The following is a 108,849-nucleotide window of genomic DNA, read 5'->3' on the forward strand; positions in this document are numbered from 1 at the left end:
GCAATCCCCAGAGTTATTTGGGTGTTGCATATCACATACCTTTCTAGATGTCTTTGAGTTTTATAGCTATCAGATAAGTTCCCATCTACTGTGATTTCTTTCCCCAGGATAATTGATGGGTTTTATGGCTCTCTAACAAACACCCTTTGTTTGCTGAAGCCATCCTGTTTTCCTCTCCAATACTTGTAAAAATGTTTGAATATCCTTATGTGTGATAACCCCTTCTGAATCATGCTCTTATTGTTTGCTTCTAAGTTGCACTGTCAAACTGATTTGTACCATGTTGACATCACCCTGTAACCAGTGGGCAGAGAAAACCTTATATACCTTCAGAAAGAGGGAGTCCTCTGAGCTTCTCTCTTAGGAGGGAAGTCTCCACATGATCATGTGTTATTTCTTTCTTCTTGAGACAAACAAAATATTAAATTGATATTATATTTTTCTGTCTGTCTCTGATCTGGTTTTGTTCTATAGGAGACATGTCTATTATCTGTTTTTATTAATTTTGTAGGAGATATTATAAGATATTATAATTTCTCTGATCTGTTTTATTAATTTCTAGGAGAGATTAAACATTATTTCTCTTATCTGTTTATTGATTCTGTTTGTAGGAGACAGGCAGATACAAAAACTATATTTCAATATTCGACACAAGCAAACCTCAAATGGGGTCACAAAGAGTTGGACCGACTGAAAAATGATTCGACAACTTGACTCCAGGCAAAGGGGCTCTGTCCATTGGGCCACCTGGCTTTCCCTAGCAATCACAATAGCCCACATCTACATAGTGCTTGATTTATGGTATAGAACAGATACTGTATTAAGCACAAACAACCCTGAGAGGTGGGTAGAGGTGACTAAAAGATGCTAATCTAACTTCAGTTGTAACAGACAATTCTCTAAGGTGTGATTGCACTGAAATCTTTTCCTTAAAACAAAACAGATGTTCCTGATTCTAACTGTCTCATAAACTCCTTCCAGTTTGTCTAAATATCATTGTGAGACATTTCAAAGATGCTTGTCTAGTCACTGAAGAGTGGATGGCAAGTTTGGACACCTCAACTCAGTCTAAACAGACTCTTCTTCCCAGAAATTAGCAAGATTACCTGATAGTTTTTTCATCAGTGACCTAGGATACTAAGAAGTTATAGTTTTAGGACCCTTAGGACAGTATGGTATAATTGGGAGAGACATGAATGGAATCTTTCCTCTTTGTGATTTCTAGGTAGACCAATGATTTTATAGGTGTGGGAAACTTTAAAATACATTATTTCCTAACTACAAATTACTCTTCACCCCTCACCCCTCAGAATCCAGAGTGAGTGCTCTCCCTGCAGATTCAATATTCCTCTCCCTTCTCCAAAACAGACAGATAACACTTTGCAACCTCCAAGTCAAGAGCTCCAGCCCTCAACATTTCCCACATCATGGTTCCACAAAAGTAGAACCCATTTCCAAACACAAACCACTGACAGTCAGTCCAAACCAACTGCATCTAACAGAGAGAAATCTCAATGAACATACAGGGAGTACAAAAGCCCGCTGGACAGCTCCCAAACACATTTCCCTGATGTTAAACATCGGAGGGCAATTTAAAATTAAGTTTCACAGCAAAAATCTAGGTCTAACACTCCCCAGGGCTTGTTTTGTCTTTATTAGCCACCTATTCTTTTACAATTCTTAACCTTGTTTCAGGCAGCAGAAATATATACGAGGCTTAAATTTGCCTTTCTCCTAGTCTTTTCTCTCATAGACACCTTGGGCTGTGTCTTTTAAGCCATCAATTGCAGACTGTTACAAAAGAGATTAGGAAGTCTTTCTAGAAAAATGCCCCCAATCTGGGGATGGACAGCACAAATTTTAGTTTGAGGTCCCAATTAAACCTGGATTTATAATTTCTATTATTCAAAATCAATTCTCAATTAAGGTTCTTAGAAAAAAAAATACATCTATTTAAAAACAAGGTACCTAAAAGTGTGTGTAAGTTTCACTTACCTCCAAATTTCTTCTCACAGTTAAAGTTCTTTCAATTTGGCTTCAGTTAGTTAATTAGTATTTGTGAACTCTTGATAAGTACCTTATCAACATAAAGTGGAGGGGGAGAAACGCCTGCTTTTCCAAACTGTTTGTCTCCACCCACTTTGTACAATTCCTTCAAACAAATTTCTACAGAATTGTCCCCTGAAACCCACTTCACTATGTGAGCAGTTGTCAAAGCATTCAAACTACATCTGGAAATTCACAGAGGAGAAATGGCATTTTAGTCTCTGAGCTGCTCATGATGCTATAAATTTCTGTCAGATTCAGATTCCTACCAGTGTTTACTGTCTGCTTTGTAACTTGGCCAAAGTCAGAAGGCAGAAACCATCACTCTGAAGACTTAGAAAACTCAGACACACACACACACACACACACACACACACACACACACAGAAAAGACAAGTGTGTTGCTATTTTGATTTACACAAAAAATAGATGATGCTCTGAAAAAAAAAGTCCCTTTAATTAATTTGCTTGGTGTTTTAGTTATCTCCCCTCTGTCTAGGAAGGTGGGGCTCCCTCAACTTTCCAGGCTCTGAAGAGTGTCCATATGGGGCACACTCTGTGAATGCTCCCCACCCCAGCCTTGATTGCTATGGATAAATAACTAATAATAATACTACCAAGAATTTATTCTAGTGCTTTAAGGTTTGCAAGGTGCTTTACAAAATATTGCATTGTCCCAACAACTCTGTGATGTAAGTGCTATTATCGTCCCCGCTTCACATTTGAGGAAGCTGAGGCAGACAGAAGTGAAGTGATTTACTTGGGGTCGAGGAAGTATCTGAGACAGGATTTTAATTCAGATCCTACTGATTCCTTGTATAGCATCACCTACCTTAGATGCTAGAGGCGATCTTCTGTTTGTTTCTTCTATTTGGTGGATACCTGCAAAATACTTGACCTGTCTGCTGGTTATCCCCATACTCTAGCTGTATCACTTGCCCCCCTCCCCCTTCCATGGGCCTTGTCTTTTGTTCAAATCTTTGTACTATCAATGATAATACCCTAGAAACTAATTTGCTATGCATCTCTCTATGACCCTTTGGGGCAACTGTAAATATGATTCTTCAGGCTTATAGTGGGTTAATATTGAAGTCCTTTAAGACAGTACTTAAATTAACTCAGGCTATTCACTGGAAGCTCAAAAACTGAAGCTTAAATATTTTGCTTATGTAATGAGAAGATGAGACACATCAGAAAAGACTAATATTGGGAAAGACTGAATGCAAAAGGAAAAGAGGAAGAGGATAAGATAGATAGTGTCATGGAAACAACAGATTTGAACTTGGAGAGACAGCAGAGCTTGGGGTCACAAAGAGTCCTACATGATTGAACAACAACAGATTGCTCATGACAGTGATGATGATAATAATGATGCTAAAATATTAACAATCCTAAAATGGAGGACGTGATGATGTCAATTGGGTATTAGGCCACTGATACCAGAAATTACAGAAATCATATCCTTAAGGATCCTAGGCTTAGCAATCATTATAAATTATGCAAGAAAATCTTAGAAGTCATCAACATCTCAGCAGCCTGCAAAATTTTAGCATTTACTGAATATCTAATTAGATGTGATATGGAGGCTCAAATGATACATCAGAATACTCTCATCTACCCAATTCAAAATGCCCATAACCAACAAACTGTTCTGAAATGAGAATTTTTTTCAGACTGAACTGTGGCCAGTAATTATTGGGATATAACTGTCAAATATTAAAATATAGCTTTTGCATCTGCCTGTCTCCTACAAACAGAATCAATAAACAGATCAGAGAGATTATAATATCTTATAATATCTCCTACAATTTGTTCCCATACCTGTCCTCCTACAAAATATAATAACCGCTCAGAGAACATGGTTAAGAACCAGATCAGAGAATTTAATATCTCCCACGAGACCAAACCAGATCAGAGACAGACAGAAAAAACGTAATATCAATTTAATATTTTGTTTGTCTCGAGAAGAAAGAAATAACACATGATCATGTGGAGACTGCCCTCCATAGAGAGAAGCTCAGAGACCCTTCTTCCTAAGGTTTTTTTTGTTTTTTTGTTTTTTGTTTTTTAGTGAGGCAATTGGGGTTAAGTGACTTGCCCAGGGTCACACAGCTAGTAAGTGTTAAGTGTCTGAGGCTGGATTTGAACTCAGGTACTCCCGACTCCAAGGCCAGTGCTCTATCCACTGCGCCACCTAGCTGCCCCTCCTAAGGGGTTTTTAAAGTTACTTGGCTCACCGGTTATAGAATAACTTCATTAGCATGATACAGATCAACCCATTACAAATGTAAATCAGTCAAACAATACAAATCAGTTCAATAGCTCAACTTAAAGCACATGCTAATGAATAGATAGAGAGGTGGAAACAGGAACAGGTATTATCAGAGACAAGGAGGTCTCTCTTCCTGGGGAAGAAGATAGTGAATGGGAATTTCAAAAGGGCATTTGAGTTTGTTTCTTCTCTTGGGGAAAGTAAATAGGGACTGTCTGTTCACTTTGAAGTCTGAGCAAAGGGCATCTTGCTTATGTTTAAAATCTAACTGTGATGACTAAAAATCTAATGTGTGGTCACCTTAAATTAGAAGCTTATAGCACCAGTCTTTGGGCATTAATCATTTATTAAAGTATAGATAGTAGAAGTTAACAAAAGAGAGAGGAAGAACACGTGGAGTTCAGAAAGAAAAAGCCTAGCTACCCTGGCGACTCTGACGGGGCCTCCAACTGAAAGAAATATCCTCCTGTTCTCATAGAGCAGAAGCTCCCTGTGGGACTGCAAGAGGGGCAGTCCCCACACACAGCTCCAAGCTAATTGGCTGGTAGCATTGATTGACATGACTTACAGGCGGTTCTATGAATAGATGTAACTTCTAAACACCAGGCAGCCTCTGGACGAGAGTCCCACGCCTTCTCCTCAGGGGGGCATTGTCTGATTCTCACAATGTCTTTTTCAGCATGTGGGTGACACTCTGATTCTCACCGTCTCATAAAGTCCATTTGGATAGTAAGGTACCTCTATCAAATCCAGGTGATTCATATATGCATATTAACATAACATAGAGGTCATTATATCAATGACTCATAATGCCCAAACTCAATGGCACAAAGGAATTTCAAAATATAAAAACCCGAGAAGAATAAAATTACGTGAGAGGGTATAAATCCTCCTCATCCTCATCATGACTGCTACTAGAGATGTCCTGAGGATGCTTTTCCTGAGCCTAAAGAAGATGAACTCACATCCTAGTATGTTTCTTCAGTCACAAGAAGCAGATCTTGATTTACCTGTGCAATAGGATAAACAATAATTATATTTTCTATAAGTGCCTCTCTCCTTTGTTTCTTTAAAAATACATCTCCTATCTGGAGTTATAAAAGGTTCATGATCTGCTTCTCTTCTCTTTTTTATAGGATGATCACATTACTTAATATAAAATTAATTTAAATTTAATTAAGGTCTAATATTAGGGAAAGGTACAGAAACAGCGTCCTAGGCTTGGAATCAGGAAAATTCCCTTGATTCCTTGATATGTCTGTCCTGTTCTCTGGTCATCTTTGGTTTTGCTTCTCACAAGAAAACTTCTGAGTTATCCTGAGCGCCATGTCACTGATCAACTATAGTTTGAGACCCGGTACTGCTAGTTCTTCCTTCACATTTTTTAAATGGACAATTCTCATAATCTTGATCTTTTATTCGTCCAAATGAATTTTGTTATTTTTTCCAGCTCTATATTTTGTAGTTTAATTGATATGTCATTGAAAAAGTAGATTAATTTAGGTAGTATTTTTATTATGTTGGCTTAGCCTATCCATGAGCAATTAAATTTTTCCAATTTTTTAGATCTGACTTTTTGTGTGAAGAGTGTTAGGTTGTTTTTGTTTGTTTGTTTGTGAGGCAATGAGGGTTAAGTGACTTGCCCAGGGTCACACAGCTAGTGTCAAATGACTGAGGCTGGATTTGAACTCAGGTCCTACTGAATACAGGGCTGGTGCTTTATCTACTGTGCCACTTAGCTGCCCATGAAGAGTGTTTTGTAATTGTGTTTATATAGTTCCTGTGTATGTTTGGGCAGATAGACTTGCAATTATTTTAAATGGAATTTTTTGATTTCTTCCTGCTGGACTTTTGGTGATTTACTTTACATCCTGCAACTTGGCTGAAGTTATTAATTGTTTAAACTAGTTTTTTAGTTGACTCTCTAGGATTCTCTAAAATCATCCGATCATCTGCAAAAAAGTGATACTTTTGTTTCCTCATTGTCTATTCTAATTCCTTCAATTTCTTTTTCTTGTCTTATCGCTGTAACTACCATTTCTAGTACAATATAAAATAAGCATTTCTAGTTTAGAGAGAGAAATGTGCAAATTGACATAGTTCCTCATGCCCTCAGACATCTCTCTCCACAAAACAATTTAATTTAACATTTATAGAAATCTTGAATAAGCAAAAGGTCACACTGTGTTAAAATACAGTTTCGAATATACATTCTCCTTCATTAAATAGAAAAATAGCTAATCATCCCTGAAACTACTGTTTCTTTCTGGAATACTTCCCTAAGTATTTGAAGGGTCTTCCTCCTTGGGATCAATACTCTAATCCATTCTGAATGGGAAAAAATACTACTACTTTTAGATGGGAGCCATTGTGCCAATCTCTTCCATGGTCTAAGGCTTTAACAAGACAAAAGGTACATTTTCAGTTATTCTACATTTAATTACTATCATCAAATCCTTTTCCCTGAAACCTTAGCTTTTTTTCTTGATCTTTTATATACTTGCCTAAAGGGGAAAGTCTGGAAGGAATTATAGGCTAGAGAAACGTCTTCTTTCTTTCTTTCTTTCTTTCTTTCTTTCTTTCTTTCTTTCTTTCTTTCTTTCTTTCTTTCTTTCTTTCTTTCTTTCTTTCTTTCTTTCTTTCTTTCTTTCTTTCTTTCTTTCTTTCTTTCTTTCTTTCTTTCTTTCTTTCTTTCTTTCTTTCTTTCTTTCTTTCTTCCTTCCTTCCTTCCTTCCTTCCTTCCTTCCTTCCTTCCTTCCTTCCTTCCTTCCTTCCTTCCTTCTTTCTTTTTTGGAAACATTTATTCCTTACTATTTTTGAAGCAGGGTTTGGTACATGCTCAGACCACCCATGATAGAGGCACTCAGATGTGAAATGAGAGGGACTTCTTCAGGAGAACTGGCTCCTGACTATTTGGAATTTCCCTCTATGCCCCAGAAGCTGCCTCCATCCTTACAATCTTCTCACTCTGAAAGATCCTTCTGCCCCTCCTCCCAGAAACTCCATTCTAAAGAAGTGGCCAAGCCTTTGCTCCTCTCCCAGCTCATTACTGACTCTCCAACTTCTCCTCCATGTCCTTGTGTGGGTACCTTCTCCCTCTGCCCTTATATTTCAGCTCCCTTTCATGTATTTATTATCTTCCCCCACTGGAATATAAACTTGAGGGCAAATCCTGTCTGTCTTTTTGTTTATATTTGTATTCCTAGCATTTCCCACAGTCTCTGACACACAGTAAGCACTTAATATAAACCTATTGACTGACTTTAAAAAAATGTAATGAACATTTTTAATTATAGTTTGGGTTCCAATTTTTATTCCTTCTTCCCTCCCTCCCATCATTGAAGCAGCAAGCAATCAGATATGGGTTATACATGTGTAATTATGTAAAACATAACCATATTAGTCATTTTGTACAAGAAAACTTGATTAAAAGAAAAAAAGAAAAGAAAATGAAAAATAGCAGGCTTCAGTCTGTGTTCCATCAAGATCAGTTCTTTCTTTGGAGGTGGATAATGCTTTATCATTAGTCCTTTGGGATTGTCTTGGATTCTTGTATTGCTGAGAATAGTCAAGTCATTCACAGTTTTTCATCAAACAATATTTCTGCGTACAATGTTCTCTTGGTTCTTCTCACTTCACTAGACATAACTTTAAACAAGTCTTTCCAGGCCTTTCTGAAGTCATCCTGCTTGTCATTTCTTATAGCACAGTAAAATTCCATCACGATCATTTATCTCAGTTTGTTTAGCCATTCCCCAATCGATGGGCATTCCTTTGATTTCCGATTATTAGCCACCACAAAAAGAGCTGCTATAAATATTTTTTTACAAAAAGGTCTTTTTCTCTTTGGGGGGATGTCTTTGGGATATAAACCCAGCAGTGGTATTGCTGGATCAAAGGGTATGCACTGTTCTACAGCCTTCTGGGCATAGTTCCAAATTGCTCTCCAAAAAGGTTAGATCTTTGCACAGCTCCACCAACAATGGATTAGCATCTCAGCTTTCCCACATCCTCTCCAACATCCATTTTCCATTTTTGTTATATTTGGCACTCTGATAGGTGTGAGGAGATACCTCAGAGTTGTTTTAATTTGCATTTCTCTGCTCGATAGTGATCCAGAGCATTTCTTTTCAAATGATTATAGATAGCTTTGATTTCTTTTGACTGACTTTTGGACTACACTGTTAATTCATAAAGCATTTGCTTTGCTGCTTTTCTTTTATGAATTTAGCTATAATTGTTGTACATTTGGCACATACTTGTCCACCTCATTTTTTTGAAAGTTAGTTGGAACTGGAGAAAATATCTGGTTCTCCATTTTGTTGGTCACATGGCTTGGAAGTCCACAATGTTGTTTCTTGGTGTACCACAAGGTGCTTCCTTTTCAGAGTCTCACTTCCCACAACTGTGGGCAGAACTGTTAGCCAGTTTCAGGTGTTCAGTGGTTCCCTCTTTCCCTTTTTTCCTCAGTCACATACTTCTAACCCCACTTCTCACCTAACATAGGATAAGAATACCTTCTGCTCCCAGGTAGCTTAGAGTTATTCTAGTCTAGAGTTATTTTAAATGAGGCATCTCTTACTATCTCATCTTGCAGAGTTTTGTTGATGATATATAGGAATGCTGATGATTTCTGTGGTTTTACTTTATTTCCTGATACTTTGGTAAGATCTCTCTGGATTTAAAAAAATGTCTTCCATTTTGTAAAAGGAAGACTTAATTCTCTTTATAACCTGAAGAATAATGAGGCACTCTTGCTGATACTCTCATTTCATGAATCTCATGTTCTTAAATTTGACAATTATTACCTGTAACAAGAATGGAATCATAGAATGTCAAATTTAGAAGGAATTTTGGCTATTACTTAGTTAACTGGAATTGCATCTATAGCCTTCCTAACAAGTACTCAGTCAGTCTTTGCTTAAAAATTGTGATTAATGATTATTTCTCTCTTATATTTAATAATAGTAATTGTCATATTAGGACCAAGATTTTTCCCCTTTTCTATTTCCTCATCCAGAAAGGGGAAATTTCTCCTAAAGATTTCCTCAGGCCAAGATCTAATCAGACAGTAAGAGAAATTTTAAGTTTAGGCTAATGGGTATATTCCTGCTCATTGTATTTGCTCTGACAGGTACTGGGAAAATGTTGATTCTCCCTATTATCAAGACAGGTGATATGGAAATTGATGTCTCTTTGACCAAGATTTGAGTGCACCCCAATATAGCCCATCTCCTATTTGATTAACCAATCAGAGGTAATTAGGCATCCCTCAGGAACACCTCCTCTTCAAATGGCATATAAACTGTGACCCCACTGCCCTTAGTGGTCTTTGATCTAAGAGGGACAGCCAAGTAGCCATCCTTTTATTAACAACCTGCTGACCTTATTAATAACACTATTAAGCTACCCAGAAACTGTCTCTCGACCTTTTTAAATGTCACAAAATCAATAGTGATAACAAGCACATTACTCCAGTGTGTGTGCACATGTGCTTGAGTATGTATGCATGCGCGCGCACGTGTGTGTGTGTGTGTGTGTGTGTGTGTGAGGGAGAGAGAGAGAGAGAGAGAGAGAGAGAGAGAGGGAGAGGGAGAGAGAGCGTGCAAGAGAGTGAAGAGAGTGAGCATTTTCCAGTTTTGGAGAATGTAATGGTAGCTTATTTTAGCCCCCCTATATTTGCCTGCTGGTCTATGCATCTCAAAGATGTAAACTATCCCAAGTTGTGAGGAGTGATCAAGCTGTAAATGAATGAATGCATGTTAACCTGTTGCTGAACCTTCTCTATAAAGCATGCTTTTAAGGTTAGTCACCTGCTGAGAAGAATAAAGAATTAAAACACATATTTAGACCGTGGATAGATTCCCTGGCACCCAAATGCTTCTGCCCCTGTCCAAATACCTGAGTAACTACAGCTGTACAAAGAATGGCTATCTCTATGAAGGGGTGGGTTCTTTATTTCTGGAATATACATTTAAATGGTTAGTTATCACAGACCCCAGGCAGAGGTCTTAATAAGGTAAGAGTCAAGGATTCTCATGCTGAGCTTGGCCATTTCTGTCATAGCCAATCACCGCTTTCAACATCTGAACTATAGATTCTGGAAGTAAAAAGTGTTAGGAACATAGTCCATAGTTGGAAGATGTGCTAAAGGCATGCCAGAGCCCCCCTCCCCCCTTTCTTCATTAACCTAGCCAGTGGTGTTCATTCGAGCAGACCCAGAGTCAGAGATGCCAACAGGCCTGGCCGAGCATGACCATTATTGGAAGTGTCTCTGGGCTCATTTCTGATAGTTCTCATTCTTAAAATTCTGCTCAAATTGAGACAAAAATCCACTTCCTCTGCATTCTACTTTTATCCCATGGAGCAACATGGAGTCAGTCTATTTCTCCTTCCATATGACAGCACTTTGTTTGCAAAGGGATGCAGTCCCTCAGGTGTCCTGACAGTCAGCATCCCTCCAGGACATCTCCCTCCATTCCAAGGTATTCTTGTGAGTCTACACACCTAAAGTGCTATAGCTCTGATTCCCCCTTCTGTTTACCTTCCAAGGATCAGCTAGAGTGCTCATTAGCATGGAGAAAAGCCATTTACTGAAGTGGCAGAGGAAGCAGAAACAAACCCCAAAGATCCCCCTCACAAAACCGGGGTGTGCTCTCTCCCAAATGCACATGGAATATGGAAGAAGCATGGATCGTCATTGAGGCCCACAGAAAGAACTCATTTGGCTAGTGCGTCTGCAACGAGAAGCATCTCCTGGCTCCAGCCTTTGGAGGGATGCAGGCTGGCTTCTGTTCTCCTGGGCAATCTCTGAGATAGCTTAGCCAGCTTGGGGACTCTTTGGGGCTCACTTGGCCCACTCTCTGCCGGGCCATAGCTCCTATCCTCTTCAGATTTTGGTTCAGGTGTCATCCTCAGCTGTCACCTTCCAGGAAGGGCAAGAAAAAAGACCCAGAGAAACTTCTTCAGTTCCCTGTCTTGGCTCTGAGGCCAGCATCCCACAATGAACAGTATCATGTTTTCAGGTTCCAAGCTCTCTCCTCTGGGCTTTTCCATGCCTGGGTCCCTTGTTCTCTCAATTCTCTCTCAATTGCCCATATAAATGAGTGATGAAGGGAAATGTACTGAGACAGCCAATATCCAGGAGACATGTAGATTGTCTGCATTCTGGGTCCTTTTGTAGACCAATGTGTCCAGTGTCTCAGAGGGATTTTGCCCCACATCCTTACAAGCCACAAATTCAGTCACTTGGTGTCCCAAAAGGAGAGACCCTTCCTCAGATATCTTCAGGATTTCATTGGTTACTTCACCCATAGCCTTTGTTTTATGGATTCAGATCCCTCATCATCCTGCTCACTTTCTTCTGCGGGAAACCCATAAGTATGATCAGGACTGTGCTGGAGCCAGCTCAGATGGGCTAAATTTTTGCTATGAGCATTTACACCTCTAGCATTGGAAATCACCACAAATTAGGCCTTGGTTTATAGTTTCATTGATGTTCTAAGCTTAAGAAAGTGATGAAGAAAATGCTGGTAATGCAATTATATTTATGCATGTATCCTGTGTACATTTCTCCCTGCCCTGCCTCTCCTCCTCCTTGCAGAAAGCTGGTTGTTAAACAAATTATTAACCTGAATTCCCTGTGTATAAATCTCTGTAAATGAGGAACTGGGCCATTTCTGTATAGAGAAGCTTCTTTTCCAAGAAGTGATAGCATGGAGAGGTACCGTTAGATGAGAGGTCAGCCAGGAATGAGCAGAAGGACAGGCGATGAGCATTTCTGATGGCTGGCTCTCTTCTGAGTAGTTCCAAGGCAGATATTTTCCTACCCCATACTGACAGATTAGAGGCATGTTGTCTTCGTAACACTTGTATCTGAGTGCTAGACTTGTGAAACTGGGGAAACATAACCTTCTGGTAATTGAGGTGGAAATAGATAATACCACCGTAAATAGTCTAGAAAGTAGTGGTAAAGATTAGGAAATATTGGCAGAAACAACTGAAAACATCAAGGACAAAAGATGTGTTTCATTATTGCATCCATCCGAAGGCAAAGGCTTCTGAAAAGAATGAAGATTTGGAATATAAACATCTGGTTAAGAAGATGGTATCAGAAAATGGTATTTGGATTTCTGGCTCATGGCTGAAAATAAGATGAATAAGATGAATGATGGTATCCTTACCTGGAATAAAATACGTTTAACAAGGCCCAGTTTTAAAAAAGTGCTGGAATATTCAGCAAATCTAGCTGAAAGGGGGAGAAAAACTACCCACATCCCTTAGTCAGTCAATCAAACAAACAAGCATTTATTAAATACCTACTAAATGTAGGGACTTTGCTAGGTTCTGGGAATGCCAATAAAACAGTCCCAGACAAAGGAGAGGAATGAAGTTGCAATCCCTTAGCAGAGAGGTCCAATCCTCTTTACTTTGCCTGAAGCTTTGGCTTCCAGAGAAGGGAGGGGGCATCTTATGACGCTCCATTCCAAGAGATGGAGGTCACTGTTCATCCTCTGAGGAGTTTATCACATCCAATTTTGCTCTTCAGAAGAAGGAAGCATACACCCTTTCCATAAACCAGCTGTTTCTGCTGCAGTCATCACATCCTGCATGACTGTAAATACTGGATAGAGGAAGGGGCAGGAAAACCTCAAAGGGCGGTTCATTCATTCACGAGGACTTCAACACCCAGAAGGAGGCACCCCCTCAGGGCCCCGGCGCTCCTCAGAGGAGGGTGGCCTCCTCAGCAGAAACTCAGCAAGAGTCATCCAGTGGACAGGTCGGTACCGTGGCTCCCCTTTCCTTGACTTGAATCCCTTCCTAGGATTCTGAGGAATCCTGGGATCATAGATTTCAAGGTAGAACAGATTTTAGAGGCCACAGATGGGGAAACTGAGGCTCAGAGAGGTTAACTAACTTGTCCAAAGCCACAGAGGATCTTAGATCCTCTCATTCCATCTCATTCCATCCTCTCAGTAACTCTATGAACAAGGTTTTATAAGGAATAAGAACCCCTTTTTTTACAGATGAGAAAAAGACAAAAAAGATTGATGACATGCTTGTGAGATCAGGAAAGCAAAGGGATCAACAATAGATAAGCCCAAGCAGTTGTCCAGAAAAAGATTTATGAGAGCCATTTCTGAGGTTCTGGGTTTGAATCTCACCTCTGATGGTGACACCTGTGTGACCTTGGGAAAGTTACTTTACCTCCTTCCCAGGCCCCGGTTTACCCATCTACAAAACTAGAGGATTCAGTTAGACTACCTTTAAGGTTCCCTAAGCCTTAGCTTACCTATCTATAAGACAAGAAGATTAGGTTAAATGCAGCAGACAGGTTGAGAAGGATGAGGACTGAAAAAAAGACCATAGGTTTTGGCAATTCAGAGATCATCGTCATTTATATAGCACCTACTATGTGCCAAGCACTGTGCTGAGCGCTTTACAAATATCCTGTCATTTGATCACAGGTAACTGGAGAGAACAGTTTCTTTTGAGTGATGAGATCAGAAGCCAGATTTCAAAGTTTTGGAACAGTGAGAAGATAAGAAAAGGAGACAATGAGGGGAAAGAGGGTTTTCAAGGAGTTTGTATAAGAAAGAGAAGATTTATCTGTCTGTCTGTCTATCTGTCCTTCTGTCTGCAGATACACACATATATCTTGAGGTTATAGGAGGGTCTAGTGAAGTTTGTTTTGTTTTATTGTATTTTTTTTAAGCATGAAGGAGACTTAGCTATGTTTGAAGTCAGTAGGGAAGGAATGAGTAGAGGCACCTGGTTAGCACAGTGAACAGAGCTTGGAGAACCTGGAGGCAAGAAGACATGAGTTGTCATGTTGCCTCAGAGACACTATCTGTGAGACTCTAACCAAGTCACAACCTCTGTCTGTCTCATTTTCCTCATCTGTAAAGTGGGAGTAATAATAGCCCAGACCTTCCAGGGCTGTTGTGATTAGCTCATATATCAAATGATATTAATATTGGTAAAGCACTTTGCCAACCTTCAGATGCTTGCTATGACTGGTACCTAGGGTGCTGGTGAATGTTCAAGAGAAAAAGCGCAGAATTAAGGACGCGATCTACTGGGGAAGATCGGAAAGTGAGTGATCAAGGGCACGTGGAGAGGGGTGATCCTTGACAAAGAGAAGGGCCGGGCTTTGTCAGAGAGAGTGACAGATGAGGTCTGGGATATGAAGAAGGGAGGAGAAGGAGTTCACGTTGAAAGCCTCAGGTTTCTCAGTGACGTAGGGGCAGCGTCCTCAGCAGAAGGGCTGGGGTCTGTGTCTGGTTTGATCTCCTCTGAGCTCCAGAGGACATAATTAGCAGGAGTGAGTGATTTGCGAAGTCCAGATTTTGACTTGACATGGGGAATAAAAATGTCCCTACCCTTTAGAGAGGACCAGAAATGGAACAGGCTCTGAGGAGGCAGTGAGTTCATCCTACCTCAGAGTCTTCGAGAGGAGGCTGGATGGCGGCTTGTTAGGAATGTTATATGGAAGAAGTCTCTTTGAGAATAGCTTGGACTAGGTGGTATCTGGAGTCCCCTCCTGCTGTGTCATGCTCTGGATCCTTTCTGTACATACATTAAAAGGGATTTGTTTAGCCATTCTCCAATGGATGGGCCTTCCTTTAATTTCCAATTCTTAGCCACCACAAAATAGCTGCTATAAATATTTTTGTATAAATAGGTCTTTTTCTATTTTGCAGTATGTCTTTGAGATATAAACCTAGCAGTGGTATTGCTGGATCAAAGGGTATGCACAGTTCTATATGTCCAAATTGCTCTCCAAATGGTTGGACCTTTTCACAACTCCACCAACAGTGGATTAGCATCTCAGCTTTCCCACATCCCCTCCAACATCCCATATTTTCCATTTTTGTTATATTTGTCACTCTGATAGGTATGAGGAAATACCTCAGAGTTGTTTTAATTCGCATTTCTCTGCTCAGTAGTGATCTAGAGCATTTTTTCATATGATTATAGATAAAATCTGCCCATTTTTGCTACCAAGTTTTCCTGGATTAGAGAAACTCTGTTGGACAGATTTGGGGTGAGTTGCCCCTGAACTCCATGGGAGTCTTGGGCTGTTGGCTTTTCTGTATTTGGTATGAGGATTGGCTGGGAGAAACTCCACAGTACCAGGTTCCAAGATCACCACCGCTTTCTTCTTCCACTTTCCAAATGGCAAGATGCCCCAGATTGCACTGGGAGAAGCCAGGTGGGAAGCCAGAGTCTTTGAGGTTCATAGAGGTGTCTTGACACACCTTATTTTCCCTTCCAGCACCAGCCACAACATCATGACGTCCCGACCTGTGCCCTCTGGCATGTTCATGATTGTAAGCCCCAATGGGATCAATATCCCCCAGATGGAACAGCCTGGGCCTTCCCCCCAGTCAAACAACAACCTGAAGAAGGGGCTCAAGGAGGAGTACAAAGTTCTTGGGGTAAGTCTCCCTTCTTTCAAAGAGGAGTCTCACGAAAGCCAACCACGTCTCAAGGTTCTAGCTCTGCTTTGGGCTTAGAGATCCTTTCGTTGGGCCAGTAATAAATGGAAGAATTAGGAATGAGGGGAGAAAGAGCAGAGATCTTCCTTGGGGAATCTCCAGCCTGCTACTTGCAGGCCTATGGGGCTGAAAATGATGACAGCTTTGCAGGGGTTCGGGTAGCACTACCAAGAAAAATCCAAACTTCCTCATGTAGGCCCCCAGCAGAGAAAGAAATTGAGGAAAAGTTACATAATTCTTCCTTCCCCACTAGCAAGCCTTCCGGTTCTGTAAGAATGCTTAGTTCCTATTGACCTTCCTGCTCCCATCATCAGGAAATGGTGACTCACCAGACGAGAGAACAGATGGGACACACATCTCACCTCTCTGGCTTTGCTCAGGCCAGGAATGAGAATACACAATTGCTCTCCACATCCCCAATGGGTATCTCCTTCCTCAGGGATAGTACCTGAACAAGGGAGAGGCCAAGCTGCCTTGGCCCCCAAAAGCTGTGGCCTTGGATGTATGTGGCCCATGGAGCTGAGCCCAAAAGCCCAGATGTGGTCTGACTAGGGCTGGGTAGGTACCACGGAAACATAACCTTGTAGTCCTGAAAACTAAGGTTTCCTTAGGAGATCAAGGAGGGGTGTGCTAGAACCAGCTCCTCTGGCCAGTGTGGGGGCCATTTTTTATATTTTCATTGTGAGCATTTACACTTGGGATATTAGCAAACACTCTAAATGAAGACTGGTTCTTTTTGTATCATTGATTATCTAGATTTAGGAAAGTAATGGAGAAAACGTTAATAAGATCAATTAAACCCCAAAGGGTCTTGAGCAGACATTTTTTTTTCCTCCTGGAGGATTGGTTGTCGAACATTTACTAGCACACCTCTGGATATCAGCCCTGTTCTCTGCCTTGGTCAGACCAAATCTACAGTCTTCTGGTCAGTTCAGAGTGACACATTCTTGGAAGGTAAATGATAAACTGGAGCCTGGGAACAGTTGAAGGAAATGGTAGTGTCCAAATCCCTTGAGAACAGCAAACCTAGTGACACTGTAATAGCCGTTGGCAAGTATTGGAAAGGATGTAAAAAGGGGTTAGACCTCTTCAGCTTGGCTTCAGAGGGCATGACTAGGAACCACGGGGAGAAGCAGCAGAGGGGCCAATTTAAGCATGATTGTTTGGGAGCCCGATGTTCCAGATCACAGTGGAATGCGAGGGGAGGTCTGTAGACAAAGGTTGGATAACCACTTACCACTTATGTGTCAGGAGGAATTTTCTGTTTTCGCTGAGGCGTGGCTAGAACCAAATGGCTGTTGAGGTCCTTTTCTACCCTGAGATTCTATGAGACTTGGCTATTTTTGTCCCATCCACTTAGGAAAGGTATTTGGGCCACCTGGTACTCATCTCTGCAGGAGGTAAATGCTTCTGAGCAGCAGATGCACTGGGGGCTTTGTAGAAGGCTAGTTGTGTCTGGTGAATGTATTTGGTAACAGAGCAGAAGTGAGCTGTGGCTTCAGGTGGGTCACCGAGAAGCCTCCTAGTATATCAGATGCCCTGTCTAATTGCCCAGGATGAGGCTTCTGAACCTTTTTTTTTTTAAATCATGAACCCCTGGGGTGGTCTAGTGAAACCTGTGGACCCCTTCTCAGTATTATGTTTTTTGATTCATAACATCAAAACACATAGAGTTACAAAGGATACACATTATATTGAAATATAATTTAAATAATAGGGGCAGCTAGGTGGCACAGTGGATAAAGCACTGGCCTTGGATTCAGGAGGACCTGAGTTCAAATCCAGCCTTAGACACTTGACACTTAACTAGCTGTGTGACCCTGGGCAAGTCACTTAACCCTCATTTCCCTGCAAAAAAAATAATAAATAATAATGATTTTTAACAATTCATGGAGCCCACGTTAAGAGCCCCAGACCTAATCATTCTGTTCACTTATTGTGGGTTGTCGGGTGAGGTTCTCCCTGTCCCTTGGGAAGAGAGATGAATCTGTCCTAAAAACTTCCCATTTCTTTTTCTTTTTGTTCAGACCATCCAGATCATGGCTGGCCTGATGATTCTGAGTGTGGGGATCATTGTGGCATGCCCACATGATGCATCCCACTTCAAACCTTCCCATTCCAAAGTCGTGAGCTCTGCCTACCCATTTTTAAGTGGCGTGTCGGTAAGTAGTGGCTCCTCCATGATCTCACCTGGGTATGCAGGAGGAGGGCAGGGTGTCAAGATACCCATCTCTCAGTTCAACTGCTCTCCCAACGTGTAGAAGGTACTTGTTCAGGAGGCTCATTCTCTATATTGCTGACAGGAAGTGGTAGTGGTGACATTCATTATCCAGAGCTTTGCAGGGAAGGACAGAGGCTGGGGGCTGGGGGAAGGGAACACTGGGCAGAAGGCAACCAAGTAAACTAATCTATATGGTAGTTTTTTTTATTCACCTGTATTTTATTTTCAGTTCCAAATTCTCTCCTTCCCTCCACTCTTTTCTTCAGTCATTAAGGTATATTTTATTTTTTAAATTGCTTAAGTGAGAGGGGAGCCATGAAGGTTGTAGAAAATATGGCCATTTTTAAAATAATAAACATTTTTATTTATGGTTTTGAATTCCAAATTCTATCCCCTCTTCCCTTCCTCCCCTCTCCCCTCCCTGAGGCAGTAAGCAATCAGATATAGGTTATACATGTTCAATTATGTCAAACATGACCATATTAGTCATTTTGTACAAGAAAACTTGAATAAAGGGAAAAAATGAAAGAAAGTGAAAAACAGCATGCTTCAGTCTGTCTTCCATCAATATTAGTTCTTTCTCTGGAAGTGGACGGTATGTTTCATCATTAGTCCTTTGGGATTGTCTTGGATCATTTAATTGCTGAGAATAGCTAAATTATTCACAGTTCTTCATCAAACAATATTGCTGTCTCTGTGCACAATGTTCTCTCGGTTCTGCTCACTTCACTATACATCAGTTTATACAAGTCTTTCCAGGCCTTTCTGAAATTCTCCTATTTGTCATTTCTTATAGCACAATAATACTCCAACGCCATTCCCCAATGGATGGGCCTTCCTTTAATTTCCAATTCTTAGCCACCACAAAATAGCTGCTATAAATATTTTTGTATAAATAGGTCTTTTTCTATTTTGCAGTATGTCTTTGAGATATAAACCTAGCAGTGGTATTGCTGGATCAAAGGGTATGCACAGTTCTATATGTCCAAATTGCTCTCCAAATGGTTGGACCTTTTCACAACTCCACCAACAGTGGATTAGCATCTCAGCTTTCCCACATCCCCTCCAACATCCCATATTTTCCATTTTTGTTATATTTGTCACTCTGATAGGTATGAGGAAATACCTCAGAGTTGTTTTAATTCGCATTTCTCTGCTCAGTAGTGATCTAGAGCATTTTTTCATATGAGTATAGATAAAATCTGCCCATTTTTGCTACCAAGTTTTCCTAATTCCAGCAGCTTCTTCCTATATTCAAGCCTATTCATTTCCCTTTGTTGTTGAGTTGTTTTGGTCCTGTCTGACTCTTTATGACTCCATTTGGGGTTTTCTTGGCAGACTAACTGGAGTGATTTGCCATTTTCTTCTCCAGCTCATTTATAGATGAGCAAACAGAGGCAAACTGGGTTAAGTGACTTGACCAGGATCATACAGCCAGTAAGTGTCTGGGGCCAGATTTAAACTCAAGAAGATGAGTCTTTCTTCCCAGTGTTCTAACCACTGTACCACCAGCTGCCCTTTGTCCTTGCCGATAAAGCCTTCATGTCCACCTCCCATAACCTCCTTCTGATGGCCTAGTCCACACTTTGCCCTAAAATATTGATTATTATTATTTCTACTCTTTTGTCCAGGACACTCAACTATTGCTCACCACCCAGTGGCTGCCTACTGCCCCCTTAATTAATTAGTGCCTAACTTCTGGTGTGGTCTCCAGGGCTCTCTGCCTTTGCTACCTGGTTTTGTTTCTCTGTCTCTCTCAACGTAATTCTGATCAACTTGTATTCATGACATGCTTCCTATATGCAGCGCCTCGGGGGAGATGCTGGTAATGGGAAGATGACAAAGAGGGTTTTTGTTCTCAGGGAGCTTAAGGGGTCCCTGAGTATATGAGAAGGGCCAGGGCCAATCCCTGCCTGCAGTGGGAATCAGGCAGGACATCAGGGAGCAGGTCACCTGAGAGCTGGGCCTTGAAGGAAGATGATTAATTTGACAGGTGAGGAAAGAGGCACAAATCTGTTAAGGTTTGCCCCAAATAAAACAGGCAGTAAGGGGCAGTGGCAGGATTTGAACCCAGGTCCTTGGACTCTAAACTCAACACTCTTTCTACCGAGCCATATTGCCTCAGAGGAAGGAGAATGAGACTGGAAGGGTAGGCTGGCACCAGATTGCACAGTCCCTTAAGCAAGGGCTCTTCACCTAAGGCCTAGGAATTTGTTTTTTAATTATCTTGATAAATGCATTTCACTAATTGGAGTCCTTAGTAATCCTTTCTTGCCTTTGAAAACCATGTTTCAGGGGATACTGCCCAAGGGGCCCAAGTCCCAGAAAGGTCCAGAGGCCTGCCCTAGGAATAAAAGTTTCAGAGTCTAAGATTAACCAGGGTCAGCCCCGGGCCCTAGGAAGAGGTTTGGGCTGCTGTGGGAAGGGGGCCTTGCTGAGGCCTGAAACCAGAGACATGGCCCCTAATGGGAACCTCCCTTCTGGGCAAGGACTGATGAGGGCCCAAGTTCCCCACTTCATTCTGTCCCATTGTCCTTCTGGTGGTGCCCAGGCCTTGGTCAGGCTCTTCCTGCTCCCAGTGAGCTGCTCCCCTGCAGTGCTCAGCTTGGTCCCCATATTGTTTGCTAACGACCCCACTCCTCCCCATGTTTTTACTTTTTAAATCACAGGCAAAGCCCCCCTATTCCTGAAGGTGCCCATTCTCTAACCTCTGAACACAATCTAGGCCTTCCCTTCAGACCCCTTCTGGTTGCTGGGATGGTACATAACTTGGGCTGGAGCTTTCTCCTTTCTCTCCTGTTGGAGTGCAGGGCTAACTCAGCCCAAGTCTAACCTCCCAGGGTCCCATTCCGGCCCCAGGGCCCCAGGGGTCCCTTAGCTATGGCTGAGTGGAAGTCTTGGGGTGGGCCTGTGGTTCTCTATTGCCCTAGGATTCACCCTTCTGCATTCTGCTTTACAGTTCATCATTTCTGGATCACTCTCTATAGCATCCGAAAAGAAAAAGATGAGAACCTTGGTGAGTATCATAGATATCTAAAGATGGGGCAAGCCAGAGAGCTGGCCACCTAGTCCCATCAGCCTGCTGTGCCAGACAAGCCAACCAGACATGGTACAGTGCATGGAGCCTGGGAACCCAGTTTGGTTCTGGATTCTATGACCTCGACCACAGAATGCTGCTTCTAGGTCCTAACTTCTTCCATAAAGTGAGAGGCTTGAGCTCAATGATTCCTAAGGTCGCTCTCAGCTTTACAACTTAGCACAGAGAGGGGCAGTCATTTGTTGAAGGTGACACGGCAATATAGTGGAAGAAGTTGGTCTAGAACCCAAGGGTTTTTCTCTTTCAGAACCGCGTCAGCCTGGCCGCAAACGTGATCAGCGGCATCAAGGCCACAGCTGGTCTCATCTTGTTCTCTGTCATCCTGCCTGAGGTGGGTGAGGATTTAGCTCAGTGCATCCAAGCCTTGGTTTCACAAGAAGGAGAGGAACGAGACGATTCCTACCACTACCCTCCGCATCCCAGCCCATGGATGTGCCACATGGCTGCCTCTGCTCTCACTGTAAGAATTCTCACTGCCAAAGTTTCTCAATGATTCTTTGTCCATTTCTGGATTTCCTCTTGGGGCCAAAAGATGCCCCTAGTGCTGGGCAGAGCTCTGGGCTATTGGGTTCTGGGGAAAATTCAAGGGTCTGCAAAGAGGGAGGAAAGAGAGGCCTGGGGTTGGGAAAGCTACTAATAAAGAGCTGCTCTATAAAGAGGCAGCACGGTAGATGGGATAGGCCAGACCTCGGAGCATTTCCTGCATGCTGGCCACTGTGCTGGGACTCAGGAGCCACACACTAGAGGAATGTAGATCGGTGGGAGTAGCAGGGTGAGAGGGTCACTCAAGTCTTCAGTGTCCCTAGTAATTCTGGAAGACAATAAGTTGCTGTTCTGGCCTGGCAAAGCCCGTTTTTTGGTTCTGTTCTGTTTTGTTTGTTTTTTCACAACAATGATACTACAGGTCAATAAATCTGAATTAGACACTACCTCAGCTTACCCAGCACTTTCCATTCTTGATCATATTTGAATCTCCTAAGAAACACATGAAATAGATATCATTATCCCATCTAATAAGTGGCGGAGGAGATAGAGTCTTCTTCCTGAGTTCAAATCCAGCCTGAGATACTTCCTAGCTGTGTGACCCTAGACAAGTCACTTAACCCTGTTTTCCTCAGTTTCCTTATCTATAAAATGAGCTGGAGAAGGAAATGGCAGACCACTCCCATAGGTCTGCCAAGAAAACCCCTAATGGGGTCATGAAGGGTCTCACATGACTGAAACAACAATATAAGATAAGGAGACTAAAGCACAGATAGTTCATCCACTTGCCCACAGGCCATCATTAAAGATCAAAGGCAGGACTTTTTTTGGGGGGGGGGCAGTGAGAGTTAAGTGACTTGCCCAGGGTCACGCAGCTACTAAGTGTCAAGTGTCTGAGGCCGGATTTGAACTCAGGTCCTACCGAATCCAGTGCTGGTGCTTTATCCACTGCACTACCCAGCTGCCCCCAAGAGTCAGGATTTGAACCTAGGTCTAGCCTACTCTCAATCTAAGAGCTATCAGCTATTTGGCATGACTGCTAATCAGCTGAGATGTGTGATAAGGAGTTCATAGAGTACAGTGACTTTTGTTGCTCAGTTGTTTCAGTCACTTCCATGACCCCATTCAGGTTTTCTTGGTAAAGACACTGGAATGGTTTGCCATTTCCTTCTCCAGCTTATTTGACAGATGAGAAAATTGAGGCAAACAGGGTGAAGTGAATTGCTCAGGGTCACACGGGTTGGATTTGAACTCACAAAGGTGAGTCTTCCTGACTCCAGGCCCAGGATTCTATCCACCACACCACTTAGCTGCCCAATATAGTGACTAGATAATGGAAAAAAAAAAAGAGAATCAGAGAAATCCCAGTCAGATTGTTTTATGGTACTTGGATTCTACAGTACAAGGAAGAAAATGGAGCTAATCAAGCCCCCTCCCCTGAGTCTGATCATGGTTCCAAAGGGCCATGCATCACACCCCCAGGCTTGGCTCCTTCACCCTGGGAAGGCCTTCCCCAGCTCCAGGTCCAAAAATCTCCAGTTTCACAGTGTACCAGTGAATTTCCAAGGTTTGGAGCTCCTAGATTCCTCAGACAGTCCTGGGAACAGTCGTACAAGCTGTTTTATTCTTGGAACAACTCTCTAGGCCTCTGCTCAACTTGTGCTCAATCTCATAAGTTGGGTCCCTCAAAGGTGACTGCTACCTCAGCTTCTACTGGTATGTCATGGGTAGTTAATCGTGATAATGCCTGGTATGCTTCCAGGAGACTCAGTTACATCGTAGCACAGTCATTTATCTAAATGACACAGCAAGGACCGTGGTTCCAAAATATTTCCTTCATTGGTGCAGGACACTCTCTCCCACAAACATGTACAGTGTCAGTGGGCTAAGTGAGAAAAAACATATTGTACGATGTTACCTAGGCCCACGTGTGTGTACAGATAAGTGAAGAACCTGGAAGGGCTTTCTCTCTTTGTAGACTTCCTCAAATCTATCTGGAGGGTGTGACAGAAGAGAAAAGGCTTCCCTCCTCTCCCCCCTCCCTCTCCAGCCAGGGGCCCACATACAGCCCCCAGCTTGCAATGCCTTCAACAGAGTCGAGGGGCTGCCAAATGCTGTGATTAGTGATAGGAGGAAGGGAGGAAAGAAGTCTTACCACATAACTATGCCAAGCCTTGACAACCTCGAGCTCCCCAGGACTTAGCTATTGAAACTTCCCTTAGACACGGCTGATGTGTTTTCTCCACTAGTAGAGATCTTCCTTCCTGGGATCATATTCTAGGCTTTCTGTGAATACATCCACATTCATCATCCTCTCCTCTATACTCTTTTATTGGTTTGCCAGTATAAACAAGCATGAAGAAGCCATTCGTGCCCCAAAGTCGACTGATGCCATGCCTATCTCTAAGGAGACCCACAGTTCCAAGTCTGTGCCCACTGGGGCAGTGAATACAGTTGTGAATAGCCCAAAGCCTTGGCTGTATATCCGACTGATGGAAAATGAACGGAAGATAAGGGGGGCACGGCCAATCCTCGTGCCCTCTGCACTGAGGGCTGCTTACTTAGCAGCCCACTGGTGCCTTGGCTTTGCTCTCTGGAAGTCCATGACCCTTGGGCGGATGATGAAGCTGACCTCTCTCTATTAGAATTGCCTGTGACGTCTGGCCGCAGCGCCATTGTCCAAGGAGACCCGAAAGCCAGCTTGTTTCAAGACAGGCTCAGATCCCCAACTCTCCTTCCTGTGTTTGCAGGGGACCGTGTCTGTGATGCTAATCTTCACTGCGCTGGAGCTTTGTGTCGCTCTGTTTGCAGCCATCTTTGATTGGAGGAGACTTTCAGTGGACTCTAGTGGGGTGAGTGACTCACCCACCACAGCCGGGCAGGGGTTCTCTGGGAGAGGCTGGCTGATTTCTGTTTTTGGGTCCAGATGGAAGGCGGTGGGGAGGGAAGCACCCGATGGGTCCCAATGGACAAGGGAAGCTGCAGCTACTGTGGGGAGGTCCTTGTTGAAACGAACAGTTGTGGTATCAGGGCAGGAGTCTCAGAGGACTGGTGGGTGGCAGGGAGGACGTGTCTAACTCGGTTCCTTTTGACTGTTTCTAGAGCGTCCTCTTCCTCCCACATGGTCACCATATCAATTCCAACTTAAGGACCAATCTTTATGACCCTGCCTACGAACAACTGGGGGCCTCTCCTTAGAAGATGATGCCTTAAATCCTTCTGTGAGCTCTGGAGGTCATCGTCACCATCACTGAGAGAGCCAAGGCCCAAGACAAGTGTGATTCAAGCTCCTGAAAACTTCTGATTCATTGGGAGAGGCAGCAAATGTTTGCTCCTTTTAAAGTCAATTTCTTTCTTCCTTATGGGTCTGTCCTTGGCCTCAACTTCATGGAGGGTTTCCAGTATCTCTGGGGAGCATTTTCCCAGGTTGCAAACTGCCCCCTTCTCCCCTTCCCTCCCCCTCCCCCTCTGCTGTCAGGTGAGCTGTGGACTCCATGCTGCTACTTTGGGTGAAACAGAGTCACATCATTTCCTTTTTACAGTCACCCTTCACTGCCCATAGGTTTGGGCTAGAGAGCCGAGGCCCCAGTCTCTTGCCAGGGCTGGGATGTTTCCCACGTTCACTTTGCCTGTATCTATGCAAAGAGCATGAGGCTTTGAGTTATATCAGGGCAATGCTGGTGCAATCTGCTCACTAATAAATTCCTTTTTTGACCTCTAAGCCTTGTTTCCTGCATTGCTTCTCCATTGTGTTTTTAAAGGAATAGGAAACCACAGGGTCCTTGGAAACCAGGTTTAGGAAAACCCGGGGCCAGACATATCTATGGAAGAGAAAGAGGCACATCCTTCCGGACTTCAAAATAAGGAAGAGCAGGGATCTAAGGTTAATATTGGCAGCTCTCCTTGGGCAAAAAGGTCACAAAGGGGTCCTTTGCTCTCTTCCCTATTGGCCCTCCCTAGTTCCTCTTGCTGCCTGGGATCTGCGTCCACCCCTCTGAGCACACAGATAATGGAATATGGGTCCCTGCTGTTTCAGGAGTGACTGCTTCCAGAGGCTGATATTTATGGGCTCCTTCTAGTCTCACCCCTCTGAACTGGGAAGGTTTGCGACCCGGCAAAGGGATGTCAGAGTTGGAGTAAACTTTGTTTCCTCTGAAAAATTCTGCCCCAAGAGGGAATTCTGCCACCTCTACCTAAGCTTGGCGCCCTCCTAGGTCCCAAAAGCTTCTCCTTGTGGCTCCCAGGGGGCAACAAAACCACAGTCAGGAAAGGGACAAAAGGGAAAGTGAGCAGGGAAATGGAAGGAGGTCAGGTAAAGTAGAGAGGGATGAATGGGGGAAAGATAGACATGAAGCAGATAGGAGGAGGTGAGAGAGAGAGAGAGAGAGAGAGAGAGAGAGAGAGAGAGAGGCCACTTTGCAAACACCGACCATAGAACGGTTACATCTATTCATAGAACTGCCTGTAAGTCATGCCAATCAATGCTACCCCCCCTAATTAGCTTGGAGCTGTGTGTGGGGACTGCACCAGGGCGGTACTGCAGGGAGCTTTGGCTCAAGGAGTAGGGGGCCTTTCTTTCTGTGGGACGTTGAGGAAGGAGTAGCGGGTCCAGGGAGCTTGGCTTTTTCTTCCTGAACTCCACGTGTTCACTTTACTAACGTCCAAATACTTTAATAAATGCTTAATGCCCAAAGAATGGTGCTATAAGAACCTAATTTGAGGTGACCACACATTAGAGTTTTAGACATCACAGTTAGATTTTAAACTTCACAATATTACTGGGTCAAAGGGTATGCACAGTATAGGAAGCATCTTTTCCGAAGTAAATAGGGATGCTTTGGAATTTCTTGTCTTACCCGACTCTAGGACCTCTTGCTCAGGGAACACCATTTACACCTGGTGCCTCGCAAGCCCTCCTAGCTCCGTGGCGTCCACAAAGAGTCACTCTCTGTCCTGGCTATTGGGGACGTGGGTTATATTGGTGATATGGCATAGGTTAAAGAAAGAGGGAGCCAGAACAAAGCTTCAGGCAGGGCTCACTTGAACATGGTCAGAGTCAGAAGTACCTGTGAGCATTTATTATGTACCTACTGCATGCAGAGTGAGAGATGGCATGGGGATGGTGGGGAGAGGGCCAACTATGGAGTTGGGAAGATATGTGTACTTGTCTGACCTGTGACACATCCTGACTTTGTCACCCTGGGTGAGTCATTTACCGGCTCAGTGAACTAGTAACTCCCTCAGAAGAACTGCTGCTAGAGTGGAAGGTGTTTCCATACCTTGAGCTGTTCACAAGGATGAAATCAGAGTTCTGCCCCAACCCCAAACCATCGACAAACATGCACACAATGCTATGAATATATGTTGTACATGTGTGTACATACATGTTCATGCATGAATCTACATTTAGATAGATACGGGGAAGACTAGACTTGTAGCTTCATTGGTATAGGGGCCACTGGAGTTCACTGAGTAGGGGGATGATGTTGTCAGACCTGCACTTAGGGAAATGACTTTAGTTGCTGAATGGAGGAGGCTGGGTTGGAGTGGGGAGAGACTTCAGGCAGGCGGACCCGTGAGCAGCTACTGCAATAGTTCAGGTGTGAAGTAATAAGGACCTGCACCAGGGTGGTATGAGAGGAGATAAGGGGAGTATTGGAGGGATGTTGCAACAGGAGGACTCTTTGGCAACAGATGGCATATGGGTGTGTAACGATTGGAATAACGCCACCTGCTGGATACTTACTGTAGAGGAGTTCTGCCCATGAAGGGAAGGTCTTTGAGGGCAAGACCAGGAGTCAGGAAGTGACGCGGGCTAGTGACGTGGGAGGAGGAAGGAAGAGACTGGCGCTCAGTCTCGCGCTCTTTCCTCTGGACTCTGGCGGAGAAGGGAGCTAAAAATGTGCTCTCCCTTTAATAGATAGGAATCTAGGCCTTTCTCTCTCTCTTTACCAAATTCTTATTCTCCTTAATAAATGCTTAAAAGTCTAACTCTTGCTAAAGCTTATAATTTATTGGCGACCACTCATTAGATATTTTAGACAGTTTAGCTAGAATTTTAACCCTTAACAGGTGGGGGGAAGGTGGGAGAGATAGTGAGTAGTTAACGAGGACACCTAGGTTTCTGCCTAAGGGATAAGAAAAAAATGGTGTGTTTTGTTTTTGTTTTTTATAGTAAATGGAAGCTCAGAGACAGGGAAGATGGTTTAGGGGGAAAGATCATGAGTTCATTATTGGACATACTGAGTTTAAGATGTCCACTGGACATCTAGCTCGAGATGTCAGCAACGCAGTGGGAGGTGAGAGACTGGGGCCGGAAGGGTAGATCTGAGAGTTGTTAGGATAGAGAGGGTCATTAAATCCAAGGAAGCTGATGAGGGAAGTAGGACGGAGGGAGAAGAGAAGAGGGCCTGGACAGAACCCTAGTAAGTGGGTGTGATTTGGGGGAGGCTCCAGCAAGGAGGACTGAGGAGTGTCTGAGAGGGAGGAGAATGAGGAGAGCGGTTTCCTGAAAACCTAGAGGAAGGGGGAGTATCAGAAAGAAGAGGGGGACCCATCAAGTTAAACCCAGTTTCTTGTTTTCATATTGCAACAATTGTTGATCACAGAACTAGTTCAATAGCTTTGTAAGTTTGTGCCCAGCAGCGCAAGCCCACGGTGCGCTTTTGCTAGTTTTGGGGTACAGTGTCGTAGAAGACCATGCTATGGGGGTGTTCTGTCCTGAAAATCTCCCAATTTCTGCTTGAATCCGTGGCCATGCCTTTTACACAATAAAAATCTAATCTCCCTGCTCACTCCCTAACCCCAACACTCTTCCACATTCCCACCCCCATACCCTGCCACCCCCACCACATACCATCACCCCCCACCCCCACCCCCTGTCATACACCCTCATACCCTCACACATCCCCCCACTCTCTTCCCCCCTCCCCCCATTTTCCATTAAACAGCTTAACTTGAATATTCTTTCTCATCTTCTTTCAGTCCGGAAGCACCTGCCCAACTTCCCCTTTTTAGGTACTATTTGATTTCAGCCACACACACACCAGGAAGCTTTTCCTCTCTCTCCTCCCAGTTAAGAATTCTGCACACGTCTTTTCCTTGCATCAGGGGGATGGTCCCTGACATTGAATGTTACTCTAACCCCCCCGCCCCAGGCCTTTACAACAAGTCCGGTTGACTAAGTTCTTCTCAGACTGGAAAGATTCCACTGAGGATCAGGGTCTAGCATCTGTTTGTGAAGCTCTAGGTATAATGAGCTGGAAGGCTGCCTCCTCGTTAAGATGGACCTCATTTCCTTTGCTTGCTATCCTGGTATTATTTCCTATAGTGACTCCTTGGGATTGGGAAAAAGATCCATCTGAGGTCTTCCCTAGTTCTAGATCCAGGATCCTACAGGATCCTAGATATGGTATCTGTACTCCTTCAGTTACAGCAGAACGTCATCTCTAGTTATGGGTTCATCCATCCATCCATACAACAAGCAACAAGCAAGGGCACCTGCCCTTTCCCACTTTCTTCTGGCTGGGTGTGCCATGATCATCAGATCCCACAGCACTGGAAATAACCAGTCTATGAGATCTCAAGCTCTTCTTTGCCGTATCAGTTGCCCCATTTAGCCCAGCATAGTGGGAGACAGCGTGGATAGAGTACCGAGAAACCTAGATCAAATCCTGTCTCTGAAACAAATTGGCTGTGGGAGCCTGACAAGTTCCTTAATGACCCAGGCAAGTCTCAAAGAGGCTGAGGTCCAAATGAGTTGTGGATCTGAATAAGTTGGTATTTATGCTCCCCTCATGAATCCAAATCATAGGTGGGGCAGCCCAGTGGATAAGACCACTGAGCCTGGAATCAGGAAGAACTGAGTTCAAATTTAGCCTCGGACAGTGACTGTGTGACCTGGGGCAAGTTACTTGACTTCTGCCTGCCTCAGTTTCCTCAGCTGTAAGATGAGGATAATAATATCATCTATCTTACAGGGTAAGAATCTAATGAGATAATAATTGTAAAGTGCTTAGCACTGTCCTGGACACAAAGTAAGTGCTATATAGCAACAACAACTAACAAACGACAACAGTGCTTATTATGTCCTAAGCACTGTACTGAGTCTTCACACATTTTTATAAATGTTAGCTATTTGATGAAGGAAAAAAAAAGCTTCATCACAGCTTTGGATCATCTAAATAAGGAGATCGTGACCTTTGGAATATCAGGGACTTCTGGGGCAGTCTAGTGAAGCCTCTGAAGTCTTCAGAATCATGTTTTGAAAGGTCTAAAATAAAATGCATAAGGTTACAAAAGAAAGCAGTTACACTGAAACATTGTTTTCAAAAAATGGATTGTTTTTAACTTTACAAACCCCAGATTGAGTTCGTGACTATCCTAAGTTCCTCCTTTCTGGTTATTGGCTGCATCTGCCACTCTGCAGGGGAAGACCCCCCAGCACAGGCTTTCCTGTTTCCCTTGCTCTATTTCACTTTTTGCTTAGAGGCTGTAGCCAGACTGGCTCTCCAGCGGGTTCAGTGTTCTACTGTCTGAGTGAGCCCATCACAAGTTACGAACTTGCAGGGATGGGAGGCGGTAGACCTGCTAGGAGAAGCTGGATGAAAGGGAGCTTGATAGGGATGGGAAGGGGACTTTCAGGCCCTAAGATATTCCTTCTCACAGTAACAGTTCATCCTCTCTGGGTCCCTTTTCATTGCTGCTAAGAAAAGGACCACTAAATGCATAGTGAGGGGCCATTTTTCTGTTCAGCTCAAAAATGAAGTGAGTGAGTTGGGGAGAGGACAACAGCCCTCACCTTTTCCAATAGGAATCCTGAGGGCAGATTTGTTAGAGAGGGTAGAAGTCATCCCAAAGGGCAGAAAATGTCTGGGAACCACCCTAATGCATTGTTGGTGGAGCTGTGAATGGGTACATCCGTTCTAGAAAGACATACAAATAAAATGACTCGAATATCCATACCTTTTGATCAGAGATCCTCATTAGGCTTATACCCCAAGGAGGTCATTGACAAAAGAGAAAGGTTCCATTTACAACAAAATATTGAAAATAGTGTTTTGGTTTCATTGATTTATTGGTAGCAAAGAATTAGAAACAAAGTACCTATCCATCTATTAGAGAATTGATAAATTGCGGGACAGAGAAACATGAAAAAGGCCTTATGAATGAAATGCAGAATGAAGTAAACAAAGCCAGGAAACCAATGTGCACAATGATTCTACCAATAGAAAAAAATTTATTTTTATTTTAAAAACTAAATTTAATTGTTATGTTTTACATCATCTAAATTTCTCCCATATTATTCCCCTTCACTCTTCCAAAGAACCATCTATATAACAGGTTTTTTTGTTTGTTTGTTTGTTTGTTTTGGTGAGGCTGGGGTTAAGTGACTTGCCTAGGGTCATACAGCTAGTAAGTGTTAAGTGTCTGAGGCCAGATTTGAACTCAGGTCCTCCTGAATCCAGGGCCGGTGCTCTATCCACTGCGCCACCTAGCTGCCCCCTATATAATAGGGTTTTTTTTGTTTTTGTTTTTGTTTTGTTTTTGTTTTGAGTGAGGCAATTGGGGTTAAGTGACTTGCCCAGGGTCACACAGCTAGTAAGTGTTAAGTGTCTGAGGCCGGATCTGAACTCAGGTACTCCTGACTCCATGGCTGGTGCTCTATCCACTGCGCCATCTAGCTGCCCCATAACGGTTTTTAAAAGAGAAAAAGAGGATGAAGAAAAAACAACAGGAAAACCTATCAATACAGTCAAAAAATTTCAAAATATATGCAGGGTCACAGGTCTGTAGACCTACCTTTGCAAAGGTGTTTTAGGTGAGAAGTGTCTTCTCATTTTTGTCAGTCAATTAGTCACTCAATAAACATTTGTTAAATGTCTGCTATGTGTCAGGCTCTTTGCCAAGTGCTGGAGATGCAAAAAAGGAAAAAAAAAAAAGACAGTCCTTGCTCTCAGGGAGCTAAAAATCTAATGGGAGGGGGGAGATAACATGCAAAGTACTATGTAAAAACAAGCTTTATACAGGATAAATAGGAATTAACAGAGGGGAGGCTCTGGAATTAAGAGGGGTTGGGGAAGGCTCCATGTAGAAGGTGGGATTTTAGGTGAGACCTGAAGGAAACCAGGAGGTGGAGATAAAGGGGGAGACTGCCAAAGAAGAGGCCCTAAGGTGAGAAGAAGGGTATCTAGTTCTTGGAACAACAGCCTGGCATTAATGGATCAAAGAGTAGGTGATGGGAATAAGGTCTAAGAACACTGGAAAAGGGGGCAGCTAGGTGGCACAGTGGATAAAGCACCGGCACTAGAATCAGGAGGACCTGAGTTCAAATCCGGCCTCAAACACTTGACACTTACTAGCTGTGTGACCTTGGGCAAGTCACTTAACCCTCATTGCCCCACCAAAAAAAAAAAAGAAAGAAAGAAAAGAAAGAACACTGGAAAGGGCTGAGAGGCCAGGTTATGAAGGGCTTTGGATACCAGACAGAACTTTGCATTGGATCCTGGAGGCAATTAGGAGCTGCTGGAGTTTATTTGAGTAGGAGGGTGGCATGGTCAGACCAACACTTTAGGAAGGCCTCTTCTTACATTCCACGCTTGTTCTTTGTAATTTTGCAACATTCATTTTCATTCGCAACATCCATTTTCAATTGCAGAAAGTCTACCACAGCACGAGCAAAGCTGAATATTGCAAAATTATAGAGAACAGATCTGACAAGAGACATGAGAAAATATCTCCCACTTCCTCTATAGAGGTCAGCACCTGCAGGTGTGGAATATTGCACATCATGGCATATTTTTTATTACATTGGTTGGGTTTGCTCATTTTTTTCTCTTTTCTTGTTTATTTGTTCATTTGTTTGTTCATTCATTGATCCAACAATCCATTTATTTATTTATTTTGGTAATAAAGGACAGCTCTTTGGGAGGAGATTAGGGGAAGAAATCTAGGGAAATTGAATAAATATAAAAGCAAAAGCTAACAATAAAAAAGCTGTGTAAAAAAGAATAAAAAAGCCCCAACTTTGCTTTCCAAATGGGCTGGCCTGGCAACAGCACAACTTAGTTGGTGCAGGAAAGGGGCTAAATTAGAAGTCAGAGGACCTGTGGTCCAATTTTGACTCTGCCATTTATCAGTGTGACCTTGACATGTGACCATGAGTCTCCCTAACTTTTCATGGTCTCAGGCTGAGTGGTAAAGAAAACAGAGAGAAAGCTACAGCATGACAGATAGCGTGAGCAGGAGAAAAGTCCCCCCAAATCCATGCTGTCTCCCCAAGAGACAGCACATGGTGTCAAGGAGACCTAAGAGAGTTGTTCAAAAGACCTACAAGCCAGAGAGCCAAGAGCACTTCTGGCCTCTTCCCAGGGTTTTGATCCTCTTTTGATAGAGGTGGGTCATTATACATTGATCAAAGCTAATTGGTTAACATCATTCAATTCCATTGGTTGACGTGATTTGAAGGTGGTCTAAATGAAAATGAACTCTACAGATGACATTAGGGAAAAGACCCTCCTTCAAGTTGCTTAAAGCAAAGTCCATGATCTAGGTGTGGTTTGATTCCCTCAGTCCTTCACTGAGCTAGAAGAAAGAGTCTGTCTCCATTTCTTTTGTTCCCTTGAGTTTGTCCCCAATAAGATTTGCTGAAGTTTCTCAAGAACTGGACTTTCTGAAGGGGGAGAGGAGGCCAAGGGGGGAGTGAGAAACTGATTTCTGGGTCCCTCAAGAAATTAATTATTAATAATTATTTTCTCACCTTGGTGTTCCAAGACCTTCACAAGCTGGCTCCTCTTCCCTTTCCACACCTTACTCCCCAATATGACACTGGCCTCAAGGCTGAAGATACTTCATGCATCTCTTGGCTCCAGGCTCTCTGGCTCTCCTTGTGTCTGGAAGGCTCTCCCTCTCCTGCTCTAACTACTCTAACCCTGGCTTCTTTTAAGTCCCAACTAAAATCTTACAGGTTTATAGAGTCTTCTGGGACCTTGGACTTTATCCTTGGCATTCTCCTACCTCTCATCCCACCTCAGTAAAAACTTCATTGGATCATAGATTTAGAGCAGGGAGGGGTCTTGGAGATCATCTAGTTTAACCTTCACATTTTGTGACTGGGTAAACTGAGGCGCCAAGAAAGATAATAATAGCTGACATTTTTATAACATTGACTATGTGCCAGACACTGTGCTAAGCATTTTATAAATATCATCTCACTTGATCTTCATAACAATCCTGTGAGGTAGATACTATTATTATCCTCATTTTAGAAATGAGGAAACTGAGGCAAACAGAAGTTAAGTGACTTGCAGCTATTAAGTGTGCCAAAGATCAGAACTCAGTACTTCCTGACTCCAGTCTTGAAGCTCTATCCACTGCACCACTCAGGGAGGATCAAAGATTTGAAGCTAAAAAGGGGGCTTGAAATCATCCAGGCCAGTGGTCCTTAACTTTGTGTGTGTGTGTGTGCGCGCGCGTGTGTGTGTGTGTGTTCTGGAACCTTTTAGCACCCCCCTTCTTGGAGGGGGTGTCCATACTTTTTAATTCATAAAATTAAGTACAAAAGACAAAAAAAGAAACCCCTTAACTATGAATAATGACTAATATAGTTTTTTAAAAAATAAGCTCATGGACTCTAGGTTTAGCCTCTGTGGTCTCACCCATGGATGGGTTACCTGAGCCCCAGAGATGGAAGGGCCCTCAGTTTTCCAGTTGGACCCTCTCATTTTAGAGATTAGGAGGAAAGCCAGGCCCCAGAGGGGCCCCAGAGAACAGAGCTTGGTTTGTACCCCAAAACTAGCAAAAGCGCACCGTGGGCTTGCTTGGTTTTGATGGCGAGTCTCATGGTTCCAAATAGTAGGGTACCTTTCACTGCACAACTTGGCCATCCTGACACTCACCAAGCTGCTCAACTTAAGGAAATGACCCAGCTCTAAGTCAGACCTTATTATCTCACCCTTTCACTTTACAAGACAGGAGCCTGAAGCTCAGAGTATGCCTTGGGAAAATGACTTGCCCAAGGATCTCACAGGCAATATAATAATGGGCACAGCCTGGATTTGATTTTAGATCTTCTGGCTCAAGATTTGACATTATTTCTACTGTAGCAGGCTGTTGGTTCTAAGGTCATTTCATGCTTCACTGAAGAAGAGAGGCATTCTTGGCCCCTTGGATCTCACCATGTCCAGGGAATTCCTTCCTGGTGAGCAGGAGTTTGGGGCTTGCTACTGGTGGTGGTGATGTAAGGAGGCAAAAAGGGGTTAATAGAAAAACCTAAGACCCCAGCTTTAATTCAAATATTAGCTCCAAAAGGGAGTTAGATCCCAGTTAATGGATAACGTATGCTAGATTCTCTTACCCACAGAAATCAGTGCCCATAACGGGAACAGAGAGAGAGAGGCCATGATGACCTTAGACTAAATGACAGCCTATAGAAATTCTAATGAAAAACTAAGGTGTTTTGAAAATAGCCATGGGAATCAGAAAGAGACGTGTGTAGAAAAGGTCAAATTTGTCTCCAGGTTCACCTTATGACCTGTAAACCCCAAAACACACCTTCACTGAAAAAGGTACCCACCTTGGGGGTTGGTTTAGGACCCCAGGAACTCCAAATTAGGATAAGCCCTCCCTTGTAACACCCCAAGGTGGAGAATATTATAATGAGTAGGACAGGCCCTCCCCTGTACCTCCCCAAGGTGGAGATTATTATAATGAGACTGATAATCAATTTATCCATACTATAAATATAACTGTCTTTCCTTTCACTATTCGAGAGATACCTTTCCATTATTCTGGTTCTCTCCCTATGGTCACTCACAGTATTGCAATAAAACTCGGGAAACTGAGTCACTGAGTCTTGTAATTCTTTTGGGACCACTCATGAGCAATTTGACCCCAAATTCCATCCCACATCAGTGGTGGTGGTGGTGGTGGTGGTGGTGGTGTGTGTGTGTGTGTGTGTGTGTGTGTGTGTGTGTGTGTGTGTGTGTGTGTGTGTGTGTAAGTATACCTGTGACTTGAGCTTGTTTTTTCTCGGATACCATCATCCAATGTGGAAACCTGAGAATTTTGTCTGTTCTACTCATGTCCCCTGTATAGAGTGTTTTACTCTCTATTTGGTGGCTTTCTATGGTATCATCAGGAGAGTCCCCTGGGACACAGGGTAGAGAAGGCATGACTGCTTTTGTTTGGGAAGTGCAAAGACATGAGTCAAGGGACCTATTACTGAGGAAGCTCCCCATACCCATGCAAGTTGGCAATGGCTCTGTCTGTTCTTAGAGAGTTACCTGGGAGCACTGAGAGTTAGGTGATTGGCTATTCTGTGTCTGAGGATGGATTTGAACCCAGATTTTCCTGGTTCCAAAGCTCATTCTCTATCCTCTATATCATGATTACCACAATTAAAATGATTTATAGATTTAAAAATAAGAAAGGAAAGATAGAGGTCCAGGATCTTACTCTAGGTCATAGAGTTAGGCAAGGCTAAAACTGGGACTAGAAGCCTGGCTTCCTTATTCTATCCTCGGCCTTAGCTAACCTTTGGTAACTTTCCTTCCTTCTCACTAAATTTCCTCACCCCTCACTCTTTCAGGTTCTATCTCTTTAAAAATGTAATATTTTATTTTTCACCCAATCACATACCCTGTTCTCTTTCCAAGGTATCAATGGGCTCCTGCTAGAAGTCACCACTATCATCTTTATCATTATCATCATTATACCCTTTCAGGATATGGGTGTCATATGACCTGTTGTGACCAGAGTGGGGTAAGTACCTGATGCCACATGGTACCCACAGTCCCATGGGTCTTTACCTGTGAGATGAAGGCAGAGAGCCTGGACTGGACATTAAGGAAGCTGTGTAAGCATCTAAGAAAGACACAACTTTTCAGATAGAGCCCCTCCTGGGTTACTGATGTCTCTACCTCCTACACCCTGGGCATCATAGCCTGTTGTCCAGATTGAGAGGCTAATTGGCAGGCCTGAGCTAAGCAGCTTGCGTCTGCTAACTGTACTGATGCTTTCCTATCACCATAAACCACCATTTTTTCTTCAATGAAGCAGGGGCAACATCCCTGTGGAGGAGAAGGGAAGGAGAGGAAGAGCCTTCTATTTGTGCCAAAGGGAAGGAGCAGGAGATGGGCCAGGGAGGATTTGGGAAGAGGGGCCAACAGGATGAAAGGGTTTGTGTTGAGAAGCTGGGGCTGGGGGCGGCATCGCCTGCGCTTTCTTTCCAGTGCCAGCCTCCCAAGCCTTCCAGCCAGGGATTTATGGCTGGTTTCTGTTGACTTTGTTCCTTCCTGGGAACAAGAAGTCTCAAGTGCTGAAACACAAAGGGCTCAGATGCTGATGGAGACAAGTTCCCCGGAAGCAGCCCTGATGGTGGCATTTGGACAATGAGCTTCCCCATAGCTGTGGTTGGGACTTTCTTAGAATGGATATTTCTCAACTAAAGGCAAGAAAATGATTAAATTTTCTTGAAAGTCTCTGGTAAAACAGCAACCTCAGTCTTACTTCCCTTTCATGGCACGAGAGAAGTCCATTAATTCCTTCAGGGCTTGCCCTGGACAGAATCAGCAGAACCTTCCATGGCTCACCCTTCTCCTCAGCTTCGCCCTAAGCATCCTACATTGGGGTGGGAGGCTGAAGGTCAGGGTCACAGAATTGCAGAGGGAGGGAGGAAGTTGCATGGATTTAGAACAGAAAGGCACCATTAGATTGTATCTGGTCTGCTCCCCCTTCTTTTGCCCATAAGGAAACTGACCCTCCAGAGAGGAAAAGCTGGAGGTCACCTAACCATGGCACAGTTGGGATTGAATCTTTGATTCCAAGGAAGTATTCCTTCCTCTATGGCTTTGTCCGTTCCATGAAGATGATGGGGAGAAAGCGGGGGGGGGCCACAAGGAAAGTTCTTCAGCCTTGGGAACTTCATGCTACCATTATCACCAGTGATTTCTCCACCAAAACTCTGGGCTCCACATTCTAGCCTCTTGTATCTGGTCTACCCCATCCCTCTCCAGGGCTGACCCCAGGCAGGAAGATCTGTCAAGATACAAAGTGTTGGACTTTCTTCTCTGGGGACCCTGGGAGATACTCAGAAAGTCTGCTTAGCCTCCTTTTAGATTTAAATCCACCCAGACTCACATCATCGAGCAGGCTAATCATTGTCTAGTTCACTTTTCCTACCATCAACCCTCAGGTCAAGACCAAAGCAATTATGCCTATTTCCCATTTCCTCAGGGAAATCAGAAGCCAGTGGGACCTGGCCCCAGGTCCTTCCTTTAGTCCAGTGCTGAATCTACTGACATTCCAGACACCTGTTGCCCAGCTCAGCCAGATCCCTTGTCTCAGAGAATTTCCTGAACTCAATTCTCCTGTGTCCTAAGCAAATGTCTTCCTGCTCAGATTCCCTGAGCTTGACTCGCTTTTGAAACTCTTTTGTCCTTTTCTGAACCCCACTGTTTTTCATGATGCCCTCAGCTCTTTTCACAGCTGTCATACACAGTGTCTGGCACATGATAGGTGCTTAATAAATGTTTGTTGATTGATTGCTTAATGCATTAAACTGCTCCAGTCTCAGATCCCCTGGGTTCTTACACTTCACCCTTTTCTAACATAACACCAGGGGAGAGCTCTAGAGCACAAGGGCATCTGTGCCTTCCTTTCTTTTAGCTCTAAGGAGAAAGGGATGGAGCCCACTGGTCCCTGATTCTATGGGGGAGAGAGGACACAGTTTGGAACAGGACTTTCTCTTCTAGTTTCTCCTAACTTCTCCATCCCTTCAGGTAGAAGGGTGGAGTTTAGCCTCTGGGACAAGCACATCCCAGTTCCCAGCAACACCGGGGACAGCAATAGGCTCATTGTTCAAGTGCTAGGGTTCTACATGGGAGACTTAGAAAATATCCTACAAAATAACCTTGGACTTGATAGCACCCAGAGAGGTTTTTGTTCTATTTTTAAGAGGCAACGGGGTTGGAGCAGCTAGGTGGCGCAGTGGATAAAGCACCAGCCCTGGATTCAGGAGGATCTGAGTTCAAATCCAGCCTCAGACACTTGACACTAGCTGTGTGACCCTGGGCAAGTCACTTAACCCTCATTGCCTTGCAAAAAAAAAAAGAAAAAAGAAAAAGAGGCAATGAGGTTAAGTGATTTACCTAGGGTCACACAGCTAGTGAATGTCTAAGGGCTGATTTGAACTCAGGTCCTCCTAGCTTCCTGCCCCCCTCCTCTGGGAGTTCTTTTAACTGCCCAGGGCCAGATCTGCAGTGTCCTGGTAGAGATAGTGTGTGAAATACAAAACCACTGAGGGGCCTCCCATGCACTCTCTGATATAGGTAGCAATGTACCAGTAGACAAGGGGAACAAGCCCTTTTATCAAAAGTGAATCCGGCTTCTAAAATACCATTGGTTGTAGAGATAGGAAAAGGACACTTTAGGGTTCTTTCATTGTTGTCTATATGGATGGAGGGAGGAAAGAGAGGGAGAAGGTTCTCTCCAGGTGCTGGACTTTGGAAACTTGAAGGGTGGAGAGTTCTACATGGCTCAGCCTTTCTTCCAGTTGGGCTGATGGCCCAAGGGGTAGCCTGGCTACTTTTCACCTCCCCTGGCCAGTCTCCCTTCCTTTTCTGGCTCCCACTTCCATTCCAGCCTTGCTGCCTTTCAGGCCAAAGTCCTTCAGTTCAGCGTTCTATCACATCTCATAGAGACTGGGATTTCTTTCCTTCTCATGTTTCCTGCATCTTTTCTTATCTCAATCGCGGGGGGGGGGGGGTGGGGGGGGGGGTGGGGAGGGGCAGATAGTTAGAGAGACACACATTCCACGGAAGTCATCCCATCCGATCCTATCATGTTAGAGAGGAGAAAACTGAACCACAGATGACAAGGATGCTAAGAGGTTAGTAAGTGTCTGAGACAGGTTAACTCAGGGGTCAGTTTGTGAAATATCATTTCCTGCTCTTTTCTTTTCCTCATTCTCTGCGTTTGACCATAAGATGCTATGAGGAACACAAACTGATTGGATATTTCCTCAGGTTTCTTGCATTTCAACACGAAGTGAGAAATATTCTTCAAGATATAAATGGTTGTGAAAGAGCCCAGCAAACCTCCACTTTGGGCTTTCTCTCTCTATTTTTATTGTAAATATTAAATGCCAGTGATAAAGGAAGTTTAGCAGAAGGTTTCATGGAGGAATGAGGAAGATTTTGGAAAGCACAGAGCAACTATCCCCCCCACCCCGCAATGATTCAGTTACCTTAAGTCTGTTTACCTCAGTTTACAATTCTATAAAGGAATAATAATAGCACCCAGAGTCATTGTGAGGATTGTAAAGTGCATTAAGACACAGTCCTTGGCAAAGGGCAAACACTACACCACTGTTAACTGTCATTATTACTTTGATTACAAATGATTACTTCATACTTAGTAACTTTATATGGGTTTTTAGATGTGATCAGTATACAATGCCAATGGTGATGAGATGAATGATTTTCTGTGTAAGGTCATTTGGAAATGTACTCACCTGAACTGAGGCCATTTCATTGGTAATGGATTTTATTTCAAGTTCCAAACACATGATGTTGTTGATGGTATTGTTATGTTTCCCTATTTTCTCGTATTGTGAAATTTGATAAACCATTATATCAGATGTCGTCAGGAAAGCAGTTTCTCTTATAATCTGGATGCTGTTGAATTCGGAACATCAAGAGAGGAACTGAAGGTAATGACTAACAAAAGATGAGTACATTAGGGGAAGCTAGGTGGCGCAGTGGATAGAGCACTGGCCCTGAAGTCAGGAGTTCCTCAGTTCAAATCTGGCCTCAGGCACTTAACACTTACTAGCTGTGTGACCCTGGGCAAGTCACTTAACCCCAATTGCCTCACTAAAAAAAAAAAAAAAAGTTGAATGAGAGTGATAGTGGGGAAAATGCAGAAATAAATGTGAACTATCGAAAAAAGTACTGAAAAGAGAATTTCCAGGTTAGAACAAGAAGTACAAAACTTTACTCAGTAAAAAAAAAATTCTTTGAAAATTAGAATGCAACAAAAACAGAAAATTAATGACTCCATGAGACATGAAGGTATACAAAAATAAAATCAATACAAATAAAATTAGAAAAAATAGGGGCAGCTAAGTGGCACAGTGAATAGAGCACTGGCCCTGGATTCAGGAGGACGAGTTCAAATCCAGCCTCAGACACTTGACACTTACTAGCTGTATGACCCTGGGCAAGTCACTTAACCCCAATTGACTCACACACACACACAAAACCCAAAACCCAAAAATTAGAAAAAATATATTTCAAAAAAACTAACCTGTAAGACATTGATGAGAGAAGACTTAAGCTTCGTTAGACTCCTGAAAGCTGTGACTACAAAGGAGCCTAGACTTATTTCAAGGTGTCAGAATCTAGCCAAAATGGCAGAAAACAAAGAGCACCACAGTCAAGCTCTCCCAGTATCTCCCTCTAAACAAATAATATTTTATTTCATTAAATTTTTTTTAAATCATTAGCTCAAATGCAATAAAAAAATAGGATGAAGGATCAGATTTTGTCCATAGGTTCATATTTGGACACATGTGTTTATAGTTTTCTACCCTCTATTTTAGACTGGGGTCAAGTCATTTTATCCTCTCTCAACCTTAGTTTTGAGAGCAATAAGTCAACCAGTATTTATTTGTTTGTTTGTTTATTTGCTTATTTATTCATTCATCCATCCATTCATTCCTTTGTTTATTTATTTATTTATTGGTGAGGCAATTGGAGTTAAGTGACTTACCTAGAGTCATATACGTAGTAAGTGTTAACTGTCTGAGGCTGGATTTGAACTCAAGTCCTCCTGACTCCAGGGCCAGTGCTCTATCCGCTGTGCCACCTAGCTGCCCCTCAACCAGTATTTATTAATCATATATATATTTTGTGTAAAGCACTGTGGATACAATGATATTCCATGTCCCAATTTGTCTGAAGCTAATCTTAGGCTTGGAATGAAATTGGTGCTAACTAGTTAATTAAGGCAGGTTCACAACATTGGACTGACATAACATTACAAGGTAAACTCTCACTCCTAGATGAAAAGGGTGAAATGATTAACCCAACACACATACATACATACATACATACATACACACACATACACACACACACATATAAAATAGGTGTTTCCAGATGTGAGTATGTTATAATAAACACTTTATAAAGAAAATTAGTGGGAAAAAGTTATCATTCATTAAAAGCATTGGTAAAATATGACCACTGAATCAGTGGTAAGAGTAGTGATAACTGATGAAGTGCTAGTGTGCTCCATTAGTACTTTTGTGATGTTCAGAGAAATCAGGGAAAAGCTCAAGGATAAGGGGTGGTCCCCAGTGGGAAATGGATGGGAAGACAGAGACAAGATTCGCTCAGGATACATAGGCATATCTGGGTTGGAAGGGCAACCCTACGGTGAGGAAACCATTGCTTTATTGGTGTGTTGGTCTTGTCTTTAGGGCCAGCATAATGCTTGGCACAGTATCAGAAAATAAATGTTTATTGCAGATAAGTTATTTAACCTTGATGCTGGCTTGGTGAAGATGAGAGTGAAGAGTCTGAGTGAACCTCAATTCAAGCATGGCAGTTGTAGTATTAGAAAAGTGGTTATTTTTCTATTATATTAATAATCTATTATTAATTTGGGATCTAGCTTTTTTCCTTTTTCTTGTCTTTATTCATGACCCAGCCCCCATAAGTCACGCTCTCTTTATAGATAAGATCACCCCAAATCCTCCCCACCTATGTAGAAGACCTCATTTCTTTTTTTAATCACAGAAGTATTTTATTATTTTCCAGTTACACAAAGAGATCATTTTCAACATTTGTTTTTATAAGATTTCTAATTCCAAATTTTTCTCCCTCCCTCCCTTCCCTCCCCGCTCCCCCAGACAACAAGCAATCTGATATAGGTTATATATGTGCAATCACATTAAACTTATTTCTGCATTAGGAAGACCTCATTTCTGTTTAGTGTGTAAACAGAATCTAATCCAGGAGAATTTCAGCTCTGAAAAACCAAGTTTATGCCCTTGGAATCCCCACATTGGATTTTAGGGCAATTCAGTTTATGAAGGAGAAAACCAGTTAGAATGGTCTGGGTAGAGATGGATTCCTTTGTTGGATTGCTGGAGGTGGTTGGGTCTCCTGACCCAACCACATTCTTATCAGGAGGGGCTAAAGGCATTTAGCCTACCATCTCATTTGAAAAAGTCTATCTTCTCATCATTTGTTTGTTTGTTTTTGTGGGACAATGAAGGTTAAGTGACTTGTCCAGGGCCACACAGCTAGTAAGTGTTAAGTGTTTGAGTCTGGATTTGAACTCAGGTCCTTCTGATTCCAGGGCTGGTGCTTTATCGACTGTGCCAGGTAGCTGCCCCATACTGCTAATCAATTGTTAAGCAAGGGTTTATTTTTTTTTCACCTGTCAGGGGCACCCCCCTCTTCCAAAGGTATTTAAACATTCAGTAGTCTCCATGGTTTTTCCTTTAGTAAATTGATTATTAATTACTCAGAAACTCATTCTCTCCAGCTTTTCTTTCATCTCGGGCATGGCATACTTTCACCTTCTACAATCCTTCTCAATTGCCAGTTAGAGGATTATCCTATTGCACCCATGGTTTAAATTAGTGAGTAAGAGGGATGTGAGAATCAGGGTGCCACTCCCTGCTGAGAAAGACATTGTGAGAACCAGGGCGATGCCCTCCTGAAAAGAAAGCAAGTGACTAACATCAGAAGCTGCCTGGCATCAAGGAAGTTACCTCAATTCAGAGACTGCCCGTTAAGTCATGTCAATCAATGGACCAGCCAATTAGTTTGGAGCTGTGTGTGGGGACTGCCCCTCTTCTGGTCCTGCAGGGAGCTCCCACTCAAATGAACTGGGAAAGTCTTTTTGGTTGCTGGGACAAGCTTGTGGTAGCAGAAGAAGCAGGCCAGGGGAGATAGGCTTTTTCTTAAACTTTCTGAACTCCAGGTGTTCTCTTTACCAACCCCTAATATACTTTAATAAATGTGATTTACCAACCTAAAAACATTTGAGAGTTCTATTTTGATTATTTCTATTCATTAACTCATCAGTGGCTTAGTTTGGACTTCCAATGGAGTTAAAGTTATTCAGACTAGAAAAATGTAAAATTCATCTCAGTCTGGGAACTTGTGGGCTTAGGCATTGTCACCATCACTGATATCTTCTGTCCTTGTCATGTCACATTGTCCTCTGATGCCACATCTGGTCATGTTGAGCCACTGCAGAGATTGAGCTTGGTGAGAAGCTAGCTTGGGGGGATTAGAGGGACTTGTGGACATCTCACAACCCAGGGAAGCTGTGAAGGCTCCTGGGACTGAAGGCAGGAAAGGAGATTCCCAAACATATTTTTTACTCAAGTTGTTTCAAGATGAAGGAGGCAGGTGCAGAGTTGTTATGCAGGAGGGGCCCCCAAGACCCTCACTCTCAGATTCTGGTCAACATATTTGTTTGACTTGCACCCAAGAGACACGAAGATGGACCAGCTCTCCTTATCCATCCACAGAGAACAAGGAGAATAATAGCCAGGAGGCAAAACTACCCCATAAATACTCCCTGTTCTTTCCCGTTTCACCTCTGTTTTAAGCAGAGGCCTGCTTCATGTCTCTCATACTGCTTTCTCAAGTGAGAAGGACTGTTCAAAGCTGGAGCATTTATGAACAAAAAAATCTTTAGCAACAGAGAATGTGCCTACAGATCCATGAAAAACTCTCATTGATCACCTTCTGCTGCCCTACTCCTTGGCTCTTTAGAGATTTGGAATATTGGCCATGAGCTTGGGGAAACTGGGACTCTCTTCCTTTCAGTTCTTTCTGAACCTGTTTTTGCAGTTCTCTGTTGCTGAGTGCCAGATGGTGAAGAGTCCTTGCTTTACAGAACGAGCTTACAGTCCCACATATAGAAAAGAAGGGGACCTAATCCTAGGGGGCTTTTTCTCCTTGTTTCTGAAGAAAGAGAAAAAAATGTCAAAAGACGCTTCACAAGTTCCCCTGAGTGGAGTGGTGTGGAAGAACGGTAAGTGGCTGTATGTTTTTCTGATTGATGAAATAGTCACTCGTATTTCTGACTGATTGATTTGTTGGTAATGTTGTGTTTAATTTAGCTTTGCAGCTTTGGTTGAAGCAAAGACCTGGGTTTGAAAATTTCTAGAAGACTGGTACTCAGGAAGCTGATCAATGAAAGGTTTTTATTAATATGCAGTGCAGCAAGCAGAGACTATACATATGCACATTGTATGGCATGTTAAACCGTCAGAGATTCATGCCAACTGATGAAAAACCTCACCCAGTACAAGGATGAGGGAGACACAATCAGGCAGGAAATAAAGTCCAAGCTGGGGTGCAACTGGCAAAACTATATCCCCTAAGAAGGGTCTGGGTCGAGAGCCAGTTATTGGTGCCAAATATGGGAGGACATATTCCTTTTCAGAGCCACATGTGATGAAGAATTTATTTAGGCTACTTATGAATGCTAGGCTTGAGTGAGTTTGGGGGGAGGGGAGTTTCTGCACAAACTTGGAGAAGGATCTAATGTTAAGTATCTTAGGCTCCAGAAAGAGGAAAAATTCAGAATACTCCAGTCACTGCAGAGTGGCATCCAGAGGCTTTAAGCCTCATCTGCCTGATAGAGAATTACCAGTGGAAAAAGACAAAATGTCTGTGTTTGGCTCTAAATTTTGATGGGCTTTAGGAGCACTTAGTCTAAATGACTCCATATTGGAGTTCTATCATTATGAGTCTACCATTGAAATATATCTAAAACACCAAACATAGAAAGTTTACAATGACTACAGGGGCCATGTGTATCAGGTCACTGGCAAGGCTCATTGATTGTATTGAGTTTTCAATCCTTTTATATCTAGGTAATATAAGCTAGAGGGGAATTCCACTCAAATGAACAATCAGAACATCATATAGAAGCCATCATTTAGAGATTAACAAATCAAAAATGACCCTGGCATCAAGAATACTTTTATTTACTATCACCACAATGTTGCCTTATATTTGAGATGATCATTTATGCAAACAATTCCTCTTCTGAATAATGAGACTGCTCCTTTTGAAAGTTTAGACACTGGGATTAAATACAATCCTTTCAATCCTTATTTTTATCCACAATTGGTTTACTCTGCTTCCTCCTTTTCTTTCCTACTATTTCTCAACCCACTCATGGGTTTGAAATTTTAGGAGGAGACATAGTGATTAGTCTTGGTTATGGAATTGTTCTTAGGAGGTCATCACAATGTCAACAGAGATAATGATGTTGGGCTCCAAACTGAGGTGTGGGAAATGCACCAAATTTCTCATTCCTTCTGTGAGTCTTATGTACTCAGCAGGTGAAGTAGTAAGGGCTGGGCATGGGAAGTCTCTGGCAAGTATTTCCCTTACTCTCTTTTAATTCTTCTCCATTTGGCCTGGCAGGATATTTCAGCTTCTCACATTCCTTCCTCAACATTTTCTTTCTCAGTTCTTCTAATTAAATGCCCCTGCTCATTTTCTTCTTTTCTGCCTGAATTTCTTCATCTTGTTTTTATTCTGATCATATTTCTACTTTGGGGAAGATGAAGGTACTGCTATAATCCCATGAAGAAAGCATATCTTAAAAGTATTAAAGATGGGGGCTTTCCTTACTTAAGAGCCAAAAAAGTTTGTTAGGGATCACTTTTCGGTATGCACTGGGATGAACCCCAGTCACATTTTTTTACTGATAGAATATTTTATTTTTTTCCAGGTACATGTAAAAATAGTTCTCAACATTGGTTTATACAAGCTTTCCAATTTCAAATTTTTTCTTCCTCCCTCTCCTCCCTCCCCCCACCCCTAGACAGCAGGTTATCTGATATAGGTATAAGTTATATATACATATATATATATATATATATATATAATAACATTAATCCTATTTCTGCATTAGTCATGTTAGAAGAGAGGAATCAGAGCAAAGAGGAAAAACCTCAAAATAGAAAAACAACAGCACCAAAAGCAAAAGAAATAGTGTGGTTCAATCAGCATCTCTACTCCACAGTTCTTTTTTTTTCTCTGGATTTGGAGATCCCCTTCCATCATGGGTCCCCTGGAACTCTTCTGTACCATTGCATTGGTGAGAAGAATCTAGTCCATCACAGTAGATCTACTCACAATGTTGATGATACTGTGTACAATGTTCTTCTGGTTCTGTTCATCTCACTCATCATCAGTTCATGCAAGTCCTTCCAGGTTTCTCTGAGCTCCTCCTGCTCATCGTTTCTTACAGCACAATAGAATTCCATTACATTCATATACCACAACTTGTTCAGCCATTCCCCAATGGATGGGCAACCCCTCAATTTCCCATTCCTTGCCATCACAAAAAGAGCAGCTATAAATATTTTTGTACATGTGGGTCCTTTTACCCCAGTCCCTTCCAATGAAGGGACTCTTTCTTCCAAGAACCTGATGAAGGACAAGAGAGCAGTTTATCAAATTTGCAGATGACATAGAGATAGAAGGGTTTGATAAACCACAGCATGAGAAACTCAGGAGAATGGATACACTTGGAAAACTCAAGGATGGCACTGAATCAAGTAAGGAGAAATTTAATTGTGATAAATGCAGCCTTAATTCTGCCTTCCAAATCAATAACATAGGAATACCTGGATTGAGGTGTGGTTACTATCAGAAAAGTTATTTGAGGGTTGTAATGAACTCTTAATTAAATTAATTAATCTTAATGAACTTAATTTCATTTATTTCTAATTTTATTCAATTTCCAATTTATGTATTTATTTAATTCTATTTAATTCAAAGAGAGGAATTTATACTTAGGGATGCGATGATCCCTAAGTATAAGCTTCTAGTCAGACCAGATTTGGGTTATTATGTTACTTTCTGGGAAGAACATTGTAGAAAATACTGCAAAAAGTTGGAGAGGAAGTAGAAAAGGGCAAGGAGTATGGCAAAAGGCCTTAAGTCAGTGTCACCTGCCAATCAGTTTGAATGAATCAGAGAGATTTAAAAAAGCCAAGGGGAACTTCGTAACTGCTATCACAGGCCAATGCCTATTGATTTGGAAGACTCATTTTATTTTTGCTTAGATCTCAAGGTGATAACTAAGAGAGATAGGCAAATTTAGGGTTTATGGAAGGAAACACCTCCTAATGAATAACCTTATGGGTTCTCTTTGGAGATTGTGAGGTTCTCCCCAATGGAGATTTAAAATGAAAGAGCAGAACACCCCATATCCTATATTTCACTGGGATTAACCTTTGGGGGGAGGGCAGTATGGTTTGAGTCTTCACAGAAATGCCAGAACAATATTTGAAAACCCTCTTGTGTGTGTCCACATCACTCCTCTGCTCTAGGTCCAAAGTACATCATTGGGTACTCATTGTTTGTAAGAGTAAATGAGAGCTCATCTGTGGAGTCTTTCAGTCATTATTTTAGTCTTTCAGTCCCTGACCCAAGCCTCATCTTCCTTTGTAGATTTCTTGCACCACACTCCCCTTCAAGTAAACTACACTGACTGTAACCTGATTTACTTGTTACACTTCATATTTGAAATCATACCTCCTTTTTTTTCTTGGGCAGGGCAATTGGGGTTGAGTGACTTGCCTAGGGTCACACAGCTAGTAATTGTTAAGTGTCTGAGGCCAGATTTGAACTCAGGTCCTCCTAAATCCAGGGCCGGTGCTCTATCCCCTGTGCCACCTAGCTGCCCCCATACCTCCTTTTGTAATATTTTTGTACAGGCAACTACCCATGTCTGGAAGATGATCTGATATATACTTGGACATTTGAAATCCTTTGCTTCTTTCAAAGTTGTTCTTGAAAGCAATTCCTACAGGAAGTTTATCCTGTTACTGTAATCAAATACCAGAAATTTCAATCTGTTTTTGTGTACATACTTCATATTTTAATTTTTTTCCATAAGTCTATTGGTGGTTTCCCTTCCATCAAACATAAGCTAGAAATACAAAGGATTTTAAAATTTTCATATTTTAATGCCCAGCCCTAAGAAGTGATTGGTATGTAAAAGGATGTATGTATATATAATTATATATATATTGTTAAGGGTTAAAATTCTAGCTAAACTGTCTAAAATATCTAATGAGTGGTCGCCAATCAATTACAAGCTTTAGCAAGAGTTAGACTTTTAAGCATTTATTAAGGAGAATAAGAATTTGGTAAAGAGAGAGAGAAAGGCCTAGATTCCTATCTATTAAAGGGAGAGCACATTTCTAGCTCCCTTCTCCACCAGAGTCCAGAGGAAAAGAGCCCCAGAGTCAGCGCCCGTCTCTTCCTTCCTCCTCCCACTAGTCCGCGTCACTTCCTGACTCCTGGTCTTGCCCTCAAAGACCTTCCCTTCATGGGCAGAACTCTTCTACAGTAAGTATCCAGCAGGTGGCGTTATTCCAATCGTTACAATATATATACACATATATATGAAATATATATATGATCATATATATATTTATCATATATATAATATATATATGATAAATATATATATATATATATATATATGAAATATCTCTCTCTATATATGTATGTATGAAGTGGATGAAAAAACCCCAGAAGAATGGGCAATACCTTGTCTTTTCCATTATGGAAATTCTGTGATTCTGTGACTGCCCAAACATTACCAATGATTTCTATTTGTGCCTTGTAAAGCCTCAACTCCATATTCTTCTTTCCACAGCAGCTATTCAAAAATCTTCACTTGCATTTCCAAACTTCCAAGATTCCCTCATTCTCCACGTTCTCAGCTGAGGATATTGCCTTAAAATATACTGACAAAATGGAAGGCATTAGTTTGATCTGCTCCTTCCCTTTTCTTTATATCCAATGTCCTATTCACATATTCTCTCTTCATTTAATCTAGTGACTGATGAAGATACGTAGCCAATCACTTGTGCACTCAAAATTTCTTCCCACCTACACTCTTTTACTCTTGTCCCCATTTCCTCTCACTCAGTGACTTACTGAGAATTGGTCATGTCTTTTGTGGAGGATTAAGATGGCTCTCCTGCCACACATCTCTTCAGACTTTTGCTAATCTCACCACGAATGCTGAAGGAATTTTCATAAAGCATAACACCTGGTTTAACACTTCCCCATTTACTAAATTTGAATTACTCTGGTATCTCTCTGGTCAAATGTAAAATCACAAGCATTTAAGCTCCTTGTTGTACCTTAGTCCCTACCTAAATACTTACATATATTATCTTCACCATCTTTCATGACTTTTTTGTTACAGCCAAAGTGACCACACCATTCTTCATGTTCCACTCTCCATTCCTACTTTTGTGAATTCTAGGAATGCAATTTCTCCTCACTTCCATGTCCCACAATTCCTGTTTTCATTTAAATTTCAAATTATTTGAAACAAATCTTTTTGTTCTCTTCCTGAGCTGCTGGTGACTTCCTCCAAACCACTTTGTGCCATTTTTGTCTCTAATTAAATATAGTTCTATTCTATATGGGTGTGTTTTCTTGGCTGACTAGAATGTAACCTCTTTGACAGGAGGTGTTCCCCCCCCCACACACACTTTCATCTATCCATCCCTGTGACTTGCAGTGCCTGAACTCTAGTAGGGGCCCCATACATGCTAATAAGCTGATTGAAATCACTTGTTAACCATTTCAGTCTCTGATGACAGGAGAACTTCCAGTTTTTCAGTTTGCTGCACTCTGAGCTGGAGAACACTTATTTAACCTATCTTCCTCATTTGCTTTGTCCTCCCTGCAGCCTTTGATACTGTCGATCACTCTCTCCCTTGGCACCCTCTTTTTTATGTTTTAGGGTCGAGGTTTCCTCAGTTCTCCTATTTTTCGTCCAGTTCCTTCTCTATCTTCTTTACTGGATCCTCTTCAGATCCTGCTGATCAGGCTGTCTAACAGTAGGTGCTCCTCAGGGTTCTTCTGTCTCTAAGTCACCATACCACTTCACTTGGTTATCTTATCAGCTCCCATTATTTACAGAACATCTTTATGCTCATGATTTGCAGATTTACCTATCCTGGTGCAAACTCTCTGCTGATTTCAAATCTCCTATCACCAACTGCCTTTCAGATATATTGAACTAATTGTCCAGAGGACATCTCACATTCAGTATAGACAATATGGAAGTCTTTATCTTTTGCCCCTGAACTCTCCCCTCCCTGTGACATCATCCTCTGGCTCTGAGCATTGGAGTGATCCTAAATTCTTTTCTATCTCTCACCCCACATATCCAAGCTGTTGCTAAGACCAGCCAATTTCACCTTTAAGTCCTTCAATATACTACTCCCTTCTTTCCTCTGACACTGTCACCATTTTGGTGAAGGCCTTCATCACCTCATAACTTTATTCTGAAATAGACTTTTGGTGGGTCTGCCTGCCTTCAATCTCTTCCCACTCCAAACCATCCTTCATGAAGTCACTATCATGATTTTCCTAAAATACATATTGGATCATGCCACCTCCCTATTCAATAAACTCTAGTGGCTTTCTATTGCTTCCAGGATCACACATAAGTCCTCTGTTTCCCCTTAAAAGTACTTCCCTTTTAACCCCCCATCTACTTTTCTAGTCTTCGAAAAACTAACTTCCTCCATTACCACACATTCTTCAATATGGTGCCACTGAACCTATGGCTGTTTCACAATGAAAGAAGAACCTCCATCTCTAGAATGTGGGTATTTTCTCTGAATTTTCCTCATTCCTGTAATACTTTCATTTTTTCTGTGATAGCTATTGGCCACCCATTGCTTCAAGTCTGAACTATGGTCATACTTTTTACACAACCTTCTCTATCCCTGTTTGTTATTTCTTATTTATTTTGTATATAGCTCTCTCTGTCTCTGTCTTTCCCTGTTTCTCTATCTCTTTCTGTCTGTCTGTCTGTTGTCTTTCCCTTTAACGTGTAATCTGCTTGAGGGCAGGGATTTTTTTTTTGGCTGCTTTTTGCCTCTTCATTGCTTAGCATAGTATCTGGCACATAGTAGGTGCTTAGGAAGTATTGATTGATTCATGCTCTGGTTCTCAATATTAACTTACTTCTGAGAGAGGAGCAATGGTTCCTTATCTGAATAAAGACATTAGGATTGACTACAGGTGCTCCCAAATTCTAAATTTTGAGAATCTTCCTGGTTTAGCTCGGGTAGTTATTTCAGCAAGAGTGAGATGAGTACTTCACCATGAATCCTTCAATGTTACCTATTACATGGTCATGAAAATCCTACTTTTGAAACACATGTATTCCGTTTTTATCCCTAAACATAATTTAAAATATCATCACAATACATCTAGAAGTCCTGTTCTTAATATATTTGTCTATCACAACTGATATATTTTGCATGGTCCAAATTGCCAGTTCCCAATTAGAAGTTCCCCTTTCTATGTTTGCATAAGACAGAAAATCAGACTTCTTGGTTTGTTCAGTTCCATTTCAAGACCAGACATCTCTCTCTCTCTCTCTCTCTCTCTCTCTCTCTCTCTCTCTCTCTCTCTCTCTCTCTCTCTCTGTTCTTTTCTTTAAAAGATCTTAGTCCAAAGCTCTCATTTTACAGATATGAACATTGGCACTCACAGAGATAAAATGATTTGCTCAGGGCCACACTGTGAGTAAATGTTAGTGGCAAGATTTAATATAGGAGTTCTGGCTCCAGATCCAGTACTCTTCCCACTATGACACCTTGCTGTTTCTGTGCACATAGTTTCAGCTGGTTCTTTATATTTTTCCTCTCACTTTAGGTTGATGATCAAAGATTACCAACATTTTCTTGCTTTCCAATTTGCTGTGGATGAGATCAACAAGAATCCGCATTTGCTGCCCAACATAACCTTGGGGTATCAGCTCCTCAATAACTTCCATAACAACAAACTAGCTGTGGAGAGCTCCTTGATATGGCTGTCAGGGAAGAGCCCTGTGATCCCTAACTATAGCTGTGACAGACAGTTCAATTCAGTGGCTGTCATTGGAGGGATGTCACCTTCACTGTCCATGTCCATGGCCTCCATTCTAAAGCTGTATAAAGTCCCACAGGTAAGGGCACTTATATAATATAATATTGACACTCATTTTCATCCAATTTGTCATTTCTACTTAAACCAGCAAATCCTTTATAATCTGTTCTGTGAGTATCAGTGAGTCAATAAACAAGAAGTTCTAGGCACTGTTCTGAAAACAGGAGATGCAAAAAAGGGGGAAACAGTCTCTTTCTTCAAGGAACTCACTCTGTCCTCTAGATGAGGTTGTGCTATACTGGTTTAACTCACATAGCTTTGAACCAAGTCAAAATGGGCTTAACAAATGGTCACTATACTCCTATTTCATTTTTTAATATTTGCATAAAACTCTGAAGACAAGATAGAAAACAAGATTTCTTTTTTCCTCACCTCAGAAAGTTCCCTTTCTCTCTGTCTCTGTCTGTCTCTGTCTCTCTGTGTCTCTGTCCCTCTCTTTCATTTTGCAATCCCTAAATGGATGACTTCTAGTACTTGCCTTCAGCAATCTGTGCTAACAAGCACCATCCAATTCTGTGTTTAGAGTGATCTTCCAATTTTCTCTGAGATTGGCCTCCCTCCCTAATCTGTGCTTGATTTGCCAAATATGTGATGTATCTTTTCAGAACTGAAATGGTTTATATTTAATTCAAGTTATTTCAAAGAAATAAGTTTTTTATCAAGTGCCTGATGTGAGGTTATTTTTGTTTGTTTGTTTTTGTGGGGCAATGAGGGTTAAGTGACTTGCCCAGGGTCACCCAGCTAGTAAATATCAAGTGTCTTGGCCAGATTGAACACAGGTCTTCCTGAATCCAGAGCTGTTGCTTTACCCACTGTACCACCTAGCTCCCCCCCCCCATGTGAGTTTTCTAACTGTCTATTTACAGAATACTATGAAGAACAAGAGACAGCCTCTATGTGATCCAATTGGGGAGAGCCCAGGAGAATGTAAGCAGAATAAGAAGGGGTAAAATGCAAAATCGAAATGTCAATTTCTTGTTATGCATCAACTAATCCTTCCATGAGCATAGAAGATGAAGACTTGCATCAGAGAAAGAGAAATCATGGATTTCATGAAATTTCTGACAGTAACTTGATTGAAGCTTCTATGACACAGCTTATTTATGTCCTCTATGTTTTTCTATGTCATCTTTGGGTTTCTCACAATTTTGATTTTTCAAAGATCACGGTGATCCATGATCATTTTTTTAGCAGAATCCTACAAATATAAATTAAAAAATAAAAATGGGATTTTATTTCAGGCAGCTTCTGGGATCAGTGAAATTTCTTAGTAATTATCCAGATGTGATCTAGTTCAATTCAATGAAAACTACATTTAGGGGGCAGCCAGGTGCCACAGTGGATAAAGCACAAGACCTGGATTCAGGAGGACCTGAGTTCAAGTCTGACCCCAGACACTTGGCACATACTAGCCGTGTGACCCTGGGCAAGTCACTTAACCCTCATTGCCCTGCTTAAAAAAACCCCAAACAAACAAATGAACAAACAGCCCCCAAAACAGAAATCAGTGTTCTGCACTAGTTCCTTTATATAATTCTTAGAACACTTGGGGTAAAGGATGCACAAACATCATGTAACTTTCTCTTGCTTCTAGGAAAAATATGACTGAAGGTCTGATACAGGTGGATGGTTTTTGGTTAGAGATCAGGCATTTGGGTGCTCAATGGATTCAGAGGAGTGAATCATGGCTTATTTCATAGGATGCTTTGGGGGGGGGGCGGACAATGAGGGTTAAGTGACTTGCCCAGGGTCACAGAGTTAGTAAGTGTCAAGTGTGTGAGGCTGGATTTCAACTCAGGTCCTCCTGAATCCAGGGCCAGTGTTTTATCCACTGCACCACCTAGCTGCTGCCATGGTTCTTACCAATAGGGGAAGGGTAATGTGTAAATGCTACATTGGTAGTAGATTTCAGTATGAGGAGGTATTTATCTCCCATTCCTGATAGGTTTTTGGCTAGGGAACTTTTCCACATAGAACAAACTCTGGGGCACAATCCTTGGTATCAGGGATGTAGCCTGGAATCATGAGAGGAGTGAAATGCATGCTATTGTTGATATTTGAAATTGAAAAAGAGGTGAGATGAGTTTGAGAGGACCTGTGACTATGCCCAAATATTTAACTAATAGATTCATGCAGGAGACACTAAGACTCTTTGACTTGAATCAATATGGAAGAAATAGGAGCAAAGATTCAATGTTCCAAAGATTCTGATTTAGTTGCAAAGTTGAGAAAAAAAGGTTCTAATTGGTGGAGTTGTCTAAAAGAGGAATGGCCCTTTTGGAGGCAATTGAGGTTTTTCTCAGTGGGAAATTTCAGGCAGAGACTTAGTAATTACTTGAAGGAGGCATTGGAGAAAGGATTCTTGGTCAGGTAGAGCTTCAGAATTTCCTTTAAAATGTTATCTTCCATAGTAGTGTAATTTTGTAACCTAAACCTTGCAACCCACCTACAAAATTTACCTTCTATAAAATCAATTGTAGTCATGATGTATCAATTAAATCAATAAGCATTTATTCAGACAGTTGTTTTAGATACAAATGTAAAGGAGAAGAAATTCCTAGTCTGAAGGTACTTAAGTCACCATTCTAGTCTTCTTTATTTCCTTTTAGATCAGCTATGGCCCTTTGATCTTCTCCTGACTGATAAGGTCCAGTATCCATATGTCTATCAGATGGGCAGAAGGGAATCCACTCTTCACCTTGCATTCATCCAATTGCTGCTACATTATGGCTGGACTTGGGTGGGACTGATGATTTCAGATAACAAAAGAGGGGAAATTTTCTTCAGTGATCTGAATGAGGAGATGGTCAAGAATGGTATATGTGTGGCTTTTAAGGAAACAATTCCTGCATATCTTTACCAAATAACTCATGAAGAAATTAAACTCATTTATAGAATCATGAGATCATCATCAAAGGTGATTTTTATCTATGGAGATACAGACTCCCTTCATGAACTTTCTACAATATTGCTTAATTATGTACTATATGGGAAGATGTTGGTCACCACCTCTTCTTGGGATTTTTCTATAGATTCTAGTTACACATTGTATAGCCCTTTTCATGGTACCATGATATTTTCTCATTCCAAGATGGAGATTCCTGGTTTCACAGATTTTGTAAAAAGGCTAAATCCCAGTATGAACCGTGAGGACATTTTCCTAAAGTCTTTCTGGGAGTTACTCTTAAATTGCAGATTTTTAGAAAAAAGTCATGTGGAAATGAAATATTTTTCATGTCCAGAAGATATTTCCTTGAGTGATTTTGAAACCATAAATTTTGACATGATCATGATGGAACTGAGTTTTAATGTGTACAGTGCAGTATATATAGTTGCCCATGCTCTCCATCAAATGCTCCAGACTGAGGCAAAAGAGACACCAGAACATGTACCAACCGCAGATCTTTCTTGGAAGGTAACATTTCTCTTCAACTCTTGTGCTTAGGACAGGGCAGTCACAACTTTCAATTGATAGTTATCTGTTGCATAGATGATGCAGAAATGATCTGAAACTTCAGTACTACCTCTCATTCCATAATATTTTTTCCTGTTTTTTAAAAAAAATTGAGATAACATCGAATGCTGGATAAAAACAATGAAATTACCTTAAATGAGACCATTTATTTCTGTTCTCATCTAGCAATCTTGGTGAAATTGTTGGTGTTCTTATGCACATCTCTCTGAGAATGAAACTATGTGAGAGGAGAGTTCAAGTCTGTTCCACTTTAGGGCCTTTACAGTGACCTAGGTCATGGTATTGCAAATGCCCAGGTGTTTTGTGAGATTTCTAATTGATAGATTTTATCAGGACAGTTGATATTTGCACATGGGTACATGTGTTTCAATGATGTATTCATCTTTTAAAATGGAGAGGAACCCATCATTGGAAATTGCATGCTAGTTATGATTCTTAGTGCTTAGAGGAACGGATTCCTGTGGTAGAAATGTTAGGAACATGGGAACATATGGAGTGATCATAGCCTAGTAAAGTTTATTATATGAGAGAAGACATCTGGGTATGGAATGATCAACAGTCTTGATTTGGAGAAAGCATATTTCTAACATCTCAATGAAAAAAATGTCTATTTTCTGAAATTTTCTGGGATCAGTCATCGCAGGATAGATAGCAAGTTCTAAGAAAGTAATCCAGTAGTCAAAAAAAGAAATGATATAAATGAGGAAGAAAAAGAGGACTTGCTTGTACAGGCCATTGATGAGACACCAAAAAACTCAAACATCAACTCAGATGTATACATTATATGTACAGGAGAAAGAAGAATAGGCATATAACAGATGCCCAGACAGAACATGAAATAATCCACTAAGGATAGTGTTAAGAGAACAAAAGATCAGAATAATCTGACTCTGCTGAGGAAATGAGGTTAATAGAAAAAGGTTGTTTTTTTTTACTTTTTGCAGATTTTAGATTAAAAAAAAAAGACAGTGATTGAAGAACAGATGATGAGAGCTCTGGGTGGAAAGAAAAATGATACTTGACAATAGAAAGATGCCTTTTCAGTTATTATTTCTTCATTTTATCTTGCACTGAGAATGAGTTTTGCAAGAGAATAGAAAAAATAAAACAGTAGATTAGGAGTTGTTTGGTTTAGATGTGAATGAGAATCCTGTGACCAATATCTCAGCAAAATGAACTCAATAAATGGATTGGTAGAAGATACTCAAACCAGGGCAGGGATTCATGTAGCTCAAGGACCAGGAATTGGATCAATGAATAGAGTGTTCCATCTGTTAATCATTTTTATGTGCCAAGACTTTGCTAGGCACTGTCTATACAGTAGTAGTATGCTGTGTTCTAACTTCTTGGTAGCTAATCTGTGTTTAGGAATGAAATTGGTGCTAACCAATTAATTCAGGCAGGGTCACAACATTGGGTTGTTCTAATATTACAAGGTAAAAATCCATTTCCTTGATGAAAAAGGTAAAATGATTTTTAAAAAAAAACCTTATTTTAATAGGTGTTACTAGATGGGAATATTTTATAATAGAGGAAAACCAGTGAAAAGGTAATCTACTCATCAAATACATTGGTAAAGGGTGGTACAGTGGATAAGGCACTGGCCTGGATTCAGGAAGACCTGAGTTCAAATCTGGTCTCAGACACTTGACACTTACTAGCTGTGTGACCCCTGGCAAGTCACTTAACCCTCCTTGCCCCACCAAACCAAACCAAACCAAACAATAAACCCAAGCATTGGTGAAATGCAAGGGGGCTGGATCACATTGGTAAGAGGAATGATAACTGATGAAGTACTAGTGTGCTCCATTGGCAATCCTGTCATTTTGGGGGAAATTAGGGACAAGCTTCAGGAGAAAGGGTGGTCTAGCAGTGCAAAATTGATGGGAGGCCATAGAAGAGTGCCCCAAGATAGACAGATTTATCTAAGTTGTGATCATAATATAGGGAAAACCTGCAGTGAGGAGACCATCGACTTACTGAGATGTGGTGAGCCTTGTTTTTTATGACAATATAATGCTTGGCCCAGTATCAGGACTTGGCAAATGTTTATTGCAGATAAATTATTTAACATTGATGTTGGCCTACTGGGGATGAGAATGAAGGGTTTGAGTAGACTCCAATTCAAGTAGCACAGTTGTGGTGAGATGCACTTCCATCTTTTATAGTCCTTCTTAATTGTCTCTAAGAGGATTGCCTTACTCAGCCCATGGTATCCCCTGGTGAAGTAACAGGTAGATTTTGGAAGAATATGACTTATCAACCTAAACTTTATGGAGAATTCTGTTTTTATTATTGTTATTTATTTCTTCAACAATGGTTGAATGTATACTTCCAATGGGCAGAACACTGTGGTTAATGTTGCCAAGGTTGAAAAATGTAAAATTCTTCTCAGTGTGGAAACTTGTGGGCCTATCTCTCATCACTGGGCTTCACATTTTCTGCCCTTCTCCTGTCACACTGGCCTCTCACTGATGCAACATCTGGTCATTTGGGGCATTGCAGAGATTTGCCTTGGGAGGATGGAAGTTGTCCTCTGGAAGGTCTAAACCCTAATTTGAGAGGGATCAGAGGGTCTTGTTGACATCTCAGAATTCATAAAAGCTGTGAAGCCTCCAGGTACTGCAAGCAGGGAAGGAGATTCCCAACCTTACTTTTTCACTTGAGTTTTTACATCAAGATGGAAGATGCAGGTGCAGAGTAGCTGGGCAGGATGTTCCCTAGAGCCCCTTAATTTCAAACTCTAGTCAACATATTTGTTTGACTTGCACCCAAGAGACCTGAGGATGGACCAACTTTCCTTATCCATCCACAGGGAACAAGGAGAATAATATCCAGGAGGCAAATATGTCCCATAAATAGCCCCTGATCTCTCTAGCTTTTGCCTTTGTTCTAAGCAGAGGCCTGCTTCATGTCTCTCAAAGGGCTTTCCCAAGTGAGAAGAACTGTTCAAAACTCGAGCATTTATTAGGGAAGAAACCTTTAGTAACAGAGAGTATGTTTATAGATGCATGAACAAAGACCTTCAATGAGCTTACACTACCCTACTCCTTGGCTCTTTAGAGATTTGGGATATTGGTCATGGGCTTGAGCCACCTGGGGCTCTCCTCTCGATTATGTGTGATTCTACTTTTCCAGTTTTCTGTTTCTGAGTGCCAGATGGTAAAGAGTCCTTGTCATATAAAAAGAGATTATAGGCCCACATATAGAAAGGAAGGGGACTTAGTCATAGGGGGATTCTTATCCTTATTTTTGATGTATAAGCCTCCTGTGGAAAAGACATTCTTCAAAATTTCTCCTAGATGGCCTGGTGCTAGCACACAGTAAGTTTCTTTCTTTCTTTCTTTCTTTCTTTCTTTCTTTCTTTCTTTCTTTCTTTCTTTCTTTCTTTCTTTCTTTCTTTCTTTCTTTCTTTCTTTCTTTTTTGATTAGTAAAGTAATCATCCATATTTTTGATAGGCTAGCATTCTGGCTAGAGTTGTGTTCTATTTGACCTCATAGTTTTGGTTAAAGCAAAGACCTGGGTTTGGAATTTCTAGGAAACTGGTACTCAGAGAGCTAATAAAATAAAATGTTTTGATCTTGTGGAGTGCAGCAAGCAGGTAAATAGCTACCAATCATACAGACTTTGGATATGACAATTCTACCAGTGATTGATTCATCTACACAGCTTCAAGACTCTCACCCAGTACAAGGGTTAGGGAAACATGTGAGGGAGGAAATAGACTCCAAGGTGGGGTGCAGGTGGCCAAATTGTATTTCCTAAGAATGGGCTTGTTTGAAGACAGGTTATTGATGCCAAACATGGGAGGAAGTATTCCTTGTCAGACCCATATGTTACAAAGAAGTTCTCAAGGTCACTAATCAATGCTAGGCTTCGATAAGGTTTAGGTAGGGGGAGTTTCTCCTTCTTTATACCACAAACTGGTGCAAGGATCTAACATTCATTATCCATGGCACAAGAAGAGAGAGCAAATTCAGAATACTCCTATTAATCCAGAATTTCATCAATGAAAATTTCAAGCCTTATCCACCTGACAAGAGAGTTAACATTGAAAAGGACAAAATGTCTGTCTTTGTTCATAAGCTTTCATGGACTTTAGGAGACCTTAGTCACAATGACTCCATCTTGGAGTCCTATCATTATAAGAGCAAACTATAGAAAGTTTCCAGTGACCACAAATGCCATGTATATCAGACCACTGAAAAATCAAATACAAGCTAGAAATATGCAGGATTAATATTTATATTTTGATCCCAGCATGTAGAATTATGACTCCCCCATCAAGTATTATCACATGTATCACTTTTTAATTCTTTTTTATTCATGTTCATACTCCATCTCCCAAATTCATACTTTTGTTCCATCCCTTTTACCAGGAGTTCAATAACTTCTCACTTCCATGTCTTAGAATTCCCCTTTTGATTTCAGTTTCAACTCCTTTGACATGACTCCTTTTCTTCTCCTTCCTCCTGAGCTACTAGTGACTTTCCCTAAATTGAATTTGGTCATTTTTTTCCTCTACCTTAATGCACTGCTGTGTATACATACTGTATCTCTCTGAAAGCTAGAATGTAACCAGTCTGAGGGCAAGGGTTACTTCCCTTTTGTCTCTACATGCCCATGATTTGCCCATGCCTGAATTCTACTTGGGGCCTTATAAATGTCTGTAAGCTGGTTGAAATCAGGTGTTCATCATTTTACTTTCTGCTAATGAGGAACTCTGGTTTCTGTCTTTCAGATGACTACACTGTGACTTTTAGAGCATTTATTTAATGTCTTTCCCTCATTTTCATTTGACTTTATCTTTCAGTTGACATTGTTGATCACTTTCTCCTACTTGATGTAGGTTTTAAGGACCAGGTTTCCCTAGTTCTCCTAGTTTTCTTACTATTCTTTATCTGTCTTTTGCTGAATCCTCTTCAGATTACATTAACTAAATGTGTCTCTCAGACTCAGAAAACTTCAGTCTCTACCTATTACTTCCAGGATCAGATACAATATCCCCTGTCTGGCATTCAATGCCCTTTTGGGTCTAGTCTCCTCCTCTCTTTCCAATTATTTTACACCTCACTTCCTCTACCTTGATGGATTCTTAGCTACAATTACACCGGTCTTCTGGCTGTTTCATGGAGAAGAATCTTCATCTCTTGGATCTGGGTATTTTCTCTGACTTTTCCTCATGCCTGGAATGCTTTCTCTCCTTTGTGACAGGTATTGACCATCCTGGCTTTCTTTAAGTCCCAACTCAGATGTAACTTTTTACAAGATGCCTTGTCATACCCTTTTTTTTTCTTTTTTTTTTTTTTTTGCGGGGCAATTGGGGTTAAGTGACTTGCCCAGGGTCACACAGCTAGTAAGTGTTAAATGTCTGAGGCTGGATTTGAACTCAGGTTCTCCTGAATCCAGGGCCAGTGCTCTATCCACTGTACCACCTAGCTGCCCCTGTCATACCCTTCTTAATTCTAGCACCTTCCCTTTGCTAATTTAAAAAAAAATTTGTTCTGTAGATAGCTCTTTGTCTCTTTTTGTCTCTATTTCTGTAAGATATAGGTACCTCCATATATACATATATATGTATATACCTACACACACCCTGTGTCTTTGCCATTAAGCTGTAATTTCCTCAAGGACAGGGATTCCTTTTAGCTGTTGTTTTGTATCCTCTGTGTTTAGCACAGTATTTGGAGCATAGTAGGTGGTTAGAAAGTGTTGATTCATTGATTCCCTAGATCTCAGTTATACAACTTCTTTGAGAGGAGTAATGTTTCCTCAACTGAATAAAGATTTGAAATATGAGATTTTGAAAATTTTGTTTTAGCTCAGGAAATTATTTCAGGAACAGTGAGATGAGTACTTGACCTTGAATCTTTCAGTGTAACTAATTACATGGTCATGAGAGTCCTATTTTTGAAATACACATATTCCATTTTCATTCAAAAATATAATTAAAACATTTTAGATGACATCTAGAAGCTACATTTTCAATATATTTGCCTGTTATTATCTAATATATTTTGTGTGGTCAAAGGGACAATTAAAAATATCTCCAAATTACAAAGTAAGAATTAGAGCCTCCTGTTTTCACAACTCTGGTCTGAGAACCACAGAACAGAAAATCAGCCTTCCTGGTTTATTCAGTTCTATTTTATGACTAGATGTATTCTTTTTTCCCCATTAAATTTTATTTTCCCAAATTACATGTAAATAAAAATTTTGACATCAAATTTGTTTTAAAACTTTATGTTCCAAATTCTCTTCCTCCCTCTCTCCTCCCCACAAGAACTCAAGCAATTCATTATAAGCTATACATGAGCAGTCATGCAAAACATTTCCACATTATCCAGGTTGGGAAAGAAAACCGACAAAAACAAAACTTCAGATAAAGGAACTAACAAAAAAATGCTTCAATGTGTATTCAGACATCCTCAGTTCTCTCTCTATAGATGGACTGCATTTTTCATAGGGCCTTCAGGTTGTCTTGGATCATTGAATTGCTGAAAATAAGCAAGTTCTTCACAGCAGATCATCTTACAGCATTGCTATTATTTTGTATACAGTACATTTCACTTTGTGTCAGCTCATATAGGTCTTTCTGGGTTTTTCTGATATCATCCTGCTCATCATTTTTTAATAGTAAACTACATTTATATAGTACTTTAAAGAGAGATTTTCTTACAATAAACCCATGAGGTTGATTCTTGCAACAACAGCAATAGATAAAATTTAAATAGTACCTTATACCTGACAAAGAATTTTCTTCACAATAGCCCAGCAAAGTGAGTTTCATACATTTTAACATCATCACCAGTTCATCCTCATTGTCTTTGAGCCAATTCTGATGTGTGTAAGGCTTATTCACCACCCTGCTCCTCCCCCATCTCTCCCCCCACTCCATAAACCCTTTCCTGTTTCTTTCATGTGGGATTTCACTCAATTCTACCTCTCCCCTTCCCCCTCCCCCAGTGCATTCCTATCACCTCTCAATTTTACCCTAAAGATGTCATCATGGGGTTGGACCCAGGAGGACCCTAGCCCAAATCTGACCTCAGACACAATACACTCACCCACTGCCTGACCCCAGGCATGTCACTCAATTCCAACCATCCCATAAAAAAAATAAACAAAAAATAAATGCTTTACAGATATCATCCCTTCATAATCAATTCCCATCTGTGGCCTCTGTCTAAATTTATTCCTATCATTTGCCCTAATACTGAGAAAGTTCTTATGACTTAGATATATCATTTCCTCATGTAGGAATGTAAACAGTTTAACCTTTTAATATCTCTCTCAAGTTCTATTTCCTGTTTACCTTTTTATGCTTCTCTATGGTCTTGTATTTGGAAGTCAAATTTTCTATTCAGTTCAGGTCTTTTCATCACAAATACCTGAGACTAGATATATTCTAAGGGCTAAAGCACTTTATTGTCTCTCTCTTTTTTTAGTATGTATTCCTGAAATGATCTTAGTGGTTATTTAGTTCAAGGCTCTCATTTTATATTTGAGGACATTGTGGGTTATGGAAGTGAAATGGTTTACCCAGGGCCAGACGGTGAGTAAAGGTTAAGGGCAAGATTTAAGACAGGAATTCTTGATTCCATGTCCAACACTCCATCCATTATGACAAGTTGCTTTTTCTGTGCATTTAGAATTTTGCCTGGTTCTCTATTTTCTTCCTCTCCTTTTAGGCAAATGCGGAAACATTACCAACATTTTCTCGCTTTTCAATTTGCTGTGGATGAGATCAACAAGAACCCTCATTTACTGCCCAACATAACCCTGGGATACCAGTTGTTCAATAACTTGCATGACACCAAACTAGCTGTGGAGAGCTCCTTGGTATGGCTGTCAGGGAGGGGCCCAACGATCCCTAACTATAGCTGTGACAGGCAGTCCAATTCAGTGGCTGTCATTGGAGGGATGTCACCTACCCTGTCCATGTCCATGGCCACCACTCTAAAGCTTTATAAAGTCCCACAGGTAAGGGAACTCAATACTGTTGCCCATCTTCATTCAATATGTTCTCTGTGTTTAAAACAAAGTCCTTTATAATTTGTCTTTGTGCTGTGTCAGTGAGTAAACAAGCAGTTATCATGAAGTTCTTAGGCACTGTTCTAAAACAGGAGGTACAAAAAAGGGTTAAAACAGGGTCCCTATGATCAAGGAACTTACTCTTTCCTCTAGATGAAGCGGACCTATAGTGTTATCTTTGGTTTTAACTTTAATGGTTTTGAACAGAATAAACATTTGCCCAACCAATGGTCACTGTAGTTCACACAGCTACATGATGCAGTGTGTAGAGTTCCAGGGCTGGAATTAGGAGGACCTGAGTTCAAATCTACTCTCAGATACTTATTAGCTCTTTGACCTTAGTGAGTCACTTTACCATGTTTGCCTTCATTTTCTCTTATGTAAAATAAGCTGGGAAGGAAGGGCAAATCATCCCAGTATCTTTGCCAAGAAAACCCCAAATGGGGCCATGAATAGTTGGACAGGGCTTAGTGAACAAACAAAACAAATACTTTTAGTTCATCTTTTTATAAAACTGAAGACTTTGGATGGAAGAAAGATTTCTGTTTTCCTTTTCTCAGAAAATTCTCAGGAAAATGGCTATTTTGTTCATCTTTAAATTAATTTGTGCATTTCACATGTAAGGATGAACCTGTAGTACTTCCCTTATCAGTTTGTGCTAACAAACACCATCTAATTTTGTGTTTACAACGATCTTCAAATTCCAGTTAAAAATTGGCCTTCTTCCTTAATCTAGTCCTGATTTGCCAAATATATGATGTATCCCTTCAAAACAAATGATTTGGGGCAGCTAGGTGGCACAGTGCATAGAGCACTTGCCTTGGATTCAAGAGGACCTGAGATCAAATCCAGGCTCAGACACTTAATACTAGCTGTCTGACCCTGGGCAAGTCACTTAACCCTCATTCCCCCCCCCCCCTGCAAAGAGAAACTATTTATACATTCACTTCTATTTATTTTCATCAAGTAACTCTTTATCAAATACCTAATAATAGGATATTCACAGAATATGATGATGAACAAGATATAGCCTGAGTTCAGTCCCATTTGAGAGGGAACAGGACAATATAACAGGTAAAAATTGTTTAAGTGCAAAGTCAAGATGCCACTTTCTTGTCTGTGTACAACTCCATCCTTCCATGAGAATAGAGGATGAGGACACGCATCAGAGAAGTCAGAAACTGGATATTTTGTGTAATTTTTAGTGGCAAATTCATTGATGCTTCTATGCCACAGATTATTATAACCTTCCCTGTTTTTCTACATTATCCTTTGGGCATTTCTTAATTTTGCTTCTTCAAAGATCATGGGAGGGGCAGCTAGGTGGCGCAGTGGATAGAGCACTGGCCCTGAATTCAGGAGGACCTGAGTTCAAATCCAGTCTTGGACACTTGACACTTAACTAGCTGTGTGACCCTGGGCAAGTCACTTAACCCTCATTGCCCTGCAAAAAAAAAAAGATCATGGGGATAGGGGCAGCTAGGTGGCACAGTGGATAGAGTACTGGCCTTGGATTCAGGAGGACCTGAGTTCAAATCTGGCCTCAGACACTTTACACACTTATTAGCTGTGTGACCCTGGGCAAGTCACTTAACCCCAATTGCCTCACCAAAACAAACAAACAAACAAACAAAACACAACCAAATATCATGGGGGTACATGATCACATTTTAAAAAATCAGTATTCTTGGGATATTGGTTCAAAAATGGGCTTTTACTTTAGGGAGCAGCTGGGATCAGTGAAATCCCTGAGTAATTTCTCAAATGTGAATCCATACAATTAATTTGAAATACATTTTTAAGTGGTTTCATGTGAGGTGACTTGTACAAAAATTTTAAAAACCTAAAAATTGTCTTATTCCTTTATGTAGTTTTTTTTCTTCATGTAGTTTTAAATGTCTTGTTGGGTCACAATGTGGAAAATTATGATAATATGCATATATATATTTATCTGTTAATTTATATATTTATGTCATTCTCTAACTAGTGGCATAAAATGAACTATGTCATAAATGCACTGTCTAGTGTATCCTAACTATGAAGACAGCCTATATTTACATAGATTTGTTCTATATACCAGAGCCTTAGATTAAGAAGAAGAATGAGATAATTATAATGCAGGTTTCCTGAGATCAATTTTTCTCCTTTTTGGGTAATATTTCAAAATAATTTAAGGCATCAATCATTACCAGGGTTGAATTCTTATATTGAATTTAAAATAATTTTGTATCTAATTTGAGCATCATATTTATTTGTGTTATCATTTGATTTGAAAGCCTAATTATGTTTACCTCAAGGAGAATACCAGGTACTACATTGTACACACTGAAAAAATACTCAAATGAGCTGACAGAGAACATGACAGTTTGAAATATATATATATATGTATTTACACATATATGAATATATATTTTACTTCATTCTTCTTTTCTTTTTTCTTTTCTATTGGCTTTATTTTTTTTGCCACTTGTATATATGGAAATGTTTTGCATGACTGCCCATATTATATCAAATTGCATTCTCAAGGAGCAGAGTGGGGAGTGACAGAATTTGGAACTCAGAAATAGTAACCAAAAATGTTTAAAACTTGTTTACATATAATTAAGAAAGATAAAATTAAAATAAAATTGAACTCCTTCAAAAACAAAACAAAGCAAAAAGAGCTGGCTCAATTCAGTGACAACACAATTTTGGCATAATTGTTCAGATGTAGAAATACCTTGTGGCTAAGCAATTCTCTCAGAACATGGCAAAAGAACAAACTAGGCAGGCACTTTATCAAGGCAGATTCATGTGTTCAAGATTATCATTTTCATGAGGATTATGATTCTATATCATTAACTAGCTCAGGCATATGGACAAATTGATCAGCACATCATGCAAGGGTTAAAATGATCCCTCCACTTTTTCATCTAACTTATGATATCTAAGGTGAAACTGGGGAAGTGATTGCACAAGTAGCCAGACAGTAATACCAATATTTCATCTTGTAATATGTGCCTTGAATATAACTGAATATATTAATAAAAGTATGCATATTAATATAATATTCGACTTAATTTTCATGCTACACATTTGATGTATTTGGCATTAACCCTTTTTTATAGTAGCACTAGTTTGTGAATCTTGCTTATTTTTCTATTTGGCCAATTATGTGGTTCAGTTATTGATTCTATTCTTAGTTGCTTTTATTTAACATATTTTCATGTGCCACTGTGAAATATTCATGTGGTTTATGTTGTATCTTATTTGGACTGGGAGTCAATAAAGCAACCTATCAGGTGTGGCTAGCCAATGTACTATTTCTGTTGCCAGGATTTTTTTTGTTCTCTTACATTTTGTGGATATAATATTATTTCTCATAAACACTGGGGTGATTCTTGTCTTATATAGTATAGTGATCCTTTGCAGCATAAAGTTTCACATCAGCTCAGGGATCCACTGATGAAAGGGAATCATTTTTGAAAAAATCAATTAATTTATATGTTACATTTCAAGTTCCAAACTGTCTCCCCGTCTCCCTCCCAATGTAGCATTAGAGAAGGCCAACATTTGACATAAATATATGTGAAACCATACAATATATACTTACATTTATTATTTCTTTCTCTGAAGGTGGATAGCATTTTCCTCCATATGTCCTTCATAGTTGAAAGTTATGCAGTATTGCTGTTATTTTATACACTTTTTTCTTGGTTCTGATAATTTCACTCTGAATTATTTCATACAAGTCTTTCCATGTTTTTTCTAAAATCAACCTGCTTGCCATTTCTTAGATCAGAGTAGTATTCAGTATTACCACAACTTATTCGGGCATTCCCCAATTGATGGACATCATTTGAATTTAAATTCTTTTCCACCACTAAGAGAGGTACTATAAGTAATGTAGAAAACATGGGTTTACATCATTTCCCCCTTATTATTTTGGGAAACAGACCTAATAGTGGTATGGCTAGATCAAATGTACAGTTTTATAACTCTTTGGCATAACTTTAAATTGCTCTCCAAAATGGTTGGACCAGTTTACAATTATACCAATACAGTATTAGTTTCCATTTTTAGCAAATCTGATAGGTGTGAGATAGTATATCTACATTTCTCTAATCAATAAGAGGATACCTTCTTAGCATATGTCTGGTAGAACAACCCATATGTCTGGTAGAACTCATTGAAAAGGAGACTTGCTTTCTTGCCAAGGATTTATGAGAAAGCCATTTCATAATTACTCTTCTAAAGGAAAAACAATACCATGACCATGTGCCATATTTTATATATTTTAATATTTATATGAACCTAAGAATAAGCTCACATTTTTACATGTCATGGGATGAGGAAGTTCGAGGCTCTCACCTTCATATTTAATGTGATGAAAGATGTTAGAATGAGATTATATTCTCCCCAATACTTAGCGATATGCAGTTTAGCTCACAAAGAGTGATAGCAGTTTGGGAATCTTGATCAGGATGTCCTTGCTGATTGGGGACCTGATTGAAGTCAGAGGCGAGCACTAGGTTTTTTGTTTTTGTTTTTATTTTTATTTCATTTTAAGATAATGGGGAATGAATGATCCAGCAAAGACACTCTGCAAATGAAGCCTTCTATTCCCTTCAAAACAAACATGGGGGCAACTAGGTGGCGCAGTGGATAGAGCACCGGCCCTGGAGTCAGGAGTACCTGAGTTCAAATCCGGCCTCAGACACTTAACACTTACTAGCTGTGTGATCCTGGGCAAGTCACTTAACCCCAATTGCCTCACTAAAAAAAAAAAACAAAAAAAAGAAAACAAAAACAAAAACAAAAAAAAACCAAACATGGTGAGTCAAAGTCTGACCCTGCAGGAGTTTTTGTAGTTAGAAATCTGTCATTTGAATGTTCAGTGGATATGGAGGAGTGAGCCTTTGCTTATTTCATAGAGTTCTTACCAATAGGTTAGGGATAATGTCTAATGCCAACCTTAGCAGCAGATTTCAGTATAAGGAGGCCTGACTGGGTTTGAGCTAAAGAACATTTTCTTCTATACCAAGCTTGGGGGACAGTTCTTGGTCTCAGGGACTTACCATTCTCTATGGAAACATGAGCAGAATAGAGTGCATACTGTAGAAAAGATAGAATAAAGAATTATTCATGTCTGAGCTGATTAAGAGCTGAAATGTGTGAGGACAACACTGTTGTAAGATATACTAAGAATGTTCTACTTGAATCAACATGAAAGAGAAAGAAGCAACAGGTAGATGTTCCAAAGATGCTGATTTCATTACAAAATTAAGAAAACGTTTCCAATAGATAGAGTTATTAAAAGAGGAATGATACCTTTGAAAGTAACTGAGTTTTTTTTTTCATTTTAAAGTTTCGTGCACAGTCAAATAATTGCTTGATGGAAACACTGAAAAAAGATCATTGGTCATTTACAGATTCAGAATTCCCTTCAAGATGTTACATTTGATAATTCTGTAATTATGTGACTTGACACTGCCAATTTACCTAAAATGTTTCCCTTCTCTAAAATCTATCAGAGCCATGATAGATAAATTCAAAAGAACAAGCATTTTTTCAGTACTTGCTTTGCACAAGCCAGTGATAGTTGCTTGAGATACAAATGGAAAGGAGGACAGATATCTTACTCTTAACAAACTTAAATCACTATTCCAATCTTCTCTATTTCATTTGGATCAGTTATGGGCCACTTGATTACCTCCTCACTGATAAGGTCTAGTATCCATATGAGATCACGTATCAATAAAAATTAACATCAAATGATTGGAAAAAATATCTATTGCATCTATATTCTATTGTAAATATACTAAAATATCAATTCCACCTAAATTAATTTACATATTCATAGTTGTACCAATCAAACTACCAAAAAGTATTTTATTGAGCTAGGAAAAAGAACTACAAAATTAATATGGAAGAAAAATTGGTCAAGAATATAAAGAAAAATAATTTGAAAAATGCAAAGGAAAGTTGCCTAGACATACCAAATCTTCGACTATATTATAACATGGTCTCCATCAAAATTATCTAGTACTGGCTAAGAAAGAGAGTTGTGGACCAGTGCAGCAATAAATGACCATGGTAACATAGTGTTTGATAAAGCCAGAGAACCATGCTTTGGGGATAAAAGCTCACCACTTCGCATAAAATTCTGGGAAAACTAGAAAACAGTAAGCCAGAAACTAGGCATAGACCAACATCTTATACTGAATATCAAGATAAGGTCACAATGGGTACATGTATTAGACATCAAGCATGACACCATAAAAAAATGAGAAGAGAAAGGCTTAGTCTACCTATCAGATGTTTGGAGAAGGCAACAATTTATGACCAAATAAGAGATAGAGAGCATTACAAAATGTGAAATGTATCAATTTGATTACATTAAATTAAAAAAAGTTTTTTTTAGATATAAAACTCATGCAACTAAGATTAGAAGGAAAACAGAAAGCTGGGAAAGAATCTTTACAGCTAGTGTCTCTAATAGCAGCCTCATTTCTCAATTATATAGACAACTGATCAAAAAATTTTAAGAACACAAGTCATTCCCCAATTAATAAATGCTCAAAGAATACAAACGGAGTTTTCAGATGAAGAAATCAAAGCTGTCTCTAGTCCTATAAAGATGTTTTAAATCACTGCTAGAGAAATAAAACAACCCTGAGGTACTACTTCTCCTACCTCTCAGATCGGCTAATATGACAGAAAAGGAAAATGATGACTGTTGGAGGGTATGTGGGAAAACTGGGACACTAATGCACTGTTGGTGGAGTTGTGACCTGATCCAAATATTCTGTAGATCGATTCTGTAGGTTGATTGCTCATAAGGTAATCAAACTGAGCATACAATGAGATCCAGCAATATCCCTTCTAGGTCTGTGTCCCAAAGAGGTCACAATAAATGGAAAAAGATGTATATGTAAAACATTATTTATAGCATCTTTTTGTGGTGGTAAAAAAATTAGAAATTGAGGGAATGCCCACCAATTGGGGAATGGCTGAACGGGTTGTGATACATGCTTGTGAGGGAATACTATTGTGTCTAAGCAATGATAAACAGGATCAAAACAGAAAAACCTGGACAGGCATTTGTGAACTGATGCAAAAAGAAGGGAACAGAACCTGGAGAACATTCTATATAGTATCAACAACATTGTGCAATGATAAACTATGATTAACGTAGATCTTCTCAGCAATACAATGATCCAAGTCAAGTCCAAAAGACTCATGATGAAAAATGCTATCTACATCCAGAAAAAGAACTGATGGAGTCTGAATACAAATCAAAACATACAATTTCACTTTATTTTTTGTTATTTTTAAAGGTTTATTTTGTTTCCTCTTTTACAACATGACTAATATTCAAATATACTTCATATGATTGCAAATATATAACCTATATCAAATTGCTTCCTGTCTTATAGAGGGGTATTGGATGAGAGAGGTAGAATATTTGGAACTCAAAATTTTATATAAAAATGAATGTTAAAATTTTCTTTGTGATTGGAGAAATAAAATATCATTTAGAAAGCAAAAAACTTAATAGACATTTATGCAGTACCTGCTTTATAAGACCTTGATAGTTGATTGAGGTACAAATGTAAAGGAGGACATATTTGTAGTCTGAAGGAACTTAAATCACCATTATGGTTATTTCTTTATTTTCTTTTAGATCAGCTATGGCTCATTTGATCTTCTCCTGGCTGATAAGGTCCAGTATCCTCATGTCTATCAGATGGGAAGCAGGGATTCCACTCTGCACCTTGCAGTTGTCCAACTGATGCTACATTTTGGCTGGAATTGGGTGGGGCTGGTTCTTTCAGATGACACAAGAGGGGAAAGTTTCTTCAGTGATTTGAAAAAGGAGATGCTTCGTAATGATCTCTGTGTAGCATTTAAAGCAAATGTCCCAAAATTCCTTAACCCTGAAAATTCTGGACTTCTTATACTCTTTTATAGAATCATTGTATCATCATCAAATGTCATTTTCCTCTATGGAGATACAGAGTCTTTTTATGAATTTTCTATTGCAATGAGTGATTTTATATTGTATGGGAAGATGTTGGTCACTACTTCTTCCTGGGACTTTTCTATAAATCCTATAGATAATATAGTTAACCATTTTCATGGTACAATATTATTTTCCCATCCCAAGATTAAGGTTCCTGGATTCACAAAATTTCTAAGAAGATTGAATCCCCATGCCAACCCTGAGGACATTTTCTTGAAGGCTTTTTGGGAATTAATTTTTAAATGTAAACTTTCAGTAAAACATCCTGTAGAAGTGATATATCCTTCATGCAGAGAAAGTTTGTCCTTGGCACATGTTCCTGCTATGTATTTTGACATGTTCATAATGGACCTAAGTTCTAATGTGTACAAAGCAGTGTATTTAGTTGCCCATGCTCTCCATCAAATGCTACAGACTGAGGCAAAAGAGACTTCAGAACTTGGATCAAACCCAGCTGTCTCTTGGAAGGTAACATTTCTCTTCAACTCTTGTGCTTAGAAGAGAGTATTCACATCATTCAATGGCTAGTTTTCAGATATAGATAATATAGCAACGACCTGAGACTTCAGTACTACCTCTTATTCCGTAAGAAGAACAGATAGTACTAGGGTTAGCATTAGGGTTACACACCTATGGGTAGATGGAAAAAATTTTGCATCAATGTTCATTAGGGAAATTTGTCTATACTTTTATTTGTCTGTTTAAGCTCTTTCTGGTTTAAGTATCAGAACCATATTCATTTCTTATCAGAAATTTGGTAGGACTGCATCTATTTTTCCAAGTTTACATAGTATTAGAATTAGTTATTCTTTAAAGGTTTAATGGAATTCACTTTTGAACCCATCTGGTCCTGGGGATTTTTTTTCTTGGGGAGTTTGTTGATGACTTGATCAATTTCTTTTATTCAGATGGGGAAATTTAATTATTCAATTTCCTTTTCTGTTAATCTGGGCACTGTATATTTAGATAAATATTCAGTGATTTTGCTTAGATTGTAAGATTTATTGGCTCATAACTCAGCAAAATATTTCCTATTGATTCTTTAATTTTCTCTGCCCTGATGGTTTATTCACCCTTTCCATTTTTTGGTATTGGAAGTTCAGTTTTCTCCTTTCTTTTTAAAAAACAAATTAACTAATGCTTTATCTATCTTATTGTTCTTTTAAAAATCAAACCATATCCTACTTTTATTTAGTTTATTAATCTCACTTTTGGCTTTCATGATGTCTAATTTGGTGCTCAATTGGGATTTTCAATTTGTTCTTCTATTTTTAAACATTTGTATGCCCAATTCATTGGACTGCTCTTTCTCTATTTTATTGATGTAAGAATTTAGAGAAATAATTTTTCCTCTAAATACTGATTTTGCTGTATTGAAAATTAAGAATACAGGGAAATAAAATGTACAACCTGACTGCTTTTCTGCGGTCTCTTTCCACTGCGTCTCTTTCCCACCTGCTGCCCTTCGAACTTCTTGAATACAATAAGGGCTGCCTGCAGCCTCAGGGCACTCAAGTCCTTTATTCTAACTCTAAGCCCCTTTCACTTTGTAAATCCCCTGCTTCTACCTTTTCTCTCCTCCTTACTGCCACCACTGAACCCCTGTGTTTCTCTCTCACCAACCTTCTGTCTGTCTGCTCCGTCAGTCTGCCCTTGGGCCTCTCTTTTCCCTGCTCCTAGCCCTTCTCGTCTTCTCCTGCGTCCTTGTAGCCCCGTCTCTAGTCTGCCGAGCTACAACCTTTCTAATCCCGCCAGCCGCCTCTTGACCTCCGTCAGCAGCCCCGTTCCTTCTCAGCCCAGTCTCTCCGTTTCCGAACTGAACCGTCCTTGTTCGCCCCCCTTGCTGTCTCACTCCCCGGTCTATATATACCTTTTCTTCTCTCCAATCAAATCTTGGGGCTTCCTGCGCCCACACACCAAGCTAATCCGCCAGCCAGAGCTGCGGCTGGTGGGGGGGGGGGGCGGCGCTCCAGCTTCACCTGCCTCCGCACAGGCTACGCCAGAGCCCAGCATCTCTCAGATACTTCCACTCAGGTCGGAGGGAGCTGGGGGCTTTTTCCCAGCTGTCTGACCTGGCGTCTTGTACAGCCCATGGGGCTTTTTCCTCAGCTGAAGCTGAGGAGGAGGGGCACCAGCCCCTCCCACACAGAAGAGACCCTGAGGGCCTAAGGCTTTCCAATCTCAGCCCAAAGGTAGGGTCCCCAAATCAAAATAAATTTCCACAGCCCTAATCCATGGCTAAATTTTGTGTAGGCTCCATGCACCACTGAGTAAATGGTATATTTCTTTCTATCCTCATTCAATTTTCTCCATAGGTCTGTCCTAAGTAACTTTTCTAGAATTCTATTCAACCCCTTAATTACTTTCTTGTCTGTTTTGTAGCTACATTTATGTAGTTCTGAACAGGAAAAACTGAAGTCCTACTAGTATATTTTTGCTATTTTCTCCTATAACTTACTTAACATCTCCTTTAAGAATTTGGATGCTATACCACTTGGTGCACATATGTTTAGTATTGATATTACTTCATTGTCTGCGATACCTTTTAGCAAGATATAATTTCCTTCCCTATCTCTTTTCATTAGATCTATTTTGGCTTTTGCTTTGATATTATGATTGTTATCCTTTTTTTTACTTTAGCTGAAGCATGAACGATTCTGCTTTAGCCTTTTATGTTTACTTCATTTGTCTCTCTGCTTCAAGTGTGTTTCTTGTAAACAATATGTTGTAGGATTCTGGTTTTTTATCCACTTTTCCAAATATCTTCTCCTCCTACTTCTATGTAGTGTAAGATAGATTTCTATACTCAATTCATTGTGTATGTTATTTTCTTTTTGATCCAATTCCAGTGCAAATAAGATTGAAGTCATGCCCACCACCTGCCTTCCCATCTTTCCCTCCATTGTAATAGGTCTTTTAGCCCCATCATGTGAGATAATTTGCCCCATTCTACCTCTCCCTTCCTTCTGCTCCCAGTGTAATCCTCTTTCTCATTCCTTAATTTTTTGTTATCCTTTCAAAGTCATCTTATACCCACACTTTCTGTTTATACTCCTTCTAACTGCACTGTGATACAGTTCTTAAGAATTTCAAACATCATTTTCCTATATATTTATGTAAATAGTTTAACCCTATTGAATACTTCATGTTTTCTCTTTCCTTTTTGCATCTTTATACTTCTCTTAAGTCTTGAAATTGAAAATAATTTTTTTGTCCAGTTCTCAGGAAATCTCAAAAGCCTTCAATTTCATTGAATGACCACTTACCCCGAAGAGTTATGCTCATTTTCACTGGATTGGTGATTCTTTTTTCTATTCCTTGCTCCTTTGCTATCCAGAATATCATATTCCATACCTTCCAATCCATTAATGTTGAAACTGCTATAGCCTGTGTAATCCTGACTGTGACTCCTTGATATATGGTTTCTTTCTGGCTTCTAACAATATTTTCCCCTAGACTTGGGAATTTTTGAATTTCAATATAATGTTCCTGGGGGGTGTTCATTTTGGAAATATTTTTCTGCAGTGATTGATGGATTCTTTCAATGTTTATTTTACCCTCTAAGGATTTCAGGAAAGTTTTTTTTTAATAATTTCTTTATATTTATAATTTTATTTTCCCAAATTACATGTAAAATACAAATTTTGATATCAATTTTTTTAAAACTTTGCATTTCACATTCTCTTCCTCCCTCCCTCCCCACCACCCCAAAGAACTCAAGCAATTCAATATAAACTATACATGAGCAGTCATGCAAAACATTTCCATATTAGCCAAGTTGTGAAAGAAAACAGACAAAAACAAAACTTCAGATAAAGGAATTAACAACAAAAAAATTATGCTTCAATCTGTATTCAGATACCATCAGTTCTCTCTCTGTGGATGGATTGCATTTTTCATGAGACCTTCAGAGTTGTCCTGGATCATTGCATTGCTGAAAATAACCAAGTCATTCACCACAGATCATCTTACAATATTGCTGTTATTTTGTATACAGTATATTTCACTTTGTATCAGCTCATGTAGGTCTTTCCATGTTTTTCTGATTGCATCCTGTTCATAATTTCTTAATAGTAAACTACATTCATATAGTACTTTAAAGAGAGATTTCCTTACAATAAACCCATGAGGTTGATTATTGCAACAACAGTAATAGATAAGATTTATATAGTACCTGATACCTGACAAAGAATTTTCTTCACAATAGACCAGCAAAGTAAGTACCATACATTTTGGTATCATCATCATCAGGAGGTTACTGCCTTTCCTCTGCCATATTTGTCTGCCCTTTTTAATAATTTCTTGCAAGACACAGTACAGGTTCTTTTTTTTAATCATGGTTTTTAAGTATTCCAATAATTGTTAAATTACATCTCCTGAAGCAGCTCTCATGGAGTCATTTAGCATGAGGTTGGGGGAGTGCTTAGTTGAGCATTGTGCCCAGACTAGCAAATAATACAGAGTTCACCATGGCTAAAGGTGACTCTAAGAAACTGAAGGGCAAGATGTCTGCTTATTCCTTCTTTGTGCAGACTTGCTGGTAAGAGCATAAGAAGAACCTAGAGGTTCCTGTTAACTTTGCAGAGTTTTCAAAAAAGTGCGCCAAGAGGTGGAAGACTATGTCAGGGAAAGAGAAATCCAAGTTTGATGAGATGGTAAAAGCTGATAAGGTATGATACTATAGAGAAATGAAAGACTATGGGCCAGCAAAAGGTAGTAAGAAGAAGGATCCTAACCCACCCAAACATCCACCATCTGGCTTCTTCCTGTTCTGTTCAGAATTTTGTCCCAAGATCAAGTCTACAAACCCTGGCATGCACATTGGGGATGTGTCAAAGAAATTTGGTAAAATGTGGTATAATCTGAATGACAGTGAGAAGCAACCTTATAATAATAAGGCAGCCAAACTGAAGGAGAAATATGAGAAGGATGCCACAGAAAGGGAATTTCAATGGGGCAAAGGGGGCAGCTAAAGCTGCCCCAAAAATTTATGGGAGGAAGATGAGGAGGAGGATGAAGGAGATGATGAATGAAACTGTACCATATTCTGTTTCCATGTGAATACCATAGGGTAGGGGAAACACCTTTAAATGATACACCTTTCCTTTGTGATAGTGTAGATTGCACTTAATTGGGCTTAATTGGCTTCTGATCACATAGCTTCTCAAAAGTGCTTCTAGATAGACAATGTAACTGGTTTTACATGAAGTGGCCATGAGTATCTTTGAGTACCTAGAAACTGTGTCAAAGTTGTACATATTTCCAAACATTTTTTTAAAATGAAAAGGTGTTCTCATGTTCTCCTCAATATATATATATATATATATATATATATATATATATATATATATATATATATATATATATATATATATATATCCTGGATCTATTTTCCTGGTCAGTTTTTTTTTCCAATGAAGCATTTCATATTTTCTTCTATTTTTCCATTCTTTTGACTTTTTTGATTGATTCTTGAAGTCTTGTAAAGTCATTAGTTTCTACTTCTCCAATCTAATTATAAGGAGTTTTTTTTCCAGGTAGCTTTTTTTTACCTTTGTTTTCATTTGGCCAATTCTCCTTTTTAGGGAATTATTTTCTTCAGTAAATTTTTGTACATCTTTTCCTATTTTTGTGCTTCCTTTATCAATTTATTGACTTTTTTCTTAATTCCTGTGCACCACTCATTTATTTTCTCAATTTTTCTTCTGCCTCTTTTATTTGATTTTAAAGCTCCTTTTTGAGCTATTCTAGGAGATCTTTTGGGGCTTAAGACCAATTCATATTTTTCTTTGCTGGGGAGCTTTGCATGTAGGTGCTTTAACATTGTCTTTTTCTGAGTCTGTCTTGATCTTCCCTGTCACCATTATGACCTTCTTTGGTCATGGTTTTTGCTCAACTTTTTGAGCCCATTTTGTTACTTTTAAAGTGAAGCTCTGCTCTTGCAGTGGAAGGGGCAATTTCCCAAGCTTCTTCTGTCAGGGGCTGTAGGCCTTTACTGGTGCTGCCCTCAGGCTCACAGGGGACCCTTATCATGCACTGGGGATGCAGGAGTCCGTCAGTTTTCATTGTGCCGCACTGAGAAACCTTGAGGGATCTGGTGCTGGAATCTGCCAATTTGCCTGGTGCTGCTTTGTGGTTTGTGGGAAGGCTTGGTGATGGTGTCTGCCCATTTGATTAGTGCTGTGCTGGGGTTCAGGTTCTCCTGGTGGCTTTCTGAGGAAGTATGTGCTATTGGCTTGCCCAGATATTGCCTGCCCTTAATAGTGTTCCCCTTTTACCTGATGAAACAGACCTTCCCTGCCAAAATTCCAAGTTGTTTTGGGCCAGAAAATTCTAGTCTTATTCTTCTGCCATTCTAGAATTCATTTGGGGGTTCTATTTTATAATTTTACAGAGGTAAATATGGAAGATTTTGGGTGATGTTCTAATTACTACTCTGTATTGGCTCCCAGAAGTCTGTAATACTCACTTTAAAAACACAATAAATATTCTCAGCCACGATTCTCTCTTACCTCTTCAAGGTTCTCTTTTTGTTTTTTATTCTTTCCTATTACATTTACTGATTAATTTTTTGTTACATATCCATATTTCTCTGGTACCTTAAAGGGAACATAATGATTTTTTCCCTACAAATGAACTGTTAATTCTTTGAGTGTCTACTTTCATAGACTTTACTAAGGCAAGTTATATGTATACAAAACCAAATGTGTGTGTGTATATATATACATATATGTGTATAAGCCTTGAGAATTCCAGAAACTCCTGAAATTTGGATAAAGCTCACAAAAAAGCAATTCCTTACTAAGGCAAAGTGTCCTTAGTAAAGTCTATGAAATAGTCAAGGTTTATACACACACACACACACACATTTATGTTTGTGTGTACATATATGTATACCTTGAGAATCACATATGCACACATGTATATACATGTATTTGCAAATAAACTTCTATGTATGCAAATGTATATACATAATGCATATATACACCCACAATTCTCTCTATGTAACAACTTAACATAACATCAGTTTGGCAAGGTAGGAAGTTTTGTATTGAAAGCTAAGGTCACTTGATTTTTTCATGCATTTTGTTTGCTTTTCTCATTAACTCTTTTGTATTAGAAAATGTGTACAATTCAAATTTGTTTTCATGCATTTCTTCTGTATATTGTACCTCAAAATGAAATTTACCTTTTATTCAATTATCTTTTGATTTCCTACTTTAGCATTTTGAACTGATGAGCCTCTTCATTACTAGTGGTTAGAATATAAACTTCTATTTTTGTGGTATGAAACAGTTTGTCTTGGATTTGAATAGATACCATTCTATCATTTTTGAGATTATGCCCTAATAATGGATTTCTCACCCTTTTATTGATTATGAGGGCTACTATATTTCTTCCAAATGACCATTGTCTACAATAACATATGTAATGATCACCTGAGTTAAATGTTGACAACGGTCTATGTAGTTGAAGCTATGGTTTTCCAGTAGCAATGTGTGGCTGTGAGACTTAGACTATAAGGAAAGTTAATCACAACACAATCAACCCTTTTGAACTGTGGTGCTGGAGAAGACATTTGAGTGTCCCTTGGACAACAAGGAGACCAAATCAGTCAATACATAAAGAAATTAATTCAGGCTATTCATTGGAAGTTTAAATCCTGAAGCTGAAATTTATAATTTATAATACTTCGGTCATATAATGAGAAGACAGGACTCATTTGAAAAGAGTCTGATATCTGGAAAGACTAAAGGCAAAAGGAAAAGGGGATGGAACAAGATGAGATGGATAGATAGCATCATGAAAATAGTGAACATGAACTTGGACAGATTTTGAGAAAGAGTGGAGGAGAGAATGGCTTCGTGTCCAATGGTCCATGGAGTCACAAAGAGTCAAACATGACTTAACAAGAGATATGTATTTCTTACTTATGGCCTATTAAATTGCTTTTCCATGAAATAATGAAATCTTACCACAATATTTCTTAATGAGAATTATGTAGAATTGATCTCTGTTTTCATTCTTCTCAGTCTACATTTTTAATCTCTTTTGGAAATTTTCTTGCATATTTTACATTGAACAATGACATCCAGATACCATGCATCCAAGATAATTTTAGCTGTTATCATAACCTATTCTTCTCAAATCTTTATCAGATTGTGTTATTCTTTTGTGTTCCTGTAGTCAATTATTATGCAACTTCATTAATATTTCTGCCATTGGAATTACTCTCTTTCCTATTTATTTTGCTTCAGTGAATTTTCCAAATTGTTTAGTCTCTTAGTTATATGTGTTTTCTTTTGCTTTTTAACTTTGAATTACATCACAATGAATGTCAAATTCTCCTTTATTCATAAGATCATGTTATTGACCACTCAAGAGAGTTCTAATAGACATTTAAAAAAAATTAAAGTGAAGGAAGGAAGATTTCTCCAAAAAATCAATTCATTAGTACACAGTTCTTAAGCCCCCACTATGTGCCAGGAACTGTGCAATGTTCTGGGCATGCAAAGAAAGGCATAAAGAAGAGCAACTTTTTGAGGAGTTCGCAATATAATGGGGAAGAAATGTTAAGCTTCTGCTTGTAGAAAACATTGAGTTCTCTGTGGCCACAGGTTTTACAAGAGAACTTGGCTTGCAAGAGATCAGGGATATTTGAATGAAATTAATGATTTGGTGAAGGGAAGATGAAATGGTTTCTGATGTAAATTCAGTATTCATATAGCCTGATGGGTTACAGACTTTGTTATTATTCCTGTTTCCACATTTTTCTAGGGAAAAGGAGAAAGAGTGGAAAGCCCTAAGAAGAGATAAATAAGAAGAATTTCAAGAAAGTAGAATGACAAAGCAGTTTACAAATTCAGAGCCTATATATGTTGGTCATCAAGCTTGGGCAAATAGCCATGAATCCTCTTTTCTCCCAGTGGTAACAAACTCCTTTCTTTGCCTTCAGCTCCACCACTTCCTGAAGTGCATCAATCCTGTCAATAGTGCCAGGGATGAGACATGTGGGGATGGTGCCAGGATGCCTGCTGAGACATATGATATCCTGAATTTTAAATTCTTCCCTGGAAATATTGAAACATTTGTGAAAGTAGGTGAAGTGCTGCCTCATGGTCAGGGATTCAGCATTAATGAAGAAAACATAGATTGGCCAGAAGATTTTCCTCAGGTAAGGGGGTAGTGAATCATATGAGTTTTGTTAACCAACATGTTTCTTAGACGCCTGGACACTGTTGTTTCTTCAATGTTCCTAGAAAACTCCCCCCAAAACATTGGATATTACTCTGACAGGGTGGTAGCATCCAATTACTCTGCTCTTTTGCTCTAAGTTAGACAGAACTCTAGTTTCTCTGATTTTCACTTTTTTTCTGGTAAGTTACATAATGATCTGAATTGTTCATACTATGAGAGTCTTCAAAAGTTCCAGATCAAGTGGGTAAGTTTTTTTAAAACCACAAAAGAGTGGAAAGTGGAGGAAAAAATTTTCCAAATGGATTTATTACACCAAAAGCTACCCAATATCTGAGATCCTGCAATTGCATGACTATTTTATCCTGAGTTTGTGTTCATAACAAGGACTATGGGCCATTTTATATATTTTAAATTTAAATGTAGTGGGTATGTCTTCTGATGATGTCAAATATATGTATCTATGCAGTTTCAATTGCGTGATTTGATAAATCCGATATGCCCCTATAATAGTCTCCAGAGGGGGCTCCAAATATCAGCTCAAGAATAAATCAAATCATCTGATTCTTACTTAGATCCAATCAAGCTGAACTATTTAATTAGTTCATTAAAGTGTAATCTCTCTAATATCATGAATTCCTGAAAAAGAAATAGGATACTTCAGTAAAAACACAAAGGACAGGGTTTGTTTGGGTAAAATTAAGGAAACATTTTCTCTCATGTAGCCAATGAATCATTTCAGGATTTCTTGTACAAAAAGAAGTGCACTTTAGAGATATACTAATATCAGGTATTTGGGGGAAAATATGTCAGCAACAGATTACTGTGAAAAAAATCAAGTGCTTCATTGTACCCAGTGAAGAATCTGTGCACATTCATCACTCAGGGAAAAAGATGATCTGGAGTGTAAGAGGGAAAAAATAGGAAGAAAGTCTCAATTGGGAAAATGAACATTCTTGCCCAGCAGAATTGCAAATACTTTATTCTAAATATCTTCCATAAGAGAGGTCTGAAAACATCATCACCTCAGTGCATCTATCTTTCAGCAATCATTTTTATAATGAAATTTTCCTTTTTTCTTTGATGGAAATTGAGACTCCAATTTCCATATGTAGTCAGAGTTGTGGCCCTGGATTCAGGAAGGCAGTCTGTGAAGGCCAGCCATTCTGCTGCTTTGACTGCATCTCATGTCCTCAAGGGAAGATTTCCAACCAGACAGGTGGGTTCCTAAAGATAAACAGTCCTTTTTGCAAAGTAATGGTGTATTTCTTTTTATATTTAATCTTAATTTGATCAATTTCATTCAATGTTCATGTACTCTGGGACTTTTATGATAATACCACAATATTTATGATAATTTGTGATAATACCATGGGGCATAATGCAAACCTTGAGTCTTGCCCAGAAGAAATTACCTTCTTTATTCTTTTTCTCTCTAATGTAATGAGACTTTGTTCAGTTCTTCTTCACCAGAACTTTTGCACTATCCTCCTATTTGTCTCTCTGCCTCAGGACTCTGTCCTATCTTTTCATAGAACACAACCATCCCAAACTGAAATTGTAAAATCACTAGTTTATGTCACTTCCCTACTCAATAAGCTAGAGAGGTTCCCTATTACTTTTCAAATTTTTTTAATCATAAAAGTATTTTGTTATTTTCCAGTTACATGTAAAAATCATTTTCAAAATTCGTTTTTATAAGATTTTGAGTTCCAAATTTTTCTTCTTCCCTTTTCTTCCCCCATCCCCAAGACATAAGGCAATCTAATATAGGCTACATATGTACAATTACATTAAACATATTTCTGTATTAGTCATGTTCTGAAAGAAAAATCAGAACAAAAGGGGAAAACCTCAAAAAAGAAAAAAAAGGAGAAACAGTATGATTCAATCTACATTCATATTCAACAGTTCTTTTTCTGGATGTGGTGAGCATTTTTCATCATGAGTCCTTTGGACTAATCTTGGATCATTGAATTGCTGAGAGGAGCTAAGTCTATCTGACAGTTGGTCATTGTACAATGTTGCTGTTACTGTGCACAATGTTCTCCTGGTTCTGCTCACTTCACTCAGCATCAGTCCACTTAAATATTTCCAGGTTTTCCTGAACTCTGTCTGCTCATCATTTCTTATTGCACAATAGTATTCCATTACATTCATATACCACAACTTGTTCAGCCATTCCTCAATTGATGGGCATTCCCTCAATTTCCCATTCTTTGCCACCACAAAAAGAGCTGATATAAATATTTTTTGTACATGTGGGTCTTTTCCCTTTTTTATAGTCTCTTTGGGATACAGGTGTAGTAGTGCTATTGCTGGGTCAAAGGGCATGCACATTTTTTTTCCAGGGCAATGAGGGTTAAGTGACTTGCCCAGGGTCACACAGCTAGTTAAATGTCAAGTATCTGAGGTTAGATTTGAACTCTGGGAGTCCTGAATCCAGGGCCGGTGCTTTATCCACTGTGCCACCTAGCTGCCCCAAATGTGAATCTCTTTATCTTTATCTTTTTTTTTTTTTTTGATGGGGCAATGAGGGTTAAGTGACTTGCCCAGGGTCACACAGCTAGTAAGTGTCAAGTGTCTTGAGGCCATATTTGAACTCAGGTACTCCTGAATCCAGGGCTGGTGCTTTAACCGCTGTGCCACCTAGCTGCCCTGGGCATGCACATTTTGATAGCCCTTTGAGCATAGTTCCAAATTACTCTCCAGATTGGTTGGATCAGTTCACAACTCCACCAATAGTACATTAGTGTTCCAATTTTTCCACAACTTCTTTAACATTTATTGTTTTAATTTTTTGTCATATTATCCAATCTGATAGGTGTGAGGTCATAGCTCAGAGTTGTCTTAATTTTCATTTCTCTAATCAGTGATTTAGAACATTTTTTCATATGACAATAGATAGCTTTGAAATCTTCATCTGAAAACTTTCCAAGTTGGAAGTTGGAGGACAAAAAAGTATAATTCCTTGGAATCAGAAAAAGTCATGTCCGACTGCCCCCAAAATGTTTAAACAATCAATGGAACATGGAAACAATAATAGAATGACCTGTATGGGGCCAGTTTTTAGATAAAACGAATGGGTTGCTAGAGGTGGATAATTGTGAGAAAACTCCTTGCATCAATCTATGTATCTGACAGTTTCTAGTTAGCATACTGTAGGTCTTTTGTTAAGGGTCTGTAAAAACAGGTAGAGCTAGTACAACTTCCATGAATGTAGGCCTAGGATCAAACAGTGCAATAAGGTTTTCTCACAATTTCCATAATTGAATAAAGTCTTCTCACATGACAGAAATTTTACTAGAGCCATAATTGAATAGAAAGGAAACTGAGCTACCTCTAGAATTGACTGACAAGATGGAGTCAGTGTCGTTTACTCAATGGACACTACCACTTGCTTTTTTTCAATCCCTCAATTCTTTCTTTTGATTTAGGAACTAAATCCTTCTTGGATTACATATCTATAAGCCAAATCTAGAAGGTTTTTCATTTATTCATAAAAAGAATTATGTTATTAAATCTACAGATAAAACTTTAAAAATAAATCTTGAGAGGAGAGATGCTAAGAAAATTAAACTAAGACTAAGAGTAACTAAGTAAAACTAAGAGTAACTAAGAAAATTAAGCAAACATAAATATCATGAAATAAAAAGTTAAAGCAATACAATGATGATCATTAGTGCTATATAGCACCAAGTTTCTCTTTATCCTAGTAACCTACTCCTAATGTCCATTTATTCAGATCATCTTAATTCCCAAATATGCCATATGGTCCTCTGGTCCTTGGACATGTCTTCTTTTGGACATTCTGAAATTGACATCATTACCAGGACAGCTCTGAAATGGGCTCTGGTCTCTGTTTCCAAATCATTTGCAAATGTTCCTAAATAATTCTGCTAAAATGTGTCAGTAACAAGACTATACAATTAAGTTCAATCTTTTCAACTTGATTCTTTCAACCTGAAACTTAAGAGGATTTCAGTTTTTACATACTCCTTGCTGTTTTTTTTCTCTTCCTTCCTTCCTTCCTTCCTTCCTTCCTTCCTTCCTTCCTTCCTTCCTTCCTTCCTTCCTTCCTTCCTTCCTTCCTTCCTTCCTTCCTTCCTTCCTTCCTTCCTTTCTTTCTTTCTTTCTTTCTTTCTTTCTTTCTTTCTTTCTTTCTTTCTTTCTTCTTTCTTTTCTTTCTTTTTTGGTGAGGCAATTGGGGTTAAGTGACTTGCCCAGGGTTACATAGCTAGTAAGTGTCAAGTGTTTGAGGCCAGATTTGAACTCAGGTCCTCCCGATTCCAGAGCCAGTGCTCAATCCACTGCATTACCTAACTGCCCCTCCTTGCTGTTTTTACATTTATCTAAACTCTGCTATTGATATAATAATCTTAAAAGAAATTTATGGGTCTGACTTTGTAAAATGATTTTTTTCCTCAAATTATAAGGTACTTTAAAATGGGGATATGATTTATTTTTCTTTGTAATTGTCAGTACAATTTTCTATGTAAAATCATTAATATAATTCTGAGAACTTATTATTAAAACATAATTAAAGCCTCAATTTTATGCTATATATATTTGGAAGTCAATCATTTATATACATATATATGTGTGTGTGTGTGTACAAATATACATATGAATATACATATATGCATAAGTATCTTTTAAAAAGTTTAATCCTCTTACTTTCTTAAAATTTATTATTCCATTCAATTAAAAGACAAATTAAATCTTTGTCTTATTACTTTTTCTTATCCCCTCTTAGGGAAGATATTATTCCTTTATAATATGATCACAAATACAGATTTAAGATATAATACAGATATAAAGTTTTCCATACTTGCAAACTCAGAGATATCTAGCATCAATCTATTAATAAACATAGTATTGTATTTATACAACTTCTACTGCTCACCTGCCCACATTAGAGAAATTTGTCATGTAAAGAAAAGAAGGGACCTAGTTATAACAATGTCAAGAATTGTCTGCTCAGGGGCATCTAGGTGGCACAGTGGATAGAGCACTGGCCCTGGAGTCAGGAGGACCTGAGTTCAAATCCAGCCTCAGACACTTGACACTTACTAGCTGTGTGACCCTGGGCAAGTCACTTAATCTCCATTGCCCTGCAAAAAAAAATAAATTTAAAAAATTTAAAAAACAAATGAAAGGGGTGAACTCATCACTAATGAAGAAGAAATTAAGATAATTGTTAGGAGCTATTTTGCCCAAGTATATGCCAATAAATTTGACAATTCAAATGAAATGCATGAATATCTACAAAAATATAAACTACCCAGATTAACAGAAGAAGAAATAAAATATTCAAACAATCCAATTTCAGAAAAAGAAATTGAACAAGCCATCAACGAATTCCTAAGAAAGAATCCTCAGGACTAGATGGATTCACAAGCTAATTCTATCAAACATTAAAAAAATTTTTTTTTCTTTGTAGATATTTTAATTTTTCTCCTATTTGTTGACCTTATTCCATTTCTTTTTTTTTCTTTCTTTCAACAAACATTTATTTTATTTTCCATTTATATGTAAGGGTAGTTTTCAACAAGCATTTTCATAAGATTTAGAGTTCTAAATTTTTTCTCCCTCCCTCCCTCCCTCCCTTTCCTCCCCTCTCCCCAAGATCGCAATCAGGTAATATATGTACAATCCACAAGTGTTCTTTTTATCAATTCTTTCTATAGGGGTGCATAGTAAGCTTCCTCATTAGTTCCTTGGGATTGTCTTAGATCATTGCACTGCTGAGAGTAGTTAAGTCATTCACAATTACGCATTGAACAATACTGCTGTCACTACGCACAATGTCCTCTCAGCTCTGCTCACTTCACTATACATCGATGTTCATCAGTCTTTCCAGGTCTTTTGGGGATCATCTTATTTGTCATTTCCTGTAGCACAAGACCATCCCACTACAATCATATAGCACAGCTTTTTCTATCATTTCTCAATTGATGGACATTCCCTTGATTCTCAGTTCTTAGCCTCCACCAAGAGTTGCTATAAATATTTTTTGTACAATTTTTCCCCCTTTTCTCTTTTTCATGATTACTGTTGTTAACTGTTTCCCTTCCATCCTATTACCTTCCCCATGATATTTATTCTATTATCCATCTTCTTTCATCCTATCACTCTTCAAAAGGGATTTGCTTCTGTCTGTCCCCTCCCCCACTCTGCCCTTCCTTCTTTTGCCCCTCTCTCTCTTTTTCCCTTTCCCCTCCTATTTTCCTGCAGGGTTATAGAGATTACTCCACCCAATTGAGTGTGTACATTATTCCCACCTTGAGCCAATTCTAATGAGATTGAGGTCTTTGAGCCAATTCTGATGAGTGTTAGGATCATTTACTGCCCAGATTAAATAGATTACTCCACCCAGTTGGGTGTGTCTATTAGACCCTCCTTGAGGCAGCTCTGATGAGTTTAAGATCTTTGAGCCTTTTCTGATGAGTGTAAAATTCATTTACTGCCCTGCTCCTCTCCCATCTCTTCCCCCACTCCATAAGCCTTTTCCTGTTACTTTCAAGTAGGATTTCACCTCTGCCCTTCCCCCTCCCCCAATGAATTCCCTTCACCCCTCAATTTAATCCTAAAGATGTTATCATCTAGCTAATGACACAATGGACAAATCATCACCCCTGGACCCAGGGGGATCCCAGCCAAAACCTGGCCTCAGACACAAGATAGTCGCCCACTGTACAACCCCAGGTATGTCCCACAGCTCCAATTTTTTTTTTTTATGGTTCTTTAGGGTCTTGTATTTGAAAGTCAAATTTGCCATTCAGTCCAGGTCTTTGCATCACAAATATCCGAAAGTCTTCTTTTTCATTAAAGTCCCATTTTTTTCCGCTGAAAGATAATGCTGAGTTTTGTTGGGTAGGTGATTCTTGGTTGTAATCCCATTTCCTTTGCCCTCTGGAATATCATATTCCATGCCCTCCGGTCCTTTAATGTAGAAACTGCTAGATCTTGTGCTATCCTGACTGGGGCTCCACAGTACTTGAATTCTCTTTTGGGCAGCTTGCAATATTTTCTCCTTGACCTGAGAGCTCTGGAATTTGGCTATAATATTCCTAGGAGTTTTCCTTTTGGGATCTCTTTCTGGAGGTGATGAGTGGATTCTTTCAATTTCTATTTTAGCTTCTTCTTCTAGAACTTCAGAGCAATTTTCCCTGAGAATATCTTGGAAGATGGTGTCTAAGCTCTTTCCTTGATCATGGTTTTCAGGTAGACCAATACTTTTCAAATTATCTCTCCTGGACCTATTTTCCAGATCAGCAGTTTTCCCCAGAAGATATTTCACATTGCCCTCTATTTTTTTATTCATTTGGATTTGCTTTATTGTGTCTTGGTTTCTCATAAAGTCACTGGCTTCCATTTGTTCAATCCTAATTCTTAGGCAATTATTTTCATCAGAGAGGTTTTGTACCTCCCTTTCCATTTGACTTTTCAAGGTATTGACTTTTTTCTCATGTCTTTCCTGCATCACCCACATTTCTCTTTCCATTTTTTCTTCTACCTCTCTAATTTTATCTTCAAAGTCCTTTATGAGCACCTCTCTGGCCTGAGACCAATTCGTATTTTTCTTGGAAGCTTTAGATATTGGGGCCCTGATGTTGGCATCTTCCTCTGAGGGTGCCACTTGGTCTTCCTTGTTACTGAAGAAACTTTCTATGGTCCTCACCTTTCTCTGTCGGCTCATCTTGCCTTTTTTTTTTTTTTTTTTTTTTTTTTTTTTTTTTTTAGGCAATGGGGGTTAAGTGACTTGCCCAGGGTCACACAGCTAGTAAGTGTCAAGTGTCTGAGGCCGGATTTGAACTCAGGTACTCCTGAATCCAGGGCCGGTGCTTTAACCACTACGCCATCTAGCTGCCCCTCTTGCCTTTCTTTTACTAGACTTTTAGCTCCTTAAAGTGGGGCACTGTTTCCAGGCTGCAGTATCCCAAGCTTAAGAAGTCCCAGGTGGTATGATTTAAGGAGGATCAGGTTCTTCCCTCACCCGGCCTATTTCCTGGTCCTAGATGACCCCAGACCAACTTGCTAATCAACCAGCTTTGTGTGTTGTGGCTGTTAGCTCTGATGAGCCTGTGCCCCTCCCCCACCTGGGCCACTTCTACTCAAGCCTACCACCTGGTTCTCAGCAGGGGTGTAAAATCCAAGTTCTGCCTTAGCACCAGCATAGACCCCTGTAGTCTCTCCCCTGCCCAGGGCTCAGCCCACTCACCAGACTGTGAGCTTAGTTCCAGACAACACTGGTGCTTCAGCTGATTCAGAGGCTCTGGAGGGTCTCCTTCTCTGGGGAGGACTTCCTGAGACTGGATCTGTGTCAGGGTGACTGTGGGGTTGGGCTCGACTCCTGTATCAGCACAGCAGCTCCCTCCTTCTGACCTTCCAAGCCGTTCTTGGTTAGGAGATGATTTCAGCACATTCTGCTATGAGTTTTGTTGCTCTGGGCATTTTCCTATGACCTTATTTGGATGTTTTTTGGAGCGATCGTGTCATGAGTTCAGGAGCTTACTCTCTATCAAACATTTAAAGAGTAACTCATACCAATACTATGTAAGCTATCTGTAAAAATAAGTGAAGACCTATATCAGATTACCTGCTTTCTAGGGGAGAGGGGAGGGAGGGGAGTGAGGGGAGCGAGGGAGAAAAATCTGAAATTGGAAAGCTTGTATAAACAAAAGTTGAGAACTATCTTTACATGTAACAGGAAAAAAATAAAATACTTTATCAAATAAATAAGTGAAGAAAGTCCTACTAAATTCCTTTTATGAAACAAATATGGTGTTGATACCTGAATGAGAAAGAGACAAAACAGAGAAAGAAAATTTTAGGCCAATTTCCCTAATGAATTTTGATGGAAAAAATGAAAATAAAATGCTAGCAAAGTGATTACAGCAATATATTGCATGGATCATATATTATGATCAAGTGAAATTTATACCAGGAATGCAGGGCTGGTTCAATATTAGGAAATCTATCACCATAATTGTCTATATTGATAAGAAAACCAACAGAAATAATACGATTATTTCAATAGATGCAGAAACAAGCCTTTGACAAAATACAGCACCCATTCCTATGAAAACAATATAAAATACTTGGGAGGCTACCTTAGAAGACAAACCCAGGAATTATGTGAAGAAAACTATGAAACACTTCATACAAAGACAGACCTAAACAATTGAAACATATTAATATTGGGGGAAGCTGGGTGGCTCAGTGGATAAAGCACTGGCCCTGGATTCAGGAGTGTCTGAGTTCAAATCTGGCCTCAGACACTTGACACTTACTAGCTGTGAGACCCTGGGCAGGCCACTTAACCCCCATTGCCCCCCACACAAAAAAAGAAACATATTAATGTCTCATGGGTAGGCTGAGCAGCCAATATAATAAAAATGACAACTCTACCTACATTAGTCTATTTATTTAGTATCATACCAATGAAAGTATCAAAAATTATTTTATAGGTCTAGAAAAATTAATAACAAAATTCACCTAATAGAATAAAATCTCAAAAATCTCAAGGGAATCAATGAAAAGGGATGTGAAAGAAGCCCTACCAGATCTCAAATTGTATTATAAAAACAAACTGGTACTAATGAAGAGTAGTGAATAGTGGAATTGTATAGGTATGAATTACTTAACAATAAATGGGGATCATAAACTAGTATATGGTAAACAAAAAGATCCAAGCTTTTGGAAGAAAAATTCATTATTTAAGAAAAACTTGGGAAAACTGGAAAACAGTATAGCAGAGACTAGGTATAGACCAAAATATCCCACTGTATACTAAAATAAGTTCAAAATGGGATACAAAATTTACACATAAAGGGTGATACTAAAAGCAAATTAAGAGAGCATGCATTAGTTTATCTGTAACATTTATGGACAGATAAAAATCTTGCACCAAAGAAGATAAAGAGAGTAATATAAAATGTAAAATATATAATTTTTATTATATAAAATGAAAAAGCTTTTGCCCAAACAAAACCAATACAACAAAAATTATAAGGAAAGCAGAAAACTGGGAAATAATTTTTGCAACAAGAATCTCTAATAAAGGCCTTATTTCTCAAATATATAGTAACTTGAGTCAAATTTATAAAAATACAAGTCATGGCCCAATTGATAAATGGTCAAAGATATGAATTGGCAGTTTTCAGAAAAAGAAATCAAAGCCATCTATGCTCATATGAAAAAAAATCCAGCTCATTATTAGTAAGAGAAATGCAAATTAGAACTACTCTAAAGTACCACCTCATACCTATCATAATACATACATGCATACATACATACATAATATTGGATGTTGGAGAGGATGTGGGAAAACTGGCATGCTAACCCACTGTTGGTGGAGTTGTGAATAAATCCAAACATTCTGGAGACTAATTTGTAACTATCCCCAAAGGGCTTTCAAACTCCATACTCTTTGATCCAGCAATACCACTCCTAGATATATATCCCAAAGCCATCCCCCAAAAGAGAAAAAGACTTATTTGTACAAAAGTATGTATAACATCTGTTTTGTGGTGGCTAAGAATTGTTTAGATTTTCATTGTCTCACTCTTTGTGACCCTATTTGGGATTTTCTTGACAAAGATATTAGAGTGGTTTGCTATTTCCTTCTCCAGTTCATTTTACTGATGAGGAACTGAGGCAAACAGAGTTATGTGACTTGTCCAGCTCACACATCTAGTAAGTGTCTGAAGCCCATGAAGGTGAGCCTTCCTGATTCCAGCCCCAGAATCCACTGCAATGTCTAGCTGCCCAACCTTATTGCCTATGGCACTTTATACTGATCAGATCTAAAATCTGTAATGCAATTGTGTTCAGTTAGAGAAATATTAACAATAGTAATAATAGTACATATTTATATAGATCTTATCATATGCCAGTCACTGTGTTAAGCACTTCACAATCATATCATTTTGATTGTTGCAAATACCCTTGGAAGTGAGTGCTATTGTTATTTTTGTCTTCACACATCAGGAAACTGAGGCAAACAGAGATCACTTGCTTAAGCTTATACAGCTAATAAATTTCTGAAACCAGAGTGTAACTCAGGTTTCCCTGATTTTTTCCTACCATTTTTTTCATTAGATGCAACATTTACTAGGAAAACACATTTCACCACTTCAGTTATAGGACATATCTTAAGCAAATCAAATCTAGATTTACAACCATAAAATCAAAATCTTAATTTTCCAAGACTATTAGGAATCTGGGCTTTCAAATTTAGAGACCAGTATTGAAATCTTAGAAATGCATGGGTTTTTTTTTTCTATTTTTATTTGTTGACTTTGCTTTTAATTTACCTCAACAAGTAATCCTGTTCTATAAAGCTATAATAGTTCTACTTCAGCCTTCCCAAAAGACAGAGACAGAGAAAGAGTTTTCTTCTCTTTGATTACTTGACATTATCTCTGTAATCACAACATAATAATGGCTGAAATGAAAGAAAAGCAGAGTTTTTCTTCATTTTCATAAAATCTCCCCCTGAAAGCCTTAAGTGGGAGTTAGTGCTACTTATTGGGACAGAGAGTTTAGCATCTGGGAGAAAGGTTTCAGAGTACTATATTCTATGGCTATAGATTTTTTTAACAGTTTTTCAGACTGGTTCTATTTTCCCTGTAGGAATCTTTCAAGGGAGCGGAATCTAGAAACAACACTAAATAAGACAAACGTATTCTTGCTAGCCTAATGTTTTTTCCATTTGCAATAATATTTTAATGATATTAAAAGATACCTCCTATGCTTTATGCTTCCTTGTTTGAGGTATTGGTCTTTCTTTGTTTCATGAAATGTGTCTGATAATAAATACCCTTTCCAAACTCTTGAGAATAATGATGGTAGTATTGATAGTAATTGTTTTTTTAAAGGTTCACACAATTCTTTTCTGAATCCATCAGGAACAAGAGTCATCCTTGTCTCTGTGTGGTACTTTTACAATTAGTTCAATTTCCTTATCTGATATTGGATTATTTAAGTTCTTTATTTGGTTCTCTAGTAGTCTGTATATTTAATATATTTTAAAAGAATTTATCACATCTCTCAGTCTCTGTGTAACTCTGTGTTACTCCTAATTATGGCTAAAACCTTCATTATCTTTCAAAGTCCAAAATAGATCAGACTGCTCTCCCTTCAGCAAATCTATCAAATTTTTAATGTGAAGGATAAAAGTTTGAAAAACCTTTCAATGTGTCTCGATCCTTTTATTTTCATATTTAATATATAAAAAAATCAGTATTTTTATCTTTCAGGTCTTCTTGCAATGTCATCTCCTTATTCACCTGATAAGCATTTCACATTTGAAGTACAGAGAAAATAACAATGACTTAATATGTATAAGTGATATATAAACTGGTTCACAGAAACCTATTTCCTTCTTCCATGATTCAGCTTTTTGCAATGCATATCTTCAGCAGAGTATATAAGACTGACAACCATATTTTAGGATCTTTTTTTTTCTTAATTTTTTTCTTCATTGATTGTCATGGTTGGGTAAATATCTCCAGGGGCCAAAATGCTCAAAATCCAGGGTTTCTTCCATTCTCAGATGAGATATAGAATAAGGATGTTGTAAAAGTTTGTTGGTTCTAATATAGAAAAGAAATGCTAATGTTGAGTGGACTACAACATGTATATATTGTGTATAACTTCTCACTCTTCTTTCCACCTGATATGGATGACTACTTATAAATTATTAGCTCACTGTCTATTGGAAGAAAGTTATTTTTCCCTAATATTTCCACAGTAATGACTAAATTTCCAAGATCTCTCCTATGTACTAATGAATTATCTCTAAGCCATGACATCCTTTTAAAGATACTATTTATTTAATAACCCAGAGAAACATTTTCTCCTGTAAGCTTTTACTTGTATCTCTCTGTATTTCACTGTCAATCTCATAAGCTTAAATATACGTCAAAGTTAGTGAGTATAAAATTTACTAATAGTTCAGCAAACAATAACAGAATGAGATAGTATACAGAATATAACATATAGACCCTGTGAGAATATTAGTCCTTGAGGTTGGAGTAATGCATATAAATAATAATAATACACTATGCAATAATACAGTAATACAATAAAAGTATAGTACTGATGAGTGGAAACCATGAAAGAGACAGGTTTCAAATACTCACAAAACTGGAATGTAGGGAACCATTATCATATATGAAGTTTCTGAGTTTAAAAAATTATCCTTCAGGAAGTTGTTTTAATTTAAGAATGTTTTACTTCCATAAGCAGAATCATATACAACAAAGAACACAGAAGACTCATAGGTATAATTTTGTTTTAAAATAAATACATTCAAAAAGTCTTTTGCATCTAATTTCTCATGATTACATGGCCTTCATGTAAGAACAAAAAACAAGAAATGATTGGAATGTCTCATTTCTATTGTGAAAATGTATGATTATATATAAAATAAACTCTTAGGGCTTATTAAAGATGGTTTAGCATTGGAATTCATAATGGACAGTTTACATTTTTTGTTTAGTAAACAAATGATAGGGAATTAATTCTTTTACTACATTATTTGTCTCCATAGGCAGAGATATGAAGATACTAAAATATGTGGTTCTCTTATTAAACCTCTAGAATTCTTGTCCTCATTAAGAAAATTAAAAATGAGACTGAGATTTATGTGGAATGACAACAATGGTGTTTTATTAGAAATAGAAAACTGTGATCTATATTGGATACAGTGAGATTCTGTTTGTTGGCTTGCAGATGCAAAGCACTGTGTGCAGTGCCCTGAAGATCAGTACCCAAGCAAGGAGAGAGATCGATGTCTCCCCAAGACTGTGACTTACCTAACCTATGAAGAGCCTCTGGGAATGACTCTAGCCTGTGCAGCTCTCTGCTTCTCCCTCCTCACTTCTCTGGTCCTTGGAATATTTGTGAAGCACAGAGACACCCCCATAGTCAAAGCCAATAACCGCAATCTCAGCTACACACTTCTGGTCTCCCTCACCCTCTGCTTCCTCTGTTCTTTGCTCTTCATTGGCCATCCTACCACTGCCACTTGTCTCCTGCGACAAACCACATTTGCAGTTCTGTTCACAGTGGTCATTGCCTCCATCTTGGCCAAAACCATCACTGTGGTTCTGGCCTTCAGGGCCACAAAGCCAGGGAGCAGGCTCAGGAGGTGGTTGGGCTCCACAGCATCTTATTCTCTCATTTTAATCTGTACTCTAATTCAAATGTGTCTCTGTGGTATCTGGCTTGGGACATATCCCCCATTTCTAGAGATGGATCTCCATGCTGAGCCTGGCTTCATTGTCCTTCAGTGTAATGAGGGCTCCATCATTACCTTCTATTGTGTCTTGGGCTACATGACCTTGCTGGCCTTGATGAGTTTCATGGTGGCTTTCCTGGCCAGGAATCTGCCGGACACTTTCAATGAAGCCAAGTTCCTGACCTTCAGTATGCTTATATTCTGCAGTGTCTGGATCTCCTTCCTGCCCACATACCAGAGCACCAAGGGGAAATCTATGGTGGCCATGGAAGTCTTTTCCATCTTAACTTCCAGTGCTGGGATTCTCACTTGCATCTTTGCTCCCAAGTGCTATATGATCCTTCTGAGGTCTGACAGAAATACCCTGAAGATACTGAAAAGCAAAGCTAATCCCTGAGGAGCCAGGTGTTCTCAAGCACTTACTCACCAATCACAGGGAGGTGGTTCTTGAGCTCTTACAGTCTTCTTTTTTTTTTTTTTTGGTGAGGCAATGGGGGTTAAGTGACTTGCCCAGGGTCACACAGCTAGTCAGTGTCAAGTGTCTGAGGCCAGATTTGAACTCAGGTACTCCTGAATCCAGGGCCGGTGCTTTATCCACTGCGCCACCTAGCCGCCCCCTCTTACAGTCTTAATCAAATATTTCAAATGCATCTAGCTTATGTATCTACTATTTTCATCATTTTCTTTTTCTTTTTCATTTGAATCTAATACCATTTTGAAGACAGTCATATTACTTGATTCCTAAAAAAGGTAGAATTAGATTATGTGTATTGAAAGATCTTATGTAAACTAGACACAATATATAAATGATGATTTCAAATAATAGTGGAAAAAATAAATGAAGTAATGATATGAGCACCAGGTTTTCAATTCTATACCTGGATAAGTACATCCAGTGTTGAACCATTGATTTTTTTTTTCTTTACAAAATTAGAGCTATAATTTTCTGAGTTATATCAGTCATTACATTGATCAAATATCATTGGATGTATTAAACACATATGTGAGAGAAGTTTTGTTAGAAAATGTTTAAGGTTCAACTTATTTGTTTCACAAGGTTATTTGTCACTAATGAACACATACAAGAAATTCTCATGCCTTCCATTTCTTTCCATCAGTTGTGTAACTATAGAGGCATGGTCTATTGTAGAAAACTTTTGCCAAAGCCTCATTGTCTTCCTCTAATTTTTGTTACTTATGTTTGTCCTTCAGTCTTGAAGAGGATCAATGATATCACAAGAGTAATGTTTTTACTTATGGGTGAATTGGCTTTAAGAGAGGAAGAGCTGTGCAAAGTCATCGGCCTCATTTCTTCCTCCAGAATCAATGAAGTCTAGTGGTAAGACATTGGGATATTGACTGGGATGTCATGGTTGACCTTGGCCTTTCTAAATTAAGGTCTTTTCTGGGCTTTAATACCTAAGAACATGGGGGTATGGTGCCCAGGACACTAGATAGTTTAGGAAATAAAGGAGTCATCAGGACCAACTCCAGTTTTCTTGACTTGCTGCTGACCTTCAATGACTCCAGAGAAAGTGAGGGTGATGACTCTGTGCAGCTCTGCTTCACTTAAATTTAATTCATTTACAAGTCATCACCTTTGTTATGTCATTGGTCCTTTTTGAGAACAAAGGATTTTCATCATAAACAACAACAGTCATCAGGAAGGTAACACCAGCAGCCCTAGTCTGTAGGTAGGTGAGTCTGCCAGAGAAGTAGTGGTCAGTGATAGTGGAAGGACCTCTAGACTAAGTGGAAAGCCTGCCTTCTGAGGAGGGCTGTTATCTCACGGATCCATCCTGACAAAGATGTCTTGTGATCCCTACGTAGGTACTGAGTTTAGGAGCTTAGAAGAGAAGTATACCTAAGGAGAATCTTAGGAGGAATTCCCAAAGGGAAAAAAGAATTTCTGAATCTGGGACTCACAAGATTTCCCTTGGTCACACACGTGTACTTTGTGAGTGTAACTCCCTCCTCTTGCACTTTAAGTAAGAGCCCGTTTACTCCAGGAGTCTTTAAGAGAGGAGATGACCCCAGGTCAGGGGAATACTTTATATCCTCTATTCTTGTTACACCTTCTTAGTAAATACCTTTTCTAGAAACCAATAGTTTAACTGGTTGATTGATATTGGAGGGTTAATGGGGATCATAATAGCACCTATCTCTTAGACTTGTGAAGAACAATGGAGATCTCTGTGAAGTGCTTAGCAACATTTTCAGCACATAACAAACACTATTTAAATGCCATTATTGGTATTAGTCTAGTTATAATTATTAATGGTAGATTTAGTGACTTGCTTAGGGTCACATATCTAGGACATATCAGAGAAAGGACTTAAACACAGGTCTTTAAATCTTCATAGGATTCTTGTATGGGTCTTCCTCTGGCACTCACACAGGTATGTTAATTTGGGGCTTTAAAGGTATGAGTGATATTCCTCCTCTTTGGGTTTTAAGGGTGACTCTGAAGGGTTTGGGCTTCTGATACTATCTTTCACAAGCCCCTTCCTCCTAACACTTTTAGAAAGAATTTCTTAGATATATTGGTAGTTGATTGTCATAAGACATAATAAAAATGAGAAAGTAGTCATACATCAGTAATTTTTCTCTGTTTTTTTTGGCAAAAAATCTTTTCCTGAGTGTAAAAAATCTTTTCCTGAGTGTAAAATCTTCAGACAGTGTCATACTGTTTGTTATGTTTCTTTTGTACAAAATTATTTATTTTAAATGGTATTTTTAAACTTTGAGTTCCAAATACTCTACCTCCCTATAGCCTCTCCTTGACCCATTGTGAATGCAAGGAGTATAATAATTATTACTCCTGCAAAACATGTTTCTATATTAACCATGTTTAAAATTTTAAAAATTAAAATAATGTGATTAATCTGCACTCATAGTTCATCGATATTTCTCTGAAGTTAGATAATATTTTTCATCAGGAGTCTTTAGGTATTTCATTGGATCACTATTGATAAGTATAGTGAAGTCTTATGGTTGATCATTGGTTACAATATTGTTGTTAATATGTTCAATGTACTGGTCACTTTGCTTGGCATAATTTCTTATAATTCTTCCTAGGATTCTCCAATATCATTCTGTTCATTGTTTTTTGTAGCTCATTAATATTCCATCCTAATCATGTATTAAAACTTGTTCAAGCATTCCCCAGCTGCTGGGCATCTCCTCAATTTCCAATTCTTTGCCACCATAAAAAGAGGTGCTAGAAATATTAACATATGAGTTCCTTTTCTTTTTTTTTATTTCTTTGGGATATAGCCCCAGTTTTGGTATTCATGTCATAATGCTTTAAAAATTGTGATACTTGTAGCATATATTTCCTGTCTCTCCTTCCTTGGTTGCAAATACTATTAGATTAGCATTTCTTTCCTTATATATTACATTTGGGTTCAAAGATATGAAGCCAATGTCATTGAGGATAAAAGCAGGTCATCCTTAAAATACTGATAATTCTGATATAATTGCTGATTATACTCAACAAATCTTTATTTGATGAAATTCTGAGACTTCCTCTCAGAAATAAACAGACCACTGGAGCTGCCACTTTCTTTAGGATGCAGTAATGTAACTGCAACGGGGAAGAGGACAAAAATAACAGAACTTGTGACTCTGCCCTCTTCTTTTGAGGACTTTTGAGCCCATAGATAGGATAAAGAAAAACCTTGGGAAGATAGCAGACTGTGATATTTCCAACAAGCACCTCCCTTCCAGAACAATTAATATAAATGAAAAGCATTTAGAAGAAGGACAAAAAGTCAAGAATTGACCACCAGGTAATTCTTATAGGAAATCTATCTGAAGCTAGCAACAAGCCAACAGTATAGACGTTCTCACATTTCCTGCCTTCCCCTTGCCACATGACTATGAGCTCTTTGGCTGCTACTAATTTAGACACTTTACTTAAGAGCTCAGTTCTTTGACATTTCCTTGACAAGGATGAGTGTGAGGTGAGGGGACATCCTTACTTCCAGAGTCAATGGAAGACTTGCCATATCACATGGTTCTACTCCTGGATTCTCCTGTTATAAATTTGCATGTTCTAGTCCAGAGCATTCTCTCAACCCATAAGCCTGGGATGAATTTAGGTACCTCAGTGTCACAGAGTTAAATCCATATAATTTCCTCTTTCTATGTCAATGAGTTAATGACACCAAATAAAGGCAGTCCTGAAGACCAAAAAGATGTATCTGTCATTTTTTTAACTTTCTTTTTTTAATTTTAATTAATTTTAACTTTTTTGGGGCTTAGTTTTTGGGGGGGCAATGAGAGTTAAGTGACTTGCCCAGGGTCACATAGCTAGTAAGTGTCAAGTGTCTGAGACTGGATTTAAACTTAAGTCCTCCTGAATCCAGGGCTGGTGCTCTATTCACTGTGCCACCTAGCTGCCCCCTATTTTTTACTTTTAATCATAAATGTATTTTATTATTTTCCAGTTACATGTTAAGATAGTTTTCAACATTCATTTTCATAGGATTATGAGTCCCAATTTTTTTCTCCCACCCTTCCTTATCTACCCCCTCCCCAAGAGGGAAAGCAATATGATATAGGTTATATATATGCACAATCACATTAAACACATTTCTGCATTGGTTATATTGTGAAAGAAGCAGCAGAACAAGGGGAAAACATCCAAAAAGCAAAAACCAAACCAAAACCAAAACCAAAGCAAAACAAAGAAACAGCCAAAAAGTAGAAACCGTATAGTTCAATCTGCATTCAGAATTCACAGTTCTTTTTTCTGGATGTTGAGAACATTTTCTATCTTGAGTTCTTTCAAATTGTTTTGGATCATTGCACTGCTGAAAAGAGTCAAGTCTATCACAGCTGATCATCACACAATATTGCTGTTACTGTGCAGTGTTCTGGTTCTTCTCATATCAGTCACCATCAGTTCATGTAAGTCCTTCCAGGGTTTCTCTGCAATCCTCCTGCTCATAGTTTCTTATAGCACAATAGTATTCCATTTCATTCATATGCCACAATTTGTTTAGCCATTCCCCAATTGATGGGCATTTCTTCAATTTCTAATTCTTTGCCACCACAAAGAGCGTTGCTATAAATATTTTTGTACATGTGTGTCCTTTTCCCTCTTCTATAATCTCTTTGGGATACAGACCTAACAGTGGTACTACTGGGTCAAAGGGTATGAACAATCCCATAGCCCTGTGAGCATAGTTCCAAATTGCTCTCCAGAATGGTTTGGTCAGTTCACAGCCCCACCAACAGTTCATAAGTGTTCCAATTTTTCCACAGCTTTTCCAACATTTATTATTTTCCTTTTTTTTGTCATATTAGCCAATCTGATAGGTGTGAGGTGGTACCTCAGAGTTGTTTTAATTTACATTTCTCTAATCAATAGTGATTTAGAGCTTTTTTCATATGACAATAGATAGCTTTGGTTTCTTCATCTGAAAACTGCCTGTTGACCATTTCCAAATTGGGGAATGACTTGCTTTCTTATAAATTTGATTTAGTTTTCCTATATATTTTAGAAATGAGGTCTTTATCAGAAATACTGGCTTTAAAAATTGTTTCCCAGATTTCTGCCTCCCTTCTAATTTTGGCTGCATTGCTTCTGTTTGTACAAAACCTTTTTAATTTAATGTAATCAAAGTCATCCATCTTGCATTTCATAATATTCTCTATCTCTTGTTTGGACATAAATTGTTTTACTCTCCATAGATCTGAGAGGTAAACTACTTCCTTCTCTACTAATTTATCTAAGGGATCATCATTTATGTCTAAATCTTGTACCCATTTTGACTTTATTTTAGTACACCACTCTATTTGCACACATCCCAGATGAATTATATTCTTGAGTACTAAAATAAATGGCTGATGTGATGGAAGATCCAAAATAAGTAGTAACATTTAAAGAATCATAAAGAAGTGGATCATTTTCATTAAAGTGAAAAAGACCAAATGTTCTGCTCTTCCAAAAAAGAGAAAGTCGTTAGACTATCTGAAAGACATAATCAAAGAAAAAAATCTAGACATCATATTTCTTTTTTTTTTTTTAGTGAGGCAATTGGGGTTAAGTGACTTGCCCAGGGTCACACAGCTAGTAAGTGTTAAGTGTCTGAGGCCGGATTTGAACTCAGGTACTCCTGACTCCAGGGCCGGTGCTTTATCCACTGCACCACCTAGCCACCCCTCTTTTTTTTTTTTTAGTGTAGACATCATATTTCAAGGAATTATCAAGTAAAACTACCTTGTTATCCCAGAACCAGAAGGTAAAATAGAAATTGAAAGAGTCTACTGATCACTACATGAGATACCAGAATGAAAATTTCTAGCAATATATAGACAAGATAATATAATGATAACTGTATTAATTTTAATAATTAATCATCATAATAATTATTGTATATTATAAACCAAAGGTTTCAGGTCAAAGATAAAATACATCAACTAGCCAGAATGAATCAATTCAAAAATCATGGCACCATAGTCAGGATCACACAGGATTTAGCAGCTTGGAATATGATATTATAGAAGGCAAAAGATTTCAGTATAACTTATCCAGAAAAACTGAGTTTAATTTTTTGAGGGAAAAATAGATATTTAATGAAATAGAGGATTTTTGATCAATTCTAAGAGGAATACTGGAGCTTAATAGAAAATGTCTTTCAAATATAAGACTCAAGAAAAATATAAAAAAGAAAACATTAATGAGAACTAATTAGGTACTGAATAAGGTTATACTGTGTAGCTTTTTATGTGAGAAGATACTACATATAACTGTAAATAACTATTATTGGTAGGGACATTAGAAGGATTCTACTTAAAAGGAGGGAAATAGAAATTGTTAATTATGTTGGGATGATAGAAAAAAATTTAAAGATGAGAAAGAGGGATACCCTGAAAGAAGGGAGAATGGAGAATAATGGAGAAAATTATATTAATTTTTAGAGGCCCATAATTAAGAACTTTTATGGTAGACAGGAAAATGTTGGGGGTTGCCAATGTTTGGATCTCATTAACATCTAAATTGATTCTAAGAAGGAAAATGTAGACACATCTAGCTATTATACTTTTATTTGTCTATATACCCATTTGGTAACACACATCTACTTTTCCAGCAGGGAAGCAAGAAGGATAGGGGATAAGGTAAAGAGAGAGGGAGGGTAATAAAAAATGCACTGGTAAGAAACAAAGTAGACTAGAAAGGAGGGAAAGTTTAAAAAGAGACAGAGAAGGATAAATAGAAGAAATTAGGACAGAGGGAAATGCACAGAGAGGCATCAGGGTCAGAAATCATGATCTAAAACAAACCAAAAGCAAAAATACAGTAAAGTAAAGGTGTGGAACAAAAATAACTCCAAACACCTAAAAGAGAAACTGAGGCAGATCTCTGAGCCAAAGCACTTTTTTGGGGGGCAAGGCAATGAGGGTTAAGTGACTTGCCCAGGGTCACACAGGTAGTAAGTGTCAAGTGTCTGAGGCTGGATTTGAATTCAGGTCCTCCTGAATCTAGGGCTGGTGCTTTATCCACTGCACCATCTAGCTACCCCCAAAGTACTTTGTTAAAGGAAGCTGGTACCCTCTAATAAAGTGGACCCCAGACCCTCCTTACAGACTGAGATAACCCTCCTTCCAGTGCCTCATTTTTTAAGGGTTAATACCAGATCTATTACCTGAACATTCTAAAGTGACTATGCAAAGTACAGGATTACATTAATTGAACATATGATACATAAGGTAAAATAAGCCAAAATTGTATGTCAGCAGCATCACAGGTTGGATGAGTATTTCTTCTGACTAGATGGTCACAAGGTGGATGGGCTTCTCCTAAGGTTGGGCAAGAGGAAATGGTATGAAGTATAAATATGTTCCAAGAACACATCATATGACTTTCCATGTCATGTCACCCATGCTTGGCTTGATCATAGAATCTGAGCAAAACAGGCTGGAGTTATCCACTTCAGCATTCCTGAGGTTAATGAAAATAAGTTCCATAGCTGGGAAACAAGGAGTGGACATTACTTTAAAGTTTAAGGCCTATTATAGGGCTCTTGTACTAGAATCTATATTCCTATGTAATTTATACAAAAATATGGATTAATACCTTGCTTATTCTTTAGCCTATTATTAGATGACTGCCAATACATATTACTAGATGAATATATTGAAATAATTGCTAATAATCATTACCACATATAGAATCATAATGGACTAATATTCATTAGAATTTGAGTAGGAGTTCTCAATGAATCATCTTTTGCAGGGAAAAATATCTTGTAAATATGAAAAAGAGACAATAAATATCTATACTAAACATATATGCACCAATGACACAGCATCCAAATTCTTAAAGGAAAAATTAATTTAATTGTAGGAGAAAATAGACAGTAAGGCAAAATTTGATATAGGGAGAGTTAATTGAGTGGCTTGCTATAATATTGGGGTCCCAGAAATAATGAGGGAACTCTAGGTCTGAAGTTCCCTCCCCTCTGAACTGCCTTTTTAGATATTTCTCCCAGGCCAATAAGAAAGGAGCCTAACAACCTGTTTTCCACAAATGAATCAGATTTTATTAATGAGAATAAAATAAACAGCAAAGGTGAAATTAATAAAATCAAAGATAAGGGAATAGGAAAAAAAGAAATATGGATAATCCTCCTAACTCTAACCTAAGTCTATACAATCCCCAAACTCACTTCCAGTTCAGCTAATTCAAAAGAGCAGGGCTGTATGTTAACTCACCACCTGGGGTCCATAACTTCAATGGAAAATAACTTTGCAGTCAGGGCCCTCAGGAAAAAACTGCCCACTCCTGTGGCTTACACCACTGCAAAGAGAGTGTTCTCTCTTCAGCAAGCATTTACTCTCCTTCCCCCAAAGGGGAGGTCCTTTAAACGCAACCAAAGAGTGGTTTCTCCTGCTGACATCAGCAGCATTTGTTACTCAGGACAGGCCAGGTGTGACCCATCCCAACCAGTCTGCCAAATTCCATTTTACCACACCTCTCACAGCTAGATAAATCTACCATAAATTAATAAGAAAGAAGTCAAGGAGAAGAATAGAATCTTAGATAAGTTAGATATGATAGATCTCTGGAGAAGAGTGAAAGAGAATAGATAGGAGTATTCTTGTTTCTCAGTTGTACCATGTATTAGGGCATAAAACCCTCAAAAGTGGAAATCATAATACAATATATGTAGTAAAGGGCTGTGGAAGCACACATTGAAAATGTATACTTCAATAAAAGAGAAAAAGAATGGATCAATGATTTGTGCATGAAACTAAAAAAAAAGAAATAAAAAGAACAAAGTAAAATCCTCCAATTAAAGACCAAAATGGAAATACTGAAATTCAATGAGGAGAATAATAAAATTGAAACTAAATATCACTGAACTAATAAGTAAAACTGGGAAATGGTGTTAAGAAAAAACACACAATAAAATAGATAAGCCATTGGTCAATTTGATTTAAAAAAGAATAAAAACAATTACTTGTATCACAAAACAGTAAATAAACAAACAATGAAGAAGAAATTAATTATTAGGAGTTATTTTGCCCAGTGATATGCCATGAAAAGTCAGATTTGAGTAAAACAACTGAACCAGTACAACAGCAGCTCATGAAACTGACAATCTAAGTGAAATAGATGATCATCCATAAAAAATACTGTACAGATTAAGAGAAAAGGAAATAGAATGCTTAAATAACCCTATTTTAGAAAAAAGGTATTCAACAAGCCCCACCTAAGTTCCCTAAGAAAACAATCCTAGGACCAGACAGATTTACAACTGAATTCTACCCAAAATTTAAGGAGCAATTAATCCCAATGTTATATAAACTTTTTGAAAATAAAAAGGTAAAGAAGAAGTCATTCAGTTGAAAGTTTAGTCATTTCAGTTGCATCCAACTCTTAATGATTCATTTTGCCCTTTTTTTGCAAAGATACTGTGAAGAAGTATTAAAGTCAGCATTTATTGATGTCATATCCTTGAATGGTTTTTCAATTTCACTAAATATTTTAATTACATTCTTGTCTGGGAATTCATAGCATATAGTTTAACATTAACATTTTTATATGGCTATGGAGCCTTTAAAATTTATATGTTTATTTTAATTAAAGTTTCAGATTTTGGTATCAAGACAATATCTTTTGAATCTTTTTTCCCTTGATTCTCAATTCTTAGCCTCCACAAAGAGTTGCTATAAATATGTTTTGTACAATTTCCCCCCTTTTCTCTTTTTCATGATTACTATTGTTAACTGTTTCCCTTCCATCCTATTCCCTTCCCCATGATATTTATTCTATTATCCATCTTCTTTCATCCTATCACTCTTCAAAAGGGATTTGCTTCTTTCTGTCCCCTCCCCCAATCTGCCCTTCCTTCTTTTGTCCCTCTCTCTTTATCTCCTCCCCAGTGCATTGCCCTCACCCCTCAATTTAACCCTAAAGATGTCATTATGGGGAAGTTAGGTGAGGCCTTCCTGGGACTGGATATGTGTCAGCATGACTGTGGATTTGGGCTACACTTCTGTCTCAGCACAGCAGTTTCCTCCTTCCAACTTTCCAAACTGTCCTTGGTTGGAAAATTCTTCTGTGGATTTGGCTGCTCCAGGAATTGTCCTATGGCATTATTTGGATGTTTTTTAGAGTGATCATGTAGTGAGTTCAAGAGCTCACTGCCTTTCCTCCACCATCTTGACTCTGCCCCAGAAGTCCCCTCATAAGGGTTAATAAAGATAAAACGTAAGCTTTTGTGTTAGCAATTATTCTTTGCTCTTTTTATCATCACTTTTATCTTCTATTATCAGATATCTTGTAATAAAATGAAATGATTTCAAAATTTTGTTGTTTCCAATTTAAATGTCTTTGTCCTATTTTTCTTCATTTCATCTTACTTAATTCATATTTTTCTTCTCTAAATTATAAATTAGGGATTGAAATAAGTCAAAGAGATTATCAATTAATAAAATAACCAAAGTATTAACATTTATGAGAAAAACTAGGATGAGTTTTAGTGGAGAAAGTAAAAAAAAAGATCAATATGTAACTAATGACTTTTTATTAGCATAATACATAAAAGCACCCATAGAAAAGGAGAAAGATGCATATAATTGTTCAGTCATTTCACTAGTTTCCAAGTCTTTGTGGCCCTATTTGGTTTGCCATTTCCTTTTGTAGCTCATTTTACAGATAAGAAAACTAAGGCAAACTGGGTTAAGTGACTTGCCCAGAGCCATACTGCTAGTATCTGAGGTCAGATTTGAACTGAGGAAGACTATTTTTCTTGAATCCAGGCCCAGCAGTCTATCCACTGTGCCACCCAGTGGCCCTATAGGATGGGTTAAAAATAACTGTTTAGGCCTCTAGAGAATAAGTTGAAGGACACCCCATTTCTCCCCTATCTCTGGGGTACTATGAATATTTGAAGAAGATATTGGGAATCATAGAAGGAAACGTATTTCCTGGGTGGAATAAACAGAAAATATAAAATAGGCACCATCACCAAGAGGGAATAAGATAAGTGTCTTTTAATATATCATCTTGTGGGGAAAGGGTAGGAGATATAATTCAAGACAAGATTCTACATCTGGTTGTGTGGTCATAATTCCCACTGGAAGGAATGTGAGGATATGGTTGGGTATGTAGGAAGACAGACTTATGGGAATATACAACAGTAGCTTATGACTTCAAAGGGATGAGATCAAAATGGACATTTATAGCCCAAAGGGCTATAAAACTATGTACACCCTTTGTGTCAGGAACATTAGTACTGGTTCTGTACCCCAAAGAGATCTTTAAAAAAGGAAAAAAAAGAAAAGGAGGAAAGGAAGGAATTTGGAACATTTAAAAAAACTAATGTTAAAGTTTTTATTGGCAAGTAATTGAGAAAAATATCAAAAAAGTGAAAATAATAAAATGCATTGTTAACTGGAGCTTTTTCTATAAGAGGAGGGCAATGTTGAAATTTATAGGTGTGAAGAACTAGGGGAAACTCGCATGACTTGAAGTGGTTTTCCCGTGTTGAACTTATGGAAAGAAAGGGACAAAGTTTCCCAAGATGCACAGGGACGTGTGGGGTTTGATCTTTATCTATGGAGGGAAGATTTAAATTTTGGGGGACTACTATGAGTCTTATTCTTAGTGTCAGCATGGTGTCAACACAAAGGCAGGACTTGAATGTTCATTACTGATAGATGTGTTAAGCTTACTGCTGTATTAATGGGGATGGAAGTCCAAAGGCTCAGATTAGCAATTGGGTCAAACAGATCTCAAACCTTTATAACCACTCTCAGTTACCTATGGGGCAGCTTTCCTACTATACTTATGGCACAGCTATTGGAGAAACAAGGAGTTTTGTGCTGAATGTGATTTATCAAATATCTATTTGGGCATAGTTCCAAATTGCTCTCCAGAATGATTGGATCAATTTACAACTCTACTGACAGTGGATTAGCATTCCAGTTTTTCCCACTTACTCTCCAACATCCATCATTTTCTTTTTTATCATATTAGTCACTCTTTATTTTGAGGGGCAATGAGGGTTAAGTGACTCTCCCAGGGTCACACAGCTAGTAAGTGTCAAATGTCTGAGGTCAGATTTGAACTCAGGTCCTCCTGAATCCAGGGCCAGTGCTTTATCCACTGTGCCACCTAGCTGCCCCAGTATTAGCCACTCTTTTAGGTGTGAGGTAATACCTCAGAATTTGTTTAATTTGCATTCTTCTGATCAAGAGTGATTTAGAACATTTTTTCATAGCTTTGATTTCTTTGTCTGAAAACTACCTGTTCATATCTTTTGACTATTTATCAACTTGGGAATGCCTCATATTCTTATAAATTGGACTCATTTCTCTATATTAAATTTATCAAGATTACAACATCACTGTTCTTTTCATTTTTTACTATTATTCATTATTGAAAAATATATTCATTCCATATTTCATCTGGCTAACAACTCTGGTGGATGTCATCAGGGAAATAAAGATTAGATATTAGATATTTGGTTTTTTACAATAGAAATAGTCCACTGTAAAGGCTCCCCTGACTCAGAAGAGCCAAGATAGTCTTGGGGAAATTCTCAGAAGCTATGACACCTGCTATAGCTTCAGGAAACAAAAATAAGGAATTATATGTGAAAGCTTAGTTTTCACTTGAGTTCTTCACTTGGGAAGAAGGATGCAGGTGCAGAGCTTCTGGGTGTGATGGTCCTCAGAGTCTTTCACTCACTGACTATGGTCAAAATATTTGTTTAGT

The 108,849-nt window shown here is 39.1% G+C and overlaps 3 protein-coding genes and 1 pseudogene across 3 annotated transcripts; all 4 read left to right on the forward strand.

The window, feature by feature from the left end:
- The first annotated feature begins 12,966 nt into the window (after nucleotides 1-12,966).
- On the forward strand, nucleotides 12,967-25,341 carry LOC122731573 (membrane-spanning 4-domains subfamily A member 6A-like). Its single transcript, XM_043971771.1, has 7 exons — nucleotides 12,967-13,097; nucleotides 15,597-15,759; nucleotides 17,847-17,981; nucleotides 21,000-21,056; nucleotides 21,385-21,597; nucleotides 24,371-24,472; nucleotides 24,723-25,341. The coding sequence occupies exons 2-7, from the start codon at nucleotides 15,613-15,615 to the stop codon at nucleotides 24,816-24,818; spliced, it is 750 nt and encodes a 249-aa protein (XP_043827706.1). The 5' UTR covers nucleotides 12,967-13,097; nucleotides 15,597-15,612; the 3' UTR covers nucleotides 24,819-25,341.
- Nucleotides 25,342-41,859: 16,518 nt separating this feature from the next.
- On the forward strand, nucleotides 41,860-56,096 carry LOC122731808 (vomeronasal type-2 receptor 26-like). Its single transcript, XM_043972080.1, has 6 exons — nucleotides 41,860-42,058; nucleotides 43,809-43,906; nucleotides 44,498-44,681; nucleotides 45,897-46,002; nucleotides 52,379-52,676; nucleotides 55,266-56,096. Exons 1-6 carry the CDS (start codon nucleotides 41,860-41,862, stop codon nucleotides 56,094-56,096), a joined length of 1,716 nt encoding a protein of 571 aa, XP_043828015.1.
- Nucleotides 56,097-59,207: 3,111 nt separating this feature from the next.
- Nucleotides 59,208-97,038, forward strand: LOC122731271 (vomeronasal type-2 receptor 26-like). The gene is made up of 7 exons (XM_043971278.1): nucleotides 59,208-59,449; nucleotides 63,819-64,110; nucleotides 71,828-72,634; nucleotides 81,123-81,341; nucleotides 82,457-82,580; nucleotides 95,105-96,052; nucleotides 96,825-97,038. Exons 1-6 carry the CDS (start codon nucleotides 59,208-59,210, stop codon nucleotides 96,007-96,009), a joined length of 2,589 nt encoding a protein of 862 aa, XP_043827213.1. The 3' UTR covers nucleotides 96,010-96,052; nucleotides 96,825-97,038.
- Nucleotides 76,636-77,199, forward strand: LOC122731273 (annotated as a pseudogene).
- Nucleotides 97,039-108,849: the final 11,811 nt, after the last annotated feature.

The sequence above is a fragment of the Dromiciops gliroides genome, chromosome 6 (genome assembly GCF_019393635.1).
Source record: "Dromiciops gliroides isolate mDroGli1 chromosome 6, mDroGli1.pri, whole genome shotgun sequence".
NCBI classification, from domain to species: Eukaryota; Metazoa; Chordata; class Mammalia; order Microbiotheria; family Microbiotheriidae; genus Dromiciops; species Dromiciops gliroides.

What these genes read in the sequence shown, in the direction of transcription:
- LOC122731271 (XM_043971278.1), top strand. Translation starts at nt 59,208, where the DNA reads ATGGGCTTGAGCCACCTGGGGCTCTCCTCTCGATTATGTGTGATTCTA. An exon ending in ACCCAGCTGTCTCTTGGAAG is followed by an intron (nt 72,635 to 81,122) that starts GTAACATTTCTC and finishes CTTTGCCTTCAG; the next exon opens with CTCCACCACTTCCTGAAGTG. An exon ending in GGCCAGAAGATTTTCCTCAG is followed by an intron (nt 81,342 to 82,456) that starts GTAAGGGGGTAG and finishes ATGGAAATTGAG; the next exon opens with ACTCCAATTTCCATATGTAG.
- LOC122731573 (XM_043971771.1), top strand. Translation starts at nt 15,613, where the DNA reads ATGACGTCCCGACCTGTGCCCTCTGGCATGTTCATGATTGTAAGCCCC. An exon ending in AGGAGTACAAAGTTCTTGGG is followed by an intron (nt 15,760 to 17,846) that starts GTAAGTCTCCCT and finishes CTTTTTGTTCAG; the next exon opens with ACCATCCAGATCATGGCTGG. An exon ending in TTTCAGTGGACTCTAGTGGG is followed by an intron (nt 24,473 to 24,722) that starts GTGAGTGACTCA and finishes GACTGTTTCTAG; the next exon opens with AGCGTCCTCTTCCTCCCACA.
- LOC122731808 (XM_043972080.1), top strand. Translation starts at nt 41,860, where the DNA reads ATGACCACTGAATCAGTGGTAAGAGTAGTGATAACTGATGAAGTGCTA. An exon ending in TGGAGTGGTGTGGAAGAACG is followed by an intron (nt 44,682 to 45,896) that starts GTAAGTGGCTGT and finishes AATTGTTCTTAG; the next exon opens with GAGGTCATCACAATGTCAAC. An exon ending in GAGTCTTATGTACTCAGCAG is followed by an intron (nt 46,003 to 52,378) that starts GTGAAGTAGTAA and finishes CTCTCACTTTAG; the next exon opens with GTTGATGATCAAAGATTACC.